The sequence below is a fragment of the Antechinus flavipes genome, chromosome 1 (assembly GCF_016432865.1).
Source record: "Antechinus flavipes isolate AdamAnt ecotype Samford, QLD, Australia chromosome 1, AdamAnt_v2, whole genome shotgun sequence".
NCBI lineage: Eukaryota > Metazoa > Chordata > Mammalia > Dasyuromorphia > Dasyuridae > Antechinus > Antechinus flavipes.
In genome coordinates, this window is record NC_067398.1 from 32,302,501 (window position 1) to 32,446,679 (window position 144,179).

The following is a 144,179-nucleotide window of genomic DNA, read 5'->3' on the forward strand; positions in this document are numbered from 1 at the left end:
TTCATGTGAATCTCTAGACCATAAGAGAGAAATGTCTCCTATGGCACATCAGATAACATCTGCCTTTCATTAAAGTTGTGTGTATATATAAGTTATGTCTCTTTTATTAAACAGTAAGTTACTTGAAGGTGAAGATTGTGTTTTACTAATCCTGATATTCTTACATTGCCTTATACATACTAATTTTTTTAATTAAAAAAAAGTTTAATTTAAATTTTAATTGTTAAAAAAAATTGATCTGTGATTTCTTTGTAGAGATAAGGATCTTCCAGTGAGTAAACACTATCTATAGTTCATATACAATTTAGTACCTGTTGGTAGCTTCTGGTCCGAGAAGTTAAACTAATTGCTTAAGGCCTCCCAGAAGTATGACAAAGATGGTACTTGAACCAGTGCTGTCCCAAGGCTATTCTTCTATCTTCGACAACAAGCTGCTCTTCAATAAATAAATACTTGCTGAATTTTAAATTGAACCTCTTGGAGAGCTGGATTAGATATTTCAAAATAATAACTATGATTAACTGTAGCAAAGATACGCTTCCTAAAACAACAAAATTGACTTTTAAAATCCACTTTTATACTACTTTTGAACTTTCTTCTCTAAATTCTTAGGTTCAATTTTATTCATCAAATATCATTTTCCCTTTTTTTTAATTTAAGGGTAATAAACCCGGTTTGGGATGTTAGCAGATGGAAAGTAAATAAAGACAGAAGACCTAGCATTTTCCCCCTACCCATATAGCTATGGAAGGATAATTGTGTACCCTGTGAACAACAAGCTAACTAATCAATATGTATTTATCGAGCAAGTACCTGAAAGAGTGTCATAGTGAATCTGTAGTCAGGAAGATGTGTTCCGAACTGGCCTCTGATACTTCTTGTCTTTGAGAACTTTTGAGAACTTTGAGAACTGGCTTTCTCTGTTGGTTTTCTCATTTGCAAAGTGGGGATGAGAATATGTGAATTACCACCCTGACATGTCATAGGACAAAAATAAAATGCTTTGCAAACTTTAAAGTACTATGTAAATATCACTTATTATGACAAAGGACACTTTTTTAGAACCAGAGAGCTATTGTTAGAAACCACTTTGGACCTTATCAGAGGGAGGCTAAATAAGGAATGTACTTATAGTAGCTGTTTTCCATCTAAGTGGTCTTGAAAAATGATCCTGAATTCTATAATAATGTTAATGCCTTTAAAAATGTAGGCTTTTTGAGAGTAGGGGTCTTCTCATTCTTCATATTTTTATCCTTAGTACCTAATGTAGTGCTTGTCACATGCAAGGCAATTGAAAACTTTCTGATTGATTTATGTAGCTTGGAACTGGCCTACACACTGGAGAGAGGGGCCTATAGAAATTGGCAATTGTCCTTCCCTTAAATCTAAAGGAGTTTATAACCCAGTTAAGGAGTCAACACTAATAGACATGATTTTTACCTTTTTTGTTATTGTTTGCTTTTTCTTTCTTGTATTTTTTTTTCTTCTGGTCTGATTTTTCTTATACAACATGACAAAAATGGAAACATGTTTAAAGTAATTGTACACATATAACCTATATCAGACTTCTTGCCATCTTGGGAAGATGGGAAATAAAAAAGGGAGGGAGAAAAAATTTGGAACACAAAATCCTACAAAAATGAATGTTGAACACTATCCTTATATATAATTGGAAAAATAAAATACTATTGAGAAAAAAATCAACTAACAGACATGGTGTATTTCCCCAACAGAATGGAAGTTTCTTGAGGTCAGGGACTGTACAAGTTTTGTCTTTGTATTTCTAAATAGTACCTTGTATATCATAGGTGCTTAATAAATGTGTGTTAGTTGTTTATTCCTTTTTCTATCTGTAATTCTCTGCTTGTCCCTGTGTTCTAATAAAAAGAACATGGACTTTGAATCATGAAGACTTGAAGTCTCATTATTATATATTTTAGTTTCCCTAACTGTAAAATGACAATTGTAGGGGGACGGAATGACTCTTATTATAATAACTGATGTGTATGGGTGTCTATTGTAGTATCTATTGCACAGCATTGTTATGAGCATCAAATGAGATAATACACATTAAAGGCTTTGAAAAACTTTATAGCACTATATAAATATCAGCTTTCACTGTTAATTAATTGATACTGTTATTGCTAGTGTTACTTGCCCAGAGGACTAGGTTTGAAAGAGGGCTCTACCACTTCATCATGAGTTTGATTTTAGAGAGGTCCTCTGTTTCTAAAATGTTTCTAAAAATATAAAATGCAGGGTTTAAATTCATTGATTTCAAAGATCTCATGTGGCTCCAAATTTGTGCTCAATAGTTGCAGGAATCTAAGAGTTAATAGAATACTCTCATGGTAGATCTCCCTATTTATTTATATCACCCATTAGCTTTCACTATTCAGATCAGGCAGGGAAAGAGAGAACACAGGGAAGGTATATACTTCTCCTTTTTTAAATACCATGAAAGTTATAAATATATCTTATCCAAACTGCCAAAATAATTACGTCTTTAACATAACAAAAATTCTCCCAGGAGTATCCCAGTGATGTTCTAAAGCACTAACATCAGATATTCAGGAAACAAACATAGCACATTCCGTATGTTACTGGTCCCCAAAGCAGCATAGAAAAAAACCCAAGAGAATTGACACTTCCTTCTCTTCTAAGCCTGTCCTTAGGTGGGAGCAAGAATAACGCTGAGACTCCTGCATTGACCAATCTTTCACAGCATATTATGCTAGGATAAAATTTGAAGTTCCTCACTAATTAATATTTGGATAATTTCATTTAAAGGATCACCCAGAAATTGTTTTTTTAAATTATGGTTTGCCCCTATTGGGAAAGCTGCTCCCCAATTCTTCCTTTTTTAACATAGATGCAAAGGCCAGGTTATCAAAAGGATTATCTGTTTGACCTTAAATAAATAAATGTCAGCCAAGAGACTATTATAGGTGCTTTCTCCTTTGAAAAATAGGGAAGAAAACTTAGTAAGGCAAATGCTATGTTGAAAGTTCTTTGAGTTTGAGCCCACTCTCCCAAGGGACCAAAGTAATATAAAGAACAGTATTCTCTACGATATCAGGGATAATGATTTGTAAGTTTTATTCTATCTTTGCAGTAAATATCTCTTTATACAACTTAACTAATAGATGTGAGACAATACAGTGATTATCCATGATCCCTGAGGCCTGATGATGAAGAATGTAGCCTACTTTATGACAGTAAAATGATGGATTAAATATAACATGAGAAATGTGTTTTCTGGACATGGTCAATGTGACAATTTGTTTTGTTTGAAAAAATTGTATTGGAATATGTTATATGATATAAGGGATTTTGTATTTCTTTTCCTTTTTTCCCCCAGTGGGTAGTGATAGATGGAAGGGATAAAAATAAATTCAAGGTAATGGGGGAGTTAATTGACAGTTTTAATTGAATAATTGAAACTAAGGTGCTAATCACTAGCTGTTAATATTGGAGGGGGTAATAATTAGCATTAAAATAGGAATCCCCCAACTTCTCAGCACTACCCCTAGAACCCAAGGGTGAGATACAGCCTGGTGCTGGGAACTTGACTCATCAGTGAGAATGGGAGTTGGAATAAGGATCAACAGGGCTTTAAGTGGTTATACAGAGATTAACTTCCACTTGATTTGAGCAGCCTGTTCAGGATCATTTTATCAGAATACTGATACATTGCTACTATTTCACCAACAGGACTGACTTTTTTCTGTTTGTGATTTAATCTACACAATATCAAAACAATTGTTGGAAAAGTCACACATCATTTTTTTTGTCCTTGTGAAACTAAAAAGCAAACTATTTTTATAATGGCCTATAGTTGCCATCATAAAGATGTAGCCTTAATTAACCCTAGTTGTAAATGGTCTTTAAAATAATACATTTGATATATTCAGATGCTTTTTTTTTCTATTTGATATGCCTAAAATATTTTCCCTTAAATTTCCTAGACTTAAAAGTTAAATGATTTAAATTAATTGAAAGGAAAAGACGTCATTTTCAATTCTATCTTTTTTTTTCTTTTTTGGCAAGGCAATCAGGGTTAAGTGACTTGCCCTGGGTCACACAGCTAGTAAATTCAAGATCCTGAGGCCAGATTTGAACTCATGTCCCCCAAATCTCTCTTTCTTTATCATAAGAGATTCTACTAAGGTAGTAAGCAATTAGAATTTGAAGAAAAATTAAGGGGGAGGGAATATATAATATATTTATATTATACATATATTTATATATTTACACATATATACATATATATATATATATATATATATATATATATATATGATTTTGCAGTATCCAATGGCAATGAAAATTAATTCTAGGTATTTAGTCTAATGTTGATGAAAAGGTCATTTAATTTCATAAACTACAAGCTTTTAAAATAAGTAAGTCTTTCTTTTGGAATATGTCTGAATAAATTTTAAAACACACTAGTATTTCCATTACAGCTTTCAGAAATAATATTCTTGATTTTAGATCCTGTTGGCTGATGACTTTGCCAAATTCAGTACCGTTTGACACTGCTATGTTGCATAAACGGAATGAGAGTGACGTGACCAGATGTGGCATGTCACAGCAATGATCAATCAGCATAGAAAATAGAAAATGCTCGTTTCTATGAGCAGGCATTCAAGGGATTGCCACCCTTTATTCACACTATTTTGATGGTAGTTGGTGATGTTTTGGGACAAAAACGTGGACATGTAAAAATGGGAAATCACAGTAATATAGAGGAAAGGGAGCACCCGATTTTAACTTAGTAAATGCTTCCCAAAGCATTTCAAACATCTAGATTTTGACCATCTTGATTACAAGCAAATATTTAGGGTCTGAGAGATCCAAGTGTACAACTACCCTCTGGTGTGTCCAAGTGTGAAATATATTATCTGTGAACTAGAGATACTGACATTTGTCATTGTGTGATAAGGTTAGCTCCAGCTCTCAAATGGTGCAGTCACAAGTGCAAAAATTGGGAGACACCTACTTGGAGCCTTAGAGAAGGGAAGGAAACATTCTGTTAACATCTGTCTTCCCTGAATTTTGACAATTAACAGAGATTTGAAGCCAATTATCATGATGGTTAAAGACAAGAATTCAAGTCTAGGGCTTAACTAGCTGAATGACACTGGGCAGGTCTCTTAACCTGTTTGTGCTTCAAGCAACCCTCTAGAACTGTTTTCCTAAGTAATAAATGGCTAATGGAGGGAATTGGAATCCCCAAGTGTTATGGAAGCCTTTGTGTATTGATGACTACTCGAGGCTGGATATAAGGTTTTTTCCAGGTCACATTGGTAGATCATCAAAAATAACATATGAACTCCACCTGAGCCAACAACACTCTTTCCACTGAGGGCCAGAGGACTAGGTTGGAAGTTGTCAAGACCCAGCTTCAGGTGCTAAATATTTTTGATTTTTGATTCTGGATAAATGATCTAATCCCTGCATGCTTCAGGCAACTCCTAAGGCTGTAGGACCTTAGTCAGAAGTGAGTTCCAATTCATGTACGTGAAAGGAGATGTTATAATGAGAGTTAATATTTTGTGCTGATGATATCACAGATCAATTAAATCTACACATATAAGGATATGCATATAATTATAATAAAATATGTATATACTAAAGAGAAAATTGTATTATAAGTATATATGTATTATTTTTATATATTATATAAATATATAATATTTGTCATATCTCTATATTTGTAGTATATCAGGTAAATGCCTACATAATTTTCTTCATTACACATAAATATAGGTATGTATTTATATGTGTGCGTATGTATACACAAACACATATGTGGGAAGCAGTTTGCTATAGTGAATAGAGTTCTGAAAGTGGAGTCAGGAAAACTGGGTTCAAGGATTCTAATTAAGTCACTTAATTCCTCCTAGTCTCAGTTTCCTCTTCTGTGAAATAAAGATAAATAATAGAATCTACCTCACAGAGTTAAGCTTTATGAGACTTAAATGTGATAATAATTGTATAGTGTTTTACAGACCTTTAAGTTCTTATATATTTAAATTAGCTATTTTTTTTTTATTATATAGACCTTGGGACAGTGTTATCCAGTGTGTGTGTGTGTGTGTGTGTGTGTGTTGTGTGTGTGTGTGTATCAATGCAGGTTCACATGTAGTATGTATGTATAATCCTTAAAAATTGCTTTTTCTATTAGAAAAATAATGTATAATCTGTGGGGAATTTAAAAAAAAGAATGAGACCATATCCTCAAAATAACACTTATGAAGACAATAAGCATATAATTGCAAGAGGAACACTTGTGCTATTTTACAGAAGAAATTTGGCACCAGAGAAAAAGGGAGGATATAAGTTTAACCAAAACTAGGTCAGTCTTCTCTTTGCTTTGTCCCCAGACAAACCTATGTTAAGTGTTAGTAACACATTAAGAAACAAGACATCTTAATACTCTAGCATTTTTTTTTTAGAGGGAGAGACTCAAATCATATTAAACTCTACTTGTTAAGTACATTTGGCCATTACTGACTTTAGGCTTCAGGAAAATGGGAGAACATGGACCATGCCAGATAAACCAGCTGGCTCTGTGTTCCCACAGAACTGAGAGGTAATTCACCCAAGAGAACTTACTACTTTTCTGCCAAGTGATGGGTAGGATGTTTACAAGATAAGGCACTCAGCAATCCCTCTGTTTCCTCAGCATGTAAATATGTTGGGGGTTATGTAATGGAAAGGTTCAGATTCTAGTCTCATCACTTGCTACCTAGGACAAGCTGCTTACATCTTAGGGACAAGCCACAGGCTACCTGTGGTCATCTCGGTGACCTTGTGGCTCATTTCAGCTGCCCTGGGCTTCAGCTTTCTCTTCTGCCAAATAACTAGATGACTTCCAAGTTCCCTTCAAGGCTGAGATCTATGTTCCTCTGTTCTGGGACAAATATTATCATCCTAATAATAGTCTTGTGGCATATTGTTTATAATTGAGGATTCTTAAGTAGGTGTCCATGGACAAATATATCCAGCTCTTTGTAATAAGGTGCTCATCTATTGTTTACACTGTCAGATGAAATAATGTATGTAAAATACTTTGCGAATTCCAAAGCCCTATAAAAATAAATGTCTTTTTAATGTTTATTGTCCTGAAATAACTTAGTGAAATAAATGAATCAGTGAATTAAGTGAAACAGGACTTGAAGTTGACCTGGAGGAAGACCCTCAAAGGGTCTACATTCCTCCTTCCTATGCCTTTAAAAATTTTTTAATCTTATATCCCTGAAAACATCCCATGAAGACGGTCTCCTTGATATACCAAATGGCGTGTTAAATCCTGCATTTCCCTGATGAGAACCAAAGAGCTTCAATATACTTGACTAGCCCCTGCCTCGACAACACTTGCTAAGAAGAGAAAAAGCATTTATCTGGTATTTAGCCAAGCCCCAGATAGCGCTCACTGACTACCACAGTAGCTCAAGATCTCCAAGAAACTGTGTTGCTTAAAAATAAAATAAACTAAAAAGGCTTTTTCTTGAAGCTAACGAACACTCTGAGGTACAATCCTGTTTGGACCACACCTGATGTTGTAGACCCCCTACAGAGGATTTCCGATGCTCTTTTTATCTCCCTTCTAAAAGGCTTTCTTGATCTTAAAGGGATTGCCACTAATAAGGCCAAGGTTGGCAGGCAAGGAGATGACTGAGCCTTTCGCAATGGAGCACAGAAAAAGAGGATGCCTGCAGTTTCAATATCCCAGGATATTTTCCATTTGAGGAGAGATGTCAAGAGCTATTCTTGCTTTGTGAAAACAAAACTGGATAAAGGCCTCTCTACGGCCTCAGTGGGCCTGGTGATGTTATTGAGATGGTCTGACTTTTGTCTTTACAGGCTGAACATAAAGACACCAGGAATAATGCTAAAGCATTATTTTCATTTGCCCTCAGTCCCTATTCATTGGACACAAAGCTAAAAGTGGAAAGCATCCTTACTTACATTCTGTACTTGGGATCTGAATCTTGAGGTCTCGGTTTTCCCCCTTTGGATTTTATTTGAATTTATTTGACTCTACATGTCTACTGGAAGTATAAAAAGGCTTTTCCACACCCCAATTTCTCAATAACTTCTCACTGATTAGATGGAATTGGGCTCACATTCTGAACACATTTCCTATTTAATTTAACTGTCAGGCTTATTCCTTTATGCTCGTTCGCATGTAAATCTGATAGAGTTTTAATTCTTTCAGTCCTTATAACATATAGTGACTTTTCCCCCATAATTTATGTTATAGTGCCATCTTATGGTAGTCTTATTACTATCATTTTTAATTTTAAAAAGATCTAGGCTGCTTCTTTAGTGGGTTTTTTTTTTTTTTTTTGAGGAATACATGCAACTTCATTTGGTTTTAAATGCATGAAATCAAACAAATACTTCAAATTTTGTAGTAAAAAATGAGTAAAGTCAATTTCGAAGCATTCACAAAAGACCAGGAACTTTGGTGAATATCCTAATAATTACATTTGCCTGTAACAAGATGGATTATTTATTTTTAAAAACTATTTCAAAATATTCAGTTTTCCATCAGGATGACAAGGAACAATGGCAGAAGTTCACATTAATATCAGTGACAATGGCAGAAGTTCATATTAAGGAGGCAGCATTTTTTAATACCATTCTATATCTGGGAAGAAGAATCCAAAAAGGAAGGACTTCTTAAGGTGACTTTGGTTCTAACATCATCAAAGGAAGCTCAAAACCTGAATTTTGCTTTGATATAACTCTGAGTCAATTTCATAACCTCTTTGTTTCCTTACCAGCCATACATAAGAAAACAAAAATCCATTTTCAGGCCTGATCCTTTGCAATGTTTCAACCCCTAATTTAATTTTAGTAGAAAATTCCTTTGAGGGGAGGGGGGGTTCCTTACAGACAGATGCTTGCCAATTTTCAGATTTCAGATTTCCTCTGTCTTTCTTCTGTTGTGTTTTTATTCCTATACAAACTTGACATCTATCCTGGGACTGGCTTGACCCTAGGCCCTTAGAATAAACCCCCTGGTGTCATGACCTGGGTTGTCAATCATACTCAGCAATGGAGGTAGCAGAAGCAGGAACTGGTCTTGATTGCAACCTTTCTTGGACTGAAGAAAGTGGGAGTACAGAATTGTCTTCAGGTTGTGCTCACAAGTATATTAGTTGATGTTTTCAACATAACCAGGGTGTGCGTTAATTGGTGCTTTTCTTGAACCAGCGCTAGATTCAACTTCAAGTTGCTACACATCATTAAATCAGGTCCTTCTCTATCAGTGGTGCTTAATAAATGGTTATTGATTGATTGATTGATTGATCAATCCCCCTGTTCTCTCTTTAGTCTTTCAACTGTGAAGTGATTGAATATCTCATAAGAAAAATCTACTTTTTCACATCTACAATCAAACATAGAGTTTTTATTCTGTCGGTCTTCTAGTCCAAAGGTCCCCATTTGCTTATTATTTATTATTCTATTTTATCAGCCCTGCAAAATTATAAAACCCAAGGAGATGGGTCAGGGGTGTAACCTTTTTCATTTGTCATGTAACACAGACCAAAAAATTAAAAAAAAAAAAAAACTGAGCTTTTAGCAATTCAATAAGGAGTTGAAATTAATATGAATTTAACCAGCCCCAAACCAAGAATTTTGGAACAAAGGCAATTTTAAAAGGACATTTGAATATCAAACATCTCCCAGCTCCTTCCTTCCCTGACACAATCGAAAAGCTTTTCTTTTTAACTGCCCCAATTTCAACAGTAGTAGAAATCACAGTTTCTAATTAAGCAGTCCTAAAACATGGTAGTGAATTCCAGGCTGATTTGTTTATTTTTTCCTTCTAATTTCTCTCTCTCTTTTTAAAAGGCCCCTTTTGTTAATCCCTTTCTTCTCATACACTTACCTTTGCTGACCCCTCTTCCTCTCTCCTTGGGGGTAAGTCTTGCTTCAGTCACTGTACTTTAAATATTCCTCTTCTCTCTTCAACTGACATTCCCAAAACAGCAAGGACTCGTCTGGTACCAACATTCTTCCCATCTTTTTTAATCAAAGGAACATTATCAGGGAATCCAACACATTCGGCTGACTGTCTGAACCAATTGTACCCATTAAGAATTCTTAAAGTGCAGATCTACATTGTAAAGTGACTCTTTACAGATGCAGAAATGACATCAGGAGAGGGGTTTGGGGCCCCCAAACTTATGCCTTTTCATTGACTTTCCAAATTAAAATTTCTCAGTTTACCAGTCAAAAAAAAGATGATTTTCCTAATAGCCATCCTGCAAATTCCATCTGGGATCTCCAAACCAAGCTGTGTTCTTGCTGCTTCTTACACATAATGGGTTATAAAAATTCAACAATTAGAGCAAGGAAGGGGCTAGTTATTTCTGAGCTTAACCTTTCCTATCAAGCAAACTAGATTAGGGCTTATCGTTTCACTAGCTGAAACACTAGGAATGACTCAGTGGGGTATAACACCTGGAAGCAAAGAAGAGATGCCTTCCTCTAAGCCCTGTTCTTGCTTTTTCCACAGAAGGAAATCACCTTGGGGAGGCCTGGGTCACACAGTCCTTAGCAAATTGGGTGCAAGAAGCACATGTTGAATTCACAATGATTACATACGTGATTTTCGAGCATCTCAGTATTACTAACCTTCCAGGCTTTCAGCCTAGTCTCTTGTGGGAAAGAAGAACCAGATGGGAGTCTTTCGGGCTAAAATGGATACACCAATTATTTATAGATTTGGACTAAAAATCACGTGGACAGCCTTCTGTGGAGTTCCATCTTCTGAGAGCAAGCTTGAAATAGCTATAGTTATGGAAAATCTCAGAATTACTTGGAAAAAATTGTAACATGGTGATTGCAAATCAGGGACAACAAATCAAATTTTTTAAAAATTTGAATACATCTTTAGACAATAAAAGGGAAGTTGTTGTGTATATAGCTCTCTGAGTTTTGCAAAACACTTTAGGACTATTACTTTATTTGAGCTTCATCACAATCTTTTGTGATAAAGAATGTGACACTCTGTTTAGAGTCATATCCTCAGCTCCTATTCTCATTGGATCACTAGATGAAAGAGAACTACTCCTTTTAGGGGTTTAGGGATAATCTCGAATGTTTAAGTGTCTAATACTCTCTCTCATGAGCCCCCACCAGTGAGTTTCTCATTTATTATCAACCAGTAGCATCAACTAGTTTGTAATAATGATATTTATTAAAATTATATAATTGGTACAAAATGTACCCTCAAAATCTAGTGTGTATACAAATTTAAGTCTAGAGTATGATGATGATGAGGCACACAATTTCAGATTACCTAAGTCCCTTCTTGAGTCAGTATCTGAGTTTCTTTTCTGATGCAAGGGATTTTATTCTTTGAAATTATTTCTTCCCTCTGGTGGCTATCTTTCTTTATCCATATCCATATTAAATCTTGGTGTTTGCTCTGATTTTTTTTTTTTTTTTTTTTTTTTTGCTGCAGGAACAATCTAAATAATAACATGATTAGTACTGGGAGAGAGTATGACATTCCCTTTAGCTTCATTTCCCCCAAATTCCCTTGTGGTCTTCTGGAACAGGCTCAAGGTGCTCTCAAGTCTGTAGTTCTCCATCACTTAATTGTTTTGCTGTTGAAATAGTCCTATGCTAAAATTTTTCTAGTCATTTAAACCCCCCAGAGTCATGTCTTATTTGGTTAACCAATTTTGATTTACCCTATTGAAAGTCAAACAAAGAAGGTCTGGCCTCATAAAAGAATCGATTTTATTTATACATTAAAAAAAAAACCTAACAATGTTTTTTTTTTTTTTAATTGATTAATTGAGCTGGGAAGTATATATTCCACTCATCCACTCCCCAAGCCCATCCATAGATATTATTCATCTTTTATAACTAGGAAAGAAAAACTGAGAAAATTTAAGCTTCATGGAACTAAAGAATATCTGAGGCATGTTTTAAATCAATGCATCCAAAGGTATCAATAACATCAATAATAAAAATTAAAATACAAATGTAAATGGATGCTTTTTTTTTTGCTTAAATATTATAATTTGTCTAGAATAGAACCAAGTGATTACAGATTGAGAGGTGGAAGATTTTTTTTTAAGGTCATGTTCCTTTTGAGATGAAAAACTCATCTTTCTTCCTGATTGTTGAAAGGACTTATCCAGGCAATAAGAAGCATGTTTCAGTGTTTAAGTTTTTGACTCCCAGTTCTGCTCTTTTTTCACTGTATTACAACCTCCCTTAGATAGGAAAAAAAAATTCTGAAATAAATTTAAAATAAACAGAGATTCACATTTTTTTTTAAATGAGTGCTTTGACTCATTATTCAGGACTATAATAACAGCAAAGCCTTTAATTGGGGGAGGTTAAATTAAAGATAAGCTTTTAATTTTTTTTCAAATAAAAGTCAGTGGAAGACATTAAAAGGGAATATATTTTCAAATATGAAGTGCAGTTTTATTGGGTCGCTTTTCTATCTGAAGCCATCAGTTTTTCAATTGCCTGCCAAGAAAAATTTTCAATGATATGAAAGTTGAAAGATGAAAGTCTTACTTTTGGCCTAATCAATACCTAGGTTCTAATATTAATTTTAAAAGTTATATGAGAATATAAGTCCCTTGAAATGGCTTATACTCAAATTCATTTGAAAATCTCAAATGTCATCAGAAAAACTGGACAAGTTAGCTATGAAGCAAACTTTGGGAAGAACTGATTATCTCCCATTACCAACATTTTAACTCCCCAAAAAGTTATTCATTAATTTGAAAATGACTGTTTTTGTATCACATCAACTTGAGTCAAAATTAAAACCAAACCTAAACTTTTTCCCCCGGTTGGCTATGTTTTCTGAACAAGACAATTAACCCACGTTTCTCAGGTACCAGAGAGCATTGACATTGTAGAAATTAAGCTACTTACTTTTTTTGGTGGAAAAATGAAAAGAGGAATAGTGGCTATGATTTTATTGGTGTGGACAACTCTGTAAATGTGTAACTAAAAGTCTAAAAGACTTAAAACTATTGCAATGTGTAACTCAAAGGTCTAAAAGCCTTAAGCTACTTGAAGATGCTGAGGTTGTGGCTTTTCTATGGTCCCAATGCCAGTATAAATCAGAGATAATATTTACCAGATCTTCTGGTCTTTAATGGTGACCCTCCCTCAACTTTCAGTCTACCTCTCAAACTATCTACTTAGTCAGGAATATGTATATAGAAAGACCAATAAATAATACAACGATAGATAAAGCAAGCAAAATGTATTTAGTTATCAAAACTCACTTTTTTCCAGGATAGTTTTCCAGTCAATCATCTAAGACTACACAAGAAACTAGCCTGCCATGTAGGCTATTTATCATGCATCGCAACGGTTCAAATACAGAAACATCTTTTCTCTTCATTTAAAATCCCATTGTTCACCTACTTCTATTCCACTGTCAAGGCCAAGAGCCTGGTTGGGTGATTCTCCCCTCCCCCAGTCCTCCTTTGTTCTTCAATAGAGCACTACCTTAGATCATCCTTGACAAGAGAGTAAAGGTTATCATTAGCATGTTGAATAATGGATAGAGTCCATTGTATTTTCTTGTTTAGGAAAAATAAATCATCCTGAAAACTTTTATTATGTTCTATGTAAAGCAGGGGCACATCAGCACTTGTTATGTTTTCTCTCCTTGAGTCAGTCTGGCAGGGATCCTTAGGTTGGAAAGAACAGCCCCATGCTGCCAAGGAAAGACTGTCTTGATTCTTTGCCCATTCCTCTCCAGGACATAAACATCCTGCACTTCATTGCTTCCCCAACCTGTAGCTGGAAAACTCCCCTATTCAACTTTTCAGTTGGGAGACTTAAAAGCTCTCACTGAATAAAGGCCTAACTTGGCTCTGTGGGATTCATAATCCACAGTGTCCTGGCTCCTCATTCACAAGAATTGGGGTCAATCTTGGGTTCTGTTTCCAAAAGGTCTTATCCTCTTTGGTTTTCACCCCACCCAGAGGGAGAAATCTAAAATTATGCTCCATTTTTTTCTCTGGATCTCCTAAATCCTCTGGTTTTTAAAGTCGTTTGTTGCCTGGCTCCTTTCTACCTACAGACCTCCAGTCTGCCTACACTTTATTCCTGTCCATGATCTCTACGATATAACAATAGTGGTTTTCTAGCTGCTTCCCTACATTTCCTAATTTGTGCATTTTTACCATCTGCCATGTTAAGAATGTTCTTTCTCCTCACCTCTGTTTACTGGTCCCTGGCTTCCTTCCAGATTCAGCTCAAATCTCAGGTTCTGCAAAAAGACCTTTTCAGGTTCTCTGCTCCCGCTGCTTATATCTTCCCTCTGGGATTACCTCCCATTTATATTGTATAGATCATGTATGTACATAGCTTACTTGTTATTTCTCCTTTTAAAATAACATCTCCTCAAGGACAGAGAATATTTTTTGTTTCTCTGTGTAATGCCAGAGCTAAGCACAGTGCCTGGCACCTGTAAGTGTTTAATAAATGCTTGTTGATTGATTAATCAATTGCTTGAAGTGTGCAGAGAATAAAAGCAATAGAACCTTTAGGCCATTAATCCAGGAAGGAAAAATATAGCAGTTGAGACAATCTAAGAAATATCAGGCCCCTTTTTGAAAATAATAATGATTCTTGTCAATAGCTCTTTGCATCAAATATATGTGAGATGTCCACATTTATCTGGAAATGTCAAATTTATGGGCTCATTAAGAGACAAGTCTGGTCATAGTCACTGGTGGGGAATTTTTCCATAATGTAATCAGAATTATTACATGGAAATCACTTTTCTCAAGCTGAATGGAGTAGAAAGATTGACCTACACTTGAGGAATCAGATTTGACAGGGACACATATAATCTCTTCTGATCACAAATTAGCACAATGTTTTTCTTGTCTTGACTAGCAAAGAACAGTATCTATGTCTTTTACTATATTTTCTGAGAAAATGAAAAGAACATAGAACATTTAATAATTAAAACCTTCTTAGTGTACAGGTATATGTCTCAGCAGAATGATTTTTTTTCCCTAACTTCTCAAGGCAATGCATATATGTAAAAAACAAAGATAAAAATGATATCCAATTTTGATATTTAATTTTCAGATAATATTCGTAATAATGAAGTGACTTAACAAGCTTCCTGAAAACAAAATGCAACTGAGGTCAACAATTAATTAAAAGCAGCAATAGTAAAAATATATATATTTTTTGGTTATACATAAGTTGCCCACCTCCTTGTATTTTGCAGCTGCATGACAGAAATTCATTAGATACAGTGTGGCAAAATGCATAGGGAGATCGGCATCTGGGTTCAAGTCCCAACCCTAAAACCTACTGGTTTGCTGGCATGGACTTAATCTTCCAACTTCCCCATGGGATTTTCTAAAATTAAAGTTTGCATAGCAGGTGCCAGTCTACTTTAGTTCAAGTTGTTCCTTACCTGGAGCTCCAAGAGTTTATGACATGAGAGATCTAAAACATAATGCATGCTTCCTATGTGAAAGTAAAGGGAAAAAAGCTCATACAGAATGATGATGCTTCCCATCCCCTTACTTCTCTTTTTCTCACCTTGCAATGCCATATTCTCCTTTCCTGATGTTCACGTACCAAGGTCTCTTCCGCTCTCATATCAAGATCTCCATTACAGCATATGGAAGGATCTGCTGAGACTAATTTATACTTCCTGAGTGATTGTTTTATACTAAAGTGTTACCGTGGTCAGATCTATTTTTAAATGGTTGGATGAAGGTTCTTTTAACCCTAATAGAATTCTAGACATCAGCAGAGAATGAAGAAGAAATTCTAATCCTGTTATTGTGGAGTTTTTGAAAAGATGTACAGGAACTGATAATGTATTTGGTCTACACAGTTCTTTCTGAAAGTCTTTTTAAAACTATGGTAGGAATAAAGGAGTAAAGGGGTAAGCCCATGGTCTCTATCCAGAGAATCTACTGTTAATCTGAGAAGGCTAAAGGTAGAGGGAGAAACCTATCCTTTCTTCATTTGTTTCTATCAGTATTTGGAGCCTAGAACCTATCCTCTCCCCAGTCCCCAAACACTGGTTCTCTCCTTCCAGACCTTCATAGGATAATAGATTAGGAGCAGTAATATTATCAGGATCACCTGGCTTAAGGAAACTGAGGCACAGACAGAAGTTAAGTGATTTGACCAAAGTCACTCTGGTAGCATATAGTAATGTTGGGATTTGAATCCAATGTCAGATTTTGATGTCAGATTCAGTGTTCTTTCCACTGTGCTGTAATTCTCATTATTCCTCTTTCTTTCTCTCTCTTTCTTGTTTAACAATTAAGTTATTAAGTATCTACTATGTGCTAGGCACTTTAGAGGCTTTGGGGTTACATAGTTAAAACTTAAAAACTTATAACATAGCCAAGTAGACAATATGTACACACACATACACATACACACACACAAATATATATATATATATATATATATGTATGTATGTATAGGACTGTTAAAATAGAAGGAAATTGGGATAATAGGGTTGGGGAAGGGGGATAAGCAGTTAGGGGGGAACACTAGAATTGAGATTTGAAGGGAAGTAGGGAAGGAAGACTCATTAGAAAAGATCTTGGTGTTGGGAAAACCTGAAGGCAATAGGAGAAGGGGGTGGCAGAGGATGAGAAGGATAAAGAAGGTTATGGAAGCACAATGAACATGAGCTTGGATGAACTTTGGGAGATAGTGAAACACAAAAGGGCAAACATGTTATGGTCCATGGGATCCTAAAAAGCCATATATTACTGAATAACAACAAAGAGCAGGAGGAAGTACATAGCTGGTACAAAGGAGAAAGAATGCAAAGACAAGATGATGGGAAATGGAATCCCAAGTACCCATTCCTTTCTAGTATACCAAGAATGGTATGTCCAGCAGAGGATGTTCCAAAGATTATACAAGAGACAGTGCGAAGTATAGAGTGGAATATTTAGAGACTAAAGGAGCTGGAGAGATGAGGAGGGCATTGTGCTCCCAATCATTCTGAATTTGAAGGTTAACATTACATTTGACATTTTTCTTACTGTTCTAGTATTAAGTACTAGAGTTGGACTCAGGAAAACCTAAGTTTGAATCTTGTCTCAGATAATTACTAGCTGTGTGAGCCCAAACAAATCATGTAGCCTCATTCTAGATCTCAGTTTCTGCCATCTATAAACTGAAAAGGATAAAATCATCTGTTTCCCAGGTTATAAGGATTAAGTGAGAAAGTACACATAAAATGCTTGACAAAACTTTTAAAAAATTCTATAAATGCTAGTGATTATTATTGTTACACTGTAACACCTCTTTTCTGATGATGTGGACGGCATCCCTTCATCTTAGGTTGATTTGAACTTTTTTATTTATTTATATTTATATTTATATGTATGTATATAAAATCCCAATTTCCCTGGATAGTACCATCATTAACAGAGAGCTAGTTTCAGTCTTTAAAGAATACACAAATGCATTTATTTGTTTATCTATCTATTCATGTATCATCCATACATCTGTCTCCCTCTCTTTCTCTCTCCATCTATGTATTTATGTATCTATCTATCTTATCCAGTATATGATTGCCTTCCTCTAAACAATGCAAACCACAATACTGCACCCCTAGACTATTAAACGTGACCATACTTAATGACCAACTTTCTGAGGATAAAAACTCTCTATGTTTTGTTATCTTAATAGGATATTAGGAAAAAGAAACGTATTAAAAGAAAAGTATTACTATTTAGAAACAGTTGAAATAGTTTCATGGTAAGACTAATAATTATAGCAACAAAATATGTCTGGATAGGGTAGGTGATGAGAGATATGAGAAAGTCTTGTTTTCTTTCCAAATCACTTTGCATCTATTTTTTAATATACCTGTATATGTATGGGGTGTCTTCCCTGAGTGAACATAAGCTCTGAGAACACAGGTTGTTTCACTTTTGGCTTGGATACCCAGCACTGAGCAGGATGTCTGATACAAAGTGAGCATTCAATATCCAAGACATTGCAAGATCCAGTCCTTTCTATCTTTATTAATATCACTCTTATATACCTTTTTTTCTGTTATTGAAAACTGTTCACCCTCAACTTCTGCAGTTCTTCTTCAGTCCAGTTCTGCAGGACTTCTTGTTTAGATTAGTCTGCTGGTGGTTCTGCTAGTCTCTGGTCTTCCCCAACTTCAACCTCTCCTCCACTTAGCTGTCAAATTGATCTTCCCAACATGTCACTCTTTGATTTGATAGATAACAGTGGTTCCATGTTATCTCAAGTTCAAATATAAAAGTCTTTGTCTAACTTGTAAAGTCACTTCTAGCCTGGGTCATTTCTAGAGTTCCATTTATTCTGAGATTCCAGTGAATATAATCTCCTTGCTTTTCCATCCACACAGCACTCTCTTCCTGATCCTGAGCATTTATTTATGTTTTATTCTCTCCTCATATATTGAATGCTCTCATCTCATCTCTACTTCCTTGCTGCCTGGGCTTCTGTCAAGTCTCAGCTGACATTTTACTTTCATGTAAAAGCTTTTCTCAGGCTGTTTTAATATTAGTGCCTTCCCAATTTAACTTTTTGTATGTTTCTTCCATATTGTATTCCTTATTAGACTGTGAGTTTTTCAAGAATAGGATTTTTTTTTTTTGCTTTTCTTTGTAACCTGAGTACTTAGCACTGTGCCTTGCACATAGTAAATGCTTAATAAAATGCTAGTTGACAGTGATGAATGATTAATTGATTCTAGCCTCTGAATGATACTTGAAATTCTACCATAAGAAGCTTTCTTTTGGATTAAGTTTCTGCTTTTGCTAAAACATAGATAATCATATAACAAATAATCAATAAATATTTCTTAAGTGCCTATTATGTGTCAAGCACTGTGCTAAGGGCTGGCGCCATAAAAAAGAGGCAAAAGAGAACCCCTAAAGACAAACCTTATGCTCAGGGAGTTTGTAATCTAATGGAGGAGAAAACATGCAAACAAAAAAATTTACAAAGAACACTATATACAGGATGAAAAAGATTAATTAAAAGAGGGAAAGAATTGGAATTATCAGGGGTTAGAAAAGGCTTCAGGTAGAAGATAGAATTTTATTTACAGCTTAAAGGAGTTAGAAAAATCAGTAGTTGGAGTGGAGGAGGAAGAGTGTTCTCAGCACTAGGGTTTAGCACAGTGAATTCCCAGAACCAAAAGTTGGGGCATATTATTCTGTGGAATAAGCCATGAGGGCAGTATCACTAGATCAAATTGTATATGTTGGTGCATAACAAGGTAGAGGGAACCTAAATATAGCATTTTCTATTTGTTCCTGGAGAAAATGGGGGGAGGGGGGCACTGGAGTTTAGATAATATTAGAAAGAATCCCCTTTTAAGTCATGGTCATTTATGTGAATTGGAATAATTCCTCAGATAGTTATTTTTCTATGAGAATAAAATATATAACGATTTTTGTGTGTTTTTGAGTAAGTTTATTGTATGTAGCAAAAATCTACTGAGAGAAGTATTGTGAAATTATGCAAAAAAATGATTACCATTTACAACTACCAATATGCAATAAAAAATGATACATTTCTGCCATTTTTATAATTTGACATCTCCACACCTTGCCATATTCACATCTAAATGTGTCAGGATTGCATATACATTAGTTGAAATGTCTGTATTATTAGTGATATGACTTTGTTGTTTAGTCATTATTTTTTTTTCATGGAGAAAAGAATAAAGTCCATTCAGAGATGAAGCCTACTTGAGGGGAGTTGGAGACAGGTGGATTTAGGTTGTGAAGGAAAGGCCAAGGACAATGAACACTTGGGCGCCTCTCTGCAGAAAGGACTAGATCCAAAGACTGAAAACAGGGTCACATAGGAAGGAGGAGATCTTTGGCCCCACTCTCACTTGTTTCTATAGGTCACTATAGAAATCTCAATCAGCTGAAAACAATCTGTTCTCCAGTGATAGCAGGAAGTGAGTTCAGTTGCAAACAGTATGCTAGCCATCTGCATATGAAAAGAAAAGTTTGGTGTTTTTTTTTTTTTTTTTTTTTTTTTTTTTAAGAAAGGGAAAACAGTTCAGGTCTGTAGAATAGCTATGGAAGTTTAGCATTAGGCCAGGTGTTTAACCAATAAAGCTCTCTTGAAGATCAAAGACAATTCAATTTTTTTTTAAAGAACATTTTGCCCACCAAGCCCTATGAAGATAGGAAAGCAACATCTGACTAGACCAGATGTGAATAGGAGAGGATTTTTTTCTAGAGCTGAGTAATGTCACTCAATGGGTCAGGAGTATCAAAATCCCATTCTAAGGGTGCTGGACATAGTACTCCATCGCTGCAAATAGACTCTCTGGAAGCAGATGTAAGAAACTTCTCCAGGCATCTTGCTGAGGCAGTAAGAATCCTTTTCCAGTGGTAAATGGACAGTAATTAATTACAGGATAGACCTCAAAACCCAAAATGTAAGTTCCCGTGTGCAGATTGCAAGTAAATCCAATTTTAGCAAATAGCAATGTGAGTGCTTCATGTTAACCAGTGTAACCTAGACAGGTGCTGTCTCTGCAGTCTGGAGACAGGATGAAAAGGTTATTTCTGTTCAGAGGACTGTTTAGGGCTGTCTGTGAAGTTTCCACTGCCTTTCCCCCCATAATTTAGTTCTGATGCCACAATATCCTCAGTCAACAAGTTACTCAGAGTGCTTTGGGATAAATGGGGAGATATGGAAATTTCATCAGCTTGGGACTTTTTCACAAGTAGGAGCTAGTTTCCTCATAATTGCATTACACAGATTGACATAAATACATTTAAATGGAATAATTATTATTGTTATTTTACTTTGTTCTTATAGGGCACTCTTCTTTCAAGGAGCTCAAAGAGGTATACCCAAATTATCCAATTAATCTTCATAGCATTCCTGTGAAGAAGGTGGGTGGCAGTTATTCTCTAATTTCCCAGAAGTGAGAGGAGGATAGTGAGATCTGTTCAGTAACAGGACAACAGAAATGGACACTAAATAAGCCTCCATTTCTGGGCTCAATCTTTCCTTTTCTAGAATATGGTTCCTAACGTTCTTATCATCCACTCCCAGAGAGCAAGAACTAAACTTCTGAATGATCTTTTAATCTTTCCCAGGATTTTTAACAATCAGGGAAAGGAAAAAAAAAAACATTTAAGTGCCTACTATGTGCCAGGCTAAGTGCATCATAAATATCTCATTTGATCCTTCTATCTTGTAACTTTGATCGTTGAGATTGACCAAAGCCAATTCCTAATAGTTTCTGTTTGAAATGGTACAAAAGGAGATTTGCTTAGCCATAGCAAAATATTTGAAAAAGATAAATATTGAAAACAACCCAAATTGCTCTTGAGCAAAAAAATTACACTTCCTATGAATTGTCTATTGTGGTTTATGAACCAAGCATCAGAGTATTCCTGGAACTCTTCATGGCTGTTTGGTACTTGGGAGATTAAGTGCTATCAACAAGTCTATGTCTTTAGTCCTCTGAAAAAATTGAGCTGGGGGATATTGTCAATACTTTTGCCAAGAAGAATAAGCTTAATCAATCATGATAGATTTAGGTCTTCCTAGCAATATAATGATCCAAGACAATTTTAATAGATTTGGGATGGAAAATGCCATCTGTATTCAGAGAGAGAAAACTATGGAGAATGAATGCACATAGAAGCATAGTATTTTCACCATTTTGATTTGGTTGTATTTTTCTTTCTCATGGTTTTTTCCTTTTGTTCTGATTTTTCTTCCACAACATGACTAATATGATGGAAATGTGTTTTAAATGATTGTACATTTATAATCTTTATCTTATTGTTTGCCATCTTGGGGAGGAGGGAAGGAAGGGAAAGAGGGAGAAAAAAAATTCAGAACTCAAAATCTTATAAAGATGAATGCTGAAACCTATCTTTAAAAAGAGGGGAAAGGACCTACATGTGCAAAACTGTAGCTGCCCTTTTTGTAGTGGCAAGGGATTGGAAGTTGAATGGATGAATGGATGTTGGGGAATGGTTGAATATGTTATGGTATGTGAGTATAATGGAATGTTATTGTTCTATGATAAATGATGAGCAGGATAATTTCAGAAACGCCTTGAAAGACTTACTTAAACTGATGCTCAGTGAAGTGAGCAGAACCAAAAGAATATTGTACACAGTAATAACAAGATTATGTGATGATCAACTGTGATCAACTTGGTTCTTTTCAACAACGAAGTGATTCAAGTCATTTCCAGTAGACTTGTGTTGGAAAGAGTCATTTACATCTAGAGAATTATATAATGTGGATCACAACATAGTATTTTTATTTTTTATTGTTATTTGTTTATTTTTTCTCATATTTCCCCCCTTTTGATCAGATTTTTCTTGTGCAGCATGACAAATGTGTCACTTTTTTTTTTCTGAGGCAATTGAAGTTAAGTGACTTAAGTGTCTCAGGTCCTCCTGGCTTCAGGGCTGATGCTTTATCCATTGCATTACCTAGCTGCCCCATGAATTGCACATGTTTAATCTGTAATTGGATTGCTTCTGTCTTGGAGAGGGGGAAGGGAGAAAATTTTTGAATACAGGATTGTGCAAAAGTGAATGTTGAAAACTATCTTCTCATGTATTTGGAAAAAATAAAATACTATTGACTAAAAATAAAATAACTGTAGACAAAAAAAAAATCAGTTTAACTTGAATGAGGGCAAGGGTTAATCTATTACCATGCCTGTGCACAATAGATGATTAATAAATGTTGATAAATATATGAATTTTTATTAAAAACTTTATATTAAAATCATTTTTCAAATTGGTTTCCAAAATGTTCCCAAGCCAGCTGAACTCAACCACTGAAGATGCCTTAAAACTGTGTGGGAGTACTTATGTTTTCTAAATCCAACTCATTAAATCCCACCTCACCCCAAATTCATACATTCTTATTCCATTCTCCTCTCTCTACCCCAAAGTAATTCCATTGCATACTTTATATCCTACTGGAGTAATCCCAATAAATACACAGCTCTTCTGGTCAAAAGTCTTTAATAGTTTCTTAAATACTTCTGGATAAATTCCAATCTAATCCTTAGATGGACTTTCAGGTTGGGATCAGAATTCAAACTTTCCTACTCTCTGTTATCTAATGTTCCAGCCAAAGTAGACTACACACCTTTCCCTGAACACAAACCAATCATTCTTCCGATGGGCTCTTCCTCATGTCTGACCTTCTGCTTAAATTGACTTTTCACTACCCTCCCCCCATTTCTCACCTTCCCCACTCTTCAAGTTCAAATGCCACTTCCTCAAAAGCCTTCATTGATCCTCCTAACCAGAAAGGATTTCTCCTGTGTCTAAACTGTTTCATACTTGTCTTCTAAATCTCTTTTATGATATTTACCACAAAAAATGCTTTATTTGTGATTATTAGAAGCATTTATGCCTAATGCATTTTCCAAAGTGCCAGAGAAGCATTATGGAAAGAAGAATCAGTAAGAGCTGTCTTTGAATTGAATTTAGGGACACGTCCCATAACTTCAAGGAGCTTCATTTTCCTTTTCTGTTAAATATAACTCTAATGAATAGTTGATTTATTCTTATTTATTTAGTTGCTCTATCACAGGGTTATTGCAAGAATCTAATAAAGAGAGCCAAATTAACAAGGGATGAATTATGTGGGGGAAAAACCTGTCATAAAAGATATCAAAAAGGGATATAAATGGAAAAGGTTGAACTGCTCATGTATTAGAAATGAGAGATAATGAACGGAATATAAAGTAGAAAACAACATTTTTTAAAAGTACCTCTCATTTAGTTTAATTCATTCTCTCCTCCCCCGTGAGTTAATTGGGCTATTGACACATCTAAGGAACAGCTTCCTCTTAGCTATACCATGATGAGATTTACTCTGTGATCTACCTTTCTCCCCTTGCCCAGAAAAAAAATTAAGATTTCAATAGAAAAGAAGAGGTTCCTTTATTTACTAATATAGAATACTTAAGAAGAGATATTGAGGAAGGAACTGAATAGCAACAGTTCTGGGGTATTAATTTCAAATTTTTTTATCATATGATTTTCCAAGTTCAAGAATCTTAGAAATGGTATCAAAGGTTAGATTGGAGTAGAGAAACATGATGGAAAACATGGGGACCTATCCTATTTTGACATCTCTCTCTCTCTTTTCCTCTAAGCAAGAAATGGCATGGATATTAAAGTTAAGTAAAGCGGTTTCTGGCAATACAGAATTTTCCCTATACTACTGTAATCTTTCTAAAAATGTAGATCATTGTATACAGCAACAGCAAGATTATACAACGATCAATTCTGATGGATGTGACTCTTCTCAACAATGAGAAGTTTCAGGCTCGTTCCAATGATCCTGTGATGATGAGAGCCATGTATACCCAGAGAGAACTGAGTATGGATCACAACACAGCATTTTCATTTCTTTTGTTGTTGTTTGCTTAAATTTTATTTTTTTCCTCATTTTTTCCTTTTTGATATGATTTTTCTTGAGCAGCAAGATAAATGTATAAATATGTATGCCTATATTGGATTTACATATATAAATATTTACCATGTTTAATATATGTTGGATTACTTGCCATCTAGAGGAAGGGGTGGGAGGAAGATGGGGAATTGGAACACAAGGTTTTGCAAAGGTCAAAAAAATAAAATTGTAAAAATTTATTCTTATTTGTTTGACCTGGTTTGTGATATATTTGGTATAAAATAAGCCCAGTAGGCAAATGCCCTCTTCCCATGAAGATCAGCAGTTAGTTTGCAATTTAGAACCTGACAGTTTCCAGGGGCAATAATGGGGGTAGGTCTCCCAGCCAGTATATATGCATCAATATCTTTCTAGAAGTCAAGAAATCCAGAAATGGCAGCAATAGCATATGATAGATACTCTACAGAGATGCAGCAAGAAGCACCCTCAGAGGTAGACTGGAACAACAGTGAAACCCAGAAGTTGCTGGAAGATTGAGGTGACATCTTGAGAGGCGTTCTAGCTGAGAAACAATTCTGGGAGCATGTGCCATTCTGGAGAATATTCCAATCCTCTTCTTACAGACAATGATGGGAAAATGAATGGGAGTTTATTTCATATGTGAAATAATTCTTCATTATTTAAATATTCATTGAGGTGTAATATTTTTTTTCCTTTGAATCCATGACTTTCTTGATCTGATATTTGGAATCATATTAGTAGGGACTCAAAACTAAAGATTTGAAGAATCTGGGTAAAGCTAAGGAGAAGGCCACATCTTAATGAATGAATGAATGAATGAATGGCAGTAGTTTGATCAACCATGGGATTCAGGTGAGATTCTAAAATCTAATGCTTAATAATAATAGCTACCATTTAAATAGTGCCTACTGTATGCACTGTGCTAAGCATTTTACAATTATTGTTTTATTTCATCAGTAGAAAAACCCTGAGAGGTGGATGCTATTATTAGACTTATTTTACAAATGAAGAAACTGAGGCAAACAGAGGTCAAGAGACTTAGGTCACACAGCTAGTAAGTGTCAGAGACCATGTCTTTCTGACATGATCCAAGTCAAGTCTCTAGCCACTGAACCACCTCATTAAGTAGACTAATTTCATAGAACTTTCATCTTATCATGAGGAATGTTGGCACTCCACAGGAGTAGTGGGAGTGACCCCAGAAAGTTCCACTTAGATTCAACATGAGGTCAGATGACAAACGGGCAAATCATCCTTCCTATACGCAGATTGAATTTATCTGCATATGGTCACACCATGTACATCATATTGGACCATTGCCAGAACTGTTATAGAGGCAAAAGCAGATTTGGATCAAAATGTGTTCTTTTGAAAGAAGTATTGCTTCCCATATATGTGGAAGGCACATTTTGGGGGTGGAGGTAGGGGGGAGGGGTTTTTCCAGGGGTTTCATAGTTAAGAAAGTGATTGATTACTACAACTCTGGGTTGGTTTTGATAAGCCCATTACCTTGAAGAATTTGGGAGTGTGCCAAATAGAAGATGTGTTTTTTCTCCATCCCTAGCACACAAAGCAGGAAACGAATCTCCCTTTTGCTGGTTTCTAAGCAGTAGAATGAAAATGAGAAACACTATTAGCTTTAAATAAATAAGTGGAATTTCTCTTATGATTATGTAAAATTCAATGATGATTATATTACAAATGTTCAGGTAAAAAACATAACTGAACTTTTCAAATATATGATCAATGGGATTTAGATTCCTTTTATTTGAATGGGAAAAAAATGGCTTTTCTTTTAGAATGAGAAAAATTAAGATGTATCCATTTCTGATGAATTCAGCACTTTTGGGTTTTGTTTCACCACCAGCTGCTTTAATATTTAAGAAAAAAAGTTTAAAAGTCCCATAGGTGGATTTTGTCTGTAACTGCTGATTTCCTTTTTGCTGAATTTCCTGTGGACACTTCAAAGACTGGAGATGTTGCAGATGTCTCCATGCCTCTCTCTATTTCACTCCATATGGAAAATGTACTTAAAAAAAAAGTAAGTCAGTATCATGGAAGGGAGGTGTGGCAAAAAGAATGAAAAACTATAATCACATGAATTTGGGGGCCTGTTTAATAATATTAGCACGACTTTTGCAAAACCAAAATAAATCTGAACACCCAAAGGATGTCAGCAGAGCAATTTCCTTCCAGAATAAAATCCTACTAGGATTTAGAAGCTGAAATCTGGGGAAATGCCCAAGGCATAGAGAGGTCAAACTATTTGTGAGGGTTCACAAAATTAGAAAAAGCCCAAAGTAGTTTTTGAATACAAATCTTAATGATTCCAAGTCTAGTGTTTTATCCACTATGTTTCACTGCATCTAAAAAAATCAATTAAAGTTGATCAAAAATATTAGATCTTTGGTTGCTCAGGAAGTTTAGGGCAGAGAGCTTGTTCTGACAGATAACCCATTCTAATGATCTCATTCTAGTATGTGTCATATGCTTTTTTTTAAGTAAATTTTTTTTTGTTAAATAAACAATTGACTGAATAAATATGATATATTTAATAATTGAAAAATACATATTTAGAATTACTTAAAATTATTTGCAAATTTGGGTTCTCATTCTTTTCAAAGAATCATAGTTATATATAGTATGAGGGAAATTTTACTATTGATATTTTGATATAGTCACAAAATAAAATGAAACAAATTTTTGTATTGCTTTTTTCTATTTTAAAATCTATTCTATTTTTCTATTTTAAATAGGAAGTAGGAAAAGAAAAAAAAAAAACATTGCCATGTGCACAGCAGAACATGAAAGGATTCAAAATATAAAGCAATAAATTTCCATTTCAAGAAAGCCTATGTAATAAATACTGCACATTATGTTCAGAGCTATCCATCTTTGTTTCCTTGTAGATTTTCTTTTGTTCTGTTGTGCACGTTTTACTTCATTTTTTTTTCCTTCTTCCTCCTACCTGAAGGCTACAATTAAACATGGAGATACATACACATGTGCATTTGTGTACATCTACATATGTATACATAAACATATATACAAACATATATAATCACACACATATATACATATACATAAGTATCTATAATCACACAGATATATAAATTCATATTCATCTATACAAAACCATACTATGATTTTTTGTCCTCTGTTTCTCTGAAGGCACATAAAACTTCCTTCATAAGCCTGTGTTTCCATGTTTCTCTAACTCCATCAATTCATCATTCCCTATACCACAAAAATATTTCAACTGTATACTGTCTTTGTATTGGTTTTTGAAAAAATAGTTTTCTCTTTAAAAAAGATATTGTTGGGATAAACTTTCTAAGATAGGTTCATTTTCTGAGAATCTGAAAATTGTTGTTATTTGTTCTTTATTCTTGAAGAGGAAAATGCAACAGGGAGGTGATGCTATGACATGCAAGTGAATTGAATTTAGATGAGGAAGGGTTGTGCAAGATTACCTGCCTCACTTTCTCCTTAGTAGCCATCTGGGTTCCATGGCAAAATATAGATTAGGATGACGGGAGATGGTCCTTGTTACAGGAGACTGGCTGTTTTAAGCTAATATTGATATTGTTACCATGGTCCTCTTCGAAGAAGGAAAGAAAGAAGGAAGGAAAGAAGAAAGAAAGGAAGGGCCAAGGAAGGAAAGAAGTGAAAGAGAAAGGAAGGAAGGAAGGAAAGAAGAAAGGGAGGGAGGAAGGAGAAAAGGAGGAAGGGAGAAAGAAGGGAAGGAGTGAGGGGAAAAGGGGGAAGCAGGGGAGAAGTGAGGGAAAGGGGGGAAGGAAGGAAGGGAGGAAAGTAAGGAAGAAAGAAAGGAGGAATAAGAGAAATATGTATGTCAATCTGAGAGGGAAAATTCTCCAAGTTTCTGGCCCAAATAGAAACAATTTCTATTTATATTCACTCTGGGCCAATCAAGAGACAAACAACGACTAAGTGGAGCTTGGCCTGGGACTTATTATTGGTTAAAGGCAAGGCTTATAAACCCCAAGACATTTAGTGAAGTTTTAGCAATCAAAATTTACATTCCTATGGCTACAGCACCTGTAGGCAAGAGTATGATATCCTATGTGGACAAATGGAAGACAAAGAAAAGAAAAGAAAGAAAAAAGAGAAGATGAAGGAAGAAAAAAGAAAAGAAAAAGACAAAGGATCTGTGTTGCCTAACTGGCCAGTTCCATTTGATTCCCCACTGAGGCAGTTTCTACTCCTATCTACAGAGATTATTGTATCTGAAAATATATACAGATTAAAAGACAATAATATGATTTTTGTTGTAAATTAATAATAATGTTGTCCATCTCATGTGAAGATGAGGCTGACTCTTTATCAAGAGTTCCAGTTTTGTTCCATCCCTTCCCTCCCACAGATAATGGGATTTATGAAGATGGAGCCTTGCTTTTTTACTCTTTTTCCCTTAAGAGCAACAGTTTTCTTTTGCAACCAAATTTTCCTTTCCAATATGATATTAGTAAGGTGTGTGAAATGGAACAAAACTTTTCATTTGACAAAGGGATAAAATTTTAAAATGTGACTCCATTAATATTATTATTAATTAGCCACAGGCAAAACTGTCCAGCATTCACAGAATCACTGATTTTCAGTGAAAAGGTTTCTATGGCCATATTAGACCAAGCTATATTCCTAAATATATCCTACCCACAATGTGTTCAACAACTGCTCAGCTAACCTTTGCCTGGATTTCCAGGTTCCAGGATTGCCTGAGATAGCCCTTTCCATTTTTGTATATTTCAATTTCTAAGAAGTTTTTCCTGATATCAAATCTAGATTTAGCTTTTTTTTTTTTTTTTTTTTTTTTTTTTTTACCTTCTGATCATTTCATTCATTCCCAACAGTTGCATTTTTTTTGGGAGAACTCCCTCCTCCCCTCAGGAAACCTGATCATCAAGAAACTCATTATCCTGAGATAAAGCAGGAGTGTTTGATATTCCCATGTCATCAGTACTTTCAATTTCCTCTATTCTTTTAATGGGATGCTTAGAGGGTGGAACAAAGAACTCCTCCCAAAGCCTTCCTCTAAAGAGGGTTCCCAGACCACCATCTTTTCATCTCCCACTAGTTGTACTCCTTTGAATTCAATTCTATCATATTCCTGCTTCCAGAAATCTTCCTCCCTTTCTTTTCAATTTGTGTCTTATCTTCACCACCAGATAATAAGCTCCTTGAGGTCACAGACTATCTTTCTTTTTCATATTTATGTCTTCAACACTTAGCACGGTGCTTGGAACATAGTAGACATGTAGTAAATGTTTATCGACACTGACTTCTCCCAGTTTTGCCTTCTCATACAAAATGAAACAAATCAAATCCCTTTTCCATGTGTCAGCCTTTAATACTTAGATGCTAATCATGTTCCTAAACCATGAGTGCTCTATAAGTATTAATTCTATTAATATTAATTTCAGCAACAATTAATTAAATTATTATGTGAGTTGTCTTCAAGTAGTTTGCATTTAGTTCTTTTAGCTAATTGTCATATGACATAGACTTAATGCCCTTTACTATCTTAGTTATTTTTCCAGGTTATCAAAGGCCTTCTTAAAATTTAGTGCCTGAACTAAATTTAGTATTACAGTTATAGGCTGTCCAAGGCTGAATAGATGGGTTTTGAAATCTTATTCCTAAAAGACATGCATCTATTAATTCAATTTAAGATTCAATTAACTTGCTTGGCTGCTACATGATAAATTATTGATGCCCAAACATCATAATATTTTTCAACGAACACTTGTCTGTTCCTGCTTTCTTTATCTTCACATATAAAAATGATTTTTTGAGCCTAAGTGTGAGATTTTATATTTATTTCTGTTCAACTCCATCTTACTGTATCTGTAACATTGTTTTGAATAGTGTAGCCTCTCAAGTTCTCCTTGGGTCCTGGCTTTATCATCCATTAGGTTAATTATTTTTCCTAGCTGTGTGTCATCTGCAAATGTGATAAGATTGTCATATATGCATTTATGAAAGTTATCAATAAAGATGGTAAATAGTACATAGTCAAGCAGAGTTTTGTTTACTACAGACTTCAACCAAGTTGACATCAAACTATTAATGACTATTCTTTGGGTCCAGCCATACAGAGTCATTTTCTATAGAATCATTTTCCAGACTGTCTGTCCTGATCAGAAGACCAGGATGTTGAGCTATTTCAAAATGTTCTTCCTAAATATAATTATATTTTATAATGACATCAATTTATTTTGTACCAATAATGGTAAGCTATTGGCACTGATTTACTATTTTTTAATTCTTAAATTTCATGTTAATGATTTAAGTGATGATTTAAAATATATGACAAATAAATTCTATTCTGTAAAAAAAAGGATGAGTTCAGGGAATATATATTTTTAAATAATCCTGAGATGATAGCAATGTAGTGAAAAATCATTGAACTTGTAGCTGGGAGACCTAGATTCTTGTTCTTATTTTGTCACTGATTAGTTGAGAGATTATTGATCTCTATATAGTCTCATAGAATGAGGGTACTGGACTAGATGAAGTCTAAATTCCCTTCTAGCTCAAAAATTCTGATTTACAGTCCACTTCCTTTGCTTTGGTTTACTGGGTAGAAGTGTGTTGAGAAGGGCATCTCTGAGGAATTTAAACTCTAATCTTAAAAGAAAGTTCATTTGTTCTCTGTGCAAGTTATTAATCTCTTATAATTACCTACATTGATGGAAGAAACAGTACAGAATTTAAAAGACCAGATAATACACAAATCTTTTTATATTTTGAGAACTCCAAGACATACAGTTAGTTACACACATATACAGACAGACACAGAGACACACTCAGAGAGAGAGAGAGAGAGAGAGAAAGAGAGAGAGAGAGAGAGAAAGAGAGAGAGAGAGAGAGACAAAGACAGACAGATACAGAGTGAGGAAGGGAAGAAGAGAGGGAAGGAGGGAGGAAAGGAGGGAGGAGAAGGAAAAGGAGAGAAAATTAACACCTTTTTTCATCTAAGCATCTTACCTTTTATATGGTCATATCATTGACACCATGAAATTTACATGGATAGAGAATATAATTTTGAGGGAAATTAAGAGCTGGCTGTATAACATACATTGATGGAAAAGACCTAACCCTAATGCTAAATCCCTCTTCCAAGGAGGCAAATAATCAACATTTTTAAATGGGTTATCTTTATTCCAAGGAAACCTACTCTTACTTATTATCTTTCTAGATCTCATTACAGGTACTACCTCAGTTTCTTCAACTGTAAAATGAGGATAATAATAGTATCTACATCACAGAGTTTTTATGAAGATCAAATGAGACAATATGAGACAATATATAGTACATAGTAGGTATGTAATACATGTCTGTGCCTTGTCCTTCTCTAGTAAGGGTAGGGACTGTTTCATTTTTATGATAGTATTGCCAGTGCTCAGCATAGTATTTAAAACATAAGTCCTTAACAAATGTTTATACAAATTCAGATGACTATTCTATGGAATACTGACAGGTTCATAGGTACTCACCCTTTAAATGATTTCATTAGGACCTCTACTCATGTTGAGAAAGACTATATTAGAAGATATGAGTATTACATTGAATTGAGAACCTTGCCTCTCACATATCCTGGGCCAGTGATGGGGTGTCAATGCTCTAAGCAATTCACTAAGACTCTAAAGAAACAGAGAAAGCTACATTGGTGGAAGATATTTTTTTTCCCACTGGAAATCCCACATACATAAGAAACTCTCCCTTCTCTATTGGGGCATAATTTCTAAATTAAAAAAAAAAAAAACAACAACTTAATCATAATTTTTTTCATAGGTAGGAAATTAGCTTGTTTTCTTCTCACCTCCTAGCATGCAAACACTGTTAATAAAAAATAGTTTAGACTTCTAAAATTCCTGATGAGGTCTTAGTAGGAATTTCTTCTTTGCCATTTTTCAAGTGGGCTTCATGGAGAAATTTCTCCAAGAGAAATACCTCAATGTTTACCTAAACAAAGGAAGGCAAAGTGCTGATAATTAACTGCCATTTAAAAAACGCATTGAATATGATAAATTTTCAAGCTCTAATAAAATTTCTCTTGTGGAAAATTGTTCACTGTGCACAATTATTCTCCCAATGACTGTAATCTGATAATAAAATTTTGTTTAAGCTCCCTCCTGACAAACATACAAGACATAAACTATCCTTGAGAATAAGAAACAAAAAAGGACAAGAAAAATTTAGGATCTAAAGTTACTAACTTTGACTTCATTTTGTTTGTTTTTTTTTTTTCCAAAGCTAGAAACTTTATTCTTATTCACTGTGACAATTTAATGAATATTACTTGGAAGTTATTGGAGGATATCTTCTGAATGAATTGTTTATAAAGGCTTTTCAAGTTTTGTGATGAGAATGAAGATTTATCATTTGTATATGTCATTTTAAAGTTTACAAAGCAGCTTAATGTATATTTTCTCATTTGATCCTCATTATATCTTATGGTACAGGTGCTATTATCATTCCTATTTATAAATTAGGCAATTGAGGCACAATAAGGTTAAGTGACTTGCATAGTGTGTGTGTATGTATGTATACATATATTATATATGTATAATGTATATATGTGTGTGTGTGTGTGTTCTACATAACTAGTGTCTGAGATGGGATTTGAACTCGGGGCTTCCTGATTTCAAGGGCAACACTTCATCCATTGCATTTATTCTATGTTTCAGGCATTGTGCTGAATGCTAGCAATAAAGTTATAAAAGTAAAACAGTTCTTGATCTCAGAGATCTTATCTTCTAAAAGTGGGAGTCAACATTTATACACAGGTGCAAATGCAGGGTGATTCAAAAAGTTCAAAAATATAGCCACAGAGCAGAGGATAAGGTAATCTAAGTAATCTAAGGTAAGTAATCCAATTTGGTTAGTGTAGAGGAGAGATAAAGCTTGTGTCCATGTGAAGTTAGTTACTGGATCAAAATTCCCCTGGGATGGTAGTTAAGGTAGGATTGATGGGTTGGTGAGCACTGATGCTCTTGAATTCTTGGGCATGGGGTTCTGACCAATCACTTCTGCCAGGACTTAAAGATCTTTAGGGAAAAAAAGGTCTCCTGATCATTTATAACTCCAAGAAGTTATTCACTTCTCATCTTTTCTACTAATCCTTGGGAAAGAGCAGAATCTTAAGAAACTTAAGCTTTCTTTCCTCAAGCATTGGGATCAAATTCTCTATAATCATCTCCCTTCTTTGCCCTCCTTTTATTTATTTCAATTCTTTCAATTCAAGAATTTCTATCTGACCAATGAGAATGATCAGATCATTGTACCATTAGCAGTTCCAGGATCTGCTCCTTACCATCATGCACTTAGCATTGTCTCTGACACATATCCAGTGCTTAAAAAATGCTTCTTCACTAACTGGTCTTAGGTTTAGGTATCCTTCTGGGCTGTTTATCATACATACATAACCATGTAGAAGACTAGAATCTCAGAGATGGAAGAGAACTCAAAGAGTTCAGTGAAAAGAGAATCAGAGTTAGAGCCTGGGGATCTGGGTTCAAGACTTTTTTCCAGTATTTAATACTTGTATGACATTAGCCTAGTTACTTAATCTCTCTCTATAAAGTGAAAATGTTGCACTAAATGGTCTCTAATATTGCCTAATCCAGCTCTAAGTTTTTGACCATATGATCCATCTAGTTCAATTCATTGACTACCTGGAATTCCCTCTATAACATCCCCAAGTAATCTTTGCTTGAATAATACTGGTAAGAGTGAAACCTAATACCTTTCATGACAGCCTACTTATTATATTTTCATAAAGTTCTCACCATTAGGAAGTTTTTCCTTCCAAGGAACCTAAAATGGCTTTTAGGCACATTACACCCATGTCTCCTAGTTTTGTCTTGTGGGCAAAAACCTAGGTGGAAGTCTAATTTCTCTTCCAGATACTGGAAGATAGTTATTATTTATTTTCAGATAAACTTTCTATTCTCCAGTTTCTGCATTACCTATTACTTCAATCAGTTCCCTAATGATCCTGATCACCTGCTCCTGGACATGATCCAGCTTGCCACTTTCAATTCCAAGATGTAGTGCCCACAGCTGAACAAGAAACTCTTTATATTATCTGATCAGGATATACTGAAGAAGGATTATTTTCTCTTTTGTTCCATTTTTCCTGGCATGGTGTAGGAATAGGGAATACATGTGTAGAAACAGACACATTTAATCCTATATAAAAACTGCTTTGTATATAGTTGTTTGCATATTATTTCCTCCATTAGATTGCGAAATCCTTAAGGACACCGAGCTGTATTTTTCCTGTTGTTGTTTTTTGATTTTTGGTATTCCTAACATGATACATAGTAGATCCCATTTGTTCTTTTAATTGATTGGAAAGCAGTGACCATATGTTTTAAGTAATATCTATAATACTAAAATATCATAGGTGCCGTTCAGCAGTTTCTTAATACTCATTGATGATTCAGACAGAAATGGTGGCAATCCCTTCCATTATATGGATCTTTTCCCCAACCTCTTCTTTTTCTTGTTTTCCTTCCTTTCTTTTTGTTTCTTGCTCTGTAGCATGGGCATTGTTTAGCCCATTAGGAAACATTTATAAAGAGGAAAAAACCTTGCAGATTCAATTTGAAATCTAATTTGAAACTACTTAACAAATAATTTGAGGGCAGATATATGAAGTCAGAAGGACTGGACCAGAACTTCAAAATGAAGCAAGCATAAACTCAGAAGGGAATATACCTGATCTACAAGAACAATCTAGCTTTAACACTAAGGAAAAACACTAATCAAATCAAGAAATACAGTGATGCCAACTTTTGAAATTTCCAAATCCCTGCCCATTCAATACAAAAAGACAGTCTATCCTGTAACACTTGATAAATAAATTCAATTCAAATTTCCAATGTGTGTTACCATTCATTGCAATAGAAAATAAATAAAGACACTATAATGATCTTGAACAAATGGGCAAAATTCACCTTCTCTCCTTCAATCTAGAAAACCTCCATTTTAGAATCTTGAGTATATGATTTGATAAATAATTTCTATATTGACAATCATTTAAAAATATATATACATTTCTTAGTTGCCTACTGCATGCCAGGTCTGTGTCCAGTTTTGACACTGTCTCTACCCTGGTAAAGGAATTTATTATTTAGTAGACAATATAGAGGACTACAGGATTTTAGATTTGGATATCTCCTCCAACCATTACATGAAGAAATCTCTATTATATCATACCTCACGTGTGATTGGACAGCATCTATTTGAAGATTTTCAATGAGAAGCAACATCCACCTCTTCTAGCACAATCCTTTGCACTTTTAGATAGTCCTGATTGTTAGGAAATCTTACCTCAGAGTGAACCTAAATTTGTTCTTATAACATCCACCTATTGTTCTTGGCTTTAACCACTATGACCAAATGGAACAAGTTTTTGCGTTATTCCTTCAAATACCTAGATAGCCAATATATGCCTCCTTGAGTTTTCTTTTATTCAGGACAAATAAATCTGCCCAGTTCTTAATTCTCATGTGCCTTGAAATCAAGGCCCTCCATTATCCTGGTTTCCTTTTTCTAGATATCCACCAGCTTATTGGTGATCGTCATAAAAACTGGTTCCCAAACTAAACAAAATTCTCCAGATGGGTTCTGATGAGGAAAGAATATTGCCTCCCTTTTTCCAAAAGCTATGCCCCTTTTAATGCAGCGAAAGTTAGGTTAGCTTTTTTATCTTTCAATGACATAACACTGCTGATTCATATTGAGCTTGTAGTACACTAGAAGTTCCATATCTTTTTCACAACTGCTATCTATCTATGCCCCAATCACGTTATTGTATTTGTGAAGTTAATTATTTTGTACAAAAGTGCAAGATTTTACATTTATTCCTTTGAATTTCTTTTTTATTAGATTAAACCCCCAAGTTGTAGCCTTTCAAGATTAATTTGGATCCTGACTATCATCTGGCATATTAGCTATCTCTTCTAGCTTTGTGTTATCTGTAATTTTGATGAGCTTTTAATCTATATTTTGTTTATCATCGAAAATAATATCAAATTACATGGGGGCCAGGCAGAGATCTCTGAGGACTTTCAGTCAAGTTGGTATGAAATCATTAACAATTATTCTTGATGTCTAACCACCCAAACAGCTTTGAATCTATTTGGCTTTATTATCTACTCAAAATCTCTCCACAAGAATAATATGAGGCATTAGAAAAGTTTCACTAAAATTTAGGCAAACTATGCAAATTTTATTTCTATACCTACCTCTTTCTCTCTTTCTCTCTCTCTCTTATCCATGTTTCTATCTATCTATCTATCTATCTATCAATATAAATATACCATTCTCTTCATCTTTCAGTTTAGCAAGTATGAGTCTACTTGCTCATAATCTTCTCATGGTGAAGCCATTTATGTTCTTATAATTAATAATTTCTTTTCCTAGATTGTTAAATTAATATATTCTATTATTTTCCCAGAAATTGAAGTCAAGTCATTGAGCCATGGTTGCAGGGGAGTGGGAAAAGCACTTAAGTGCTCTTGAGTAAGTGGGTTCATTTCACCACATCTGGCTTCTGGTCCCAGAGTATGGCACTGGTTCAGTAGAGGATAGCCATAAGGAGATTTCTGTGGCATTCATTCTTATGCATGATATGCCATATGCTGCTAAGTGTATCCTATGCATTCCTCTTGGCAGTGGTTCTTATGTAGGAGGTGGCAGGCTTTTGTTTCATCACTACCATAATGCTCTTGCTAGCAGCTCATGTGATACCCACAGACTTCCAACAGATCAGCCCATTGTAATAAAATGTTTTGGGGGACTTTAAGCTGCCGGTGTCAGTACTGTAGACTTGCTTACAATACCTGATAAAGACATTGGAGAAATTGTTCACAACTATCAAATGCAGGTGAACCAACCTGGTAGCAGTGATACTGCTCATCTAGGTTCCTAGAGATGAAAAAGGGATGTATATTACATTTAAATATCTAAGTTGGTCAGTTTTCCTTATATTCACATTCAGATAAATTCCACTTTTTTCTCCTCCATGGCATTGTTTCCCTCTGTGTTTCCATAAGAATTTCATTACTGAGCACTGAGCATCTCTCATTCTTCCTGAACTTATCCTGTGGGATTTTGTTCCTTGGAATCCTTTAACTCACCCTGCATGTTTAAAACTGATTTATCATTACATATGCAGATAATTAAAGACTTACACTTCATCAATGTACAGAATTATTTTTAAAGTTATTTTATTTCATTAAATATTTCCCAATTACATGTAAACTTAATATTTTTTTAAATTTTGAGTTTTGAATTCTCTCCCTTTCACACTATCCTCTCCCTACTCTCATCCCTCCATGAGAAGTTAAGCAATTTGATATTGATTATACACGTGAAATCATACCAAATATATTTGTATACAACATTTGCAAAATAAAACAATAAAAATAAAAAGAGTTTAAATAAGTGTTTCAATCTGTATTCAGACAGTATCAGCTTTCTTTTTGTAAGTGGATAACGTTTTTCATCATTCTTTCTTTGGATCAGAATAGCTAACTTTTAAAATCGATCATTCTTAAAATATTGCTAATACTTGGCTAAGATGACAGGAAAAAATAATGATGAATGTTGGAGGGGATGCGGGAAAACTGGGACACTGATGCATTGTTGGTGGAGTTGTGAATGAATCCAACCATTCTGGAGAGCAATCTGGAATTATGCCCAAAAAGTTATCAAACTGTGCATACCCTTTGATCCAGCAGTGCTACTACTGGGCTTATACCCCAAAGAGACACTAAAGAAGGGAAAGGAACCTGTATGTGCCAAAATATTTGTGGCAGCCCTGTTTGTAGTGGCTAGAAACTGGAAATTGAATGGATGCCCATCAATTGGAGAATGGCTGGGTAAATCGTGGTATATGAATGTTATGGAATATTATTGTTCTGTAAGAAATGACCAGCAGGATGAATACAGAGAGGCTTGGAGAGACTTACATGAACTGATGTTAAGTGAAATGAGCAGAACCAGGAGATCATTATATACTTCAACAATGATACTGTATGAGGATGTATTCTGATGGAAGTAGATTTCTTTGACAAAGAGACCTAACTCAGTTTCAATTGATAAATGATGGACAGAAGCAGCTACACCCAAAGAAAGAACACTGGGAAACGAATGTGAACTATTTGCATTTTTGTTTTTCTTCCCGAGTTATTTTTACCTTCTGAATCCAATTTTCTCTGTGCAACAAGAAAACTGTTTGGTTCTACAAACATATATTGTATCTAGGATATACTGTAACCTATTTAACATGTATAGGACTGCTTGCCATCTGGGGAAGGGGATGGAAGGAGGGAGGGGAAAAATCGGAACAGAAGTGAGTGCAAAGGATAATGCTGTAAAAAATTACCCTGGCATGTATTCTGTCAATATAAAGTTATTATAAAATAAAATAAAATATAATATAAAAAAATAAAAATAAAAAAATAAAAAGCTAAAAAAAATATTGCTAAAACTGTTTAAAATGTTCACCTGTTTCTGCTCACTTCACTTTGCATGAATTCATATGTTTCCCCAAGTTTGTCTGAAACCATCCTGTTCATCATTTCTTATAACACAATAGTATTCCATCACAATTATATACCAAAGTTTATTCAGCTACTCTCCAGCTAATAGGGATTTCCAATTCTTTGACACTATAACAAGAGCCACTTTAAATATTTTTGTACAGATAGATCCTTTTCCTTTTATCTCTTTAAGATACAGACCCAGTAGTGACTTCGTTGGGTCAAAGGTATATATTGTTTTTTAATCTTTTAGTCATAGTTCCAATTGTTCTCCAGAATGGTTAGATTAGTTCACAACTCCACTAATCCTGTATTAGTTATTCCTGTTTTTCTATATCCCCTTCAGCATTTGTCATTTTCCTTTTATGTTACATTAGCCAATCTGACAGGTGAGAGGTTGAATTATAGAGTTGTTTCAATTTCATGTAATCATTCTTTAGCTAATCATCATTTAAATGATGCTTATTGTTTCAATAAACAATATGATATCTAGGACATCAATTTGTCTAGGAATAAACCTTCAGCCCATTTCCCAGAGCATCCCGGTAAGTATATTTACTATCTGTATTTTAAACAAGATTCTTTTTGCTTAATGAACACATCATTTCCTCTAGGAATGAACCAAAACCTGTTTTCTAAGGATTCCTGATAAGCATGTTCTAATGCCAGTACTTGTTACAATATCCAGCTAAAGACTCCCCAAAGTGGCAATTTGGCAAGTCTCTGTCAACCAGATTAATGGTGGACAGTATGGAGTGTTTGAATTTCGCTTATTGAGTATGGGGAATAGGAGGTGTCTGTTCAAGTGGACATCCAGTGGCAAGCTAATGATTGTTGCTTCTGATGGGCCTTTTGTGGCACTAGCTAAGGGTATTAATGAATCATACCTAATTTCTGATTGGTGGGTCATTATCTAAGTTTATGATGAAAGAAAATCATCAATTGAAAGTTGTTTCCAAGCATTTCCAATGGGTGGTTTGTCCTTACCAATAGGGACTTACCTTGGGGGTACGTATATGTCTCTAAAAAAAGATAAACAACTTGTTTACCAACACTTAGGATACACATCTGGCTAACTATAAACAGAAAAGCAACTAAGCAAAAGCTTATGTTTATTACTAAGCAGCAGAACAACTAACATTGCACATGTTTATCAAAAAAGGTGCCTCTCTTCTAAGTTGCTTAACCTTAAAATGGACTCCAGTTACAAAATGGAGTTATTTATGTCAGGGTTATGTCAAATATTTATCATTACTATGGATTCTACTAATCTTTCCTTTGAATATCTTCAAATTTGCTTTTCTCCAAAGAAGAGATAAAAGACATGTATACAGATGTTTCTAATACAAAAAGATGAAGAGAACAGGAAAAATCATGTAAGAAATGTACAAAATGGTATGGCAAAAAGTAGGGAGAAATTACTCACTAGTCTCATTGAGGATATCAAGACAAGGTTTCTAAAAGGAGATGGCTTTTAAACTGTTTCTTAAAGAATGGATGAGCTTTACAGAAGGCATAGCATGACTGCTCAGTCATCTGTTTAGGAAAGGGCTGAAAATTATTATGATATAATGGAATGACAGGGAGTTGGTCATGAACTGGGTTCAAAACCCGATTCTAACCTGAAGTAACCATTAATAAATCACTTAATCTTTCTGAACCCATTTTCTCCTCTATAAAATGTGATAATCTCATACCTCTGGTATCTGCTTTTCAAAGTTATTACAAGGATGGAATAAGATTCAAATGTATAAAGCACTTTGTAAGCTATAAAGTGCTATACAAATGTTAGCTTTCATTTCATTGAATGAATATTTATGCACGGAGGTAGGAAAGTATTTCATTGTATCGGAAATAGCAAAATGTCTGTTTTGACTTTTTTAGTCAGAAACTGAGGCATTGTTTACTGGAGAAGGTCACAAAAATGAGCATCGTATTTCTCCACTACCTTCTCTACTACCACCACCCTTTCCCCCATATTGCTCATTTCTTCACTGTGCTCTGGTCTTAGGGCTCAGGGTCTATGACTAATGTGGTGATAAAAATGTCTTGTGCCATCAAGACCACGTCAAGTGGACAGGGCTGCGTGGATATTTGGGCAAAGGCAAATCCAGGGTGAAACTGGATTTGAATCTAGGTCTCCTAATTCCCAAGTTCAGTACTTTATCCATTCATTACACTGCAATGGTTCTTTTGTATTTTAAAGTTTCTTCAAGCAGAAGTGAGGATGTCATTCAAAAGATGAATATTCAAAGTACTAGCAATTTAATTTTTATTGCTGGTGAAAAGAGGATGTGAAGTCGAATGCCATATCTGTATCTATGTATTTGTTGTATTTGTTAATTTCCCATTCGTGAGAAGAATGTAAACTCCTTGGCGACAGGTGCTATTTCATTTTTATCTTTGATCCTCAGTACTTACTGGTTCTTATTAGTTCCAATAAATTTCTAGTAGATTATCCTAAAAATTGACTTTTCTCTGGCCAGAACAATGTCACTACTGATACTCTAAACAAACTCCACCATAACCTTAATCTCCCTTCTTTCCTCTCCCCCAGCACTTAAAGCACAGTTCTAATGGAACTTCATGGAATATTTGATAGTGGCAGATAAAGGCTGGAAGCCTAGGTTTTTGCCAGATGGAGAGAGATACAAAGCTTAGTTTTTCTTATTCATTGTGAGACCCACAGCTTTAAATTGTTAAGGGGCCAGGCATGCCACAAATACTTTGAAACCTGCTTGACTGGTTGAGAAAGGTAGTTGGAGGAAAGATCTTCCAAACCCCAAGTGTCCATAAGAGACACTTGTATTTGTATTTGTTTTTATATATTTGTATTATCAAACTGCTTACCTGGATGGCAATATCTCTAATTCTCATAATTACCTAGATGGTAATAACTAATAATTCTAAAATATTTATCAGGATTCTGTTATTAAATTTAATCGGTGCTCTTTGAAATCTGTGGAGTTTTTTAAGCATTCACTGGTGGCATGGAAGTAAAATTAGAAATAGATTCTCCAGACTTATAAAAATATGAACCCAGAAAGTTTAGCCTTGGCATTCAGCATTAATTAAATATTTGTAGAGAAATAATGTCAGTTACATCTTCATAAAATATTACCATATAAAAGGAGGAGTACTTTGCTGTTTAAAAAAACTTTCAGTGAAATATGTAGCCTTGTTCCAATGGAATCACAACACACTTCATCTGGGCCACAGAAAATATTCTAAATAAAGACCCATATAGGGATGACGAGAATGGAGCAAAATATACCTTGGGATGTTCTTGTGCAGAAAATGAAAAACATATATACAAAACTGTGCTAAGAGTCTTGCATTGTAATACTTCACACCCCCATAGAGTATTGCACATAACTTATTATACAGAACTTATTTGCTAGAGGAGACAGACAGCAATTTTACTCTATTACATATTGCTTCACCTTGCACTGGCTTGCCTTAACAGGAATGCAAATTTTCTGGTCCAAGGGACTTTTTATTCCTCTATTTTTTTTTTTTAAACAGTTGCAATAAAGCAGGCCTGTTTACCCAAATGTGGGATAGCCCTAACTTTTTCCAGATATCCCAAGTCTACTTAGTTTTAAAACCATCCTCACAGAAGTAACATAAAAGGGAAGATCAATAAACAGTTCAGTTTCATAATAAACTACTTCCTCAACATCTCCTCAGAGGAAATTTTACACTTGAGAAAAGGTGAGCATCTACAGAAAAGTAATTGACTTTGTCAGGATATCTTCCCATTCACTTGGTTACAGCTGAAATGTGTTTTAATAAGCCCTTTCTCCTTTCTAACCCCAGCCCTCTTTCAGCTTGATCCCCCTGCAGAAAAAGGAGGAAGATGGCTCTCAGATATTCCTTTGTTACACTAATCAGAGCCAGAAGAGCAGTATTGACTTTCAGCCCTTAGGGAGTTGTAGCTTTTTTGTATCTATCTCATCCAAGAAATCAAGTTTGATTAATTTGTCATCGAGGAAAATGTGTGATCTCCTCTGGGCCACTCTTTGAAGAATATGTATGAACTTGAACTGAAAGAAGAGGTCAAGGTCAACAGGTGAAACAAGAGGGTTTGGGAATTTAACAAACTCTCTTTTTAAAAAGCTGCCTCCTTTCATTTAAAACAAATTTGCCCTCTTCAGCCCAGTGATCTAGGACTGGATTTTTTTTTTTTTTTTGTTCTGTCCAATGATTTTCTTACAAAGTTATCAGAAGTCTGAGGAATTAGGTAACACCCAGAAAATACTCACTAAAAGAAGTATGGGGGCAGAATTATTTGACCTTATTCTAGTCTTAAAAGACCACAAAGTGAGTGGAAGAGCAGAAAGGGCTAAGCCTAATGTCATCATGTGTTTCTGGAATGAATAATCTGGGAAAGGGTCTCCAGATGGGTCACATCACAGATGCACATTTGTGGTACATTGGGCATGATAACACACTCTGAGTTTGCTTCTTAAATGGCTTAAAATGGATAATATTGCCTCAAGATACTTTATATCCTATATTTAGTGTCATATCCCCCTCTATGTTATATAAACTTTATAAAGAATTTTAAAATATATAAACTTCTATAAATTCGACAGAGTAAGAATACAACTATCCATATATTTAACATGTAAATTCAGGGTGATTTTATGACCTTGGAGGATTTCCCTAAAATTATATGTCTGTATATTTATGTGTGTATATATGCATGAATGTAAACATATGTATATATGTTACAGACACACGTATACATATATACACACAATAGCTGCATGTATGTGTCTGTACTCTATCTGTGTATTGTTGTTTGCTCCACTGGAATGTAAATTACTTGAGGGCAATTCCTGCATAGGATCTGCCTACTCCAGTAGTAAATCTGGCAGGTAGAAGGTGTTTAATAAATGTTTGATGAATAAAGGGTGGGGAAGGAAAGGAAATAAGCATTTATATAGCACTCATGTGCTAGGTGCTGGGCTAAGTGCTCTCCAAATATTCTCTCATTAAACGAATGAATGGATGGATGGAGGGGTAGATGGCTGGCTGCCTGGATAGATGGCTGGTTGGTCAAATGAAGAGCACCTTTACTAAAGTCGCATTTCCAATGTCTCATGTTAGTGTAAAGATAACTCGGTTAAGCCAAAGAACAGAGGTACCAACTGACAAGGCTTTCTACTACTGTCTGATGATGGGAGTAAATCTAATTGAGCAGAGGGTTTCAACATAGAAGACAGACTACTACATGATATTTAGTATGTTTCCTCTGAAATTCCCTAAAATGCAGGGACTGTTCCTTTTTTTTTTTTTTTTTTTTTTTTTTGGTCTTTATACATGCACTGCTTAACTAGAACAGTGCTTGGCACACAATAAGCATTTAATAAATGTTTTCTGATTGATTTCTCTTTTTAGCCAGAGCAATTCATATATATATAATTCAGTAAAGTATAGAGAGGGACCATAATCTGCGTAAGGGTGAATGACCAATGCAATTAAAGATCTTGAGGTATAGAAGTCATCAGCTCATGTTAACATAAAAAAATACAAAGAAATCCCAGGCAAAATAAAGAAGCTTGGCTTATGGAGATATTTGAAAATCTACATCAAATTAACAAACACTTTTGTTCAATAATCTTATCTATCTTGAGAAGGAAAAAAGATGTGCACGTAGTATTTCATAGCCATTTTTTCTTTTTGCTTATGCATGGATTGGGGGCTGTTTCATTCTTTTTTGTTGTATTTGCAGTGCTACTTAATATTTGTTGAGTTGAAATAAATAAGTTTGAGTTTTCAAGAAGCTGAATCACATAGTTTTTTTTATAGGTAGATTAAAGCTTCAGAATGATAATAGCCACTATATACAGATACACATTCATACATAAATGTGCATACGTATACACACACACACACACACACACACACACACATATAATGCATATGGCATATTTGAACTTTATAAAATCGACAATATTGAGTTATCCCTAGTAATGGGAAAGAAACATGATTTGTGGCCCTTTGGTAGCCACTCATTACTTATGCAATGAAGTCCAGATTGTTAAGGATGATATTCAAAGACTTCTATAATCTGGATCCAATCTTCATTTCCATTTTTTTTTCCTCACACTCTCCTTCAGCCAAACCTAACTTCCCCTTTACACCTCTTCCTAAGCAGGCCTCTGCTTATGCTGTTGTTTCTATCAGAAATGCCCTTCCTACCCATTGCTACCTGGCAATGTCCAACTCTATTCTTTAAGGTTCAGATCATATCACTTCCTCTATGAAGGATTCAGCTAATGCATCACTTTCTGCATGAAGACCTTTCTGATTCCTACTCTCCCCTCTATCCAACTAATAGTGTTCTTTTGCTCAAATTAACTTTGGAATTGTATTATATATGTTCTTTACATTCTTGTATATATACACATTATCTGTACTGATAGTAAATAAATTCCTTGTGGGAAAGTCTTTTTTAAACTCTGTATTCTTAGCACTTTGAACAGAACCTGACACACTGTCGATACTTAATATCTTCAGTATTGACAGTGTTGACTTCCTGATCTTTCTCCTTGCCAGAAGCAATTATCTCCTTCCTTTGGACACCTAGAGCAGATATCCTATTGTTTTAGTATCATAGAAATTTATTTGTCTTACAATGTAAGCACTTTGAAAATCAACAGCAATTAGATTTCATTCACCTTTCCTCTATACATAGACATAGTATCTTCCTCTTAGAGAGCACTCAATGAATAGTTTTTGAGCAAATGAAGAGAGACATGAATGAATGAATGGTGTGTCTCTCATACTTCTGGGAGCTGGAAGTTACAAAGAAAAGGAACATTTTTGTAGGGTCAATAACAGGTGAAAAGGGGCTTTTTGATTGTATAGAATTTATCCAATATATAAGGGTGTACATGAAAGATACTCAAAGAAATCTGCAACCTTATCAATGTGAATATTCTTTTTTAATAATGCAGAGTATATCCCCCTCCATGGCAACCTGCTCTGTGTGTTTTTTATCCTTATTATTTCTGACCAACTCTTGATTATTCTGGCAGTGATGTATTGCCTCTAGAACAAAAATTTCATCTTGGAACATATTGGAAAGAATACTGAAGAGCACAGTTCTAGATTTGAATTTTGTCAATAACTATTTATATGATTTTAGACAAATCATTTGACTTCATGTGTTTCTAGGTTTCCTCATGAATATAATAATGGGATTTAATAAAATGATCTCTAATGTCTCAACTCTAGTGTCTTCAATTTATTTTGAAAATATAATATGCCCATCCTTTGTAGTCTTAAAATTTATCAAGATTTTAACTTTATATGGAATAGAAAATATCACTTAATTTTTGTAAGTTTTAAAGTAATAAGTCATTTGATCATTTCCATTGTTCAAAATCCTCAGATCTCAAGTATGGAACTGAAAAAATCTCACAAGTCATCCTTAATTTTACAGATAAGGAAACAGAGGGCAGAAGTAAGCACTGATTTGCCCAGGCTCACACAGGGCCAGGAACTCCAACTGTAAATGTAACATCTTTTTCACAGCATAACCTTGTTGGCAAAAGTGGAACATGTTATTTCATGTTTTATTTCCCAAAGAATAAAACTTTTCTCTGGTGTCTTATTTTCTCAACAGTCTATTTATGTTTGGGGAGAGGGAAGGAGGAAACAATTGGTTTTTGAGATGCAAACAAAACTTTATGTGAGGAACTGTCCACATCTTTATGGGTGAGAGCAACATGCCTTTGGGCTGAACCATCTGTATAAATGTTGCCAGATTCAAATATACTTATTATTCTAAAATCTCATGATTTATGATTACTATTTTAATATGCTCATGATTTAACCTTATTTTTACTGGCATAAAATCAGCAAGTCAGCACAAAGCAAAGTCTGGACAGTTTATAGAAAGTTCACACACACATATGTATATAAGTGTATGTGTATAGCATACCTCAGTGTATATGTAATTAACTTGCTGTATTGTAAATGCTACTTTTTTCTTTAAACAAAATACTCATCTTTATAAAATACTAAAAATCAATCAACAAACATTTATTAACCATCTACTATGTGCCAGATGCTATACTAGTCACTAGGGATAAAAATACTACAAATGAAACAATCCCTACTGGCAAAGAGCTAACATTTGAATGGAGGACACAAGGACATTTACGAGTATATGGAGAATAATATAAAGGAGAATAAACACAAATAAATACAAAATAGTTAAATAGAAAATGGAATAGGAGAGAGGCAGGAAAAGCTTCATGTAAGTGTTGTTTGAACTATGTCTGGAAGAAAGAGTGATTCTAGAAGTTGCAGATGGTTTAGAGTGCACTGCAGATATGGATTGTGGCCAGTGCAAATAAGTGAGAGATGGAGGGTCAGATGTGAGAAATGGAGAGGCCAGTTTCCCTGGATAGCAGAGTGGGGAAAAAGAATAATATTCAATGAAGCTAGAAATATAGATTGAGGACCAGGCTTGCAAGGGCTTTCAAAGTTAAACAGAGGAGTTTTATTTTATCTTAGAATTAAGTGAGCAGGGGAAAAACATGGCCAGGTTTGGACTTAAGGAAAATCACTTTGGCAGCAGTGTTTAGGATGGTCTGGAGTGGGGAGAAAATCAAAGCAAGGATTTAGAGACTGTTGCAATAATCTACTTGGTAACGAATGAGGGCCTGGGTGCTTTAATAGCCAATATGTTAAAAAATTGAAAGCAGTTCTAAGGATTATTAAATGGCACTTATTGAGCTGAATATTACATGAGGAATAGTATGCTGATGAAGGGAACAGAACAAGTGGAATCCATAAGCCCTGAGTTTGAATCTTGATCCTAACACTTGAGTATTTTTTTTTTCTACTGATCTGTAAGATGAGGATTATAATATTTGTACTTGTCTCATAAATTTGTTGGGAGGCTTGGATGAGAGGTTATGAGCAGAATGTTTTATACAACAGTGTTGCTCAGTGAGTGGAGCACTGACTTTGGAATCAGAAGGCCTGTATTCAGAATTTACCTTTGATACTATGTCTATGACTTTGGGCAAATAATTTAACCTCTACAGGCCTCAGTTTCTTGATCTGTTATGTGAGGAAGTTAAATTAGATGACTTCTGAAGTCCCTTTTGTCAGTAGATTTATGCAGCTATACGGGGGCTCTGGTGCATGTGCCTGTTCCAATTGGCTAATTTAGCACCATCCACACAAAGTATGCTATCTTACCAAATTGATGGAGTCTGCATACTCCCCTGAGTTTAAAGTGCTAAATATCTGTGTTAATTGTGAGAAAAATATATGTAAAAAGAGACAAAGTTCTAGTCTGCAAGAAACTTACAACTTTTTTGGAGGGAAAACTATTGGACTACTTTCAAAGGTGTGTTCCAAAAAAGTAAAACAAAGTACCTAACTGCCAAAGGTGCAATATTATTTGAACATAGAAAGGAAAACTTTAAACTTAAGAGAATGATGCTGTCTTCTTGTGTTTTATGTTTTATTCTACATTTTGAAGATTTTTAAAAAATCATATAAATTAATTAGGCCTTTCAAAAAAATTATATTTCATTTCTAACAAAAGGTTGATAAGCACCCAATGGAGAGTGAAAATGAAATGTGATCGTATTAAAAAAAACAATAAAAATATGACATAAATAACCAAAAGGTACTCATTTATCGATAAGAGCAAAGAGAATGGGAGGTTGTGTTAGAGGTGAGAGAAGATGACAGTTTAAATGGACACAACTTGACTATCAGGTGAAAAGAAGAAAATTAAAATCAACAGCAAACAATACAGAGAAGTACAGGGCACTGACATACTTAAAAAGAGAGTTGGCTATTCTGAGGATGAATGCCTAGATATCTGCACTGGTACGAGGAACAAACAACTTAATAAAGCTATTTATGCTTAAATACTAGGGAAGAAAAGTATTGTTAAGCCAAGAGATACGCATGGAAGATCTGACATGGGTCAAGAACTTCCATTTTCTAAGTTCACTCATGTCTACCTCCCAGGGTTGCTGAGATGATCAAATGAGCTAATGGATGTAAAGCACTTTGTAAACTTTAAGGCACTATATAAATGCCACTTTTGATTATTTTTCTTTACTGAATAACAAAGGCCATTAAATATGCATTCAAATGGAAAAGTTGTAGAATGAGGGAGAACAAGTTCAGTGCCATGTATATAGTTGTGAACTATTAAATGGGTTGACTTCGGAAGAGTTAGCTCAGTGGAATGTTGTGCCCAAGAATGGAACAAAATCTCCATCACTTTTGTGGTGAGAACCAAAAAGTCTGTAGTAAGCACACACATTGACATTAGATTGCTTATATTAAAAAAAACAAAGTATAGTCTTACCTTTTTGTTGTAAAAATGCTGAAGCAAAAATTACAAACATAACACCCCCCCTTCACATCTATCGGAACATCAAACAAAACATACAATATAAAATCAAAAATAACTAGAACAGAAAAGTTTTAAGTCTGACCTTAAAAATATTGAGCAAATCACTAGTTGAAGCAAGATCAAAAGAAAGGGCATTACCCCAGCTTGTTGCCAGATGTGAAAGAACCCCTACTGCATGGGGCACAGATGGTATAAAAGGGGAGTAGGGGAGAAAGCAGATTCAAAACATAAGGCAAATAAACCTGGTTCAACTTATACAAGTAAGACAGACAGTTCTAAAGAATGAATAATTTTGAATACAACTGATAAGATTTTCAATTTGGGACAAATGGTCCAAGATGTTTCCATCAAATGTCGGCATGCCCATTTAAGTCCTCAAATTCTTTTAATATTTTAATTATTACAATGAAATGCCAAATAATTAATATGGTAAAGTTTTAAATGATGAAATTGGGAAAACAATATTTTTCTTACTTAACCTTGAAGTTATTTCTTAGTGTCACCCAAAATATCAGAGGACAGGCAATTTCTGCTTGTTTAGTTTTTTTTTTTTTTTTTTTTTTAAGATGCTTTATTTTTTTTGGAATAGGAATTTTATGACATACTATCCAAGGTCCATTCAATTAATTTTGAATGTTGAAAATTTTTATTTGTTTAAAGGTTTGGAATAGTTAAAATTTAAGTTAGTTCATGTTTATTCCTTCATAAAGTACTTTCCCATACAGAACAGTCAAATCAAATGATAATAAAATTTATATCCACACGTTAATCATTCAATGTAGAAAATGCTTCCCCAGAATCATATTTGCCTTTATCCATATCTCTATATATACAGTTCCTAATTAGATAATCCAAAACATGCATGTGTACAAAGTAAAATTACAAGAAAAATCATAACCTTTAATTGTTGAGTTTTGACAGTTGAGATACATATACATACACATCACATTAAAAATAGAGGCCTTTTAAAAATTAGGCATCATCTAAAAACACATTTTCCATAATAAAATTTCCAATCATTAGGATACAAATGTAGAAAATATATCAAACAGTATTTTATAGAATAACCTAATGGCAAATTTAAGAAATATATGAAATGTAGCTCTAAGTTCCTGTGCCAATAATGAACAAAAATCTTATTAAAATTTGATTTCATGACATTTGCTGATCATTCATGCAAACTTATTCATTCTTAAATTATTTGACAAGTTTCTCTATTAATAATACTTTGATTTAGTAATGACTTTACTGTGCTATTAGAAATGACAATTAATTTTAGTAAAAAATCATCCATAGGCAACTCTGATAGTCATTTCAATAGTTCTGTTATTTTACATGCACTTTTATAGCTCTATAACATTCATTTAATCTTGTTCAATGATGCTGAACCCCAGATGCCATAAGACATTATAGAAAAGTAGTTACTGCACATATGGAGTAACCACTTTTTCTGAACATTAATTTTCTCCTCTAAAAATACTGAAATAATATATAGAAAATAGGATCTACTACTCCATATTGATGATATAAATGACTTCATATTGTGTGCTTGTAGAAATTTGCTAGATTATTTTATTGTGACCCCAGATATAAAGTTATTATTAATGAGTATTGTCTGTACACACCTAAGTAATGGCAGATTCCTCAACACTCAGAGAAGCATTGGCAATATAGATTTGAACAAAGTAATTTGATAGGGATTGAGGAGTTTCCTTGAAATAACTCATAACTATAAACAAAATGGAAATAATAAAAAGTTGTAAAATAAAAGATTATGTTTTTTTCTTTCATCATTTTAATGTCTGAACAGTCTCATTCATTCAACAAAAATGTTAATGTATTTACTCTGTATAAATACTGAGGAAGAAAGTATTTAGATGCTTTAGGATCCTCAATATAATAACCACATGCACACTCATGGTAACACATATATGTGTTATATGCACAGTATATGTAGTAATACAGTCTCTACCCACATGGAGGTTAAGGTTCAGTAGACAAAACAGAGAACTTTAAGATACAACACTGAAATATTAGTGCATGATGGAGTTGCAAGGAAATTGAGAAAGCTTTATGGGAAAACTGGCCTTTGGGTTAGGTTTTAAAAGATGATTAAGAATTCAAAAGGCTTTGTTAAAAGCAAAGGAGGTCATTCTAAGCATGGAGAACAGTGTAAGAATAACAAAATATACTTTAATGTAAAAAGTAACTTAGTTTAGACTTTAGGTGAATAAACATTTTAATTCTGGCTGTGCTTTTAAGGTATTTTTTTGGTCCCAGTTCTATTAGGTTGACCTAACCAGCAGGAGCAAGGGAAACCAATCAGACCAAATCTCTCATTTTACAGATGAAGAAAATGAGTCCCAGAGATATTAAACTTCACTCTTGAAAACTTTAATGGTCAGAACTGCTCTAGATTAACCTCATATCATCAAAAATGTTGGTAAAATTATGTCTCCGTGCAATTCCTTTCTGAGTATTCCTCAGGAAAGAATTCTAATGACTAATTTTTCCCATAGAATTAACCTTTAGTTCTATATTCCATGAAAATAACTTTTTTCTTAGAAGAGTTCTATCTAAAAATCTCCCAAATCAGTCCAGAGACTAGATTCCTATAAGAACAAAAAGGAGGGAGATAGTGTGGTTTAATGGGAAGAGTTGGCCTTAGTCACAAAGATTTGGGAACAATTCCTCTCCTGCTCTGAGACCTAAATTGCTTAATTTATTTAGGTGCTCCAGTTCACTTTTTCAGAACTGTGTTGCAAGGAAGTTGCTGATTTATCTGCATTTTTAACTGCATCCCTAAAAGTTTCCTCTTTTTCTGAAATGCAAAGAATGGGGACTTAGAATTAGGATGATTTTGGGGGTTGAGTCTCACTTCTGACATTCACCAGCTGTGTGATTCTGGGCAAATACTTTCTCTTGTATCTCAATTTTCTCATCTGAAAAGTGAAGACATTGAACTAATTGGGCATGGATGTCTGTTCTAGCTCTTAAGGAATGATCCTATGATCGATTAAGCAAGAGGAAGTCCTCCGTGGAATGGTGTGATTCCAGGAGTAATTCTTGTTGGTTACTGAGTTGTAGCTAATGACCAGAGGCTACTTGGTTTGGGAGTCATGAGATAGGTTCAAATTTCGCCTTAAACATTCCCTGGCTGTGTCTTCAAGGTCAAGTAAAAACCTCCCAGAACCTCAGTTTCTGTAGTCTGTAAAATGGGTCTGATAATAATTAAACTGTGTGGCTCACACACAAATAGCTTTCTAATGTATGCAAAGTACTTTATATTGTAATAGCTCTGTGTAATTTTTTACATACCTAGTTAATTCTCAGGATAAATTGTAACTGTTTTTTTTTTCCATGTCCCTAATCCCCAAATTTTTTTTCTTTGTAATGTTCAATTGCTTAATAGATTTGCAATGCAATACAATATTCCATTTTTAAAATCACACAAGGAAAAAATATGTCCAATGACCAAATAATTTGGCTGTCACCAAGGCATCTGAAATGATTAGAGTAAAAACAGAATGTGTGGTTATTTTGGTCAAATCATATCTGAAATTAGATCAATCATTTCATTTCAGCTCATGATATAGACATTGACTCTTAAGGTAGCTATTCTCTATATATCATCAAACCAATGGATTTCCCCTGCTCCCCTGCATCCCAGAAGGTATCTGGCTCACCTAGTCCACCTACTTAAGTTTATGAATAAGGAAACTAAGGGCCAGAAAGTCAATCCTGAGCAAGCTTGAAGCAATTTTGGATATTTGTCTTTGCATTCCCAGCTCCAAACATAGAACCAGACACTCAATAAATCCTTAATAAGTGATTGTTTAATTGAACTGAATAAAGTAGCAGTCAGGATTTGAATCCAAGTCCTGATTCTAACAGCCTGCTGTAGAAGTGTCAAACTTGCAAAATTCCCTTGATTAAAATGTAATTAGGAAATTTATAACAAAATAAATAAAAACACAATGTAAAGTGAATTTGTGGCTTTCTAAGTCAATATGTATCCTTCAAGAATCAATTTCTATTCAAATCTGACACAACTAGTCTACTAGGCTCCTGATACACTTTAGGTTTATTCAGCCTACTATATTCACAAAAAGCAAAACTGAAGGGGAAAGTTTGCTTAATCCAATTTATCGTCTGACTTTAAAAGTTGTCCCAATCCTAGTTGTAGGAGAAACATTTCAAAATAGCAACAGTAGCTGACATCTCTATAGCATTTAAAGGTTTAAAACAGTTTTCCCCCAATAATTGTGTGAGATTGCATATGTTTCACAAGTGAATAACCCAAGTGGGGCAGCAAGATGGCAGAGTAAATAGAAAATTGGGTCTGGAGTCACGAAGATATGAATGCAAATCTGGCCTCTGACGTTTATTAGTTGTGTGACCCTGGGCAAGTCCCTTAACCCTATTTTCCTCAGTTTCTCTCTCTGTAAAATGAGTGGGAGAAGGAAATGGCAAACCACTCCAGTAGCTTTGTGAAGAAAACCCCAAATAGGGTTACAAAGTCAAACATGACTGAACAACAACAAAACCAAATGACCTACCCATAGTTATATAGTGAATTAGTGAAATAGGATCCAAACCCATTTTGTGGCTCTTCATGGCTATTTTGATGATTACTGATGATGTTACTTTGGTGTCTTGCCTATGTCTTACTGTTACCCTGTATATTGTGTTTAGATCAATAAAGGATGCAGTGGGCCCAGGACTTAAAATATTTCTGCTGCAGGAGTACCTACAGGAAATTGTGAGGAATAAACACATCTTTGGTTCTGCCACAAAGTCTTGTTCTGTGGGGGGAAGTGGGGAAAATGCAGCTTTTTGAATTCAGAGAAAGTCCAAGGCTACATATGCTTACTTGAAAAGCCATTTGCTTCCATGAACTTTTGGAGAAAGTGAATCTTAGAGCCTGGGTAGTTATGGATTTGGCACCTTCAATGACTTGGCTACAAATATTAGAATTCTAATGAAAGTCACCACTTCAACTTGGCTGAAGATTAGCAAAAGAGGCTGAAAAGAAAGGCACAAACCACACAAAATGCTTCCTTGCATCTCTACATATCATTCTCTCCTTTAATCTAGGAAGTTAATGAGAGGTTTTAAAACTGATTAAATCAGCTTAGCTCATTCAAAGGATATTATGAACCAAATATTCAATTAAAACAATTTCCAAAGTAAAATTTAACAAAATCCTCTTCTAAGGTAATTAAGATGATAGGTTCTTAACATTATGTAAATTAAAGTCTTTTTAACAACCACTAATTTTGAGAGGTGCTAAAACAATTGCTTAAGTTCATTTGGCCAAAAAGCCATTTAATGTGCCAAAGTCAAGTTTTTTAACTGAAATAAGAGAAACTAGCAAAAATTACACTAAGGTTAATATTACTCTTTTTACTTAGAAAACCTACATGCAGTCTTTATCACAGATACATATATTTAAAAGTAAAAATACTTCAGGTTCAGTTTACTAATGAAAGATACATTTCTTATTCTTTTGGAAATAAGAGTCACTTATATAATTGCTTGATGAAAAATTAAGAAACAAGTTGAACGTCAGTAAATTTATTAAATAAGCAGTTCCTTGTTTTCAGAAAAACAGGTCTATTAACACTTTATATTTCAATTTGAAATCAATGAAACAACTCAATTTTAGAAAGTTTTTTATTGATAATGTAAGTGAACTGCACAATTTATTATTTATAAATACAGCTGGAATTCTAAAAATGTTAAATGGAAAACTTTATTTATTTATAAACATATATTTCTGATGACTATTTTAAATCACATCTTTGCTGTTCAACTTTGCAAAGAGGAGTTAGAAATATTGGGCAAAACAGTGGTGCTGAATCCTTTGCCCTGTTACAAGATTTATAACCTTATGTTACTTGCCAATAATCCTGAAATAGAGCAAAAAAAAAAAAAAAAAGAAACAGTTTAAAAAAAAAAAGCACACCAAAAATTCTTGTGCTTTTTCCAGGTAGGTATAGACAAAGACTTTCTAGAAAAAAGATATGGATATCAGTGCAATATGAACAATTCCCAAGTGAAAACACTAATGTCATTCAGTGGGGGGGAAAGAAGAGCCTGTACATTTGTTTCTACTCTGCAGTTTCTTATTTAAAAAAAAAAAATAAAAACAAAAACAAAAACCCCAAACAGCTAAAATTAATAGTTCTTTGGTAATATAATAAAATACATCAACAATTCCAATAATTAATATGGATAAAATGCAGTCAGAGTTCAACTTTGTAAATATTCACATTTACACTGCAAATGAGAATTAACTTTCTGTTCCTAAATGAAAAAGGGAGGGGAAAAAAAGTGCTCCCTTAGAGCACTATCAATAATGTGAAACTACACAGAACACAAATTAAAAATGAAAATCCATTTAGCAAAATGCTTTAGGATTGATTTGAAAAACCTTAAGTAGGTACCTATACCCCAAATTCAGAAGGCAACAAACTTAATTCAGAGCAATTACATTATCACCTCCCTTTTTCAAAAGAAGCATCAGGTTTCCTATGAAGTGAAAGCCCCCTCTTATATTCTTAAGTAATGCTTTCAAAAAACCAAATGAGGTCCTGGTTAAAAATATTCCCAGAGTGGATCATTGTGAAAAGGTACTCATGGTATTCACCATAAATCATTTTTTGATCTTATGTTTTGTAAAAAAACAAACAAAATTCCCCTAACTCCAAACCTTTAACCCACCAATGCTTGTACTCTTGTCAGTGCAAAATCAGATCACTTTACGTTAGAACATGTAGTACAATTTCCCTTTCTCCTGAAACAAAAAAATGAGCAAAAAAAATTTTTTGATAGGAATGTTTCACCACAAAAAATTAAAATGCCTGGTTCCCCAAGCCAGTCTCCTTTATGGATAACATGATCGGGAAGAGCAGCATTGTCAGGGCTGTGCCTATTTGCCCTTTTAAGAGAAACCAGAACCTTGTACCTCAAGGAGACAGGTCTATGTAAAACAATAATTAGATTGAAGAGAAACTAAAAAGATGGGAGAAATAACAACCAGAATGAAAAGAACAGAGAAAGAATCTAAAAGGCCCAAAGCAAGTAATATCACGTTAGAAGTCAACACAAATCCTTTGCCATCTGCAAGTTGGAGAGCTAATTGCCCAATCTGAGAGGATAAAAAACACATCTAAAATGGCAGCATCTTGCTCCAGTAAGTCTTTTCTCCACTCTCCCTCCTGCTTAAATCATGTCCAAAACCAACCAGCAAGGACAAAGAATTCTGTACAGAGTGCAATTAATGTTTTCCACGTCCACCTTCAAAAGCATGATGTTCTTCATGGGCTAAAAGGACAGGAAAAAAGGAGAAAGAAAATAAAAATTTTAAATGAATGATGGAGCAACCTCTTCTAAGCATTTTATTTTATTTTTAAAATGTCAGTGAAAATTCAAATACCATTTCCCCAGTAACTGTTCACTAATGCATTTGTTTCCTGGGATATATAATTAAAATAAAAAACAAAGCATAAGGAAACAATAGTAATGCTGTCTGATTCTTTTTGCTGTGTCCAAGAAACTAAGACTGGACAAGATGATGAAGAAAATATGTTGCTCAAAGTGAGATCCACAAATTAAAAAGTGTCACATGGAATATATCAGAAAAAAACATCCCAGCTAAGTCAATATACTATACAATCTTGTTTTAAAACACAAACAAAAAACAATCTAAAAAAACAACATGAGGTAGTAAAAATAACTATGTTGCTCAATTAGAATTTAATCAAATGGTATTTTATAAAGTCAATGCATATTTTGCACTGCAGTTTTCTTCTACTTCATTCTCTATAGGAACAAACAAAAAAAAAATCTATGATGGTGGTCATCTTTAGACTTTCTCCTATTTACTAATTCCAGTGTCTAATATGGGAGAAGAGTTGACAATTATGTTCTATAACTTGATAAGATGACATGTTTTACATGTTTAAATGAAAAAAACTTAGAACCAAAGTTTACAACATTTCCTCCTGAGCCAAGTGCCTAGTTAGAAAATTTATGACCTGGACGGCACCTTCTAAATCCAAAGACAAATGACAGGGTCAGACAACTTGATTTTTTGGTTATCTTTTACTCAGATAGGTAACAACATTTCAGAGCTATGCCAAGGTAGGGGGAAGAATCAGGACAACTAATTTGGTTTCATGCTTTGGGATTCTACACTTTAAAGTGTCCTGGTCAATAGAGATGTAAATAAAATCAACAGGAATTTACTAAGTGCTTACAATGTGCCAGGCACTGTGCAAAACACTGGGAATACAAAGAAATGCAGAAGCCGTATTTGCCATCTAAAGAGAGAGATAACATAAAAATAACAATGAACGTAAAAGACATGTAAACTGGAAGTAATCTCAGAAAGAAAATACTACCAGTGATGAAGACAGGCAAAAGTCTCCTAAAGAAAGGCGGGCTTTGAGTTGAGAACTGAAGGAAGCTAGGATTGGTGAGCTGCCAACTGGTCATTTAAAAACTAAAACTAAGATGGCTAATCAGCCCATACCCTTTACACTACTGCAAAAGCAAAATGGTGAGTCCGTCCTTCCTTTCCCAATCTAAATATGATATACCTTACAACTTTTCATGTCTATTACTATTTGACTCTTTACACTGCAAAGGCAAAATGGTGAGTCTATCCTTCCTTTCCCAATCTAAATATGATATTCCTTGCAACTTTTCATGTCAATTACTTTTTGACTTCTTTGAACTTTGAAAATTATTTTAATCTTAACCTCAGTTCACTCCTTAAAAAACAAGTGTAGAAAAGTGTGAATTACCTCAAGATCTGTATTCTTCTGAGGGTAACTTTATGTCTCACAGACTCCAAATACAGAACTCCAACTTTGAACATTTCAATTGTGATGTCTATGCATTCAGTTAAATGCCCTACTTTTTTTTTGGTCATTCTGCTGAAACACTATTTATACTCAGCAACTACTTTCCAGCAAACAAAATCCTACTTTGTAAAGTACACTCTCCTAAATCAGTTTTTCAATTAACTACAGGAGTGAGATGCATGCTATTTAATTTTGATTATATGCCCAAATAGTGACATTTGTAATTGACTAGAATGTTGTAGTTTCTTCACATTGATTTTAGTGTCTTCAGTGTTTGTTTTGTTTCTTTGGTTCTGCATCATTTCTTGCAAATTTTCCCAGATCACTCAACTATTCAAACATCATTCTTTATGAATACTATACTTTAAAACTAAGTATTTTTCACAGCTGTGTCTATTTAGTCATTTTCTTCCTTTCCTCTTTCTTTTCCTTCCTCCCTTATTCGTTTGTTACTTCCTTTGTTCTCTCTCTTTTTTTTTCTTCCTTCTTAGACCTGTTAGGGCTTCTGTACTTCAACAAAAATATTTTGGCTGAAAACTATACATGGATAATATAGATAATATAGAGTACAAAGTATATAACCTATCATATAATAAGTGCTTGATAATTGATTGACTGATGTATAAATTGCATAGAAAGATAGTATAGAAATGTTCCTCCTACTTTCTGTTCAGAGGTTTCCCATTCCATTCTTCAGTACAAGCTCAGTATAAACTAAGATTTTGGCCTAACATGAATTCTATGACTAAAAAACAGATTTAGACCTGAAAACAAAAGTTATTTACAGTGAAATCTTGTCAGATTTTATATCTATCTATCCATCTATCTATCTATCTATCTATCTATCTATCTATCTATCTATCTATCTATCATCTATATAAAATTTCCTTTCAGACTGACTGGCTGACTCAAGTATCAGATCACTTCTCTATGTGTATGATTTCTAACATACCCAGAATATGTCGATTCTTGAGTTCTTGAACTCAGAACAAAAAGTATTGTCATTACACATTACATTCACAAAGTTGGTCACCTGTACTCAGGTTCACCCTAAAGCTGTCGATGTCACTCAGTGAACAACATTTCTGGCAATTCCTTATATTTCCCAAACAATTATGCAGATAATCCTACTGAGCAAAGACTAACTATCTTGCAGAGTCAGAAACATTGTTAGTGTTTTAATCAACATTAACATGATAATAATTTTATTTAAATTAAAATCTGGATAATTTGAAATATTTTAATTTTAATATATGCCATTAAAATATGATTTTCCTACTCAGAAATTACACTTGTCTTTAGCCATGATTTTCAGTGGCATCTCTACTCAGTTTGGCCATTCAGCTTGACTAAATTAGCTAAAAATAAACTGAATTCTGTTTTTTTTTTTTCCCCCAGCAAGCACAACAATTAGTTGCTAAGCAGCAAATCATACTGCCACATGGTCAATCTTATTAGATCACTAATGTGGACTCAAAAAGTAGTCTGACTAATTATTTAATGAATGTGAACAATTTACATTTCGCTGATTCTAGATCAACTCAGATTGACTAAAATACTCCAAAACACAGAATCACAGAATTTTAATATCTTAGGACTCATTTAATACAATACTTTCCTTCTACAAGAACTAAATTCCAAGGAACATAAATACCTTGTCCACAGTTACACAGCAGAACCTGCATTAAGACTAGAGTTTCCTGATTCCCAGGCCAGGACTCTTTACCACTTTACCTCTCAATATCATACTACTAATCATATCCAAATGGATGGAGAAGAATAGTCTATTCCATTCCATCAAGAAAAACAAAACAACTCTGATATCAAAAGTGTTGTTGCAGTAGTTTGTCATGATTTTTTTTTTTAAATCTATGTTGGTGCAGCAAGCTAGATGTCAAAGTGGATAGAGCACTGGCCCTAAAGTCAAGAGGACTTGAATTCAAATCCAGCTTCAAATATTTAACAAGGCCAAGTCACTTAACCTCAACTGCTTTGCCAAAGAAAAATCCATGTTGGACAAAACATGTAAAAAAGTAAGCTTTCAATTATTTCTTTTCTTTTTCTTTTTCTTTTTTTGGAGAATGTAGCTTTATAGTATCTATAGTACAAAACAGGCATGTACAGTTACCATTTCCCCCTGCTCCAAGTCTAAGGAATACTATTTCTCTAGCAACTCCTCCCACCACTCCCTTTTTGTTTTTCATCTTAATTTAAAATGAAGAAATTCCTCACATTGTATTTTAACTATAGCTATGAGTTCTTTAGAACCTAAACAGTTTGACTTTTGTGCCTCTTATTTTCACAGAAAATTTGATCAGTCAGTCAATCTTAAAACATAAATGATATTTTAAGCTCCTTCCATCTTTTGGCAGTGGAATTTTGAGAAAAATGAGAAATTTGTTCTAAAAGTTTGTATATTTTAAACACTTCAGATATTTCAAAAAAAATTTAAAATGGGTTGTGCATATATATACTAGAAACTTAGAATGCTCACTGGATAAATAAGGGGCAGTTCTAGTCTCCAATTTATCATTAAATTATAACTCAGCATTTGCTGACATTTTAACATAATGTACAAAGCTGTTTTCTTTATAAGAAAATAAAATTTAAAAGTACACATAAACAATAGATCCAAATTCAAATGGAAACTCTGGGTCAATATATACATGTAGTTATATTTTAACCATGGTAAGTAAATACATTTTCAGTTTCTGCATTTATAATTATGGATAATAAGGAATGGTTAGCATTTCAATATAACATCAACCATTTTTATATCTAGAACTAGCCTCACCTTGTAATACAAATGTTATATATTTGAAATTTTTGTTTATGGGAGGAATGACTAAAGATTTATCCTCATCTGCTCATATAACAGCCTTTTAAAATTTTAGTTTTGCATCTAATGCAATCATTCCTGAGTATGGCATATATAAGATAGATTTAATTTTTAAAAATAACAAATATTTTATGTATCTTTATTTCTGACTCACACAGGAAGGAATAAAATCTGGTCTGAATTAGGGAGACTTTTTTAAACACATAAGAATTTCAAGTGATTTTTTTTTTTTTTTTTTTTACTGATTAACAATATATTTTCTATTTTTAAAAGTAAAGTTTAGAATGACCTAGAAGGGAATAATTGGAACCAAAGTACTTACGTTTATAAAATACTGCTTTGAAAGATATGTGTGGCAAGAGTTCATAGATCTTTTCTAAGACTGTTGCTTCACTTGCTAAAGAAGCATTCACATTCCAGACTTGAACAACGTCTTCTCGATCACGGACACTCACACTAACCCCTATTACATCATCATCTGCATGGAGAACAGACAGGATCAAGGGAGAAATGAGTTAATCTTTTGATTCAGAATATATAATTTTGCCCATAAATTATGGATGAAACAAAAAAGGAATATGCTCTAAGGATTAATTATATTTTAAATTGGAAACATAATCAGTTAAAAGCTAGCAAACAAGTGATTTTATAGCAGCACTTTTTTCAGCAGCAATGTCATGGACTGGGGCTCCACATAACTGAAAAATATTGTTCTAAGCATCGAAGCATTTAAAAACTATTATTATTAAATTCATTTTTTGAGGAAATCATTCTAATATTTATCACACATTTCCCTGACATCTTAAACAAAATATAATGAAGTTAACCATTTCTTTATGACTGTAGATTAGGGACAGCAGTTGTTATAATGAAACTCTCATGAGCTATAGAGATATGGATATATCTGTTTCACTGTGGACTATCTTTCCCCAAGTTCTGGTCCTGATGCTGACTTTTAAGTTGATAAGCTGATATCTTTGTGCTTACTTGTAACACCTTCTACTCACATAGCTATGCTTAAATTGAGATTTCTTTTCTATTATGGGTTGGGAAAAGAGGTAATCAAACTTGTTAGAACAATGTCTAAAAGTAGGATAAATATATTGGCAGTGTAAACACAAGGGGATTTGTGTTCAAATTCAAATGTCTTATGCTTACTGCATGACCTCAAAAGTCACTTAAGTTCCCTGAAAAATGGAAGAAGAGAAATTAACGAGATGACTTTCAAGTCCCTTCCTCATCTAGATTTATTATCCCACAATCTATTGGGACATAGTGTTATGGATAGTTGAAGGGACTAATGATCACTGGACAAGGTTTTATTATAATTATTATAATGCTCACATTCCATATTTATAGATTCAAACAAACCTGGAACTCAAAGGAACTTCTGAGGATATCTATTCCCATGTAATGGTGGTAGTCTTAAGTAATATCTCTGGTTTCATATTTTGATTACATTAAGACAAGTGGGTTGTGCTGCAAACAGCACCCCAAAACTTGACATTCAGTTAATAAACTGAAATACAATATCAATATCAATATCAATAAATTTAGAAAATGATAAATTTATACATTATGTACCTGATTTGTTTAGCACATGTCAAATTTTAGTAACTTTGTTGTAAGTTTTTCCTAAATTCATTTGTGTAATCAGATACAATTTAAATAATTATGAGTCTTATTCTAAAATTTCCTTTTTAAAATTCACTATATTCTTTATTTAAAAAATAATTTGAACCTAATAAATGGTACTTATTTTTCAGCTACAAGCAGAATTGATATAGCAGGAAGAAAGCTGAGCTGATGGCTAGAAAACCTAGGTTCTAGTTTTGCCCCCGGCTCTGAGCTATATGACCTTGGGAAGGAGGGGAAAAAATTTTTTTATTAAACACTTATTATATGCCAGGAAACGTGTTAAGTGGCAAAAGCAGTTCACTTCTCTAATCTCAGTGTCTTCATCATTGGGGAAAAAAATAAAAAAGAGGAGGGATTGTATATAAACACACACACACATACACACACACACACACACCCTTTTTAGAAAAAAATGTTACTATAGTTGGCTTCCTTTGAAATCCTATATATTTTTATTTTATGCATTTGAAAACAAGACTCTGAAAAGGAATCTATTGTATTCTGAAGAATACAAAAAAGGTAAAGAAACCTTAGCCCTCTGTGGATGGGTGTGAATGTATTTGTATATGTGTGTATGTGTGTATATATATATATATGTGCATATATATACATACATATATACATATAATGTGTGTATGAATATATATCTATTAAATATATCTATGCTTAACTATAGCCTGCTTTGGGGAAGTGAACAGAAGTGAAAGGGGGAAAAAAGAATGCAGTAAAAAAAGTACACAATAGAGAATGAAAGAACAACCTACATGGAAGCAAAGAAAAGATGGATACTCATGAATATAATTTCTGCTACTGTTATATATACTTTTTTGAACTGGAAATTTATTGTTATAGATCTTGAATCCTCCCTGTTGTTCTGCTGGGCACATGACAATATTCTGTTTTGTTTTTCTCTTCTTTCTTTTTTCTATTTTTCTTTTTTAATAAGAAAAAAAAAAACTTAGACTAGATTAGATGGATGGAGATATTCTAGTTCTGATATTCTGCTATTCTAACAATTTCTATTTTGAGATAGCATTTTTATTTTGTGGTAGTAATAAAACAACTCACTTTAGGGGAAAATAAACCTCTTTGCAAGTAATTTTAATAATATATTTCTTCACAATAGAAGAAATTATTTATGCAAACTGTTCTGATTTTGTTAAAAATAGAAACAATGGGCTGATAGATTTTCAGTTTTCAGTTAAATTTAATCTGGAGATTATATATAATGTGTATGTATATACATACATATATGTGTGTGTATATGCATAAATATATATGCATGTATGTAAATATATATAGAGAGAGAGATGAGAGAGAAAGAGACACATAGAGAAAGATACACAGAGACTGAGACTCTTACTTGTCCAGCATATCATATCCATGAATATGGTCACCAAACATAATACATGAAGTATAATGTAAATTATATGAAAGGGCATTTCTGGCTATCCAGGAAACATACATTTTATTTATAAATGGAGTTAGCCAGCAGAACATGACCTTAATAAAATGTGTGTTATTTTCAGAGACAGTTGTGTAACCATAGATATTATTTATTTAAGCTGGTCAGCTATTTTTTACTTAGTTCATCTTTCCTAGTATCTGAAACAGAAATAATTCATACAGAAAACTGCCTCTCAAAGGGACTCACATGTTTGTAATTACACATGAGTCATATTTTTAAACATTTCACCAAGTTACTATTCTCTGTTAATGCATAAAGATTCTTTACTGTTAAGCCAATTATTTCATTTTAACCCAACTGATCTTTAAAGTAGCTAAGTTGATGTCTAAGAAGTAAATGTACTAATAAAATTAAAAGACCTTAATCATTTAATTGGTTGTAGCTACAAACTGCTTGACTATGGATGGTTTCTATCTTCTTTTTGAGAGAATGATTTGAAAAACCATAAGCTCTTTATTCTATCAAAATATTTTTTCAAGGGAGTTGAGCTTGAGTTAAAGACCAAAGAGAGAGAAACAGTTGATATACACTTATCCACAATCTGTCTGAATGAAACATCTAAGGAGGACTCAAAATGAACTTAAATACTCTCCTTTTTTGTGTGCTTAGTTGACTAATGTTTAGTCATTTTTCAAGACTTTGGGAAATCAACTCAGCATTTAAAAAATAGGCTAGCAAGGTTCTGAAAGCCCTGAGCTTATCATCACTGATAGAACACAGAAGATGGACCAGATGAAAAATGCACAGAGCATTGCACAGAGAGAAGTTGAGGGTTAGCCCTACTCCCTCTGCAGCCTCAGTTGTGGCTTGAAAATGAAAGCTTTGTACTGGTTCTCCAGGAAAATGCAAGAAGACAAAGGGGGAAGGGAAAAAGGGAATGTGAGAGATCAACAGAATGGGCCTACTTTCCCACATATTTAAGGAGATACCACTGGCTCTTATTTTTCATTTTCCATTTTAAAAAATGAAACAAAGAAAATGAAAACAATTTTGTTCAGTTTAGTAGCTCAGTAGATTTTAATTTTTCTTTCTGTTTCCTATTGACTGTATATAAATAACTACAATACAACATATAACAACAAATACAAATAACTGATTTTTTTTCTAAAACTAGGAAATAAATAATTGAAATCAATCAGTTGCTATATTTTATATTCTAAGACATATTGATTGTCTATGTGTATATAGATTTTACCTATCAGGTTTTTTAATAGATTGATATTTAAGAGAGTTTCTTCATTTATGTCTACTGCTTATATTTCTAGTTATTTCCTAATTGTGAATATGAATAATATTCATTGTATTTTATGTAAAAACTTGGATGGTTACCACTAATTTGAATAAAATCTTATTTAACTTTTCAACTTCTGAGACAGTATAATATCACATGGAAAGTGATAAAATGTCTATAGGAGCTCCAGAATTTGGACACACAAGAGTTAAAAAAAGACTAAGAAAAATTTTCTCTTTCACTTCTGAACTTTCAGTAGACTACCAAAAAACAGATAATATAAAAAACATTGGTTACATGCAAAAAAAATCTAAGCCAACTACATAGTAACAAAATAAACAGCTTCTAAACAACATCATATTAAAAAAACCACAAAAAAAAAAAAACCAACAAAAACTTCTGCCAAGGAACAAACACAAAAGCCAAGCACTAGGTACACACACATGCAGTTTGAGCCATGGTTTTTTGTTTTTACCTGCTGTAGAACAATCTGTAAACTGTTCCCCGATTGTTGCTAACAACAACTCTTTCCAAACTGTGGGCTAACATGGAAGAGAAATACATACACACATTTTCAGATGATGAATTTCAGGATCCCAGTCAGTTGCTCTTCTATAAGGAAATAGTTTTTCAAGCTCACTTGGAAAATTCAAACATTTTGAAGTCAGATGGGTAAAAACCTTTAATACTTAAACAACTCAGCTTTTATTAAATCCCTCCCAATGCTGAGCAAGAACACTAGTACTGCAAAGATGAAGTAAGATACTCTTCCCATCCTAAGGATCAACAAGTGGGTTGGAAGAGGGACACATATACAGAGGAACACACACATAACTACAATGTAAATTTGGGTTTGAGTGTGAAGGAGGAGTCAAACAGAATGGTGTGAGAGATTCAAAAACGAATTATGTCTAGAAGGCAGTACCAAGGAATGCCTCATGGAGCTGTATGGTATCTGAACTGACCCTTGAACAATATTTCAACAGGCGGAGATGTAGGGAAAGGTTGATTCCAGGAATTAGGGATGATGTGCAAAGACATAAAGGTGGGAGAGAGCAAGAAAAGGCCTGGGAACAATAATAAATAAGTTCAGCTATTTGAGGCAGAGGTTATTTGATTTTTATCTTTATAAACCCATTGACAAGGACAATGCCTGGCACATAATAGGTCTTTTTGATATGCTTGGTGATTGATTAATTTGAGTTCAAGAAGGAGTAGTAGAAGGTAAATGTTGTGGAAGCTTTGAATGCCAAATTAAGGAGTTTTTATTTTGTTCAGTAAGCAGTGGGAAAAACAACACTGAATGTTTCTTAAAGGGGAATCATATGATTTGATCTGTTCACAGGAGAGAGTACTTTGGCAGCTGTGTGAGGAATTGTAGAGGAAAGAGCTGGAGAAGCTTATTACATAAACCGGGCAATTTTATAACAGGGGAAATCATAATGAGCTGTGGTAAACTGAGGCAAGCAGAAATTTCTAGTAAAGGCATTGGTCATGTTCAGAATAACTGGGAAAAAAACTGCTAAAGTCGTAAGAGATTAGGAGAAATTTAATTTCCCCTTTCATAAGCCAGAATGTGTATATATGTATGTATATATACATATGTAAATGTGTATTAGAAGGTTTTCTACTCCCCCAAGCATATATCTTTTATGTATATGAACAATTTCATTATTGGGTTAATTTCAAAAGTATCAAATCATTGCAGTGTTTAGGTCTGTGAAACTGCAAGGATTTTCTTGTATTGGACAATTTTTTTAAATGTTAAAAACTTAAACTCCACAAACGGCCTCAAAAAAAAAAAAAGAAAAAGAAAGAAGGAAAGAAACCAGAGGGGATTATTTTAACTTTTTGTGTCTATTGACAAAGCTGTCAGTCTTGAAATGTCACAGTAGTAAATGTAGTTATCATTGGGGATAAGCTAAACTTTTTCTGTGAGCTGGTAAAATTTTTTGTGTCGATTTGCAAAACCATTTAGTCAGTTAAAAACATTTGTTAAGCACTTACTACGTTCCAGGCTCTGTGTTAAGTAATGAGGTTATAAAGAAAAGGGAAAAAACAAAAACAAAAAGGTGTGTATGTGTGAAGGGGAGGTGATCAATATGCAAATAACAATAACATGTATATAAAGTAAATGGTAAGCAATTGTAATGGAAAGGTATCAGTTCAGGATCAGGGGAAAGGGAGCAGAGGAAATAAAAAAGACCTTTAGAAAAGATGAGGCATGAGATGAGTCTTGAAAACAGGTAGAGAAGCTAGGGAATGGAGATGAGGAGAGAGCATTCTCAGCATGGGAGATAGCCAATGCAAATACATGGAGTCAGGAAATGAAGTATCTTGTGTGAAGAATAGACCAAAATGTTGGATTAGCTTACATGGAAGGGAATAAAATTTAAGAAGACTGGAAAAGTACAACTGGGCCAGGTTGTAAAGGGCTTTAATTATCAGACAAGGCACCTTTGTGATTTTATCTGAAAAAGATTTCACTAAGTTTCTTGACATATGGATGTTGTAGTGTCATAATTGTGTGCCTTGTGACAGAAGAGACTGAGACCTTGGCATCTATCTAATAAGTCTAGTTGAATCAGACTCCCTAGTAAAGATGGTATTGCCAAATCTGTTTCCTTTAGCTGAGTTCCTCCTATGTACTTTTTTCACTTTGTTCTCTCCCATTCTCATTCCCCTTTATTTACTATCAAGAATTTTTTTTAAAGACTTTTGCTTTTTTTCTGATTTGTTTCTTGGTAGTATCTCTGTATAGCATTCTTAATTAGGAACCAAGAAATTAAGATTAGTGAAAATTAATTATCCTTTTCATTTCATATTTTCTGCTGCACTTGGCTTTAAGGGAAATTGAGTGCAATGTTACTATTTGTTAATTAAGAATTGTGAAAGGTGTTGGCTACTTAGAGAAAAGGCACTGGTATAATTATGAAACAAAAATCATTATTATTGATACTTGTTGCCAATTGGGCCCGCTAAAATGAAGGAACTTGATGGTTCTGCTATTAAGACTATACACTCGAATCAACAGAAAAAAAAAAGGTGATCTAAAATCAGAGAACCCAGGTTTAAATATGGGTTCAGTTACCTTTAACTAGGTGAGAAAAATGAGCTTGAGGACTAAAGTGAATTCTAACTTAAAACTTAATATGTAAAAGTCATTATGTATACTCTAAGAATATTGCTGAATGGGGGGCAGCATTGAGAAGGGAAAGAGGGAAAGCCCATTCAGACCACATACCCCAAAATCATAGCGGCTTTGTATATAATAGCAAAAAAAAAATGCAAAATTACATAATGTATGATGATTAGGTAATGCCAGAAAACATAGACTGTGACAATAATGGAATACTAAATTCCACAGGTAATTGCAAATATAAAGCCTATCATGAAATATGAGAAAATATACAAGAGATGCAGGGTGAAGAAAGCTATATCATAACAACTAATACAGCAGCAACAACAATATAAACAATATTAACACGATCCAAAGAATCCACAAAAATAAAAAGCCAAAAGGTGAAGCAGCAGCAAAAGGACAATTGTTAATACTCTTCAAGTCAATGCATGTTTAAAAAATAATAATAAACAATGGACTTAAGATTTTGCATTTTTTAACTTTTTTGAGGATTTCAGGATAAAGATAAGAAAAGAAGAGGAAATTCCTTTCAAATGAGATAGGCATCAGTTTCTTTTAAAATTCAGTTACTAATAAGTTTGAACAAATAAAAAATGAAACATGAAAAATAAATCTCCCTCCTTCCATTCTCTTTCTTTCTCCCTCCTTCCCTCCTCCCCCTTCTTTCTCTCTCTGCTTATGAAGCCTTATGTAGTTTGCTATTTGCTTCCCTTACATTTTTTTTTCTTTTTAATACTTATGCCAAGTAACAGTCAAAACTTGGAAGAATGTATCTTGACTAATAGTTTGCACCTTTAACAAATAAATCTGGTTCTATACAGCTCAGACATATGGGTCCCTGGAGGGTTTTCAGTTCTTTTGAGCATACACACATGAAAGAAACAATGAAAAGGTGAGATTGTGTAGTATTAGTTCTTTTATCCCTTATCAAGGACTGTTTTTGGTTTGATAAGTCTTAAGGTAACATTTTAATGTTCATTTTTATTCAATATAATGAATAAGGGCCCATGTGGAGATGCTTCTTTTTGCTCTCAATAACTCTATTATAGGCATCTATGGTTCTGCTTTTGAATGTCCTCCACCAAAGCAAACAACTCCACATCTTAAGTGTCACCTTTACTGGATAGCGGGAGCATTCTGGCCATCAGAAACAAAGCCCAGCACCACTTTGGAGCTCCTAAATAGCAACATTTCCTGCCTAATGTCCAATCACCATCCTGAAGTGAGCCATTTTGCCCTTCTGTAGAAGCCTAGTGGCTGTTCAATCTTGGAGGCTCACCATTAATGCCAGATTTAGTGTAGAAAGCCAGTCAGTTTAGTTTACTGTAGCTGAGAATTCCTAAACTCAAGCAATTTATTATCTGAGACTTCCTCATTAGGAAAGGATTATTGGTGTGCAATACCACATCAATTAGAAAATAATTAAAAGAAAATACTGTTGTCACACTATTGGGGGGAAAAAAAGATCTCTGGTTTTAGGTTAAGAATCCCTTGGCTTCAAATGACCTAAGAAAGTCACAGACTGAGTGATGGAGCCAAGACCTGAACGTTGACTTTTTGATGTTAAACTGAATCAAAACACAATTCTGCTTTAAAAGGGCATGTGAAAATGTAATCACTGTAAAAGAAATATTCTGTGAAATTATTTGAAAGTGTTATTTGAAGTTATTATAAGTCTTTGGAGCTATCTCCATTTAAAAAAAAAAAAGCCATTGGTTAGGATCGTTAGGTTCCCATGATACTAAGGATGGAATTTAGTATAAGTTTGACCAACCCAAGAGTAAAACCTTCTTAATATTGCCAATTGAATAAAATATGGGAACTTGAGAAAAGTGAGAGAAATAATTTTCTTAGCAGTAATTCCCTTTTATGCCAGCCTGTCCAGCCTTGAGTTTTGCAAGCTGTTTCATAAGTCAGTGATACTATTGCTACTTTATAGAGGAAGAGAAATGATTTCCCAAGATGGGAGAGTAGGGCAGAGAAAGAGCTAAGAGAGAAATTCGGGATTTTTCATCATTATGTTCTACTCAAAGTCAACCAAGCTACCCTTCTCTGAAAGGCACAAATCTGTCTGCCAACACAATAAACAAAGGACCAGCTGAGTCATTTCCAGAAAGGCTCTGGTACAGACATACCGTGCTTTCCTTAGGGACTTTCATTTTCCATACACCACCCTTTGCATTGCTTTCTTCTTCCCTAAATTGAAGACCAAAAAAAAAAAAAAAAAAAGACTGAAAAAGTGTATGTATGCATGGATTAAGTGACTACATGTCTAAGTTATGCGCACATGTACACATACATGTGTACATTTGTGTATTTTGCATGTGTATGTATGTGTACATTGTGCACACACTTCATTACATCAAACTATCTGTGATTTGTTCAGCAGAGACACTCCTCTATTCTTTCTATTCCCTCCATTGGTGCACAGCCCCTCCTACCAAAAGGAAACATTCAAAGAAGAGTCCTGAAATTTTCTCTTTTTATTATGAACTTAACAATCATCAAACAACATTCCAATATTCAATGAACTACAAAAATAATGCATATGAAACCACAAATTGTGTCATTTTTTTAAAAGACTACTAGATTTATTTTAAATTTGTATTTTAAAGAACTATGTTCAATTTAACAAGATAGTTATTGAGTATGACTTTAGTGAAGAGGATAGGACAAAGGCCAAAATAAACATAACAATAGAATTTAATGGCCTTGGAAAAGAAAACAAAATAAAAGACTCTTCCCTTAAAAAACCTTGATTTCACTTTCTCCATGGGTGAAGGAAATTGATGAGAACAGGTCAGGGATTCTCAGTCTGAGATCTATGAAGTTTTTTCTTTAATAGTTTGATAATTGAATTTAAATAAAATTGTTTTCTTTTATAATCCTATGCATTTTTGTGCACTTAAGAATATTATTCTGCAAAAGTATTCATAGGCATAAAAAAGAGACAAATGATCTCTGGAATAGATGGAACAAGAGAAAAGAGAAAGGATCACACACACACACAAAAGTTTAGCCTTTGGATTCCCTGCTTTAATACAGTTTCTGAAACCAGAGTAGGTGTTTGATAAATAGTTTCTGAATTAAGAGTGAGAAAAATTCTGCTACCATTCAGGACAATGAGGCTGATAAGAGGTTTGGTTTATGATTCTAAAGGGGACAAACACTGGATTGTGTGGAAGTCTGATAGAAGATTAAAAAGAAGGGAGCTATATTGAAAATTGTCAGATTTTGAGTCTAAGGATTTGTGTTTGAGATTTGCCTTTGACACTTATTACTTGTGTGATCTTGAGCAACTTTTCCAGGTCTGTTTTCTTATCTCTAAAATGGCAGGGGGTAGGAAAGAACACTTAATGATTTCTGAGGTCTCTCCCATATGTAACTGCTTCTTCTCTCAGATAACATTAGTAATCTTATATGATATTACATAATTCTATATTTTAAATTCATATGAGGTCTATTTTTTATATTTAAAACATATATCCTACCTTGTCTCTCCATGAGACTGTGGAACTATGTCTAACTCAAACTCTCAAAAACAAGACTTCTTGACATTTTCTCTATTACAGACCACAGGCAATCCTAGTGAAGCCTATGGAATCAGAATATTTTAAATGCACAAAATAAAATAAGATTAATAAGAGAAACTATATTGAAATGTTGTTATGAATATTAAAAAAAACAAGTTCACAGACTCCTGCTTAAGAACTCTAAAAGAAAACTCTAAATTCTAAAAGTCTCTAAAATATAAGGCTTAATAACAATATTTGTTTTTGATAACAATGATGCAAAGCATTGAAGAGAAAAGGCTGAAAACAGCCATATTTTTTGAAGGCCTTAGATGACCTAGGTGGGCATGTTTTTCTTTCACTACAAACTCAAAAAAAATTATTTTCAGACTTAAGTGGTAGAGAGTCATGGTTTTATTCCAAGTCAGTACAAATCTATTTGCTTCACTGTGGTTTCCCTCCCACTTTTAGCCTGAAATTACATAAGAGTTGCTTACCAGAGTGGTCTTCTCTCTCCCCTCATTAAATGATAACTACATCTTAGAGGCAGGTTAGTCACAGGAGGAATATTATTGTACACACTCCAGAATATCTTGGAAAGAAAACAACATATTTTAGTTTAATTCAAATCTTTTTCATTTAACTTATATGCTACTAAATCATCAAAATTAACACATGCAGAAAAATATGATTCTCATTAAGTTATAGCTATTAAAAATAGATTTTTTCTCATTATCACTTTTAACTTTCCACTAGGAACATTAACATTTATAATGATAGAGAATTTTACTTGCTAAAACCATGCCAAATCCTATGCTTCAGAGTTCTATGGTTACTGAGCAAATATTCTTATGCAACATGAAATCATACACTACTAAGAATTGATTTGTAAATAATGATTTTTCTGACATCATAGATGATTTCCAATTATTTTCTTAAAAATAATGTTTCAATTTTCTACCCTAGCACAAGGGAGTCTGAGAGAATAATTAGGGTGGGGGAGAGAAGAGAGAAGAAATGAAGGAGAGAAAAGGGGGAGAAAAGGGGAGGAAGGGAAGCAGGGAGGGAAGGAAGGAGGGAGAGAGGGAAGGAAAGAGAGAGAGAGAAAGAAAGAGAGAGAGAGAAAAGAAGAGAAGAGAAGAGAAGAGAAGAGAAGAGAATATGACCTTAATCTCTTCTTTCTACTTTATAGGGGCATGTGAAAACAACCACTTTTTTAATGTTCCTACTTTTCTTTATACCCTACTGAACAGGTGACATTTCAGGAGGTCATATAGCCAAAGAATCACAGCATTTCACCAAGTCATACTTCCTAAAGTCAAAAAAATCCCTTAACATGCCCTTTTAATTCAGTCTTTTCCAACTCCTGGGATTATTTTCATGCTACCTAATAATAATACATGAACACAAACAATTATAATAAAAATAAAGAGAAGAAACTATACTAAAAAGGATAAAATATCATTATTTTGTTTCTCTACTACCTTATCTCCAAACTGGGCCATATACTGATACTTGGTTAAATCTCTTTGCTCAATAATACAACATATTTTAGGAGCAAAATAGTTATAGATGAAAAATATTACCTTTATACACACAACAAATGAGACAGAAAAAAATTTAAACCTAGCCAAAATAAATTATACTGACTCTCATGGCTTAAGTGCTTTAGAATTTCAGTCTTCATACATCTAGAAAAAAAATAAAATGAATTTTAGGTTCTGAAGGAAAAAGAACCATCTCTAGACTAATTTCTCTCATCAGTCATATATTTTCTTGCATATAAAAAAGATCCAATTCTTTTTTTCTTGGCAAAAGTGACAGGTGAAGATTATAGTCCAAGAAGACATAACTGAAGACAACTTTTATTTAACATATTTTAAATATGTTGCATATGAGCACAAAAGTGTTGGAAAAATATCTAATGTATTTAAAACACCTCCATTTAAAATAATAGTTGCAATCAATCAATCAATTAGTTAACAAGCATTTATTAAGTATCTTTGTGGTCTATTTAGGCACTACAGATATAAAAGCTAAAGAGAAAGGATTATTCCTGCCTTTAAAGAGTTTGTATTATTCTGATGGAGAATAAAATATGATCACAGATAAGTAAATACACAACATGTACAAAATAGATGCAAAGTAATGGGAGAAGTGGGGACATTTAAAACTGGAGAAAATTATGGAAAATCTATTGAAAGTATATTTTGAACTGACCCTTGAAGGAGACTAAAGATTATCAAGCAGCATACTTAAATGGAGTTTCCTCTACATATATTATAAATTTCTTTTAATCTTTAGAATTATTTGATAAGCCTAAAAGATGGTAAAATACTGAAGGAAGCAATATTATATAATTCTTTGGGAATCTATTTTACTGCCATATTCAAGACATTGTAAGGTTGGAAACTTAATGAGACATATTCACATTTTCTACAACATTAAAGTTTCTATTCGGATTCGGGAAACAAAAAGCTATAAATATATTCTTGCAAATGGTTTTCAAATAGTGTTTACATCTAAAATAATTCTATTTGGCTTATAAAGTGAAAAGAATTAATTCAGCGCCTTTGTTTTCACATGTGGCTTATTATCTGTCCTACATCATTGCACATCGAAGGATTTTCTTGTTATTACTAATATTAAACAATAATAATTATAGTTGACATTGGATAACCACTTCACAATTTACAAGGTAGTTTATATTCATTATCTCATTTTCTTTTTTCCCACATTTTCTTTTTAATATTTTCCAAGTGAATTAGATGAAGTTAGAGATGGGATAATTATAAAATTTACAGAGGGTAGTTTGTTGAGAGAAATAGTCAATGCCTTGGTTTATTTTATATCCTACAACTTTGACAAATTGTTAATCATTTCAAGAAGGTTTTTGGATGATTCTCTAAGTTTATCATCATATTAATTGCATAAAATCATAGTTTTATTTTCTCATTGCCTATTCTAATTCATTTAATCTTTTTTTCTTTTCTTATTGCTAAAACCAATATTTCTAGTACAATATTAAATAATAATGGTTATAATGGGCATCCTTGTTTCACCCCTGATCTTACTGGGAATGTGTCCAGTTTCTCTCCATTACAAATAATCCTTGCTGATGGTTTAGATAGATGCTGCTCATCATTTTAAGAAAAATTCCCTTTATTCCTTTGCTCTCTAGTGTTTTTAATAGGAATAGGTGCTGCATTTTGTCAAAAGCTTTTTCTGTATCCATTGAAATTATTATATGACTTCTGTTACTTTTATTATTGATATGGTCAATTAGGGTAATAGTTTTCCTGATATTGAACCAGTCCTATATTCCTGATATAAATCCCAGTGCTCATAGGTTGTTGTAATCACTTTGCTAGTATTTAATTAAAATATTTGCATCAATATTCCTTAAATATATTGGTCTGTAATTTTCTTTTTCTGCTTTGCCTCTTCTTGGTTTAGGTATCAATGCCATATTTATATTATAGAAGAAATTTGGCAGGGTTCCTTTTTTACCTATTTTTCCAAATAGTTTACCTAGTATTGGAATTAATTGTTCTTTAAATATTTGGTAGAATTCACTTGTGAATTTATCTGGCACTGGAAATTTTTTTCTTAGGAAATTTGCTGAATAGCTAATGCCTTGAACAGCAGTCCATAACTCTAAAAAAAATCTTTATAGGCTAACACCTAATAAAGATGAATCTAGTTAATCAAATGTAATAAGATAAATGTAAAGGCCTATATTTGGGTTCAAAAAATCAATTTTCCCCCTGAATGGGGGATGTAAGACTAGAAAGCCATTCCAATTTAAACATCTGAAGGCTTTATGAAAAATTTCAATATGAATAAAAAAGTATCTTCATTTAATAAAAGTATACAAAGTGTTATGACATTCCTGTGAGTGTGCACATACATCCCTCTTCCCCCCACACACACCAAAAAGAAAACTATTATCTTAGGCTGCACCAAGAAGAATGATATCTAGAGGTACTTGTACCCTTAGTCATTGTTTTGTATTGTTGTTTATGTCTGGTATACAGTACAACATTGGCATAATAAGTATAATAATATAAGTATAATGAATGTTTATTAATTGAGTGCAAGTTCTGAGACCCCATTTTAGAAAGTTCAGTGGGAAAGCAGAAACACAACCAGGAGTAAATAACCATGACATTAAGAGGAATACAGTTTATGCTACATGAAAATGCACTAGAAGAATGGGAGATAGCACAAAGAGTCCAAGTAATTAAAGGGCTGTCCTATAGAAAGAAAAATGAGATTCATCCGATTGGCCCCAGAAATCAGAACTAAGAGCAGTGGGTAGAGATTGCTGAGAGATTGAGAAGTTTTATATAAGGAAAACCTTCACACAAAAAACGGCCAGAAAAATAGAAAGAATGGTCTCTTTCAGTGGAAAACTCCAGGAATATTATAGATGAGATTCTTGGCAAATTATGGGTTGGGCTATAAGGCTTTTGAATTCTCTCAAAATTGATTCTGCAATTTTTTACAACCACAGTAACATTGTAGGCCTGACAGAGCTTGATGAAACAGAGGTTTGGAGAGATGAAATATTTTTTAATATTTCTCATCAAATGAATGGGTCAGCTGGGACTTGAAACTGATCTGATTAGAAATCTACTAGTTCCCCCACACACACCTCATGACTCCATACTTCCTAGAGGCTCAAAGAGAAAATTAACAAGAAGGGAAGAAAGGGTCAATGCAGTCAGAATCTAAGCAACTTTTTCCTAAAATGGAAAAGGTCTGATTTAGATTCTATATTCAATTCTACACGAGATCTTCTCAAAGACTTTCATATCATTGAAATAATGTTCATTATATGTCAGTGTTTAAGACAAAATGAAATGTCCAAATTGCTTTACCAATCACTTCAACTTGTTGGCTACAAAGTTGCTCATGTTCCTTCTATTCTAAAAACCAAAAACAAACAAATACCTTAATAGCAGTAGTCCATCCTTAATAGCAGTAGTCCAATATCTCCTCCTTTCTTTTATACTAAACTCTTTGAAAAATATTTTCAAATGTGGATTCCTTTCTTTTTACCCTCCTCTTAATTATGTGCAATGTAGCCTCCAAATTTATCCTTCAATTGAAACTGAACTCTCTGTAGCACCTAACAATGTTGATTAACTTTTCCTCCTAGGTTTTTTTTTCCTTTCTGGATCTTCATGATGCTACTCTGTCTTGGTTCTCATCCTTTCTATCTGACCATTTCTAAGCCTCTTTTCATGGATATGTCTCCCTCTCCTCCCCTTCCCCTTTCCCTTCCTCTTCTTCTCTTTTTCCTTCTCCTCTCTCTCTCTCTCTTTCTTTTTTCTCTATAAAGTTTTGGTTCTTCTTTGACATGATGTATATATTCCCTCAGATCGCTATACTATGCAAAATCACACAATAAAAACCATAAAGCTTGTAGAGAAAATAATTTATACATGTTAAATAATTTTCAAAATTCATAAATACTACAATAAATAATAGTCATATCCTCAGCCTCGGGATACCGCTTAGCTTGTTTCCAGGCAAGTTAAGCAGTTGGGCAAGGCAAAACACCAGGTCTCCAGAATAAATAGCATTACTACAGGGCTTATACCCCAAAGAGATACTAAAGAAGGGAAAGGGATCTGTATGTGCCAAAATGTTTGTGGCAGCCCTGTTTGTAGTGGCTAGAAACTGGAAAATGAATGGGTGCCCATCAATTGGAGAATGGTTGGGCAAATTGTGGTATATGAGTGCTATGGAATATTATTGTTCTGTAAGAAATGACCAGCAGGATGAGTACAGAGAGGCTTGGAGAGACTTACATGAACTGATACTGAGTGAAATGAGCAGAAGCAGGAGATCATTATATACTTCAACAACAATACTATATGAGGATGTATTCTGATGGAAGTGAATTTCTTTGACAAAGAGATCTAACTCAGTTTCAATTGATCAATGATGGACAGAAGCAGCTACACCCAAAGAAAAAACACTGGGAAATGAATGTAAACTATTTGCATTTTTGTTTTCTTCCTGGGTAATTTCTACCTTCTGTATCTAGGATATACTATGACACATTTAACATATATAGGACTGCTTGCCATCTGGGGAATGGGGTGGAGGGAGGGAAGGGAAAAAATTGGAACAGAAGTGAGTGCAAGGGATAAAGTTGTAAAAAATTACCCTGGCATGGGTTCTGTCAATAAAAAGTTATTAAAAAAAAAGAATAAATAGCATTAAAGCAAACTTGAAATTTGTATTATGCTCAAAATGTTAAATTGTGATGGAAGAAATGCACAATTTTGAAACACAAGTTGTAGCAGAGCTGACTACATATTATCTTCCCTTATGATCAATCAATCTGAATAGCAAATTTTGCTATCTTCTGGAATATAATGAAAATGGATATTTCCCAGGCTTTCCCCCCATTGCCTTATTACTTTACAAGCAATCAATCAAAATTAATTTAATAAGCTTTACTAGGTGCTAGGCATTGTAGATTCACATCAGTCTTAATGGATTCACAAATATCATATTTATACAGATGATTCAAAAATCCATATATCCAGTCCTACTTTCTTAATACTACATTTCCAAATGCCATTTGAACATCTGAAACTAGATGTCTCATAGGAATCTTTAACTCTACATGTTTAAAACAGAATTATGTTTGCTCCAAAACCTTCCCCTCTTTTGAACTTACCCATTACAGCTTAGGGCATCAATAATTTCCAAGTTATCCAAGTTTACAAACTCAGCATGTTCCTTGACTCTTTACTCTTACTTTAGATAGTCAATCAAATGCAAAATTTTGTGATTTCTGTCTTCTCAATATTCTTTGTACCCTTCTTCATATCATTGCTCTTTCCTATCTTTCCCATCTTCTTATACTTTATTGTCCTCCATGTTTCTACATATAGCAAAAGCAGCATATATCTCTCATTACCATACTTTTGTACTTGCTGCCCCTCAAAGCTTTAATGCTTTGCCCCACCTCAAAGTTTCCTGGGATTCTTTCAAGACTTAGCTCAAAAAACACCTTTTGGAGGAGACCTTCACAATCCCTATTGCCCACCCCTTGATGCTACTACTATGAACTTACCTTTTTTCTATTTGAAATATATATCATATGTATATAGTAATAGTTTCTTTAAGTGCTAGGACTTTTTTGTGTTTTTCCCTTTATTTTAATCTTTAATGTCTGGCACCTAGTAAATCTTGATTTTTTTTTGATTGATGGATTGTAAAATAATAAGGCAATGGGGGGAAAGCCTGGGGAATATCCATTTTCATCATTCCAGAAGATAGCAGAATTTACTATTCAAAATACTATTCAAATACTAGTCAGAAAAAGAATAGGTTAAAAAAAAATTTGTAGTGGTAGAATGAAATGATTCCACATAAATAAGTATGCCTGAATGACAAAACAGCTTAGCATAAATTGTCAATTTAAAAGCAGAAAAAAAATCACTGAGTAAATTTGGAGAAAAATATTCACATGACCTAATAGCTTTCAATTCACACAAAATTTATAGCAATAACTGTAGAAGAATACTTAAATGTAACTCAAGAATTAACAGTTTCCATGAAACTGAACATAAGACCATTACAACATCTATTTAGTTTGTATAAATCTTTTCCATTTGCTCAAACTGCCTAACTCCAAGGCTAAGTATCTGTAATTCATATATTCCAGGTTCCCTCCATGACAAAAGACAAACACAGAATTGGAAAGACATGACTTTGCTTATGTTACATCCTTGTTTGACATGCCCTCCCATTAGATTGTTTGTTTCAGCTCAAGTTTTACTTTTTCTAATACTTATTGCTCATATCATTCATTTGACAACAAATACCCTGTGACAATACTTCACATTGCTGTCTAACTATGTTGCTCAACTGTTCAATCTCTGACACATGCCATTGAAGCTGCCATTTCTTTCTCCTCTCTTCCCATTTCTCATTTGGTAGATAGATATCTGAGACCACTCTTCCTTTTTTAAATCAGTCTCCAGGTCCTGTCTCTCAACTTTTCTTGGAGGAGGGTGTGGTAGCATAATATTGGTAAAATCTAGTAGTAAGAGGAAAAGAAAAGGGGCATTAATACCTCTGAATCCACTACCCTACGCCTTTATTAATTTAAACACTAGTCTCATATGTAGCAGCATCCTCGGTCTCTCACTTGAAAGTCTATCATATTTTCTACCTATGGGCAGTCATAATCCTAAATAATTTGTACAAATTACAGATACTTTATTACCACAACATTTAGTCCAGAAGCACCATGCATAAGAGATAGAGAGTATCAACCTAAGAGTCAGGAAGGCTTGTCTCTGATACATTTTGGCTAAATGATATTGGGTATCCCTGAACTTCTCCAGAAACCTCTACAGTTTACAATAGTGGCCAATGTGCCCTGGTAATTTCCTCACTAGGAATATTCTATTGTGATAAAAGCAGAGATTCTGAGCCCCTCCCCACCTTACTTACCCCTTACAAAGCATTAAAATAGGAGCAGAGGCAAATAGGTTTAAGCAAAGGAGTGTGGGAATGTGGAAAGGGCTGGATTTGGTATCTGAGGATTTGGCTTGGAATTACAGCTCTGTCACCTGCCAGAGAAGTCAGAACATCTGTCTGGTCTCAGACTTTTTTTTTTTTTTTGGGTAAAATAGGAGGCATGAACCAAACTACTAAGGTCCTTTCCAACTATAAATCCCAGGATCTTATGCTAAAACCAGAAACTCTGGGACTGATTTTTTGCAAAATAGCATAAGAAACAGCTAGAGCACCAAGCCAAGAATCAGGGAGACCTGAGTTCAAATACAACCTCAGATACTCACTAGCTATGTATGAACCTGGGTAAGTTACTTAATAACTTCTTGCCTCAGCTTCCTCAATTGTAAAAAAATAAATAAATAATGGCATCCATAAAATATTTGTTAAAACTCTTAAAACACTGTCTTGCACATAATAGGTTCTATAGATATGCTTATCCCCTTCCCGTTTCCCTGCTATATATTCTGGTTGGTACTAATACCAGCTTCAGATTTATATATCATCCAGTCATCCCCCTAGGCCATATCCTTTCGTCTGCTGTTCTCTGCACACCCAATTTGAACCCTGCTTTCCTAAATTCCCCTTGCCTCCCAAATGCTGGGGGGAGTTAATTCATTCACATTTGGAGCTTTTGTCCCAGAGCTTCCACCAGTTGATTGGTGACTGAGTATGTAGAAACTAACCCAATTAATCAACCGTATCTACTGGATGGTCCTAGACACCAGACCATGGTTTAGTTTTACAAACCATCCCTCCATCCATTCAATTAACTGAGCAGTGAGTATCTCATCCTCTGCCTGTCAAACAAGCATGTACATCTCTCCCCAGGAAAAACAAACAAACAAACAAACAAACAAAACTCCCTCTTTTTTCTCCCTCCTCTCCCCTAATGTAGTCTTTGAAGGACTATCACTTTAAAAAAATCTTTACTCCCTAGTATATAACACAGTGCTTGATGCATAGTAAGTATTTAATATTTTTTTTCCTATCTCAATTCCTTTAGTTATAAATGATTTAGGATTATAAATTCATGGATGAAATCAATAATATGAAGTTAGCTAAGTGTGTGGTTCATTCTTCTGATATCCTAGGGGGAAGCCATTCCTTTTCATAAAATGTATGTTAATGACAGTGCAAGATAAAGAATCCTAGATTAAACAATCAACCACCAAAACTAATGAAAGAAATTGAGTATATCCTAGCTTTCAAAATTGGACTATTATATGTAACTTCCACTCAAAGTTTTTAGTCTCTATTCTAACATATGTGGCATGGGGCACCAAACATTTATAACACTATGAGTATAACCAGGATTTCTCTGGCTACTGGTGCCTACCTGTTAAAATTAAAATTGTATTGATTCTGTATATGATTTTGTGCCTATTTAGTTATGGACATATTATATAGACAGAAGCTTATTGAGAACAGAGACAATTTCATTTTTTGTGGTTGTATTCCCAGAGTCAAGGAGAAGACCTGGCAAAGCACAGGCACTTAATACATTAAAATGTTCTAAAGGTATTTCTCATTACCTCTAGTTCTATATTTGCACTAGTCTGACTTAATATGGCATTTCTTATGTTCACATTGTTAAAACTTTAGAGAAAAAGCTACTAATTGTAAACATATATTTAGTTAACATGGAAATAGTATTTGACTTTTCCTTCCTCTTACCTGCACTGTTTGCACTGTGTAGATTTTCTTCAAGTTTGAAGCACATTCAGCTGCTGTGGTACCAGGGAGGGACCTAAGTAAAATACCACCATCAACAAAAATAATGAAGGTTAATTAAAATGCCAATCATAATTAATTAATTAATTGATTGATTATGATTTAAAAAGTGTAACATTTTAAAGTATAAAAGATCCACAAATCATAAATAAAATAAAGCTTAAAACGTTTTTTAAGGCCTTAAAAGGTAAGAGCTTGAATGAAAGAATTGGAATTGCTGGGTTGCTATTTATTTTAAAAGGTGCTGAAATATTATTCTTGCTTTTTAAAGTAACATGTTTATTTCTTTAAAGTATAAGCACAGCCAAACTCCTTGGAAGCTTAACAATAACTAAAAATGAGCTAGGAAAGTTTTACAGTCTAAAAGAGATGAATACAGTAAAATAAATAAGCTATAAATAGCCTTTTGCCATTGGCGCTTACACTTCATAAATTAGTTAAGCCAGGTTATGGACAAAGATTGGGAACATGAAGGGTTATGCTCTCATGAGTATTATATGGCAGAACTAGAGACAGAAGCCATGGAGTAGAAGAAAAGCTGGAGATGGAGGTAGAAGACTGTCTAAATTTCGGTTCTGCTGTGTCTGAAGCAATCAAGTGGCATCATGGCAAGAATCCTAGATGTAGAGGCAGGGAGACATGTTCAAACTGTCTCAGATATTTACTAGCTCTGCTTCTCTGGGCAAATCACTTAACTGGTCTTTCTAGCTCAGTTTCCTCATCCATAAAATTAAGACAATATCCACCTCACAAGGTTTTATAAAGAGAAAACAAAGTAATATTTATGAAGTATTTTGCAAACCTCAAAACACTATGCAAATGCTGCTCCTGAGTATCTGTAAAATTAGGGTAAATTGGTAAAGAACAAAAGAAGTCTAAATAGTCTCTTGGCTCTCTTTAAACTCTATTATTCTTAACATCTACCTACTGTTTCTTTTCTAAGGTAAACGTATACTTCCATCTGCCCACTTTTTATCTATGACCATAGATTTAGGGATGGGAGAGTCATCTAGATTTTATACTTTGCAGATAGAGAAAGTAAGGAATAGAGATTAAATAACTTGCCTAAAGCTACACAAGTAATAAATGATAGCAGGACTGGGATTTGAACCCAAGTTTTCTGACTCCAATGCCAGCACTCCTTAACACAACATCCCCTGTTTCTTTATTTGAATACAGTTTTAAAATAAAATTAAATCTTAGTTTAATCAAATTTACAAAAGAATTCTAAAATAATTTCATATTTTTATGCACCTGGTGAAGAGAAACTAAACATATTGTATTTTAAAAAAAGAAGATGAGAAAAAACAAAAAATCAACCCAGGCAGAATGTTCATCATTAATTCTCTATGTATTCCACTAGATGGCAACATAACACAACATCTCATTTGTAGCAAACTCCACAGCAATGGTTAGCAAATTGTGTTTAATCATTAATTCTTGCTTGGGGATGGATAGAAGATTAGGTAGAGGAAAGTGGCCTTTGGGAAATAGGCCTCAGGAATATTGGGGGATTGAGGTTCTTAAGTTGTGCCACTTTTTTTCTAGTACTATATTATGGCAGATCTTGCTTTAAGAACATTAAACACTTAGTGGTATGCTTTAAAGCTTAGTCTGAAGATCCTGTCTCCTCATCCTGGTCATTTAACAAAAATTCAATGTATAAGGATTACATGTAGTGGAAAGAAGGTTTCTGGAAACAGACAAATAGAAAACAACTTCTCTAAGAAAACTAAAGAGTTCAAGGAGACATATTACCTGGATTTTACTTTACTCACAATAAGCTTTGTTCTGGATTACCTGTAAAAACTTTACAAATCGAACTTAATAGAGTCCCTTGAAACAGTAGGCACTTAAAATAGGTGGTGAATCCATGAAAACCATTTCAGTCATCTAAGTATCAAACAGGATCATTTTTGACTCTTTCTTTACCTTTACAACCTGTATCTAGACAGTTGCCAAACTGCCAACACTTATTGATAAAAATTGCCAAGTCTTATTGATTTTTCACTTTCACAACGACTTCAAACTCTCCACATTTATTAAGTGCCTACTATGTGCTAAACATAGAAGATATGAATAGAAAAATAAGATACATTTCCTAGCTGTAAGGAGCTTGAAGTTATTCTACTGACTCTGGATAATTATTACCTCCTTGAATCTGGATAAGTAATTTAGCCTCCTTGGACTTCCAGTTTCTTTATCTGTAAAATGTGGGGGTTATAAACTGATCCCTGAGGACTCTTTTAACTCTAGATCGATAAGCCTAAAGTGCTCCTGACAGATAATCCTGTTAATCAGAGAATAGATGAATAATATATAACTACACATTTACATTTAATATACATATTTTTAAAAATATATACTTAGTATATTAATATATAAAAATCACTAAAAAGTTGTTGAGGGGAGATACAAATAACAACTGCAGAAATCAGAAGGCAGTGGCACTGTGTGAGAGACTTGAATAGAGAAAGAGGTTACAAGAAACAAATATAAGAAGGAAAAACATTCTATACATGGGGAACAGTATAATTCTCACCCTAGTTAGGATCTTTTTCAGCTCTTGCTTAGAATACCACAATAGTATGTTCATGTATGTAGTTTAAAAGAGCTTTTTCATACAAAAAGTAGAACATAAAGTGGATCATACAAAAAACCCTATTTGTTGCAAAGCACTTAAAAAAATATATCCTTTTGAACTTCCTTCTATTCTGTTAATTTTGAAATGTTTCAGTGGCCAATATTTTTTTCTTTTATAACATTACTTCATATGACATATACTTCATATAACATATACTTCATCTCCTTCGATCCAGCTCTCTCTTTAATTCAAGACAGGAAAAAACCTTTTTTTAACAAATAAACATAGTCGATCAAAACAAGTTGTAACAATGGAAATGTCCAAAAATGTCTTTTTGTGCATCACCTCTGCAAGAAGATGTCTAACAGGCTTCAGCTTAGGTCCTATGGAGACATGCTTAGTCATTGTTCTAAAATCTTTCAATCTTGTTTTTCTTTAAAATATTATTGCCATTGTATAAATTCTTCTAGTTTTGATCACTTTTCTCTTTTTAGTTCATACTTCACAAAATTCTCTGAAATGATTTCTTGTTATTTCTAATGGTACAAAAAACAATCCATTAATTCATATGCCTAAATTTGTTCAACCATTCCCCAACTGATGTCCAATTAGTTTCTAGTCTTTGTTTTTACTTCTTTTAATCTATCACTTTTCAATATCAGTAAGGTTGTTTTATGTTTGGCTATTTTCTCCCTGTCCTTATTTATTCACTTGTTCAATTTGTGTGTATGCTCAGCCATCCATTGTTCATTTCAGATAAGGTTCATATGATACTCACTCTCTCTGCCCCTTCCTCCATGTTTATATACTTTTCTTGTGCATTTCAATGTACCCTCTTCTTCCTTTTTAGAAGAATATTTCTTTTCTTCTCACTTCTATTTATTTTCTTCAAACTCTCAGAACAGATTCATGTTTCATTATTAGCCCACTCAGTTTTTTCTAATTAACTATCTCAATATCCTTTAAAGACATTAAGGTTCTAAAGAATCAATTGTCATCCAAGTAAATTTGTCTTTCTAGGTCTCTATTAAAGCTCTAGTCATTTCACACAGAATTCCTGAAAGTTTTCTATTACTTTTTTTGTAGGTTAAATTATTCTTGGTTCTTAATCTATATATTTTGCCTTTTGGAAGGTCATATTCCAAGAGCATCTCATTTAGAGCAGAAGTGTCCAGATCTTTTATGATCCTCTCTGTGATTCATTAGTACTTGCTGTTTGCATTATTTGTGTGTGTGTGTGTGTGTGTGTGTGTGATGTAAAAATTTTAGATTTGGGAGTTATTGCTACAACTTTACTTTTTAAAGTTTCTTTCAGGAAGTTATTGGTAAATTGTATTTTCACTTTTATAGTTCTAATAAAATCAGTTTTAATTTATGATTTCTTGAGATGTAGTCTCTGACCTATTTTTTAAAAACAGTTTTCAGGGAAGGTAACAATGGTTTAATTGTTGCTCCCTGATCTGTGTTCCAGGAGAGCTGTTTTTACTTGAAGATACTTTATATTTTTTCTTTTTTTCCCCCATTTTTAGATTTCATTCTAATAATCCTTAAAAGCATTTCAGGAAACCATTTATATATTTAGTCTCTTCTATTTTTAGAGAAACCATTATTTGCATAAGGATTGCTGCTTTGTTCTAAGCTATTTATTCTCCTTCCAACTCTTTCCTCCAGAAATTTTATTTAATTTTTCATCTTGATTTATTTTTTCTAAGAATTCAAACTCACTTTTTTGAGTCTCTACCCACAGTGGTTATGGAATTTTATGTTGGAATTTGGGGTATTTCTCAATTAATAATGATTTTTCAGAGTGTCATTATATGCTTCTGTTTATTCAGTTCTCTAGCCTTAATTCTTAAAATATTGAAATAAGGCAAGCACTACCTGCCACCCACCCAATTCCAACTGTACTACTGGACAGGATGGTTGGCTCCATCTCCAAATCTCCACCGGGTCACTGAACTCAATTGCCATCTATCTTCTGGGGTGTGTCTATGCAAAAAATAGCTTTAAGCCATGCTTCTCCATCTCATCCGTGGATCTATTGGGTTCAGAACATTGGGTCTTCAAAGCCCTCTATGGTATTTTAGGACAAAGTGACAAAGAACTTGCAGCCCTAAGGTCTGGGGTGGCCCAAAGCCTGTCCTGCTGTGTCCTGATTGGTTACTGCTATTCTTACTATCATTTGTGCTTAAATTTCTGTCACCATGGAGCTTTCTCATGGGAGCCTTTCAAACTTGCTATAAATGAATGGTCTATTTCTGGGTCACTCTGGGAGCCCTACTTTTTATTTAACTGGGCTGGTGGTGGTTTTAGAGGGTCCCCTATGTTACTGCCTCATCTTCTGGCTGATTACTTGTACAATTCTAGTATGCATAAAGTCACTTACAGTAGATTCTCATGGAGTTTCTTGATCATCATTCAATCTTTGTTTAGGTTATTCCTGAGATAAGTATGTGGAAGATGTGCTGCCTGCCTCTGGTCAGATACCTGTTTTAGTTAGAAGTCCTTCCAAGAGTTTTAAACTGGTATTGCTATTTCCAACCTCTTTTTTGCAATTCATACTCCAAATCAATATTCCTAACTCATAAATTTTACAAGTCACTGCACTGTTTTTAAAAATATCCATGGGATTCCAATTGCCTCCAAAAGAAAGCACAAAATATATTGACTGGCATTTAAAGCCTTTTAAAACCCAATTCTAGCCCATCTTTCCAGACTTACTTCATGCTCTTTCCCCTTAATTTACACTAAGTTTCAGTCAAATTGGCTAATAGTCACACCCCAGTCTCAGGAGAATGCTTTTCACCTCTCTCTCTTTGCTAGTCTGTCCCTTCCCCATGTCTAAAATATACTCCATCTGACAGAAGCAGCTACATCCAAAGAAAGAACACTGGGAAATGAATATAAACTGTTTGCATTTTTGTTTTTCTTCCCGGGTTATTTATATCTTCTGAATCCAATTCTCCCTGTGCAACAAGAGAACTGTTCGGTTCTGCAAACATATATTGTATCTAGGACATACTGTAACCTATTTAACATGTTAAGGACTGTTTGCCATCTGGGAGAGGGGGGGGAAGGAGGGAGGGGAAAAGTCGGAACAGAAGTGAGTGCAAGGGATAATGTTGTAAAACATTACCCTTGCATGGGTTCTGTCAATAAAAAGTTATTTAAAAATTAAAAAAATAAAATAAAATATACTCCTCATCCACATCTGTGCAGAAGGCAGTACCAGGTACATTATAAAGCACTGAATCTGAACCAAAGGACCTGGCTTTGAATCTCAGTCCCGATTTTTCTTACTTGTATAGCCTTTGGGGAAATCACCTCTCCTCTTGGTGACTCATCCATTCAATGAGGAGGTCCATAAAATCTCTTGTAACACTACTTTTAGGATCCTGAACTTTTCTTCAGGTTTTCACCAAGGGAACACAGAAGGGCAATGTAGACTTTAAAAAAATACTTTCTCCTTTTTAAAATTATATTATAATTTTCCTATTATTTTTCCTCAAGAGAAGAAAATCTCCTTAAAGACCAGGGGCTATTTCTCATTTCTGTCCTCATGTCTCTAGAACATTATATAAAATAAAGGGTTAATATTTTTTAGATTGAAATGGTCTACAGTATGTGCAAATATTTAACAAAGAACATACTTAATAACAATGGTGAGCATTTTCATTTGATATTTATTTGCCATATCTCTGGAACTTATTTACAGAATGTATAATAGCACTTGGTACATTTGATGAACTGAATATGTCTGTACCTAGATCAACAGGTAGAAAAAAGTTGATTTCAGAGTCAGAAAGAGCTAGTATCAAATTTCTCTGACATGTAATGATGATGACCTTGTTAGCTTTCTCAAAATGGAAATTACATTCTATTACTATCTATATTGGTTTTGGGAATTTCCTCACTGGGATCTCCCTATAGTAATGAAATCAGACATCTTGTACAAAACAATTGTGTGTATATGTGTGTGTATACATTAAAATTATATGGGTGTACTCACACACATAAAAAATTAAGTATGTATACAAAAATTCCATGTATACACACATGTACAAATGAATATACATATCTTCTATAAAACAGGATTTATGATTATATCATTTTAAATTGTTGTTTATTTTAAATGTTTAAAATGTTCTTCATTAGGTATTTATGCATGGCACAGACCATTTTAAAATTCATTTATTAAGTTTCCCCTCTGGGAAAATCATTATGCTAGAGAGTAGGGATGTAAGAAGATAAAAATTTGGGTTCAGGGTAAGAAAGAAAACTTTTCTTTGATCATTACAATGATCATTATAACTTTACATAACTCCTTTTGTATACTATTAAAAAGTCAAAAAAGTGGGAGACTTCTATGGCAAACATCCAGTGCCAACAGAGATAAATGAAAAGCAATCAATAACTCTGAACTGTTGAAATTCTGGGCCTCTTTTCTAGGTATTTAAAATTTGTCCACACCAAAAAATATATATAATTACTATTGTGATTACATTTTCTTGTCAATGTTATGCCTACAATAATAACCACTTTTAACAGTGGGATGGAAATGATACCATATTCAATCAATATGCTGCTAATAAAAGTGCCCTGTACAATGATTAAATGCACTAATCAAAATGGATTAAGTGGACTTATGGTTACTAAATTATCCCAAGCTTCAATGAAACATTATTTTATTTTAGTAGGAGTTCCTCTCCATCACTTAAATTATTTAAGAGTTGAAAAACATTATTTTTAAAGAATAGGTTTCTTTCTGCCTTCTTTTCATTTCCAATCAAAATGATTTTTTCTCCCTATAGGGATTGTTCATTCTTTTATTTCCTAGGCTATGTAGAATCCTTCCCACCCAGATGCATTCAGGAAACATACTTGGGTTCTTAGCAAATCAAAACTAAATTACCCATGAAAGCAATGCCAAAATGGCTAAATTTATACTTCAATCCCTGCTTACCTTAAAGACATGACAGAATTAGTGACCTCATACACATTTTCTCCTCCCTCTCTCCTTCCCTCCTCTCTCCTTCCCTCCCTCCCTCCCTTCCTCCCCCTTCCTCCCTCCCTTCTTCCCCCTCCCTCCCTCCCTTTCTCCCCCTCCCTCCCCTCCTCCCTGTCCCTTCCTCCCTCCCTCTCTCTCTCTCTCTCTCTCTCTCTCTCTCTCCTCTCTCTCTCTCCTCTCTCTCTCTCTTCCTCTTCCTCCCTCCTCTCTCCCTCTCTCCTTCCCTTCCTCCATATCTAAAATCTCCCCCAATCTGGTTCTATAGACTATTAACTTCTAACCTCAATTAATAGGAGAAACTGTGATAGTCTGATGATTTCAAATCATATTATGTTCCTTTAACCAGATGCCAGAGTAAGATTATGCTAACAAACCCACCTTGCGATAGTAGATACTTAACAAATACTTGTAGAACTTTACAACAGACATTTAGAAAACCTGGAAGGGATCCCAGGAACCATCTAATCCAATCCTTTCGTTTTACAAAATAGAAAATTGAAGTCAAGAGGGATTAAATGATTTGCCTAAGGTTACATAGTGGCAGGATCAGAATTTGAGATCTCCAATTCAAGATCCATTGTCCTCTCCCTGTCACCTCATTGTAAGACACACATGGAGTGTTTTATGTAAACAAATCTGTCCTTTGACCATTTATTCAAACTCCAGTTCTGAAAGAATTATAAAAATCTAAAAGTGATGTTTCTGCTTTTACTTGTGTTCCTTATGGATTACCAATATTCTATATTTTCTAAGGTGCCATGATTTTCAACTTGAAAAGAAGAAATTATAGTAAAAAGAGGTGGTTGTCCTATTCTGACATGGGATTGTCTAATAAATAGGTAAGAAATGAGACATTTGGGAAATGTACTTGGAGAGCATTTCTGATAATTTGAGGTCCCTGAATAGCACCAGGTATAGGTAAGAATGGCTCTATGACAGGCTTTGCAAATGTTGACAGTGATTTGATACCTACATTTATACATGGCCATTGATCTTTTAAATGATACCAGATCAATGGCTATGCATTATACATTGCAGCATTTGGACCAGATATAATCAGCTCATATCAAATTTTAGCATGTCTTTGTCTAAAGCAATTTAATCTACAGAGTAGGGGTATCTTCAAAAAGGACTCCCTTATTTTCAAAGCAATATAATTTATCAATGTGGTCCTACATAGTGTAAAATTAACATTTACCAAGAATATAATATCTCAAAATGTCAAAAATTATGGTTAGCATGACTATCGTATAATTCAAAATCAGAGCTTAAAATTTGCTTCAACTGAGAAAATTTTAATAATAGCTAGCATTTTGTGAGGTACTTTGAGGTCTGCAAACTGGTCCTTACAACAACACTGATGTTCTCTATTACCTCTCAATTTACAGATGAGAAAATTTAAACACAAAGAAATTAAATGACTTGCCCAGTATCACACAGCAAGGAAGTGCCTGAGACATAATTTGAATTAAGATAGTGATAACTTTACTACACCGCCAGCTAGTGAAAATAGCAAAAGTTTTAAGTCTTAAATGATTATTTTAAAAAATATGATTTGAATAGATGAATAAAAGCATGAATTAGATGCATATTGTATAGAAAAACATAAAAAAACATAGATAAGAGAATTACGTAGGAGTAGGATTGGAATTTGACTCTAAGGACAGCTCTCCATGGACTATACTATGTTGCCTCTCATCCAATTAACATAAAGCCTTCTTCTAACTAACATAGCTGAGGCAATTATTATTCATTTCACAGGCTTTAAAATCTGACTAATACTAAAGTGTCTCAAGGGGGAAAGGTGGGAGTGAGAGAGAATTTGGAACTTAATTTTTAAAAAATTGTCAAGAATTCTTTTATATGCAATGGGCAAATATTTAATAGAATTTTAAAATAGGTGGGGGGAGATTAATGAATCTCAATAAAGCTAGAGGAAAAGGACATTCATAGTATTTAAAAGACTAATCATTAAGTCCTGTGGACTTTTTTCTAGCTGTGTTAGCACAGGCAAATTCCTGAACCTCTCAGTGCCTCCAGGAGATTTCAGGGCTAAGTTACATGGGCTAATCTTGATAGGGTTTCACAGGAAGAGTTCTTTATACTGACCAAGTCAAAGTCAAGCTCATAAAAGAGTCAAAAGCAACTTAAAAAGATAAACAGTTTCAATTGCTATAGGAAACAATTGAAACTGTTTATCTTTTTAATTGTATCTATTTATTCACTCTGGAATGAGGCTACTCACTAAGAAACTTGCTGATACAAAGTTAAATAAATACTATCATCCTCCAATGTTCTTCTTTTCTTAAAGGAATTGTACAGTTTTTGGATCAGATCATTTTTCACTCTGGAAAACAGTGGCCTCTTCATATATTTATGTCTACATCTATATGTCTATTATGTTTAGCAGAGAGAAGTGATTGGGAGCAGTATTGTCATATGAAGATTATAGAAAAGGATTTATTCTTTTACTCTAAACACAATGTTTATTTAATAAAGTCATTGCTTTCTTGATGGTTTTTTCTGAGTTATTAAGATTCTGGGAGATTTCTAGTTCTGAAAGTTGTCAGTTAACCAACAATTTATTAAGTACCTACTCTGGACCCGGCAATGTGCTAACCACCTGATACTCAGTGATTGCTTTACTTACTTGTTCAACTACAACTACAAAAAATATTAAAAACTACATGCATGATAGAAAAAGAAAGACTTGGGTATGAAAAAGAAAGACTTGGGTATGTGCTACTTCTTAAATGACCAGCTCTTAAGCACATCCACCTGGTGACATTAATAATTGAATATTGTTTAATGCTGCCTCCTCTGAGAAGTCTTCCCAAGAAGTTATTATTCTCCTGCTTCAGCTATCCTATATAATATTCTGCCTTGCTTATAGATTTATCATATTTTAATTTCCATTATTTCTGATGATGTTGATTTGATTAGCAAAAATAATAATAACAATAACTAACATTTTCATAATACTTACTCTATGCCAGGCACTGTGCTAAGTGTTTTACAATTGTATTACAATTACAATTCTGGAGGACAGGTGCTATTTTTATCTTCATCTTATAGATGAGACTCTGAAACAAAGAAGCCAAATAGTTTGCCCGAGATTATAAAGTATAAAGTATCAGAGGGCAGACCTGAACTCAGATTTTTCTGATTTCAGGCCCAGCATTTTATCTACTGTGCCACCTAGCAGGCCTTATCACATACAATAGATTGTAATTCCCTGCAGAGTAAAGACTACATTTATCTTTGTATCATCCCTTGTATGCAACACAATGAATTGCACAAAATGTTAATGAACTAAATGAAAGATGGTAAATGAAACAGGACTTCTAAACTTTTTTCACTCGACCCTTTTTTGACAGAGGAGTTTTTATGTGACCCCCAATATATAGGTACATAAAATAGGTATACAAATCAAACATTTATTAGTAAATCATAATTTTGTATCTCCCATGTTCAGTTCTGAGATCGAGAACTACAGTTTAAGAAGCTGGGAAATAAAATATACTTTTTGCCCATAAAATAGAAAAGAAAGAGGAGCAAGTCAGTTTCATATGAAAAGCAAACAAAAAACTAATCAACAATACATAGAATAGCAATGAAAAAGGGAAAGTTATGTATGTTTTCACTCCCACCACAATGCCTGTGATAATAAAAATTTATGCCAAGTTTTACATACATTTTCATTTCATATTCTCAGTATATAGTATAGCTTCTAACATAAAGGAGATACTTAATTGAGGTTTATTGATTGATATACATTATCACATCTTATATTCACAATAAATATTAAGTAATACAAGTGGTATCAACAAATAGAAAAACTGAAAGCCGAGAAAAGCTAATTGACCTGTTCAAGATCATACAGTACAAGATAGAGTCATTACTTGAATTCAGGTCTTCTGAAATCTTGCTGACTGCCTGAATCCCATCATAGTCTAGCTGTCTGTAGCTCTGTGCTAGGCATCTGCTCAATCAGTATCTAATGAATGTACCAAGTTAGGTGACTTCCATTGTGCTTGCCCACATTTCTCCCTTGATGTATTACAATAGGATACTCTATCAAAGCAAGCAGCTACAGAATTAAGTTCCTAGAAACCACAAAGACATAACCTCTTCCTCCTCTACTTTCCTTATTCCTGGAGTCCTTTCCTTCCCTTTCTACATCTCCCTCTCATACTATTTTGGCCATTTTTCTCATCATTTCTACTTGTTGCTTTTTGTTTCCTTCTCTCTGTTCTCTTTATTCATATGAACAAGTGGAAAGAATTAAATTACTTCATGACTAGAAGACATAATGAGGATGTGGGAGACAGAAATTTGCTCCTGTTTCTTTTTCTCACCAACTCTGTGAACCACATGCAGGATATTTGACTTCTATGAGCCCAAGCTCTCTTATATGGAAAATGAAGGTATTGAACTAAATAAACTATCACTAGTAAAGTGGACTTATGCTTATTAGGTACCTGCTTCATGGCAGTTGTTATACCAAGTGTTGGGGATAAAAAGAAAAACAAAATAAAACAAAATAGTCCTTTCTTGTATTGGGGTTCTCCTACTACCTAGAAGATTTCTGTGATTTCTTTGGTAGAAGGTATTCCCAGCAAGGAAACACCCTCTACCAATACATGTCTGCAACTGCTCTTTGATTTTACACTTAAGGTATTGCCTGGAACAGGAAGAACCTAAATGACTTACCCAGTATTTATCAGCAATAAGGATTTGTACCCATGTTTCTTGTATCTTAAACTATCTCTGTAGCTAACTATACCAGTGTCTCTCATAAATATAGCATTTAAAGAGATAAATAAATAATACATAATTTGAGGAGGGATAAAATAATATCAATTAGGAGATTGGGAAAGCTTTGTATAAAGGACAGAACCTGAATTGAATCTTGAAGGTAGTTAAGGATTTTAAGTTGCAGAAGTGAAAAGGGAAAGCATTCCAAGTAGAAGGAACAATTCTGCAAAGGTACAGAGGTGACAGACTGAATTGGATGAACTGCAAGAAGGCCCATTTGAATAAAACAGAATGAATGAATGTGAAATAAATCAGTAAAGACAAGTTGGATCCAGATTGTAAAGACTTTAAATGCTAATCACAGGAGAGTTTGTATTTTTTCCCCTAAAAGCAAAAGGAAAACTCTGAAATTTACTAAGTATGGCAGTGATATAGTCAATAAGATTATTTTAGGAATATATGCTAGAGAAGGGAGATTTGCTATCTGCCAAGGGAAAATCAGAAACTTTATGAGCAAAACTACAAAACACTTTCCCAATTAAGTCTGATCTAACCAACTGGAAAAATATTAAATGCTCTTGGATTGGGCGAGCAAATATAATAAAGATGACAATACTACCTAAACTAATCTATTTATTTAGCGCTATACCAATCAGACTCCCAAAAAACTATTTTGATGACCTACAAAAAATAACAACAAAGTTCATATGGAAAAACAAAAGGTCAAGAATTTCAAGGGAATTAATGAAAAAAAAATCAAATGAAGGTGGCCTAGCTGTACCAGATCTAAAATTATATTATAAAGCAGTGATTACTAAAACCATCTGGTATTGGCTAAGAAATAGACTAGTTGATCAATGGAATAGGTTAGGTTCAAAGGACAAAACAGCCAATAACTTTAATAATCTAGTCTTTGACAAACCAAACGACCTTAGTTTTTGGGATAAGAATGCATTATTTGACAAAAATTGCGGGGAAAATTGGAAATTAGTATGGCAGAAACTAGACATTGATCCACACTTAACACCGTACACCAAGATAACGTCAAAATGGGTTCATGACCTAGGCATAAAGAATGAAGTTATAAATAAATTGGAAGAGCATAGGATAGTTTACCTCTCAGACCTGTGGAAGAGGAAGGAATTTATGGCCAAAGAAGAACTAGAGATCACTATTGACCACAAAATAGAAAATTTTGATTATATCAAATTGAAAAGGTTTTGTACAAACAAAACTAATGCAGACAAGATTAGAAGGGAAACAATAAACTGGGAAAACATTTTTACAGTCAAAGATTCTGATAAAGGCCTCATTTCCAAAATATATAGAGAACTGACTCTAATTTATAAGAAATTCTCCAATTGATAAATGGTCAAAGGATATGAATAGACAATTCTCAGACGAAGAAATTAAAACTATTTATAGCCATATGAAAATATGCTCCAAATCATTATTAATCAGAGAAATGCAAATTAAGACAACTCTGAGATACCACTACACACCTGTCAGATTGGCTAGAATGACAGGAAAAGATAATGCGGAATGTTGGAGGAGATGTGGGAAAACAAGGATACTGATACATTGTTGGTGGAATTGTGAACACATCCAGCCATTCTGGAGAGCAATTTGGAACTCAAAAAGTTATCAAACTGTGCATACTCTTTGATCCAGCAGTGTTTCTACTGGGCTTATATCCCAAAGAAATACTAAAGAAGGGAAAGGGACCTGTATGTGCCAAAATGTTTGTGGCAGCCCTGTTTGTAGTGGCTAGAAGCTGGAAAATGAATGGATGCCCATCAATTGGAGAATGGTTGAAATTGTGGTATATGAATGTTATGGAATATTATTGTTCTGTAAGAAATGACCAGCAGGATGAATACAGAGAGGATTGGAGAGACTTATATGAACTGATGCTAAGTGAAATGAGCAGAACCAAGAGATCATTATATACCTCAACAACGATACTGTATGAGGATGTATTCTGATGGAAGTGGATTTCTTCGACAGAGAAGATCTAACTCAATTTCAATTGATCAAAGATGGACAGAAGCAGCTACACTCAAAGAAAGAACACTGGGAAATGAATATAAATGGCTTGCATTTTTGTTTTTCTTCCCAGGTTATTTATACCTTCTGAATCCAATTCTCCCTGTGCAACGAGAGAACTGTTCGGTTCTGCACACATATATTGTATCTAGGATATACTGTAACCTATTTAACATGTATAGGACTGCTTGCCATCTAGGGGAGGGGGTGGAGGGAGGGAAGGGAAAAATTGGAACAGAAGAGAGTGCAAGGAATAATGTTGTAAAAAATTACCCTGGCATGGGTTCTGTCAATAAAAAGTTATTTAAAAAAAAAAAAAGCTTTCATTCCCCCCCCCCCAAAAAAAAAGAGAGAAGGGAGATTTGGAAGCGGTGAATTCAATAGAAAGATTATTGCAGTTATTCAGAAAAGAGAAAGAAATACATGAGATGTAATGGAGGTTAAACTATCAAGACTTTGCAGCTAAATAGATATGAGAGGTAAGAGAGGAAGATAATGCTGAAATTGTGACCCTAAGTGATTATAAATATGGTACTAATCTTAGCAAAAACAAGGACAGAGCACTATGCTCAGTAAGGAAGGTCTGGGTTCTAATCCTGCCTCAGACATTAATCATGGGATCTCAGGAAAACCCCTCAACTGCTTTGTGACTCAGTTTCTCTTCTGTAAAATGAGGTGAGTGTGTAATACCTCTAAAGAAGCTTCCAGCTGTAAATCATGATGCTAGGTTTGGATGACCTTTCAGTCCCCTCCACTTTTTTTGTTGTTGCTACAATATAAGGAGGAAAGGTTAGAGGTAGGACAATTTTATAGTAGAAGATAAGGAATTTGGGACATGTGAGTTTGAGTGCTTAAAGGTCATCCAAATGGAAAAGTTCAGTACCCAAAGGATGATGTTATATTATATTTCACAAGAGAGAATAAAGCTAGATAAGTAGATTTGAATCATTCTACAAAAATATGACAATTGAACCCATGGAATCTTAAGAAATCACCAAGATAATGGGTCTGGAGAATGAAGAAATCCTATAACAAATCCTGTGGATATGGCGGGACAGCAGCAGTGAAAGTAGGGGATATAGATGTCTGAGTCAGCCAAGGAAAATGAAAAGAAGCAGAGAGCAGTGTTATAAAAAACCAAAGGAAGAAAGAAGAATATAGAAGCTGTAGGAAGGTCAAGAAGGATAAAGAAAGAAAATACATCTTGTTCTCAATCTGTCACTAGTCACGACCAACTCTTCATGAGTCCATGGACCATACTGTCCATAGGATAGATATTGAAATGGTTTTCTATTTCCTTCTCCACTATATAGGGAAAACAAGTGACTTATCCAGGGTCACACAGCTAGCACATGACTGAGGTTGGATTTGAACTCAGGTCTTCCTAGGCCCAGTGTTCTAGCCATTGAGCCACCTGGCTGCCTCCTAAGAAAAAGATCATAGGATTTAGCAATAGAGAAATTGTTAATAACTTCAGGTAGCAATTTCATGAGAATAGTAGGGTATGATACTGAAAAAAAAATCAAAAGATTTTAAATGGTTATAGAAAGATCTTTAACTCTGTACTTTTCTCACCTGAAAAATGAAAAAAAAAATCAGGTGGCAGCTCAACTCCCACTTACCAGAAATTGCCTTCCCTGAGGTCTCCCTGGATACTAGCATTTTCCCTCAGCTAATTATCTCCAATTTCTTCTGCACATAGATTTTGGTTATGGGTGTTTGCTGGCAGTCTCCTCCAACAGAGTGAGATGAAAGTAGGGACTTACTTGAAGTATTGCTATTGCTTAGCACAGTATCTGGCACCTAGTAGGCACTCAATAAATGCTTATTGTTTAACTGCCTAATATCCCATTCAACTTCCTTTTCAAAAAGCACACTAAATGAAACAATAATGATGGCTGCTGGGCGCAGTACCAGATTCAAGTGAAGACATTTTTTAGTGATGGGCATATCTGTAGGCAGCAGGAAAGAAGCCAGTATATAAGGAAAGACTGAAAGTTACAGAGGGAATCATTGTCAAGACTATCTGCTAGTGGAAATAGGGAAACAATGTAAATGAAATAATAGCCATAACCATACTTTTGTTGGATTTCTTTATACTTATTTGTTTCTTGTCATTAAAATGTAGTCAACTATATTATTATTTTAAAATCAAAATATAGTTTTTGTTCTATGGTTTTACTTGGAAATTGCTTTCAAATAATGATTTATTTGTACAGTTTGAACCTCCACTTTTCACAGAATATTCACTTTGACAGGACCAACCTGTCAATACAGAACTGCCTGGTGGTATGGACAGCCAATCTAATTTAATTCAAAGAGATTCACTATTAGCTGGCATTCATGGTGAAAAATGTTTGTTTGTTTTTTTTCACAACCATTTTATCTATAAAAATCCAAGAAAGGCTTGAAGCTTCACTGGTAGAAAGTACTCACAGCAGCAGAAATCATAGATTCATGAAGCACTAAGGTGCTTCTCAAAAAGTACTTATAGAGAATGTTGTTTATAATTTAAAAAATTAAACAGCAAATCATTTAGTAAATTTTTTTCTCTTTCATAGAATAATTGATCTAGACTTTAAAGTCCTTGTATTTCAACCCCCTCATTTAATAGTTGAGAAAATGAGACCTAGAGAGGTTAAATAATTTGTCAATGATTACATAGGTAAAAGTGTGAGAGAAAGACTGAACCCAGGTCTCTTGGTCCCAAAGTTGGTTCTCAAGTGGTCAGTAAGTGGGTAGAATGTAAGATTTAGGAAGACATGAATCTGAATCCTGCCTTGGATATTTACTAGCTATCTGATCTTGAACCAGTCTGTTTACTTCAGTTTCTTTAACTGTAAAATGGTAATGATAACAGCATCTATCTCCCAAGCATATTGTGAGAATCAAATGAGATAATATTTGTAAAGTACTTAGTATATGGCACAAAGAAGTCTCAATAGAATTTAATAAATGTAAACTGAGGTACAGAATCCCAAGCTGTTTCAATTAGCAGGGTGCAAATCAATTAAAATGGGTCAAATGGCTACTTCATTTGGCCAATGACCCAGAGAAGGAAGCACAGCTCCTTTTTATAACCGTGGAACAAAGAATATAACTGGATAAAGTAAGAAAAATAATGCAGTTGAGTATAGGGTTCCCAGCACTATGGGGAGTGAGGACGACAAGAATGACTGGAAATTGGAAAAGAAGTACTGGCAATAACTCTCTCCTTGCCTCTGGTGACTAAGAAATGTTCAATATTTGAGTCTACTTGCAAAGTAGATAGTAGATCACTCTTTTTTGGATAACAAATCAGACATCTTTGAAGGATAGCTTGGTGGTATAAAGATACCAGAGTAGACTCTCTGCTGTCTACCTGCATCTCTCAAGGATAGCAGATTTCCTTGAGGCAAGAATAGAACAGTGATTAGCATGAGAACTGGACTTCTAAACTTAGCTCATAGGCAAAGAGACAGAGAAATGTGGCTTGAGCAATCATACAAAATGGTGCAATAATACCAAATAGGATCAATTGCAAAATGATACGGAACCAATTTAATTTCTTTGTAATAAATGCTTGTTTCCTGCCTGCTTCTCTCAGTTTCAGTTTCCTTTCATATAAAATGGGTAAAGTTAACATGTAAAATTATTAATAGCACCTACTTCACAGGGCTTTTGTGAAGATCAAATAACATGTAAAGTGCTATGTAAATGCTAGATAGCACAGTAATGGAGTGGTGGACCTAGCATGAAGAATGTGTTTAAATCCAGTTGTATGACCCTAAGCAAGTCACTTAACCCATATCTGCTTCAATTTTCTCATCTATAAAATGAGGATAATAATTGCACCCATTTTTCAAGATCATTGTGAGGATCTTTGTAAAGTGCTTAGAAAGTGTTCTATCACTACTAGCTATGAGGATGATGATAATGATGATGTTTCAATAACCCTAAATTATAACATTAAAAATTATATATTTTTAGAAAGAACTACTCAAATACAAATTTAGAAATACTGTATCTATGGAGGATAAAGCATTATCATTTTTAAGTCCAAGATATCTTCATAGTCTATTAACCCTTCATTTTATTTTTTAAAGTTTAAATTTATCTTGACTTGCAAACTACCTTTACAAATAGATATACATAGAGCTGTCACTGTCCATCCTTATCTCCACTTCATATTCCTGTTTCATTTACAAATATTTGGTACTTTCAGCAAATCTAGGGGGTTCAAAAATATCAAAGGAAAGAAACAGGGATAAATAGAAATAGATTAAAAGTGGTCTGCTTCCTGCTCCAACAAATGTTTCCTTCACTCTTAGGATTGTTTTTCCTCTGATTGTTGAAGATCATTTCAGGTGAGAATCAAAATCAGTTGTGAGACTGATTAATGTGTCTCACTGATTAGTGAGACAATGCCTAACACAGAGTAGGCACTTTTGTTCTTTTCCCTCCCTCCTTTCCTGAAATTATATCATATTAAAAGTTATTTAGGCTAACAAACATCTGCTCTTTTGAAAAAATGAACTATTTCCTAAGGGATGAAGCACTTTCAACCATATTTACTAAAATCCATGTTGAAGGACTGAGAATTTGGATCGCAAGGAAAGAGAGAGAGAACTTTACCAGGACGTGTACCTCAGTAGGAAACTTAGGGAAGCAGGTAAGTTTGGAGAAAGAAAAAGTGTTGAAGATACCAAAGACAACTATGGCCACTGGAAGAGGGAGACATCACATATATGGTACTGAATTTAACCCTCAAAGTCATCCAGTCCAAGACTCTCATTTTAGAGATGAGGGAACTCTGTAGCTAACATTTGGGTTGAGGTGTTCTTGATTACAAGCACAGCATTCTTTCCACCATAACTGAACACTAATTCAAGACCACAGAACTCAGATGAGCATTGTCTCTTTGAGAAGATGTGTTCTGAAGTCCAAACAAACTCTTGAAACACAATTTCTTCATAAATTGAGAACTGTGTATATAATTATTACTGCTACTGAGTTGGTAAGGTGGGAGGAACTGTTCAATAAAAACCATTTTAAAAATTGATCTGAGCAAAATATATTGTTATTATTTGGCATGTATGCACTAATTATGTTTAATAAATGGATGTATCCATCAATATTAATGATTTTTCTACTGAGAAGAAAATATATTCAAATTAATTATTGAGTTACTAAAACAAAGAAAAACCCTAAACTCTTAAGTGGAAGAATATTATTTATTGAGTTGTTCCTTTTCTGCTTATCATAAAATCTGTCCTGTATAATGTTTCAGGAATATATTAGAAAACACTGAAACAACATAATTTTTGTCTGTCTTCTAGTTACTAGAGAAATCAATGAAAATTGCTATAGTTTCTTGGGGTCCTATGGTACAGTTTAAGGCATAGTCAAGTAGCTCTCTCTGAATCTCAATGAGCTTTATCAAAGCCTGGTTCTCCAAAGCTCAATTTTAAGAAATAATAAATGAAAATACATGGGACAAAAGGCTTAATTGTTCAACTTTTTAAAATGATAGAATAAATAAGTAGGGAAGAGAAAAACAATCTAGCCCCCAAACCCTAAGACTCTTGTGAGGTTTCAGCAATCAAAATTTATATTTCTTTGAGCGGAACATCCACACATAAGGGTATAATTCCCTAAGTGTTCAGGAGGAGAGAAGGGAGGGAAGGATAGAGGAAAAGAGGACAAGAGAGAGTGAGGAAGATCATCCAACTGAAATTGACCAGTGTGGGTGTGGGAGGGGTAGGGGTGGGAGGGGAGTAGTTATTCCTTCATTCTTGAAGAGAACCAATAACATCAGAAGGGTGATGTCTTAACTTGAAAGTGAATTGGATTTGAGTGAGACAGAGCTGAACAAAGTAATCAGCCTCACTATGTCTTCCAGGATCATCTGAATCCAGAGACAAGGCATATGTCAGAACAACCAGATATCACCCCAGATGTAGTGATAGATCTTGGCCATTTAAAACTAAAGTCTTTTCCAGATCTCATTTTATCTGACTGATCCCAGTTCAAGCCTCGCTTAGTCAATTTTTGGGTTTTGATGACTTAGATTAAGTATAAGTAGCAATTGTTTCTGTTCTGGCCAGAAACTCCAAAAAGTATCTTCCTCTGCCTGGTTGATTTTTTTTTTTTTTTTTTTGAGTAAGTTAACTAGGTTAACTTTTGCCTCACTTCTTATCTAGGCTTAGATAACTGAATGGGTATTTCCTCAGACAAACTGAGACCTGGGAAAGACAAATTTAAAAGGCCAAGGTCCACCACTGCATCTGGGATGATCTCCAGTCATCCTGATCTATATTTTGACACTCTGGAGGACAATAAGGCTAATGACTTTGCACTGGCCTTACCTCAGTTACATCCAATTCATGTGCAAGTCAAGACATCATCCTTCTGATGTCACTATTCCTCTTTGAGAAGGAAGGACAAACAACAACAAGGACACAGTGCAAAAAAACCCCACTGGCTTTATGTCCCTCTGGGACTCAATTTGCTCATTTGTAAAAAAAAAAAAGGGGGGGGGTTATCCTAGATAAGGTACCTTCCAGTTTAAGTCTAGTATTCCAAAATAAGTTTTTTTTTAAAATAATTAAACTTTGGGGTGTGTGTATGTGTGTGTGAAAACTTTCTCATACCTATAACCATAAATCAAGATGAATATTCTTTCAGACTACAAAATTCCAAAAAATAAATTCATTATTGACTATATCTGCCTTCCTTTAATACCAGATTATATTGCCAAAAAGAGTTTTGCTTAAAAAAATATTGCTAAAAAATCTAATAAAGAATTGTTATTATTTTTGTTTAAGTTCTCTTTGTATCTACACCTTTGAAAGCAATGAGATAGAAGCAATTACCTCTTGGGAAAATTAATTTAAGCAAGGGTGGTAATAGTTAAATGTCTTATTAGAATTCTGTGTCTTATGCAAAACTAATCAAATTGAAATGCTTTGGAAAACAGGAGAATGGGTTCATTCCCTCTTCCCCAATTAACCTGTGAATCTGTAAAACTGACTGGCCTATGGGTCTAAGTATTCATTCTGAAGAAACTAAAACAGAATATTAATTCAGTGAGAACAGCTTATCCCTTCCAATTTGGAAGATAATAACCTTTGTTGATCCTCAAGAAACTATTTTAGATAATGCCTTCGAAATTAAACACTTGCCTACCCTAAGAGATTTTTATAGAAGCACTTTCGCGGATATTTTTTTCCTAGTCATTAGTCATAATAGATCCTCTACACTAAATTTCCATAAATGTGTTTTGGATAGCCCTTAGGGAGGACATCATTTTCTTCTTCTATAATATCTATGAGTATCAAATTACTGAAGGGTCTTGGGATGAAACTCCTACTTTACACACTCAAGACCTAACACACCAACCCTGTTACAAAATAATAAAATGTCATCTTCTGTTTGCATTGTACTTTTAACTTTTCCAAAAGCTTTTGCATCTATTTCACTTTTTTCTCGCAGTCACCCCAGATGGCCGGTAAGATTGATTATTATGCCCATTTTCCGTATTTGAAAGTTGAAGCAGTCACAATTTAACAGAAGTGTCCATTTTATTAGTTGAACCTATTACCTCAATTTTGGTCTGGTGCTCTTTGCATTTGTTGGTATTTAAAGTGACCTAAGGCAGCAGAAACTTTTACAGATTGGAATTCTCTAAATCCTTTCCCCCACCGCACCCCGACAAGGGCTAAGTGATAATTGAGCAGACCAACTTGAGCCCGAGTAAGTTTCCAAAGGTTTCAAGTTACTAGTCTGGACTAGAACAGGATTGGGCACAGGAGGCCAGAGGAATGGGGTTGGAGAGTCGAGGCAAGGCATTCAAGGCTCTGGGATATTTGCCAGGCCAGGAGGCAACTCCCTGGTAGTGTCCAGTTGCATGAGTTCGGCTGCCTTACCTTTTTAAAACGGCAAAGTAACAGGGAGGACGGAAAAATGAAGATGGACTGGGGGAGGAGAGAGGGGAGAAAAGGAGGGGTTCTAGATGTAGAATTAGTTTTAGAGAGAGAAGAGGACCGGGTAGGAGTGGAAGGAATCTGGTCAATCTGGGGGCCCAGAGAGTCAGGGAATTTGGGCTGGGGAGGGGATGGCTGCGGGACTAGAGCAGGAAAGGAAAGAAAGGCAGAGGCGGGGAGCAGGAGAAGGGCGGGACTGGGGGGTAGGACCTGGTCCCGCGGACTATGGAGGGGTGCAGGAGAAGGAAGAGTGCAGAGTCGCTGCAGGAGACCAGGAGTTCGGAGAAGAGAACTTGGGGGTGGGGAAAGAGACTCTGGGCTCAAAGGAGAAATCAGAGAGCAAGCTCTGGAGAGAAAGGGGCGGGTCAACCAGCCGGGGAGACAAAGCGGGCCCCGGCAGCGCCGCTCCCAGCGGGGTGGGCCGGGCGGGCCGGCGAGGGCTGTGATGGGCTGGGCTGGGCTGGGCCGCCCCGTTGGGGGCGGGGCCGGCGGCGCAAGCTCCCCCTACCCCCACCCCGTTAGGGCCGCTGGGGGCCAGCGGGGACTGAGCCCGGAGCCCGGAACCCGCGGTCGTGCAGCAAGCCTAGCCTGGCCTCCTGCCCCGTGCCTGGCCTCACCTGTCGAGCCAGAAGGTCCAGGGGGAGTGCAGGGGGACCCCTCCGGGCTCCGGCCTCAACTCCGCCAGGCGCTTCATAGCTAGCGGCTCCTCGGCGTCGGGCTGCCCGGGCGGCTCCGGGGGGCTCAGGGCCGCCGCCTCGGCGGCCGGGGGCAGCGCCATTTTCTCCCCTCGCCCGGCCAGCGGAGCGAGCAGAGGCACGCACCAAGAAAGCCGGAGGCGGCGGAGGCGCCAGCGGTGGCGGAGGCAGCAGCAGCAGCGGAGGCCGCGGCTGCCGAGGCTGAGTCACCTCCCCCCTACCCCCCGCCCGCGCCCGCCCTCTGTCTCCTCCCCGCCCCCCGCCCTCTGCTGCCTGTGGGTGCCCTCGGCTCCGCCCCACGTAGGGGGCCCGGGGCCCGGCCTGCAATAGGGTCAGCACCGCCTCCGGCTGTCCGCCCGCCCAGAGGTCAAGACCAGCCCAACCCAGGCTGCGGCCAGTTGGGCTAGCTAGCCCGGGGCCGGGACGGACACAAAGAGCAGCGCGGTGGGGGAGCAGGGAGTGGATACGGGGAGTAGGGGCGAGGGGGGATTGGCGCGTGCACGGTCACCGCGAGCCAGCAGCGCAGGGCGTGCTGACCAGCAGGCGCGAGCGCGAGTGATGCGGGAAGAGTTCCCGCAGCCCCAGGGAATACAGGTGCGCAGATCGGCGGCTGGACAGAGGCAGCCGGACTGCAAATGTGCAGACGCGGGCGTCTGTCCGCGCACACACAGCTGGCCAAAGAGCTCTTCCAAGAGGGAGGGCAGCTGTCTGAGGAGTCCCCGTTTTAGCGGGAGGATATGCCCACATTGAGAGTGCCTCTCCATTGCAGACTACATACCATCTGACCATTGGTCTCTAAGACATCCATAACCCACTTCCACCCCGCAAAGAGCATGCTGAAGCAGGAGACTGTCTAGTTGCCTCTGACCATCTGCCTTTCCAAACACCTGTGTGCTCTCCTTTTTGCAACCCACTGTTAAATCGAGTAACTTTGTAGATGCAGAAACATTAACAATATTAGTACAAAGATCAAACTGCCCAAAACTTAACACAGCTGATATTGAGCAGTGACAAGATTCGAACTCAGTAATGTTCTAATTTCATATCAGCACCAATGCATCCCAGCTTCTTCAAGAGAAAATGTTTTTAATATCAAAAGATTTTTTGCAGCCATCCACTCAATATTTGTTAAATTCAGTATCCACAGATATATGAGAAAATATATGTTGATAAAATAACAATGCTTGGTACTACTGTAGTTTCAAGAACTCATACAATAATCTTGTTCATCAGGGTTCTGAGTTTAGAAGCATAGATTTGAGCAGGAGGAAATGTGAGGAGCCACCTAGTCCAAATAAAATTTATGGGTAAGGAATTCAGGCCCGGAGATGGTCCCTCCAACTCCTAACCCAATGCTGTTTCCATTTCATCATGTGGCTTCCCCATTAACCTTTATTTTTAAAAAAGCCCTTTGGCTTTGCTTAGAAGCAGCAATGTCAAAGTGATGACCCTTGTAAGTCTCTCTAGCCCAAGAAAAGAGGGATCCAATCTACAGTAGTTTAGGTCTTGACCTTTAGAAAATGTTCCTAACATTTCATTACTACTGTAATCTTCAGCCTCCCATATGCTTTTGATAGTTCAAGTTGAGTTTAGTGCCAGAAATGGTTGTGAATCCCAGCAAGCATTAGGAAGTCTTTCCAACAGTGTCACAAGCTGACTTTTGCTCCTGCTCCTGATGCTTCCAAGAAGGAAATGTCTTCATTGTCTTCAGTTTAATCATTTGATACTTATGTTACAAGGAGATAGCTTATGCTCTGAGTCCTTTTGGAAAACTGTCAGATTGGACAGATGTTTACATTTTTGAGGTCTAAAGATTCAGTACTTTCCTCTGAATCTTTATACAAAGGGAAAGGAAGCATGATAGTGATGCTTTCCCCAAGCATAGCTCATTTTTTCTAAGGAAAAACCCAGGCCATGGGAGGAGGGAGTGGAGAGAAGAAAAGGTAAAAGAAGATACATGAATGATCAGAAGTCAATTATTTAGATTAGATAAATAAATGTGCTAGTTTGGTATACAGACCAATTCTTAATTTCTTCAAGTACAAGGACACTTTTAACCTCAAAATATCCTGAAGATAGCCACATAATAACAGTTATATCCATTGACTGAGAAAATACATAATGGCAAAATGCCTATGCTTGGTGTTCATTTGGATTTAAAGATACTCATAACAGCCCTTCTTTCAAGAGTCTGAAAGTTAGGATCATGGGTTATCTAATGTTGGAAAGAACCTTAGAAACTATCTAGTCTAACCTCCTAGTATATAGTTAAAAAAACAAAGATGGAGAGATTGAATAACGTGCCCAAACATTACATAGTTAGTAATTGACAGTGTTAGGATTTGAAAACAGATTCTCTAATTATACATTCAGCATACACTCTACTTAACCATAGTTCTCTGTATTGATTTACAAGTTAGATCTAAGTAGCTAATCAGCTTTAGTATTCAGGACTTATGTAGGTGTCTATAATTTGCAAGCTGTGAAAAAATGGCCCCTTTATGTCTCATCATTATTTCTATTAATGGAACTGAACATTTATCAGAAAATTTCTCAAATCAATTTGATTACAAATAGATGAGCCTTTAAGTATTTGAGGGCATCTTCCTTTTAAAGAATGTAGGCATAACCATTTCATCTGTGTAGACTCAATGGAATTGAGAGGGAATTCTTTGGAGAGCTCTGGCTGCCATAGGATGCTACCTTATAAGAGATAAACTTTTTCCTTGATTGGACCCTGCTCCATTTTGCTTTTCCCTTCTTTCTGAGCATAGATAGGAGACCAGAGACTCTTTTTTTCAGTTAATCTGGAATCTGAGATTTTCCTTTTTTGTCCAGGAATTTGGTACTGCCAAAGTACTCTGGAGTGCATGTGAGCATGTGTGGACACTTGCACACACACTGTAGAAGGTTAGGTCCTGGAAAGCTCAATTTTGAGGATACTAGAGAAGAAAACCCTAAGGATGGCACTGCTAAGGAATTCTCTCAGGAGAAGGCCTACCACTTGGTTATATTATGTATTTTGGAGCATGTACTTCTCATAGATTGAATGATAAGATTGAAAACTAGACTGTAGAGAGTTATAAATGAGCAAAAAGAAATGGAGGCACTAGTTGTAGATCCCATATCAAGGAATTTAGCTACGAAAGGGGGGAGAGATAGAAGACAATAGCTAGCAGTCATGGATGATGGATCAAATGAGGGATTTTTGAAGATGGGCAAGATATGCTTTAGAAAACAATTGTAGACAGAGAAAAACTGAAGATGAGTGAGATGGGAGACATAAGGAGCAATATGCTGGAGAAGATGAGATGGAATGGGAACATTTTGTCCATATAGAGAAGTGTAGCTTATAAGGAGAAGGGTCATCTCTTCATGTGAGACAGGGGTAGAGAAGGAGATAAAAGTTATTGAGTAATATGAAAGGCGGGAAGAAATGGTTCTGGATAAATGGCCTCAATTATGTCTGTGAAATATGAATCAAAATTGTCAACTGAGAAGATGGAAGAGAATGAGAGCTATGGGATGTTTGAAAAGGGATGAAGTTGTTGATCATTTCTTCCTTATGCATACTTTTCTTTCCTTTGGCTTCTGAGCAACCACCCCCTTAACTAATTTCCCATTTTCCAACCACCACTTAAATTGATTTCCCATTGTCTTCCTGATTTCTGATTATTGCAATATCTTAACTTTCTATCCCACCCACTCTATCTCTTCTCCAATTCATTACTTAGCCCATTGCCAGATATCTTCCTTAAGAATAATAATGTCATGTCATGGCTTTGCTCAAAATCTTTCAACAGCTCCTTAATAAAATGCATACTCCTTAGTCTGGTTTTTGCAATATGGCGCCCGTAGTGTTTATCTTACATTATAACTTTCCATATACAACTTTCCACATACTCATTATTTCTATGAACCCAACATGATTTCCCACTTCTATCATATTGTCCAGTTCACCTGCCATTCCTGGAAGGTACCCAGGATCAGAATTAAGGAATCTGAAAGCTGGAAGGGACCTTAGCACCTATCTAGTCCAATCCACATCCAGAATTGATTTCTACTGTGACGTATCTAGCAAGTGAGCATATAGCCATAATCTTTTAAAGTAGTCTATTTCACTTTTGAATTGCTCTAATTTTTTTATTATAGCTTTTTATTTACAAGATATATGTATGGGTAATTTTTCAGCATTGACAACTACAAAACCTTTTGTTCCAATTTTTCCCCCACCCCTTCCCCCAGATGGCAGGTCGACTAATACATGTTAAATATGTTAAATTATATGTTAAATACAATATACACACACACATACACATATGTATATATATACATACATACATATACATACAGTTATTTTGCTGGAATTGCTCTAATTTTTTAGGAAGTTTTCCCCTTCTCATTTACTTTGTTCCTAGGAATTCTTAACTTCCTTCAAAGTTTGGCTCATTTGGCACCATCTAGAAATTCTCTTTTTGATTCCCTCTAGCTATTAGAGCTTTCTCCCTTCTCAAATTAACTTATATTACATTTCTATTTAAATGTTATATTTCCTCAATAAAATATGTGCTCCCTGGGGACAGACAATTTTTTTTTGCTTTTCTCTTTATATCATTAGCACTTAATACATTATAGATGTTTAATTCAGAGTTATCAAATTGAATTGGATTGTCCAAGGTGATAGTCTATAGAAGTATATTTTGGCTTTCCCATTTAGTCATTTCCCTGCTGAAATATTCCTTATCTTCATACAAAGCTCACATACTGATGAGTTTTTTTGAAATCAGGGACAGTCTTTTGTCTTTTTTTGTATCCTCAATGCTTAGCCCAGTGCCAGATACCTAGTAGGTACTTATTTAGTTCTTGTTGACTTGATTTGCGTTGACTTAACTAACTTCAATTAATGTTTGTCACAAACTTACCTTTGGGAGAACTAGATTGAACCCAGCATAATGAAACAAAATATTTGAACTACATCATTTTTATAGTGGGAAAAGAAGGTAACAAACCTATTACATTCTTTTCCCTCCTTCTACCTTCCCATATATACTGTAGCCACAGTGACTTGGTTTTATATTCTCAAATTCTAGCATGATGCTTTGGACATAGTAGGTATGAGATGTTTTAATATGTAGGGAGTGTTATCTGGTTTTAGTCTCCCAAAGCAATTCCTCAGTGGCCATGGATACCCTGAAGGATTTGTGGGTGTCTTTTCTTGTTACTACTTGCTCAAATTTCCACTGTTTAACTCCATGTGACTAGCACAATAGTTTTATATAACCACTTAACATCAATTAGATTTTGCAAAGAGATAAGCAAGAACAGCCTACAAACATTTTCCCTAACTTAGAAACACATATTCCCATATGCTATCTTTTTTGGGGGGGAAGAGTGGATTCAAACTTAGCTCAATTCCTATATAGCAGTAATTTCAATAAGTTCATGTTTTGATGATATTACTTCTGGATGAGTTCTCACTCCAGGTATTGCTGAGTTGGATGCAGAAGACCACTCCCAACGGATATTTCTTTGGTGCTCATGTGAGCACCAATGCTGAACTAATGGTAAAATCCTGGGTGCTAGGACACTGGGATGTTGTTCTTTCTTCATTTAAAAGGAAATATCAAACTCCAAAATAAGAGAAGTCCTGGATTCATAGAATCATGTGGTAGATTTGACAGAATGGCCCAAACCTTTGCCCTTAATTGCATTGGCTCTCACTAGTGAAATATGAAATATCTACCAAGTATTCTGTTAAAGAGAAATGACCAAATAGACAAGACTGTGGCTGACTCAGACCTTTTTTGAAGATGATTCAAGTTATAACTATGCAGCCAATTGAAAGATGCTTCTCCTAATCATGTAGTTAGCAGATTGGAACAAGTTACAGAATGTTTATGCATGCTCAAGTTTTTCCAAGGCCCTTCCATCACATGCTTTTACAATTCTCCTGGAAACAGTTTCCCAATTTCTTCCACATGGCAATTCTGCATCAGCCAAGCATGCTGATACACTATGAACATGTGCTAGTTTCTATTACACACATTTAATTAGAATAAAAATTTAAGTACCTAATACTTTCCCCTGTATCTCTACAAGACAACACCAAGGGCACATGGGTAGAACATGCCATTTGACAACAAGGATGCCCTCCTTTCCCCCTCTTCCATCCATTTCTACACAAATATCTCTTTAAAATTACTACTCATTCTATTTGTCCAGTTCTCAAGAGTCTCCTTTTTCTATTTCTTTTCTTTCTTTCTTTTTTTGCTGAGGCAATTGGGGTTAAGTAATTTGCTCAGGATCACACAGCCAGAAAATGTTAAGTGTCTGAGTTCAGATTTGAACTTGAGTTTTTCTGACTTCAGGGATGATATATCTATCCACTACACCAGCTAATTGCCCCTCCTTTTTCTATTTCTGTTGAAATTTCCCTTGACAAGTGTTGGGAAAAGGCTGATTCTTTTCTCCAGCTGAAAATAAATTTGAAATGTTGAATGGAGGGTGCAATAGTATGATCTGTGATGACAAATAGTAAAAAAAAAAAAAAAAAAAAAGCCACACTTCAATGTGTTTTTATATTATTAGGTTATATATATTTTGTAAAACTAAATGTTTTTGGTTACATCATACATAATATAGAGGGCTATTTTTAATCTCTTGAGATTTCTAGTTTTGCTTACTAATTTTAAAAGTTCAAATTAGTAAATCAGTGACCACTAGATGGCAGACCTAAAGCCTTTATGGAATTTTTTTCAGAGAGACAATACTATGATGAAGATGCCCAAGCCTAAATTTCCAGCTTCTTTATCTCCAAAAGTCAGTACTTGTGAATCCTATATTTAAAGTTTGAAGGGACTTAACATGACATTGAATTCAATCTCCAAATTTCAAAGATGAGGAACTAACGGTTAGATTAGTTGATCCGTTCCAAATTACACAAATATAAGTGGCAGAGCCCTGATTGAACCTAATCCTCAGTCTCTGCTACATCAAGTTGTTTGTGGCCCGTTTCCAAATTTATGAATGAAAAGAAGCAAGGCTTTGATGGTTTTGAATAGTGGACAGAGATATCAAGGAGATCTAGAAGGAGAAAGGGAGACTGGCTAAACACATATTGAGAAATGGATAGCTTGTATTGTATTGGTACTTATGCAAAATAAGGGATCTGAAGAAATACAACTGGTTTGTTGGAGCCCTGTAGAGGATTTACAGGAAGATTTGGAGGAAAGTTATGCTATTGCCTTTGTCTCTTAATTTACCTTCAATCTACCTTATATTATGTATATATTTGCTACTTCCCCTATTAGAATGTAAGCTCCTTGAGATACAATCATGTACCATTTCCCTTAAGCAAAGTAGCTAGTATATAAAGCTAAAGAACAGAGAAGAGAAGAAAGAAGGAAGGAAAGAAAGAAAAAAGAAGGAAATTAGGAAAGAAGGCCAGGAAAATCAGTTAGTGCCCAATAGAAAATATTCCTTGCATACAGCTGACTATCTTTACTGTTATATGTTATGGGCCAGAATTCTGTACTTGAAACATGGATTCTTACAAGGTTTTAAGTCAACGGAATTGATAAGACAATGGATATCTAGTTTAGCATGGTGATTAATAGTTCATTATGATTGATTTAATCTTACAACAAATAATGGTTCCCTAGTGATATAATGATTGGTTTATACTCAGTATACTGCATATAAATTGGGACAAACTCAGCCAGAGACAGACTCTGATAATACAAGAGACACTTTCACTTCATCTCCCAACACCGTGGTGGCTGATGTATCTTCCTGCTTTCCCCACTGAGGCCAAGGCACGTCTGAAGGGCCTCCAGAAAACTAGCCAAGCCCCAGGCAAGGAGGCAATAAAGATTTTTGGACTTTATCCCTGGCTATTCTCATGGTGATTAAACTACTGCTCCAAGACCTCCAGAAAACCAACCAGAACACTACAGTTATGCATGGGAATGCCTGAATTTTTGATATTTGCTGTTATGTTCATGTGATTGTTTTGTGTCGTGTTCATGCTATAGCAATCTCTTAAGTAATTTTTTACACTAGTTAAGTTGTATTTTATGGGTCTATTGATAGTGTTATTATTGTAGCTAGTTAACTTTGCTTTGTTAGCTAAATTTGTTTATTACTTTTGAATTTTTGCTATATATTATAGATATGCATGTACTTTTGAACCCATATATGTTGTCATTTTAGTACCTTCCCAGGTGATGTTCTGCCCTTATTTACTGCATGTACTGAGTATGTGCATCTTTTATTTAAGTTTCAGCAGTCCTGCAGATTGGTTATCTGGGACACCAGGAAAATTACCCTTGTTATTTTAAAGTATTGATGCTTACATTTAGGCATCTAGCTCTGTTTTGCCTTACCTGAACTCTCTTCAAATATTTTTCTTCTTCTTCTTCCTTATGTCTCCTGCTGTGTGCATTGTCTTCTGCAATTGGAATTAGCTCCTTGAAGATAGAGGTTCTCCAGCTCTGCTTGCTATGAATCCCCAGCACAAGTTCTGGCACTGAGTCAAGTCAAGTATCTGTTATGTAAAGCAGAGTAGTACAAGGCACATAATAAATGCTTTATTAATATTACAAAATGACACTTGCCAAAGATAATAATTCACTGAACAACATGTTTACCATGCTCAAATAGAATCAAGAATGGATAGGAATATAAAAATTAAATTAAATATCAATCAGAAATTCATATGTGTCCTTTTACAACAACCTAAGTGAATTCGAAAATTAGGTTTGATTTACAAAAAAAAAAAACTTTATAAAAACTTTTCAGGAACATTTGGGAAAAGTGTAGTTATTTTTTCATTAAGAAGTATGTTATTTTTAGCAAACAAACCCTCTTCAGTTACTTAATTTCTTTCGTTTACCCTGTTGGGAATTTTATTCTCCTAAATATAATGATACATAATTAATATTCCTTTCTTTTACTATTTTTGTCTATTACAAATATACATATACACATAATGCATATACACGTATGGGTATGTGTGCATTAAAATGATATTAACTCAACATGTTACACCCCTAGAAGGAAATCTTCCAATGTATTAAAATGTAAACCTTGGTCTTTTTCTCCTTCTCCCCTCTCCCCATTTTGGAAGTACATTTTTGGTTAAAGCTTATTAGTGACATTTGCTCAATAATGATGATTATGGATATAATTTAACATTGTAAATAACTTCATATTAAAGTATTTTAAGCTATGAGTATTTATTAATGCTAATAACAATCCTGAGGATAAAACTTTCCAATAAATACAATTTGTTCCATCAACCTGTAAGTATTTGAATGAAAAAGCATTTATTAAGTACTTCCTATATGTCTAATATTATCCTTGGAAAGATATACAAATTCAAAAAGGTAGACAGTTCCTGTCTTCAAAGAATTCACATTCTTTTTATTTAAATTTTATTATTTTTCAACTCAACATTTTTTTCTTCCATTGCAATGGAACAACCAAAAAAGAAAATACAAAACTTTGAAATAAATGTATCTAGCCAATGAAGCAAATTACCCTCATTGGCCATATTCAAAAATATTAAATTCATTCTGTATTTTGAGTCTCTTACCTTTCGGTCAGGAACTGACTAATATGCTTCATGATTACTGTGTTCTTCCCTCCAACCTATTTTCCTCTATTTATCTTTTAATTTTTCTTTTACCTTGTTCCACTTCAAAAGTATTTTGCTTCTTACTACTATCTCCCCCCAACCCTACCTCCCTTCTTTCAACCTTATCCCCTTTCTTATCTTCTCCTCCTTGTACTCCTTTGTACTCTCTACACTTAACTGAGTATGCATGTTATTCCTTCTTTGAGCCAATTTTGATGAGAGTAAGGTTCAAACATTGCTCACCATGGACCCCCAACATCTTGCCCTCTGCCTTAAAAGCCCTTTTACATCTTTTTGTGAGATAATTTATGCCATTCTACCTTTCCCTTACCTCTTCTTCCAATGCATCCCTCTTTCATACCCTATAATTTTTATTTTTTTAGATATTGTTCCATTAAAGTCATCACACTTTCTCTTTTCTTGATTTTATATATTTTAGGTATTATCCCCATCATAGTCAACTCATACTAAGGCCTTCTATGAATACTCCTAATTACCCCAATAATCATAAAGTTTTTAGAAAATACATTAATCATCTTCACATATAGAAAGGTAACTAAGTTAATCTTATTGAATTGTTTACTTTTTTATGCTTTTCTTGAATCTATTTGAAAGTCAAATTTTCCATTTACCTCTGGTCTTTTCATCACAAATACTTGAAAGTCTTCAATTTCCTTAAATAGCCATTTTTTCTCCTGAAGCATTATACTCAGCTTTGCTGGGTAGGTGATTTTTGGTTATCATCTTAGCTTTTCATCTTCTGGAATATCTTATTCCAAACCTCCCAGTCCTTTAATGTAAAAGCTGCTAAAATGTTGTGTTAGCCTGACTGTTTCTTTCTGGTTGCTTGAAATATTTTTCCCCTTGTCATAGAAGCTCTGGAATTTGCCTATAGTTTGTCAGGGAGTTTTCATTTTGAGATTTATTTCAGTAGGTGATCAGTGATTCAATTTCTATTTTATTTTCTGGTTCTAGGATATCAGGGCATTTTTTCTTGATAATTTCTTGAAATATTATGTCCAGAAAAAATTTAGAATCAATGTTTCTAATAAAGGTCTTATTTCTAAAATATATAAAAATATTATATATATATATATATAAAGAAATGTGTAAAATTTATAAGAATATGTCATTCTACAATTGATAAATTGTCTAAGGATAAGAATAGATAATTTTCAGATAATGAAATTAAAGCCATCTATAATCATATGAAAAAGAGCTCTAAATCATTATTGATTAGAGAAATGCAAATCAAAACAACTCAGAGGCACCACTTCATATCTCTCAGATTGGCTAAAATGACAGGAAATGACAATGATAAATGTGGGAGGGGATGTGGCAAAACTGGGACACTAATACATTGCTAGTATGTTGTATTTTTAGTCCAACCATTCTGGAGAGCAAATTGGAAATATGCCCAAAGAGCTATAAAACTATGCATACCCTTTGATCCAGCAATATTACTACTGGGTCTGTATCCCAAAGAAATCATAAAGGAGGGAAAGGAACCACATGTGCAAAAATGTTTGTAGCAGCTCTTTTCGTGGTGGCAAAAAATTAGAAAATTAGTAAAGGTCCATCAATTGGGGAATGGCTGAATAAGTTATGGTATATGAAAGTAATGGATTATTATTGTTTTATTAAAAAAAATGATGAACAAGCTGATTTTAGAAAGATCTGGAAGGGTTTACACAAACTGATGTTGACCAAAACTTGCAGAACTAGGAATACATTGTACGTAGTATCAGCAAGATTATGCAATGACTAACTATGAAAGACTTGATTCTTCTCAACAGTTTAGTGATCCAATAAACTTTGGATAAAAAAAAATGTCATCTGCAACTAGAGATAATTATGGAGATTGAATGTAAATCAACACATGCTATGTTCATTTTTTTTCCTTTTTTCTTCTATTTTTTTTCTCTTGTGGTTTTTTCCCTTTTATACTGGATTCACAAAGAAATGTGTATTAAAAATCAATGCACATGTGTAATCAGAAAGAAATAAAACAATATTTCCTAATTTTAAAAAAACAAAAAATGTGATTTCCAGTATCTTTTTTTTTCATGGCATTCAGGTAGTTCAATAATTCTTTAATTATCTTTTTTGGATCTATTTTCCTAGTCAGTTGTATGTATGCTGAGATATTCCACATTTTTGTCTATGCTTTCATTCTTTTAGTTTAATTTTATTGTTTCTTGATATCACATGGAGTCACTGGCTTCTACTTGCACAATTATAATTTTGAAGGAATTTTCTTCCTTGAGTTTTCTTACTTTCTTTTCCATGTGGTCAATTAGGCTTTTTAAGGAGTTCTTATCTTCAGTCAGTTTTTGTGACTTTTTTTTTTTTTTAATCATTGGGCCTATTCTGTTCCTTAAGGTATTATTTTCTTCAATACTTTTGTTCCTCCTTTACGAAATGGTTGGCTCTTTTTTCATTAGTTTATTGCCTCATTCTCATTTCTTTTGCCATTTTTTCCTCTCTTTGACTTAACTTTTCAAATATTTTTTAAGCTAGTTCAAGAATTTTTTTGGGGGGGTGGGGGGTGCTGAGACCAATTCACATTTTTCTTCAGTGCTTTGCTTATAACTGTTTTGATATTCTTTTCTTCAAAGTTTGTGTTTTCAGTTTTTTCAGTCATCATAACAATTTTCTTTGGTCAGGTTCTTTTTTTGTTGTTTGCTCATTTTCCAAGCTTTTTGTTGGTTTCATGGTAAAGTTGGCTTCTTGTTCCTAGAAGAGAGGAGGCATTGTTGCAAGCTTTAGGTTTTTTGGTAGTGCTGGTTTCAAATCTAATTCTGGAGGTCTATAAGTTTTCAGTTCTTCCAAGATGGTGTGATCTAAGGAGAAATGTGGGTCATTGTTTGTTGTGAGCTTTTTCTTCTCAAAACGCAACCAGGTGATAAAAGTTCAGATCTTTTATTATCTCCAATATAGCCCGGTTAGCTTAGAGGCCTCTCTCTCTGCTTGGTTCCAAGAGCTCTCTCCAAATGTCTTTAAATCCAAAGGTCTGGTCCTTCAGCCTCTGCCTCTGCTTTTCTTCAGCCTCCAGCCAGCTCCAGTCTTCATGTCATTCCGGTGAAATCTCGACTTGTAGCGTCTTCCTCTGAAGAACTCTCCGACTGGCCCATTGGCCTATTTATGCTCCTTCCAGAGAGAGGGATTATGGGTAGTTCTACTTAGTACCTTGTTTCAGGTTCTGCCCAAAACATCTTCTTGTAAGATTAGATCAACTCTAATTAGTTAGCAGTTAGTAAGGATTCCAACAATTGTTCTCTTGCTGTATGCTTTAGTCTGTGAGTGACTACAACCACTTTTTTGGCCTGGAACTAGTATTTGAGTAGCCACTTTCCTTCATTTTCATGCTTTGGTAAGTTAGTTATCCTTCTTGCCCTCTGACTAGGACCTAAAATTGAGTATGGCCAATATAAGAGACTCCTACGAGCAATGCCAGCAAAGAATTATTTGTAATCTTCTGACCAGTTGTGTGGTCACTTTACTATCTGTATGCGATGAGCTTCAAATGCCACTATTATCAATTCAGTCCCATCCACCCACCCCCACCAAGATTTGCTGCTGGGTTTCTAAGATGACACCTGTATTGGACTGTGCTCTTCTCTCCTTCCAGCGAGACACACTTTTCCTGCCAAACTTCTATGTTTTATTATGGAAATTTGTTTCATCCTATCTTTTTATTGGTTCTGTCACTCCAGAATTAATTTTGAGGCATTATTTTAAAGTTGGTTGAAGGGAAGTTTAGCAGAGCTCATGCAAGTTTTTGCTTTTACTCTGCCATCTTAACTCTGCCCCAGAACCTTTCTTAAAATTAGTAGCATCTAATACCAAGAGCAAACATTATCTGTAATGGGATTACACTTGAAGCCTTTCCAATATCAGAAGTGAAACAAGGATGACTCTTATCACCACTCATTTTTCAATATTTTACTAGAAATGCTATCTATAGCAATAACAGAAGAAAAAGAAATTGAGAGAATAAAATAGGCAATAAGGAAATGAACTACTTTTTTTTTTTTTTTTTTTCAGATGATATCATGGTATACTTAGAGAACCCTAGACAATTAACTAAAAACTAGTTGAAAAATGAACAACTTCCACAAAGTTGTGAGATATGAAATAAACCCCCATATATCATCAGCATTTCTGTATACTATCAACAAAAGCCAGCAGTAAAAGACAGAAAGAAAACTTTAACATAATTGCAAACAATATAAAACACTTATGAGTCTACCTGCCAGTATAAATCCAGGAAATAAAGGGGCAGAATTACAATACTCTTTCATACAATCAGCTCTAAATAGCTAGAGAAAAATTAATTGCTCTCGGGGAGGCTGAGCCAATATAAAAAAAAAAAAATGACAGTTCTAACTAAGTTAATTTACTTATTCAGTACCATGCCAATCAAACTACCAAAGGATTATGTTAGAGATGTAGAAAAATAATTTAAGAAATCATTTGCAAGAACAAATCATCAAAAATATAAAGAGAAGCAAGTGAAGGAAGATGGTCTGGCAGCACCAGATTTCAAATTATATTACAAAACAATAGTCATTGAAATATTCTAGTTCTGGCTAAAACAGAGAGTGGTCACTGACCCTATAGTCAGGAGGACTTAAGTTCAAATTTGGTTTCAGATATTTATTGACCATGTGATCCTGGGTAATTTCCTTAATCCTAATTGAGAGAGAGAGAGAGAGAGAGAGAGAGAGAGAGAGAGAGAAGAAAGGAAAGAGGGAAGGAAGAAAGGAAAAAAGAAGGAGAATGATGCATCAGTGCAATAAATTGGCTATATGACAGACAGTAGTAAATGCCCATAGATAAATTCAAAGATACAAAATAGGAAGTTAAGAATGCAACTTTTAACAAAAATTGCTAGGAAAATAGAAAATCAGTTTGGCAGAAACTAGGCATAGACCAATATCTCATGCTGTATACCAAGATAAGGTCAAAATGGATATAAGATTTAGACATAAAAGATGATGTCATAAATAAAATAGGGGAGAATGGAAATACCTCTTAGATATATGGCAAGAAAAGAATTTATGATCAAAGAAGAGCTGGAAAAGATTATGGGAAATAATATAATTCGTATTTCAAAACTAATGCAGTTAAGATTAGAGGAAAAACAGAACACTGGGGAAAAACTGCAACAATTTCTTTTGATAAGGTTTTATTTCTCAAATATATAGAGACCTGAGCCAAATTTATAAAACTAAAAGTCATTCTCAAGTTGATAATAATCAAAAGATATGAATAGATAGGTTTTAGAAGAAGAATTCTAAGTAATCAATAGTCACATGAGAAAAGTTCTAAATCACTATTGACTGGAGAAATTTAAATTAAAATAGTTTGAGGTAACACATAACAACTGTCAGATTGGCTAACATAAGAGAAAAGGAAATTGACAGATGCTGTAATGGTTGTAGAAGAATATAATCCAAAGAGCTATAGAACTTGGCATACTTGTAGACTCCACAATACTACTTTTGTATTGTTCATCCTTCATTTTTGAAGAGGATCAAGGTCATCATGGGAGATGTCTTGACTTGCCAGTGAATTGGATTTAAGTGAGGTAGAAGTACATAGAGTTGTCAGCCTCTCTCTCTCTTCCTGAGTCATCAAAGTCCAGTGTCAGGGTCAAAGTCAAGATGACAGGCAATGATCTAGAATGCAATGAACAACTTAGTGTTTTCAATGTCTAACCAAGCTCCTAGTGCTTCACAATTTTTGTTTCAGTTGCTTTCATGGCTACTGGAATAAATTGTTGAAAAATTTTATCAGAGTATGTCCACTGAACATGCTACAGCTTCTTGGAGTCAGTGACCTACAGAGCTGGATAACAGGTGGACTACATCTGTATCCTAAAAAGATCAAGAAAGAGAGAAAATTACCTATTTGTACAATAATATTTATATAGCAAGGAATTGGAAAGTGAGGGAATGCTTATCAAGTTGTGATATAAGATTGTGATGGAATACAGTTGTGCTGTATTATGATAAGAAGGATAGTTTCAGAAAAAATGAGGAAGATTCATAGGAAATTATGTGATATGAAATGAGCAGAACAAGAGGCATTGTGCATTTTAACACCAATGTTGTAACAACAACTGTGATAGATTTAATTATTCTTCAAGACAATTATCCTCCCTGTGCAACAAGAGAACCATTCGGTTCTGCAAACATATATTGTATCTAGGACATACTGCAACATATCTAACATATATAGGACTGCTTGCCATCTAGGGGAGGGGGTGGAGGGAGGGAGGGGAAAAATTGGAACGGAAACGAGTGAAAGGGATAATGTTGTAAAAAAAATTACCCTGGCATGGATTCTGTCAATATAAAGTTATTATTAAATAATTTAAAAAAAAGACAATTATCCAAGATAATTTCACAGGATCCATGATCTTATCACATCTAGAGAGAACTGATGAACTCTGAATGCAAATTGAAGCATACATTTTTAATTTATATTTTCTTTTACAATGAAGCTTATATAGAAATGTGTTTTGTATGAACTCAATTGTATAATCAAAATCAAAGTGGTTCTCTTCTCAAGGAGCTAGGAAGGGTGGGAGTAAAGGAAAGAATTTGGAACTTAAAAGTTTTAAAAATAATTTTTTTACTTGTAATTCAGAAATGTTTAATGAAATAAAGATAATTTTAAAAAGAACTGAAGGTGATTTAATTTCTTATGCTTGGTTATTTATTTTTGAAGCCAAAGAGCCCAAACTTTGTGATAGTTTTTGGGAATAGAGATATATTGGATTGTAGTTATTATGTGGTATAGGAATTAAAGGTTCCTTTAACAACATGGATGATATCTATAATACTTTAGAAGAGAGATGATTCAGTTTTCCTTAGGATTTCTTCTCATTACTATTTTGGAAATTCCTTGATTCATGTTTTCATACCTTACTGAAATAAAATATTTGACAAAATTGAAATATAAGTTTATCAATAAAGATACAGTGCTATCCCCATTGTAGTTCAAAGAAAACATTGTTAATGATCCAAAAAATTTCACAGCTCTCATTTCAAAAGAAAATCTATAATAAAACTATACTCCTTGCCAGAAATTGAACATAACATTAAGAAGGAGAACTAGTCACTTCTAAATTAACAATGAAGGAACATGAGCTCAGTGATTATAATGTCCAGATGGAAATAAATAACTGGATCATTCTATGTCAAATCAAATAATAGCTTGATAAGTAGTTGCATCATCTTCAGTGATTTAATTGAATTGGAAGACATCAGAAAATGATTGCTTCCAACAAAATATTTTTATTTCTCATGCTCATTTGCATTCTGTCTGTGATTTCCAATCATTTTATTTCAATGGTAAATTTATCTTAAATAACCTCTTTAGCTGCTAGCTTTTAAAAAAGAAGCCCATAATTAAAGAAGAAATTAAGATACCCAAATTGGAATGTTGGGAGTATGATTTTTGAGCAAATCTTATATTAAAAAAATTTCCAACACTTTTTATACTAGGCAAGCTGGGCATGAGTTGTCATGGTAACAGGATGCATTCCAATGATAGGAGTAATGGTGTTCTTTATCTAACTAGGTGTTCATCTTCTAAATGGGGGAGCAATTGTCATAGCTGAAATCCATTACACTTATTTTAAATTTGCATTAGAAACAAGTGTTTCCTTTATTTTCACATAGGATTTTTAATGCCCTCAGGGGGAAAACAGAATTAAAATTACTTGAGATAGAACTGATGTGTAAATGAAAAGTCAGTAAAATGAAAATGAATAGTATGAAATCCATTGGCACATACTATCAAGATAGAAGAAAATCAGATAATATAATATAAAACTTTTCAAACTATAAAAGGGATTATTTATATTCATCAATGTGAAGAAATATCTTATAGCAAGATCCAGTCCTTGGACTATTTGATAAGTTTCTGGTTGTAGTACGTGGTAGTAACTAGTGCTACCACTGTTAACTATATGTTAATCCACAAAACTGCAATGAAAGGTCAGATTAAATGAATTTCACCCCTGAAAAGTAAAGGCCTGGATTGCTCTGAGTTTCAAAATAGCATAGAATATTATCCTCAACACCTTCCTGACTAATGCATTAAAACATTTTCTCCCTCATCTTCACTGATTAGTTACCATTCAAAAATTTAATTGAGCTAGTTCAATTTAATACTTTAAATCATTACCCACACATATCTTTCTGAAGAAATGTATAAGCTCCACAAAGGCAAGATCAGTCTTATAATTGTATCTTCAGTGCCTAATAGGTGTTTAATAAATATTTATTCAAATTAATAGATGATAAATCTAGATGAAAGATCTATTAAGTCTATTTATAAATGAATGGTTAGTTATTTTTTGGACTTTACTTGTAAGACTAGGTTAATTTATAGATTGGAATTGCTGGCAATTTTCCTTATATTGTCAAGATAATATAAAATGTAAAAAAAAAAGTTCCAGTAGTCTCATTTAATAATATTACTAAAGTAAATCATGATTAACTTTCTCATTCTCTCTTTTTCTTGATTGATAAAAACCTGATTACCTGCCACTTTGACTGAAATTGCCTAGTCAAATGAGATGAACACTTGAGCTGGCTAAATTGACCAATTGCTTTAATGCAAAATGTTTATTCCAACTTTAAAATAATTCAATCCAATAAGTATATGGCATGTAAATAAGAACATTAATCACTTGTGTGTCAGAGATGGGGAGATTTAGTTTACTTAATCTTTTCAGAAGGGATTGTTTACTATGCTATAAAATAGTGACATTGGACTAGATGCTTTCTAAGATTCCACCCTACTCTGAACCAATACAATTGAGTATTTTATGGCTTCAAAAGTATATGGATCTCACAATTTTTTTCTGGCATTTTGAGGCAAGAGTAACTTTTTTTTTTTCAGATGGCACAGATTGTAAGAAATTGGAACTTTGGGTTTACCATAGAAATTGAATATATGAAATGTTCCATGTCTTAAAATACAGCAGTGATGAATTTTAATTATTATTGCTAATGTTGTTTCCAATCTCTCTTGGCCTCCTTTTGAGATCATGGAGTAAATTGGAAAAAAAAAAACTGTTTATCCACATGTTTAATGTGAATAGGTCCAACTAACACACAAGGAAGAAGCATACTGGTTATGCATAGCATTAGTCTCCTTTAGCAACTCAACATAGTACATTCTTTTCATCAAGTCACACTCCAAAATTTTCTGATGCCTATGATACTCCCAGGTATCATTCCTTTTTCCTATAGCTACCCAAATGTCATTCCATCATCACTCCTAGACTTTCTACCCCAGTTGTAGTTGACTGTCATTTGCATCACCTTGCACATGCTCTTCTGAGACCCAGCTCTGTTGTCTTGGTAACCATGTTACTGTTCTTGAATATCAATTACCTTGACTCTTACTTCATTTGGGGTTCATTCTCTGGCTATTATAATATGGGTTTTGCTGATGCTTGGTTTGCCGTCTTTCTTGCCATTTTCTCTCCATTAGCTTTTTCCTTCCTTGTGTCTGGTGTAATATATGAGCTAATTTCTCAGATTTTCAAAGATCCTTTTTTCTTTTCTTAATTCAACATGCCCTTATCTATCTTTAAGACATCATGCTTTGAATAACCAGATAAGATAAATGTTAAATGAGGAGGTCGATCTACATGACCTATGTTGGATGTGTCTTCCAGCTCTATATCTATGGTTTTATGGAGGTTCTAATGAGGGGGAATCTATGTAGAGTCCTCCATTTCAGAAAAGAACAAAATCCAAAGCCTTGTCCCATCAGGTTTGTTGTTGTTCTTTCCATGAAAGATATTGAAACTATCCTCCAGTTCTCATTGTCTCAAGGGATTAAAGTCTTGGGCCATTCACAGAGTTTCCTGTTGTTTTTAATATAAAAATGAGAGAATACAGTCCCTCAGACTTCCAGCCAGCAGACCAAAAGCATGATCATCATGAGTGCAGGGAAGGTGCACTCCACTGAATTAATATTGTATTTTTCCCATTGTGCAATTAACTTGCCTTTTAAAATGATCCTGCGATTATGTGATCATAAATGTGGAGCTGAAGTAATCTTGGAGGTCATCTAGCCTAACACCATTATTTTACAGATGAGAACTTGAGGCCTAGAGAATTTAAGGGGATCTCTTGCCCAGGGTCATGTTGGAATTATGGGTCCTTTCTATGATAGCCATGTTGTTCCATGAGTTAAGAGAATACTCTACCTCCCTCTTCTCTTATCCTTATTTTCCCCTTCCGTCTCTCTGGAAAGATGCTATAAACTTCTACTGAAGAGGAAAAATCCCTGCCACTCGGTTCTGTTTTCCCTATAGCATTGTGTATTCCAAGGCTGGGAGGAAACATACACTCAAGGTCTTTGCAGCCAACACAAGTTTTGTCAGAGGCCTTTTATATACATACTGATCATGACTTGTATTGGATCATGAATTGTATTGTATTGTATAAAACTTATAATAAAATGATATTCTAGACTCTAGATAATAAGTATTCTTCATCCACTTGTTTTTTCAGTGTGTATAGTTAAACCAAACTCTTTTGATTTATGGGTCTTATTTAATAGACTGTGCAATATTTCAGTTTGAAACTCAGCATAATGCTTTGACTTGAATCCTGTTCCAGATATCCTCCAAAAGAGTGACAAACTCTGTTAGCATTTTGTGATCTCTGAGAGTTTCAAAGGAATCTGAAGTCAGGAGAGAGAAAAAGAGAGAAATAAGGAGGGAGAGAGGGACAGAGAGTTATATAAAGAGAGAGAGAGAGAGAGACAGAGACAGAGACAGAGACAGACAGAGACAGAGACAGAAAGTGAGGCAAAGAGAAAGATAGAAATAGACACACAAATGCAGAGGCATAGAGACAGAGACAGAGATAGAAAAAGAGACAGAAAATGTGTCTTCATTATAGCTATTATAAATGATAAGTTATAAAGAAACTTTATGAAGATAATTGTGTAAAAAGCTTGTGAGAAACTTGTAAATACAGTGTTGTATTTCCTGTGACTTGAAGAAACTTCAAAATAAAACTAATCTAGTTTATTTTCCAAGAGACTCAAGCTAGCTCTATGTGAAAGAGAAATACAAGGAAGATTTTTAGTCAGTATCTGAAGGGAACTTAATGCAGTGACACTGTGTTTCTAGATAAGCAAAGGGGAGTTATCTACTGTCACATCAAGGAATTGAGATGATTCAGGATCAGATAGTAGGCATAGTCATAATGTTTAAAATAGATATGTCTTTATTATTGGTTTCATTTATTAATAAAATGTGCCTGTTCAGTAATTTAAGTATTTATTTAATTACAGAGAAATAATAGTAATTACTATTGGGAAAGGAGGTTTCTCTAGTTATCAAATAAGTAATACTTAATGAACTAGAATTGGGCATTGAGCTAATTAATTAACTGACAAGAAAGAGATGGAAAGTTTATTAATTATAAAAAAAATTTCATTAAAGCTGGAGTTGCTGTGGAGCTCAGAATGATCAAATTCAATATATAGCAATGAATGAATAGTAGGTTAAGAGGAGACCTACAAGTGAATTGTGGTCAGATTACCCTTCCCCATTCATTTCTGGCTAGGCATAGGGATGCATCTCTATCAACTGCATTATACTTATATCAAGCCTAAATGTGCTTTCTTCTAACAACTATAGTGAAATATAACTATTTCACTATAATTACATAGTGACAGTTGATTGTTTTGAGATTTTTTTATTGCTCACTATTTATATTATATACTTGCATATTTTATGTTTCTGTTTATTTCATATCTCTCTGTGCATCTCTCTTTCTATGTCTCTATATCCACATCTATCTATCTATTTTTCTATCTATTTATCTTTCTATCTATCTGTTTCTCTTAATTCTGCATGTCCATAATTTCTCATGGTATAGTAATATCTGGTACACATCGAATGTAATTAGATTTTGAGATCTATTCTTACAACCAGCACTAAGTTTCTGGAATCTGTATATGTGATTTTCTAAGATCTATGACTTTTAAAGAGCAGGCTTTCCCCCCAAATAGGAAAATCTCATGGTTTAGTGGTAGAAAAGGATGTGGGTCAGTAGCGAAAAAACAAAAAAACAAAAAACTGATAGTTTAGACAGAGTGCTGAAATGAAACAATGGCTAAAGAAGGAGACAGAGACTGGGCAAAATAAGCCCAGAGATACCATGGGGAGAGCTTGTGTAGAGCTATGGCCTGAGCTGTGGGTGCTGCTACAGCTAGGTACTAGGTGCTACAGTTTCAGCAGCTAGGATGGATGATAAGCCACTAACAGCTAACTTTCCATTTGGAAAAATTGGTTCCAGATGGGGAAATGACTTTTCTCACTCCCCCCGCCTTTTTTTGCTGCTTGAGACTATTTACTCCAAAGTTGTTTTTTCCCCACCCTTTAAAGCTATGTTTATGTCTTCTGTGTTAATTAATACTAAAATGAGCTCTTTTTCTAGATAAAAAGAAATTTGATCTTCACTACTTTTGAATTCATATATATTCCTAATAATGCAATGAGACCAAAAGGAAAACAATGATGATGTTAGCATTTATATAAAGTTTACAAAGTATTTTACATATGTTGTCTCACTTGATACTCACAACAACCCTGGAAAGTAAGTACTATTATTATTCCTCTTTTAAAAATAAGGTAAACTGAAACTGAAAGAGATTAAGTAATTTGCTGCACAATTATTGAGTGTCTTAATTGGGATTTAAACTCATGTTTTTCCAAATGTAAATCCAACAAAAGAGAATCAATGCTGTTATTGGTACATACATACACACACACACACACACATACACACACAGGTATACATGATATGTATGTGGGGAGAGAGAAAGAGAGACAGAGAGATAAACAGAGAAAGAGACATAGACAGAGACAGAGAGACAGACAGAGACAGAGAGACAGACAGAGACAGAGAGAAAGACAGAGACAGAGAGAGACAGAGACAGAGACAGAGACAGAGACAGAGACAGACACACAAAGACAGAGAGAAGAGAGAGAGAGACCAAGACAGATACACACAGAGAAAGAGATAGAGCCAATTAATTTATCTTTCTAAAATGATAGGGTTTTTTTGTTATCCTAGTTAGCAACTTAAATCTACAGGTGGGATTAAATCTCACAATTTTCTGCGTGGAACAAGGCTGGACAATGTTTCCTTGTTTACTCCTTTGCTTCTTTTTCACACATGAGCAAAAGAATCTCTGCAGGAATGGAGTTAAGAACAGTGATGAGAGAACAGGAAACATCTGGTAGGAGGAAAAAAGGGAATAGCTGAGAAAATTTTGACCTGCTCACATTCCAATGGGGGGAAGCAGAAATGGAAGTGAATGCCCCTCCTTTTCGTTATCACCTTTAGCCTCAAGTCTATGCCCAGACAATATTATATAAAGAAATAACACTGCCCCCCCTCCCCAATTTGAGCACTTTTCCTACCTTCTCTCCTAGAAATGTTCCTCTCAGCTCTTACCCCATGGATATGGGCTAGATCCTGTTCAATCTTGGGAAAATCTATTTTCTAATGGGGGATATTATTCTCTCTTTTCTCATATTCTTTGGATCATTAAGTCCATTGCCTAGTACTCTGGGAGATTTTATTGATAAGAATGTGGTTCATGAGCAGGTTCTACCATATTGTTTCCCTATTGAAGAGATTCTAGTAGTAACCTGTCACCTCCAGTACCTATAATACAAAATGATGTTTGGCATTGAAAGCCATCCATAACCTTTTCCTTCCTACCTTTCCAGTCTTTTTACAAATTACTCATATCATGTATGCTTTAATCCAGTGATGTTGGCCTCCTGGCTATTCCACAAACAAAATACATAATCCCTCAGTTCTCCGCATTTCTCTGGCTGTCTCTTCTACCTGGAATGTTCTCCATCCTTAACACTGCCTACTGACATCTCTTACTTCCTTTAAAGTCTCAACTAAAATCTCATTTTTTGCAGGAGGTCTTTCCTAACTACTCTCCCTTAATACTTGCCTTCCCTCTTAATTACACACACACACACACACACACACACACACACACACACACAATTGTATATATTTCTGTATGTGTTGTCTTCCCTATTAGATTGTAAGTTCCTGAAAGAAAGGGACTATTTCTTGCCCCTTTTTGTATCTCTAGTTCTCAGCATAGTACTTGTCACATAGTAGTCACTTAATATATGTCTGATGATTGGTTGATCATGTCTGATATCCCCCAAAAGATTAAGAGCAAAAAGTCTTCAGTGTACAATGTAAATCAAATATGAGACAACTATTTATTTCCTTATACTAAAATCACAAAAGACTCTCACAATAATACAAACACTTAAACCAAATTTGTGGTAGCATTAACAACTATTTTTTTAAAAAAAACCTCTTCTATCTAAACATGAAGAATTTTATGGAATTGCTCATTAGGCGTTTTAGGGATTGCATGGCCCCCTCATGGTACCTATCTTTTCAAAGTCAGAGCAAAGTTCTGGATTCATCCTTTTGTTTGTGGCCATTTGTTCCAAGAAGCATTGGAGTAGCCACAAAAGATTCTTTCTGTTAATGGTATCATTTCTGACATGGGTACTATTTCCATTACCCATTTATGAACCATCCAGTACCCATGGATGGTCTGTCCTAGATGCTTCTTTCTTTTTTATAATAGCTTTTTATTTTTCAAAATACATGTAAAGATAGTCTTTAACATTCACCCTTGTAATACCTTGTGTTCCTAATTTTTCTCCCTCCCTTATCCCTTCCCCATAGACAGCAAGCAATCCAACTTAAGTTAAACATGTGTAATTCTTCTAAACATATTTCCACATTTATCATGCTACAAAAGAATAATCAAATAAAAATGAGAAAGAAAAAATAAGCAAGCAAATAACAACAAAAATATATGAATATACTATGTTGTGATTCCCCATTTAGACCCTATAGTCCTCTCTGGATGCAGATGGCTCTCTCCATAACAAGCCTATTTGAATTGGCCTGAATCACCTCATTGTTGAAAAGAGATGCTTCTTTCTTATTATTCTTTCTTGCTCACACTTTGGAGCCTACAGCTAATGGAGGATGGCAACAACAGCTTCTTCCTGGATAGCCCAAGGGAAGTGTAATTTTACCATGGGAGAATCATATCACAGTTAAACTATTTTGTTCTTTTTTGGAGAAAGGAGCTATGCTAATTATTAGTCCTAGAATCCACATTTAGGAGATTCATTGCAAGTATGAAAGGGACTTCACACAAATACTATCTCATCTGATTCTCATAGTAACATTGTGAATAAAGTGCTAGTATTATTTCCATTTTGCAGATGAGAAAATAGAAGCTGAAAGAGGTTAAGCAGCACCACCAGGTTCATACAGTTAGGAAGTGTCTGAGGTGATAAGTGAAGAAAAGATTATCTTGATTAATGTCTAGAATTTAGTCTGCCATAATATGTTGCCTTATTATGTGAATCTGGTTTCAGCTATCTCTGTGACATGAAGGTTCTTATTTGTGAAAAACACAGGTGCATAGGAAAGAGAACATGACAAGGAACCCAGAGATTTGTTTTTTGTCCATTTACTCACTAACTGGCTTTATACTATATTAAAGAATACTTTCCCTTTTCTGAGGCTCATTTCCCTCATTTATAAAATGAAAGGGTAGGTTAGATCATTTCTAAAAGCTCTTCAAGAATCACTCCATTATGAGGCGAATGAGTAGAACCCAGAAGTCTATAGCAATTTTAAAAAAAAAAAAAAAAAACTTGGATAACACAGCAGGCTTAAAGCAGCTCTCCCATTTGCCAGATTTCTTGTCAATTTGATGCAGTAAATAAAAATGCTGGACTTCCAATTAGGAATTCCTGAGTATAAACCCTTCAGCTATGAGACACTGTACAAGTCATCTTCTTCCAATCTCAGTTTCCTTATCTGCAAAATGAGGATAATAACAGCTTATTCCCAAGGTGTTGTGAGGATCAAACAAAATAATAAATATCCCTTTGCAGAACTTAAAGTCTTATATAAATGCTGGCTATTATTATTAGTATCTGAAAGACTTTTTTTTAGAAATCCTAAACTTCTTATTTAAATAAGAAACTGATCCAATTTCAAATTAGACCTTTTCATGCAAGGAGCAGTCCTCAATATAACTTCCACTTCCTGAAGGAGTTTTGAGTACTCTCAGTAATTGAGTGCCTTTTTTCTCTGGGGCTGAATCTTTATAAGTAGGATGGCTTAAAGTTGTCTGAAACACTGCCACCTGCTGGCTAAAACTCTTGGTTTTGCTTTGTACCTGTTCAGGGATTGCAGCTCAGTCCTCGTTTACTATAGTTACTTGTTTGGAGTCTAAGAGCTATTTTTTTCTTCTTTCTTTTTTTTTTTTTGCCTTTGGCAATTTTAATAATATTTTATTTTTCCAAATACATGTAAAATAGCTTTCAACATTCATCTTTGTAAAATCTTGTGTTTCAATTTTTTATCCTTCTCCCCCTCCTTTCTCCTCAAGATAGAAAACAATACAGGTAAAACATGTATGATTCTTCTAAATATATTTCCATATTTGTTATGCTGTATAAGAAAAATCAAATCAAAAAGAAAAAATGTGAAGAAGAAAAATAAAACAAATAAACAACAAAAAAAAGTTGAGAATACTATGCTTTGATCCACATTCAGTCTCCATATTTCTCTCTCAGGATGCTAATGGCATATTCCATCTCAAGTCTATTAGAATTGCTTTGAATTATCTCATTGTTGAAAAGATCCAAGTCCATCACTTAGCATAAATTCACATAAGTCCCTAAGAGTTCATCTTCCAGAAGATGTGGACATGTTTCAGAAGGATGGACAAGGTAGTTTGTCCTGTCAATAAGAACCATTTGACGTTTTGGGGAAGATTTGAAAACACCCTTCCTGTTAACTGGCTAATTTAATTAAATTATAGAATGGGCATGTTATAGAATTTGAATTTGAAGAGATTTTAGACATCATTTAATCCAACCATCTCATTTTACAGATGAGGAAACTGAGTCTAGAGAAATTAAGTAGCTTGCCCAATGACATATAATTCCTAGTCTGAAAATGATAAAGTCAATATTTGAGTCTAAGTCCTCTGACTCAAAATATTGGGCTCTTTCCATAACATTCTGTTGCTCAACAAATATTTATTAAGCACTTACTATGTGCTAGGAGCTGGGATTAAGAGCCAAAGGTTTTTTTTTTTTTTAAAGAGTCATTAACTTCAAAAAGTTCATTTTCTACTACATTTAATCAAGTACATACTATATACAAGTAAAAAGAAAGCAGTTATATTTAGGGGAGAAGAGAGATGAGAATTGTAGGAAATCAGGAAAGACTAGAGGTAAGTGATGGTACCATATTTAAGTTGACCTTTGAATGCAGTCAGCAATTCTAGGAGGGACAGACATATAAAAAGGGTATTTTGGTCATGGTGACAAGCTATGCAAAAGTACAGAGGCAAGAGATATAAAGTAATATACAGGGAAAAACAATAAAAACATTTTGTTTGGTTTGGAAAGAATACGAGAGAGGGGCGTCTCTTTGTAGTGGCCAGAAACTGGAAACTAAGTGGATGCCCATCAATTGGAGAATGGCTGGATAAATTGTGGTATATGAATATTATGGAATATTATTGTTCTATAAGAAATGATCAGCAGGATGATTTTAGAGAGGCCTGGAGAGACTTACATGAACTGACGCTGAGTGAAATGAGCAAGACCAGGAAATCATTACATACTTCAACAACAATACCATATGATGATCAATTCTGATGGATGTGGCCATCTTCAACAATGAGATGAACCAAATCAGTTCCAATAGAGCAGTAATGAATAGAGCAGCTACACCCAGTGAAAGAACCCTGAGAAATGAGTGTGAACCGCTACATAGACTGCCCAATCCTTCTGTTTTTGTCCACCTGCGTTTTTGATTTCCTTCACAGGTTAATTGTACACTATTTCAAAGTTTTATTCTTTTTGTATAGCAAAATAACTGTATGGACATATATACATATGTTGTATTTAAATTATACTTTAACATATTTAACATGGATTGGTCTATCTGTCATCTAGGGGAAGGGATGGGGAAAGGATGGGAAAAATTGGAACAAAAGATTTTGCAATTGTAAATGCTGAAAAATTACTCATGCATATAACTTGTAAATAAAAAGCTATAATAAAAAAAGAGAGAGGGATGTGATGGTAATTAAGTCTGGAAATACAGATTGGAGTCAAACTGTGAAGAATTAAAACAAAATTTAGAGGAGTTTGTATTTTGTCTTGGAGGCAAGAGTGAGCCACTCAAGTTTCTTGAAATGGGTAATAATAACATGGTTCAACCATCCTTTAAGTATGTCAGTTTCATAGGAGTCTGGAAGATCAATTGGAGAAGGGAAACATTTGAGGAAATAAGACCAATCAGGAAGTTACTGTGATAATTTTGGTTAGAAGTCACAGGAGCCTGAATTTGGAGAGTGGTCATATGAAGGGAGAGAAAGTGAGCACAAGAGAAAAGAGATAGCCATTGGTGGAAAGGGGAAGGAAGGGTCAGGTAATGAGGCCTATTTCAGTGCTATCTGAAGCAACAGACAAGATGAGTGAGTGAAGAAATCTATTGAATTCTACTTCAGTATTTCAAAAAAGCAAACATTTGCCAAGTAACCAAACAGCAACTAGAAGAAAAAAAAGAAGAAAAGAAGAAGAAATTTTCCACAAAGAATTCTCCATAGGGAACCAGGGACAACAACAACATGTAACCAAGAAAATTAATAAAACCATACAAACAACAAATTAATTCAATGAAGGATTACTTTAGGTCATCTCAGTCTCCAAAAGTTCAAAAAAAAAAAAGGAACTAATTAAGAAATAGTTTTATCTAGAATCAGAGACAAGAAGATAATAACAAACCTCCTGAGAATGGCTAGAAGACCTAATAAAAGAACTGAAGGAACAAGAAATAAAATTGGAGTGCAAAGAAGAAATTAGAAAAGAACCCTGCTGCTAAGAACAGAAGGTAGGAGACAAATGAGATTCATCAAATTTTCTTGAATTTTCAACAGCTTAGCATAGGATTAAACATCATTTCCTAAAGATCTATATCTTATTTGTTCTCAGGTTAAATCACTTCCCTCCAAGTGTTTACTAATTTACTCCTATTGGGTACCAAAAACATTAAAGAAATTGAACTGAAATTATTTAAGGATATGTATCCAGAATGGCCAGAATGTTTTATTCTTTCTTATTGAAAGTCTCTTTGAACTATAATATCTGCTAAAGTTGATGTTCACAATGCCTTTGCAAGAAGTTTGGAACTATGCCAAAAGGGCTATCAAACTATGCATACTTTTGATGCAAATTAAGACAACTTCTGAGATACCACTACACACTTCTCAGATTAATTAAAGTGACCAGAAAAGATAATGATGCATGTTGAAGGGATGTGGGAAAACTGGAACACTAATACATTGTTGGTGGAGCTGTGAATTGATCCAATCATTCTGGAGAGCAATTTAGAGCTATGCCCAAAGGGCTATCAAACTGCATACCCTTTGATACATCAATGTTTCTACTGGGAATATATCCCAAAGAGATCTTAAAAGAGGGAAAGGGACCCACATGTGCAAAAATGTTTGTAGCAGTCCTTTCTGTAGTGACAAGAAACTGGAAACTGAGTGGATGCCCATTAGCTGGAGAATAGCTATATAAGTTATGGTATATGAATGTTATGGAATATTATTGTTCTATAAGTAATGATGAGAAGGATGATTTCAGAAAGGCCTGGAGAGACTTACATGAACTGATGCTGAATGAAATGAGCAGGACCAGGAGATCATCATATACTTTAACAACAATACTATATGATGATCAATTCTGATGGATGTGACTCTTTTCAACAATGAAATGATTCAGGCAAGTTCCCATGATGTTGTGAAAAAAAGAGCCATCTGCATCCAGAGAAAGGACTGTGGGAACTGAATGTGGATCATAACAAGGCATTTTCACTCTTTTTGTTGTTGTTTGCTTGCATTTTGTTTTCTTTCTCATTTTTTCCTTTTTGATCTGATTTTTTTTGTGTGCATGATAATTGTGTAAATATGTATAGAAGAATTGCATATATTTAACATATACTGAATTACTTGCTGTCTAGGGGAGGAGGTCTCGATGGTAAGGGGGATAAAAGTTTGGAACACAAGGTTTTGCAAGGGTGAATGTTGAAAATGATCTATGCATATGTTTTGAAAATAAAAAAGCTTTAATAAAAAAAATAGAAGAGAGGCAAGGCAGCTGATCTGTGGGGAGGACAGGAAAGAAGCAACTGCTGCCAATAGCCTTAATGAGCCCTATAGAATTATCATAAAATCAGAAAAATCCAGAAACTTAGGGTTATCATTTTGATATTTTAAGCGGCTTATTCAACACTTGAAAAATTGTATGTGTTATAAAAAGGAAAGTCAAAAGAGCCAAATAAAACTGTTTCTTTTGACAGAGAAGTGTGACTCCAGAATTTGTCATAAAATTACAGAATCTAAGATTTGGAAGAGACCAGAAAGTTTTTTGGTTCAACCATCAAACCCACACCTAAATAAGAATCCTTTGTATAATTTCTCCTGAGGGGTAATCTTCCAGATTTTACTTGCAGAACTTTTTTTCTCATATTGAAAGCTACCATAATCACTAACCTTTTTTTCCTTCTTAAATACATTGTAAAGAGAAGAAAATGGATAAAGAAACTATGGTAGAAGTCATTTTGATCATCAATACACAGAACAGTTCAGATTTTTAAAAAGTATGTGTGCATATTACATATATATTTATTTATGTATACTTATATAGCATGTATTTTATTTATATATAAACTTATATAGTATGTATAATGTATGTGTTTATAGTTTGTATATACTATCATATATAGTATATCTGTGTATATGTAACATGGTGTGTATATATAAACATATACAAATATAGTGTGTATATGCATGTGAATATATAGTGTATGTGTGTGTATGTCTGTGTGTGTGGATATTTAAGGACATTTAATTCCATAATCTTCTGTAGTCACAATCATATCTTTATCCTTGGAGCTACTAGAACCAAAAAAAATAATAACAATAATAACTGAGAATATCAATATGAACCAACCACCAGAGGGAGTATAAACATCTGCTGAATAAAACTGAAAATAGAGAGCCAAAGGCTTCAAAAAGTCTTTAAAAACCACTCATTTTATTCCTCTCATTAAAATCAGGGCCATAAAATAACAAATTATGAAACTCATTTTAGAAAGTATCAAACTTAAAGAATGCTTGACAAAAGATTATAGAATATGAAAATGGGATTCCTCTTTGTTTTATTTCATAGTAACAAGTATGACAGTGAAAGAATAGGGAATAGGGAGCTAGCCTCAGATTCAGGAAGACCTAGATTCAAGTCTTAACACTAAACTCAGTCTGCTCAGACTGGGCAAATCACTGTCTCTCAGAACCTTGAACACTGTAAGTTGTCAAACAATTGAAGAGCTGAAATATTCACATGAGCATATAAATAATGATGGTTTTGATATTGTTGAAAATGGGCCAACTTCTCTACTTAAGAGAGTGGCACAAAAGGGCATTATCATTGATCTTAATGTTTCAAGTTCAATTCAGGATCCAAAATCTTCAGTTGCTTCATTGACAAGTATCCCATTATCAACACCTGGAGAACTCTTTATTTGCCAATGTTGTCAATATTGAAAAGGGTTTTTCATTTTCCTTCTTTTTCTTTTCTTTTCTCTTCTTTCTTCCATCTTCCCTCTCTCTCTCCCTTCTTCCCTCCCTCCCTTCCTTTCTTCCTTCATTCCTCCTTTCTTCTTCATTCCTTCTTTCTGTCCTTTCCTTTTTTTTCTTTTTCTTTCTTTCTTTCCCTCTTTTTCTTTCTTTTTTCCCTCTTTCTTTCTTTCTTTCTTTCTTTTTCTTTTCCTCTTTCTTTTTATTTCTTTTCTTCTGTCTTTTTAAAGAGGTATGTTCTCTGTCCTTTAGGATTGCTATTGTCCCTTTAATAATATAGTGTCTCTTTATTCTCTTTGACTTCTTTTTCTTTTTTTTTTTTTTTGACATTGGTGCAGATTGCAATCCACTCACTCCTTTTTATCTGGAATGTTACTTGTATTCCAAAAAATCTCCTTTTAGGTCTTTTAACATCTTGTAGTTATCTTTGTAGGCATTGGGCTATCTATCTATCTATTATCTTTTACACTCCCTTTAACTTTAACACTCTACTTGTACTGCTTTTCTGATCATGTATTTCCTTAGTGTCTTGATCATTCTTGATGATAGTACTTCATCCTTGATGATGCTATTTCATCCTTCATAATGTTTGGATCATTCTTGATGATTCTATTTCATCCTTGATGATGCTACTTCTTTCCAAACCAGCACTGGTAATATTCTGCAATCTACTTATACATGCCATACAACTCCTCATCGCTTTTGGTTTACCTACTACTCTGAGTCTTCTAAGATGACAATATTAAAACCTTCATAACAATATATACTCTGTATAGAAGGTATAACAAATAATGTGCCTGCTCTTAAAAAAAAACTATCAAAAAATCTAGTATCATAGTGTAATTATTGCATGTGTGTATCCATTAGAATATATATATATTATATATATATATATATATATAATATATATATATATATATGTATATATATATATATATATATATATATATATATATATATATATATATACATATATATATATATATATATATATATATATATAAAGGCTCATCTCCTAAATTCAAATCTGACCTCAGATGCTTGCTATGTGAGCCTGGACAAGTCATTTAATCCTTTTGGCTCAGTTCTTTCATCTATAAAATGAATTGGAGAAGGAAATGCCAAACAATAGTTTCTCTGTGATATCTCTGCCAAGAAAATCCAAAATGAAGTCACAAAGAATCAGACATGCCTGAAAAACATCTGAACAACAACTATATATGAATTATCACAGCCATTTCTAATCTTTATAGATCACCAACTATCCGACAGATACATATTTTGAGTATATTATGTGTGTGGGTTTGTGTTGAGCTAGAATTTTCTACACTGCACAATTTTGGGATGAGGGCAGTGTTGAGAGATCCTTTGGAGTGGGTACAGTGGTAAAGCAATGGCCACAATTCTTGAAATTTTTAAGTATTCCTATCTACATAAATTAAAACATCTTTCTTCAAGGAAAGCAAAGTTCTAATCAATCAGTAAGAGGCTACACCAATTTCAATTTAATCAACTAGTTTTTTTTTTTAAAGAAAGTGAAATAATATTTCTTAGTAATAGAGAAATATATTTTCCCTTCCACTTCCTTCTGCTTTGCAGTGCTTGTGACCTGAAGGTCTTTGCTGCCCCAGTTCCTGAATAGGTTGTCTTATTTTTTCCATATCCATTCATTTTCTAATTTCTGTTTATGAATTATTTTCGCTCATTATGATGTAATCTCCCTAAGAGCAAAGTCTATCCTGCTTTTTGTTTGTATTTCTAACTCCTACAGTAAGCATTTAATAAATGACTATTACTTTCCCTACCTTCCTACCCACCTCTCAATGTGCTGGAGGCCTTCTTTCCTTTCTCCCTACATTGGTAGGCACCTTTGATACATCTTGGTCATTTATTTTTCTACCTTTCTTCTTACCACATGACCAGTTGAGATTTTATTTCTCATACATATTTTTCTTGACATCCTTTATCCAGTCCTCATTTGGAGATCCTTGTATATACCTTACAACCTACTCATCCTTACCATCATCTTTTCCATTGCTCTTTTGTAATATTTATCTTTAGTTCTTATCAATATAAATTTTTAAAAAATCAGTGTTAAGATCTGACAGTATGATATAGAATACTATTATGTCTGAAGAATTCTAGATGGGGTAATTTTCATTTTAGAAATTATAAATATGAAAATTGCAAAGAATTTCTAACCTATATATGTATTATATGAATTTTGATGATTATTTAAGATTTATTATAAAAACAGAATAAATTATTGGTTTTATTTGAATAAAATACTAAAAATAATTTGTGTTATTTGCTTTATAAAAATATTGGAGCTAGGCAACAACAATAATAACAATAATAAATCTAAGAAATTTCTCAACAAACATATCTTGCTTTATTGTGCATTATTTCTTTGTGTCATATTTTGTTAATTTTTGCAATATTTCAAACTTATTTATTATTATATATATTATATATTATATCAGTTGTCTTTAATGATATTAGTATAACATCATTTGAGTACACTACAGATCATACTCATATAAGATGATGAATTTAATATACATTTTCTGTGCATTTTGACCAAATGACCGTTCCTGTCTCGCTCTTTCCCTGAGTTTCCCTATACCCTGACACAACGATATTGAAATTAAGTCAATTAATAACTTTACATAGCTAAATGTTTAAGTGAAAAGAGGAGTCAATTCATGCAGCAAACTTCATGCTTTCTTATTTTAAGAAATTGCCGTAGTCATCCTATCCTTCAGCAATCAATCCCTTATCAATAAGTAGTCATCAAGGCGAGACCTGCTAGCAGCAAAAATATTATAATTCACTGAAGGCTCATATGATAACTTATTTTTTTATCAATAAAGTATTTTAAAATTGAGGTCTGTACGATTTTTAGACATAATTTTATTGCACACTTAATAGAGTACAGTTTAGTGTAAAGGTAACTTTTATATGCACTGGGAAACCAAAAAATTCATGTGACTTGCTTTATTGCTATATTAATTTTATTGTGATAGTCTGGAACCAAATCTATAATATCTTCAAGTTATGCTTTTATGTAATGTAGAAATCACTCAGTTAATCCATTTATTCTTTCATTTGGTCTCTTTTATTATTGAGGATCTACATTTTCAAGAGACCTGACCTTATTTAGGAGTGCCATGTAAGTAAAGTAAGTTGGTCTTCATGGTCATTTGGTGTAATGCTAGAACTAATTAAGCTAATGAGTCATAGAAAGCCCCAAACTATTTTTATTGAAAGTTTGCCCATACTCAGGCTTTATGTTTGCACAGCAGAATCAGGTTATAAACCATTCAGACAACTTTTTTATCCAGTCTCTATGGGATGAATTTGACTCTAAGGAAAATAGAAAAAAAGAAGTTATTACTGGAAAAACCTACCATAATATAATGAGTCTTTGAGACTTGAAGTCTATTGACTGAGAGCCTAAGAAAACTTAAAAAAAAAAAAAAAACAAAACCTCTTGCCTTCAACTTCACAGAGTAAAAGGGAAGTAAGTTGATTCAGGCCAGAGAAAACTATAATGAATTTTCCTTGAAGATTTTCACTTTTAATCCTCTTCACAAAGGCAAAACTTGAAGAAAACAGGAATGTAAACTTAGTTAGGGACAGGATATGAACTTTCCTCTCTTGTCCTATTTTTTAACTCAAGACTTAGGAATCATTAGCCAAAATGCCAAGTACTGAAGAACTACATATTCCTATGGGCATGAAAGTAAAAATTATGAAGAAACTGAATTCAACTGGAACATTTTTTCCCTTCTTTTTTTAAAAAATGAAGAATTTTAACTGTGGTATGCTTAAAAGTTTATGATGGAATTACAGGTAGCCACAATAAGCTTTTTTCATGATCAAGGAAATGGATTACAAAGTGATACTCCATATAAATTGATATATGGAAGAATGTTGCTTCAAACTTAAAATCTTATTCTATATTGTAAGTACAATAACAACAAGTCCATTCTTTCTGAATTTGCCTGATTCTACTAAGAAAAGAGTGCTGATGACTTGCAAGTCACAGAACAAAAACAAAAACAAAAACAAAAAAGCATCACCTGTCAAATTAATTAAGAAAACAAGACTCAAAATTCAGTTTCTGGTTGGATAACATTAGTCTTTTATGATAATTTGGCATTTGATATATGTAATTATGTAAGTAGACTTTGAGGATTCAGACCTTAGAGAATGCTTAATATCTGCCTACTGCTAATCCACATATCAGCTTCCAGAAATGCAAGATGGAAGGGTTCTTTTCCTTCCTATTTCAGAACATGCTGTTGTTGTTATTGTTCTTCCTTCATTTTCAAAGAGGATCATTCATATCACAGGATGATGATTTGACTTCATTGCCTAACCTATAAAAAAAGAAAGTGATGTAGACTTTGAGCTAATGGCACTTTATTAAAGGGTGCAAGGTCCCCTCTAATGAAACAGACCTCAGATCTTTTTCAAGATCTGAAATGTCCCCTTCTTCCAGGACCTTGTATTTATAGAGTTTAATACCTCAATATATGAAAGAGGCATGATAAAATAGAGAATCTTATTGGCTGATAGATCTTGCACTTGAAAGCCAAAAATGATACATTATGGGGGAGGGAGGTTGGGAGGTCACAGATTGAGTGAATCATTGGGTATCTTCACTAATTAAGTGGTCATGAGATGGCCATAGAATGATCACCTGATCATGTTTGACAAGAGAGAATGGTCTGGAAGCACAAAAATAAATTGGAGGACTTTGCCAAGCATTCCAGTCACTTCCACACTCTAGGTTTGGTCATACTGACAAAGAAAAACCAAGGTAGAATCCCTCTAGTTAACTTCCTATGATTAAATAAGTGAATATATAATCTGTAGCTCATCGTTCTGGAGTCTAATACAGAACTTAGAATCATTATTCCCATGGAATCATCAAACTGATTAATATTAATTGGACTAGAGTAGGGGTTCAAATGAATTATTTCTCACACATGCAAAGGTATATAGAATGTTATAATTAAGGTTGAGTTAGAAGTTAGTGTATGTTTAAGTTCTCCTTACTCTTAGTGCTTTCCCTTGTGAGAGACTACCCACAATTCATAGTTGCTTGCAACTTTTCCAAAAAAAAAAAAAAAAAAACAAACAAATTGTGAATTCCTTGAAAGTAGAGACTAGGATTTTTGTTATTATTGTTGTTTATAAATTTTCTTGTATTCACAAAGAATACACAGTATTCTTACTTGCATAAGTACTTATGCACATTTCTTGCCACATAGGAGACACTTAGTAAATGTTGACTAGCTGCAGGCAAAAGTTTGAAATGGACAAAATCTCTCTCTGTGTCTCTGTCTCTGTCTCTCTCTGTCTCTCTGTCATTCCGTCTCTCTCGGTGTGTCTTTCTCACCATGTCAGTGAAGACAGTTTCCTGTTTCTGTCTTCTCTTTTATTTATTTTCCTGCTTTTAGTTAAATGATAGAATTAGCACCTTCTCTCCATCAATTATTTCTTATTTATAAGAAGTTGCTTTGTACATATTTGTTTGCATGTTGCTCCCCTCTGTATTAGATTGTAAACTCTTTGAGGGAATAGACCTTTTTTTGCTTCTTTTTGAATCCCCAGTGCTTACACAGTGCCTGCACATAGTAGGTGCTCAATAAATATTTATTGAATTAAATGATTATTGGAGATGGAATGAACCGAGTTCCAATAAGATTGAAGCTTTGAAACATTAGAAAAGCCATGAGAAGTCCCACAGTTGGAGTCCATAATAGAGTTTGTTGCTACTTGCAACAGTTAGATCTAGAAAGGAGCCAGCTCTCAGGAGTAATCTGCTTGATTCAATTCAGCCAGGAATTAACATGTTCTTCAAGCAAAGGAGCAACTTGTCCATTATCTATTCCATATTAAGGAGTTAACAAAGTGGAAAGAATGCTTTTCAGAAACTCCTTTAAATTTGAACTCAAAAGAAAGAAAGAAAGAAAGAAAGAAAGAAAGAAAGAAAGAAAGAAAAAAGAAAAAAATTTTTTGAACTCATTTCCCAAGGAATTGAATGGATATGTAGAAGAGAATATACCCTGATTATTGTTTTTATGCTTCTAATCTCACTATACTTTTGCAGCAAATGTCCCTTTGTAAAAGCTCATTGATGTTAATTAGTTAATTGATATTGAGATCAATGGATCAAATTGATATTGGAGAGAGATTAATTAGTTATTGATATTGAGAGAAACACATTAGATAAAGGCTCAATAGCAATAGAAGTAGAAAATGCTAGCCTCCGATCCCTTTCCATAAAATCTATAACACTAAAGAGAGAGGTAATAGAATTCTGACAATCCAACTTGACAGTGAGTGAAAGCTGAATGAAGCTCAAGGCTTATGTACTATATATACCCTATAGAATAGGTATTATTTCTATGTATGTGCATTTTTAACATGAATATAGCAAATAAATTCAGATAAAAGTACTTTTAAAGCATTATTATGTGCCAAACACTGTGCTAAGCACGAAAAATAATGCTTAAAAGTAAACACCAAAAACAAACAAACAAACAAAAAAATTTCCTACCTTCATGGAGCTTATTTTTTAATAAAGAAAGATAACAATCAAAAAAAAAAGTGTCAGGATGAGGAGGTAGATACTACTGGTGGGAAGATAATACTGAAATCTGGAAAGCCAGCAGAGCCAGGAGGGGATTAAAGGTCGTCTATTCTATGCCTTTTGATTCATTACAGTGGAAGTATATTCTGGGGTGAAATGACCATAAAGGACAAATGGATGTTCCAGGATGAGGAAGCACAGAGGGAAGTTCTAGAATGAGATAGCAGCTAAAGTATAGTGACAAAGTCTAGGAAGTTAGAAGCAGAGCCAGAAGGGGAATGAAGCATGATGGGCTTGGGTCTCTTCCCCAAATGGAAGTCCTAGTAGGAATGGGACAGCAAGATAGAGGGTAAAAGAAATGGGAAATTTACAGATTGGAGCATAGATCAATGGAAAGAGCCTTGGATTTGAGATCACAGGTAATAGTTTTGACATGACACAGATGTAACTTGAAGCAAGACATGGAACTTTCTGGATTATAAAGCAAAATGAAAAGTTTGGCTTGGAGGATCTTTATGATTTTAAATCAAGTAAGTCCTATGATCAATTCAGATAGACATCTCTTAATAAGATTTTAAAATGTTGATTAAAATATATTAAAGAGTCACAAATGTCATATTTAAAGTGTCTGTAATTTTCA

The 144,179-nt window shown here is 34.4% G+C and overlaps 1 protein-coding gene across 1 annotated transcript; it reads right to left on the reverse strand.

Annotated features, from left to right (window-relative positions):
- Nucleotides 1–55,114: 55,114 nt before the first annotated feature.
- Nucleotides 55,115–105,859, reverse strand: EIF4E3 (eukaryotic translation initiation factor 4E family member 3). Its single transcript, XM_051980821.1, has 7 exons — nt 105,417–105,859; nt 82,383–82,455; nt 72,653–72,747; nt 70,779–70,839; nt 65,977–66,043; nt 61,487–61,642; nt 55,115–56,781 (listed from the first exon to the last, which is right to left on the reverse strand). Exons 1-7 carry the CDS (start codon nt 105,575–105,577, stop codon nt 56,735–56,737), a joined length of 660 nt encoding a protein of 219 aa, XP_051836781.1. The 5' UTR covers nt 105,578–105,859; the 3' UTR covers nt 55,115–56,734.
- Between the last annotated feature and the right edge of the window lie 38,320 nt (nt 105,860–144,179).

What these genes read in the sequence shown, in the direction of transcription:
- EIF4E3 (XM_051980821.1), bottom strand. Translation starts at nt 105,577, where the DNA reads ATGGCGCTGCCCCCGGCCGCCGAGGCGGCGGCCCTGAGCCCCCCGGAG. An exon ending in ACACAGTGCAAACAGTGCAG is followed by an intron (nt 72,748 to 82,382) that starts GTAAGAGGAAGG and finishes TTTCTTTCCAAG; the next exon opens with ATATTCTGGAGTGTGTACAA. An exon ending in AAGTCCCTAAGGAAAGCACG is followed by an intron (nt 66,044 to 70,778) that starts GTATGTCTGTAC and finishes CTTCCATGTTAG; the next exon opens with CCCACAGTTTGGAAAGAGTT.